Source organism: Nicotiana tabacum, chromosome 22, assembly GCF_000715075.1.
Source record: "Nicotiana tabacum cultivar K326 chromosome 22, ASM71507v2, whole genome shotgun sequence".
In the NCBI taxonomy this organism is placed as follows: domain Eukaryota; kingdom Viridiplantae; phylum Streptophyta; class Magnoliopsida; order Solanales; family Solanaceae; genus Nicotiana; species Nicotiana tabacum.
The window spans coordinates 27,569,416-27,713,594 of record NC_134101.1 but is presented as its reverse complement, the minus strand read 5'-3'; the positions used below and the strand labels follow the sequence as shown (position 1 = coordinate 27,713,594).

Sequence of the window (144,179 nt, the reverse complement as noted above, 5' to 3'; positions counted from 1 at the left end):
TTTGTCGACTCTTTGAGTCAATTCCTTTTTCCTCGGGGGAACTAGAGAGACGTAACGTCACTCTTTTTGGTCATGATATTTATTTTTCTCCTTTTCTATTTACTCCATGCCTTTCATCATTGTTTTATTTGAATCCCTTCAACTTTCTACCTTATTCACTTTCTTTTTGGCATTTTTCTTTTTGTTCTTTCTTTCTTTTCTTTGCCTTCCCTTTTCTTCCTTTCTTTCTCTTCTTTGTACCTTTTATCACTTTCAAACACCTCGTATCTCCCCCAAAATTATGTTTTTGCCAATTGTTTCTCAAGAATGCTAAGGAAAGATTGGGTGCCAAGAGACGGTCATTACAAAACGGATAAAGGCTTGTAACGTGGTTATTGAAAGAACAAAAAAAAGGCTTAGGCTCAAATGGGTTGACTAGGGATATCACATTAGTAGTCTATGGAAGATTTCAAACTTCAAATCGGATCAAGGAGAGCCTACAATCATTTTTCAAGCCAAGCTACACTTAGAATTTCGCCAAGAAAAACATTCGAGGCAAGTTCTAGACTATTAGCACGGGAACTTGGCCTTGCAATTCAATACCTCCCCTTTCACGCTGCTGGATTGCTAAAGAGAACGGAGTCGAGGGCCCACAACAACCCTAGTTAAGATTGAGAATCACAAATGGCTCATCTGAACCACTCGATGACTGTTGAAGTCAACACAAGAGTCAAAAGGTCACAGTTATAGCTATTTTATGCCAACAACTTTGTTTTTAACCATACGGTCAGAGGTAAATGTGTTGGTACCAAGTGAAGCATGCTTGAGACCCTTTTATTTAACACTACTATATTTGCCTAAACATAAAAGAAAACAGACTCAATCCACGATGGATGAGCCACCCGGTTCACACAAAATCCACCTTTGGAAAGAACCGTGGCATTAAGAAAACCAAAGGCTTATTGATCACTCAAACTCAAAAAGAAGCTAACAAATAAAAAAAAACTACTAAAGTAAATAAGAAGTTATACTACTAAGAAAGCAAAGTAAAGAAGCTACGAAATAAACTACGGGAAGCAAGATAAATGAATATACAAACCGAAGTAAAATGAATATATACATAAGGGAGAACTGAATATGTACATCAAATGAAAAGGGGGAGAATATATACATACCAAAGAGAAAATAAAGATTAAGGAAAAAAATAGTATAAGAGTTATTACAGGCCACACGTCAATGCCAATCAATCAAAATAGACCACCCCCCGAATAAAAATAAGCATTGCCCCCAATGCTTAACAAAAATAAGAACAGGGAAGGGTAGAGAGTTAAGAGAACTCCCTATGTGGTCTCAGTCTGCATGGGATCCGCAACACCTTCTGTCTCCTCTAGCTGTATCTCATCATCACTTGGCTGAGGAACAACAGGGTTGCTGAGCATCTGGATCATCTCCTCAGAGGTGTGGGCAGTCGCAACCGGCTCCTCAGACTGGCCGGCTGCTATATGTAATGCCTCTGGTACTGCTGGTGCTGCCTGTGCTACTGGGTATGAAGGTGCTCTCTCCATAAGTAAGTCTAGTGGTAGATCTCCGTCAGATGCAATTTTGGCAATCACTTTTCTCAACTTGTCCACTGACCTCTTCGGTGCCTGAGACTTCCGCATCTTCTTTGTTTGCTTTCCCAACTCCTCAATGACCTCCCCATGCGCCACTAGAGTCTCTATAATGATCTTCTGGTTGTCCAAAATCTTCTTCAATATTTCCTCCACTGACGGAGGTACCTGTGGTGCTACTGGGGCTGCTGACTATGCTGTAACAACACTGGATATGTCATACAGCTTTGAAGTAGCTGCCTGTATCCAGTTGTTGAGACTTGCCAATGTCTGGGAGACTCGTAGCGCAGTCTGTGGATAAGTGGATCAAGCTGGCATTGATAATGGCACTGATAATGAAGCTGGTGGTCTAGAAGACGACAATGGTGGCATGCCTGCTGTCTCGGTGGAAGGACCAACTGTTGTGGAAGGCTCAGCAGCTGAATCAATAACTACTATCGCTGGCTCCTTAGACTGGCCAGCGGAGGTAGTTGCCTTACCCTTGAACTTCGGGTTGTCAGCACCCTGTAGGTGGTACCATGAGAAAGGCTTCTTGGCCTTTACTTCTGTATCATATTGTCTCGGCTCCACCTTTTGATCTTTGAAGTATTCTGTGAGGAAGTTAGGATACGAGTATGATCTCTCATCTTTCTGGACAACTAATGTGATCTTGGTGGACATGATGGCACCAACATTAATCGGATACCCAGCCATAATCGAAGCCACCAGGACTGCACGGGGAAGTGGGAGGTTGTTCTCATTTAGGCACGGATCAATGCGGATGCACACAAATTTTTGCCACCTTTTTGCTTCAAAATTTAGGGTGGCCCAAACTATGGGAACCCCTGCTGTAAGCCATGGAGGTGTTGATCCTCGAATAGCCAAAATCTCAGCTAGCCACGGGCGAGATGCATCACCCATAGCCACAAGTATTGGACCTCCAATTCTTCAAATCCTACATATGAGTTCAAAGTACAGGAGTCAAATCGGATTTTCAGATTTCGCACTTTTGTCACCTTGGTACCCTTCTTAATGTGAGCCACATTGGCATAGAATTCTTTAACCAAGTGCTCATTTGCATCGAGGATTCTTTGGGTGAACCATTTCCATCCTTTTATCTCCTGGAACTGTCTGAGGGCATTTGCATTGTGCTTGTCCAAATCCTTCATCAAGAATTGTCGCTTAGGAGTGAGCGATATCTGAGGCCACCACTCTCTAAATCTGTTGAAGGCAGTCAAGCTGACAAATCTGTCTTCCCACATCTCCTTTCTCCTCGACCTCTCTAAACCCCCCACTGTAGCATCACCCCCTCTACCATCGTCCGGGACATCATCATCATCATCAACATTGATTGGTGCAGCCGGGGCATGTGAGGAAGGACCTTCAGAAGAACTAGCAGCGGAAGATGACTAATCTACCAAGTGGAATCTGCCCGAGACTTGTTGTGATTGGGCTTTCGGTTGTGCTTGCACGGAGTTACCCTCAGAAGCTTCCCTAGATGGGAGATACTCACTGGTATCGGAGGGTTCAGGAACTCTGTTGGCGGTTGGTTTCTTGCCTATGGTCCTATGAATGGCAAGTGGTAGGTAACTCTTGCCTCGGCCTCGGGAGGGTTCTGCCCTCCCTTTTGATGTATCTCCTCTACCACGTGATCTAACCATCGTCTACAATTCATTACAATAAAAATCAGTTAGAGTTCAGGTTCATAGGACACAGATATATGCATGACAGTTGTAAGCTAGTTGTGGAAAAATAGAAGAGGCAGTGCGAACCACACAAAAATGAGTGCAGCTGCACTGCTAAGTGCGGACCGCACAAAAGTGAGTGCGACTGCACAACCAAAAGTGCGAACCGCACAATTTTGAGTGCGACCGCACAACCCCAGGTTCAAAATACTAGGTTCTCTGATCATTCATCAGTGCGGACCGCACAATTTTGCTGCGGACCGCATATTTTTGAGTGCGGTCCGCACAATTCAAGCACACAGAAGCCCTAAGTTAAAGGACTGTGGACCGCACAAAAATATGTGCGGCCGTACAATTTGAATTTCACGGGCAGTAAACTAGGGTTCATGCAATTTTTCACAATTTAGATATGGTTTGCACGAATTGACAAGCTTAGTGGTCTACCCAGACCCTAATTAACACATACGAGGTTACCCACATGATTTTGAAGCACATTTGACATTTATAGGCCTAAAAATAACTAAACTGATCAAAGAAAACAAGAACACAAATTAAGAAGAAAGAGCACAAATCTAACATGGATTCAACATACGAATAGTGAATGATGCAAGTGAGAATATAACTTGATGAAATGAGAGAAGATTTAGAGCTAATGCGGTATGCATTGTGCTTGCTTAGGGCTTGAGATTTCAGAGAGTGTAAAGTGTGAAAAGTTATGAAAAGCTCTAATTATAAGTTGACCCGTCGGGCCCAGAACTTACCTTGTGCGGCCGCACAATTTTTGAGTACGGTCCGCACTCCTTACCTGTACTTTGGAAGAATTTCTGCAGTTCGCACAAGAGTGAGTGTGGCCGCAAAATTTGTGTGGACCGCACAATTTTGTGTGCGGTCGCAAATTGTTAAGGAAATGTATTTTTGATCTTCCAGTTGTGCGACCGCACACAGAACTGTGCGACCGCAGAGTGATTGTGCGGTTCGCATAATTTTGGTGCGGTCCGCACTTTTGTGACACTTAGCCAATTTTTCTTGCACAATCCCTACAATGCACACCCATTCCCGCATACACTTCAAAACTAGTTAGCATAAAATAAAGCTATCTAACAAAGAAGAAAAACAAGAAAAAGAAAAAGAAAAAGGTACATGGGTTGCCTCCCAAGAAGCGCCTGATTTAACGTCGCGGCACGACGCAGATTACCAATCATTTGAAATGAAGAACCGCCACAATGTGGCCATCATCAACCTTGCCAAGATAATGTTTAATTCGGTTCCCATTGACTCTAAACACCTTATCATTCTTATTTTTCAAATCTAGAGCACCAAAGGGGGTTACATTCACCACTTCAAAGGGGGCACTCCATTTTGACTTCAACTTGCCCGAAAACATCCGTAACGGGGAATTGAACAATAGCACAAGATCACCCTCTTTAAATTCCTTGTTGTGGATGTACTTGTCATGGAGGTACTTCATCTTCTCCTTGTAAAAAGACGAGCTTGTGTTGGCATGATACCGGAATTCATCAAGCTCATTCAATTGTGACATCCTTAGATTTGCCGCGACATCCCATTCAAGGTTCAACTTCTTCAAAGCCCACATGGCCTTATGCTCAAGTTCTACCAGAAGATGGCATGCCTTCCCGAACACTAACTAGTATGGAGACATCCCGATCGGTGTTTTGTAGGCCATTCTATAAGCCCAAAGAGCATCATCAAGTTTTCTTGACCAATCCGTCCGATTGGCATTGACTGTCTTTGACAAAATACTCTTTATCTCCCGGTTGGAGACTTCAACTTATCCGCTTGCTTGAGGATGGTCGGGGGTTGATACTTTATAAGTGACACCATACTTTGTGAGTAAGGTATCAAAAGCCTTGTTGCAAAAACGCGAACCCCCATCACTAATAATGGCTCTTGGGGTACCAAACCTCGTGAAGATGTTCTTCTTGAAGAATGCCACCACACTCCTTGCTTCATTGTTGGCCAAAGCAATGGCCTCAACACATTTAGATACATAATCCACCACAACTAGAATGTAGGTGTTCCCACAAGAGCTAACAAACGGACCAATAAAATCAATATCCCACACATTGAAGATATCTATCTCCAAAATGGTGGTGAGAGGCATTTCATTCTTCTTTGAGATCCCACCGACCCTTTGGCATTCATCACACCACTTGACAAGCTCACTAGCATCCTTGTAGAGAGTAGGCCACTAGAATCCACAACTTAAAACTTTTGCCGCCATTCTTGCTCCACCATGGTGACCACCATACGGTGAAGAGTGGCAAGCCTCAAGAATACCCATTTGTTCTTCCTCCGGCATACATTATCGGATCACACTATCAATACATATTCGGAAAAGATACGGCTCATCCCAATAATAGTCAAGGCAATCCCGTTTGAGCTTCTTCCTTTGGTTTGAAGAGAACTCATTCGGTACAATGCCACTCACAAGATAGTTTGCTAAGTCGGCAAACTATCCCATCCCGGTCATTGAAACGACTAGGAGTTGCTCGTCGGGAAATGAATCATTGATCTCAAGGCCGTCATGTGGCCTCCCCTCCTCCTCCAATCGGGACAAGTGGTCCGCCACTATATTCTCGCTACCCTTGCGGTCTTGAATCTCTAGATCAAACTCTTGTAATAGAAGCACCCACCGTATTAGTCTTTCTTTAGAATCTTTCTTGATCATCAAATATCGGAGCACCGCATGGTCAGTATGAACAATCACCTTTGTACCCATCAAGTACGAGTGAAACTTTTCCATAGCAAAAACAATAGCAAGGAGCTCTTTTTCGGTCACTGTGTAGTTGACTTGGGCATCATTCATGGTCTTACTAGAATAATAGACCGGATGGAAGGTTTTGTTGATACGCTGCCCCAAAACTGCTCCGACCGCCACATCACTAACGTCACACATGAGCTCAAATGGCAAGCTCCAATCTGGTACGGTGATAATAGGAGTAGTAGTCAACTTGAACTTGAGCAATTCGAATGCCTTCATACAATCCTCGTTGAAATGGAACTTGGCATCCTTCTCCAAAAGTTTACACAAGGGGTTCACCACCTTAGAAAAGTCCTTGATGAATCGACGATAGAACCCCGCATGACCCAAGAAGCTCCTCACTCCCTTCACGGATTTAGGGGGAGGGAGTTTGGAGATCACCTCAATTTTGGCCTTGTCGACCTCAATACCATGCTTTGAAATTTTGTGGCCAAGGACTATGCCTTCTTCGACCATGAAGTGACATTTCTCCCAATTCAAAACCAAGTTTGTCTCCTCACATCTTGACAAGACCTTATCCAAGTTGTTCAAGCAATGATTGAAGGAATTCCCCACCATAGAGAAATCATCCATAAAGACCTCAAGAATATCCTCCACCATGTCGGTGAAGATGGCCATCATACGCCATTGAAAAGTCGTCGGTGCATTGCATAACCCAAATGGTATCCGCGAGAATGCGAAAATACCATAGGGACAAGTGAAAGTAGTCTTTTCTTGGTCCTCAAGAGCAATGAGAATTTGATTATAGCCGGAATATCCATCAAGGAAACAATAAAAAGCTCGTCCGGCCAACCTGTCAAGCATTTGATCAAGAAATGGAAGCGGAAAATGATCTTTCCGAGTGACTTTGTTGAGCTTCCGATAGTCCATGCACACTCTCTACCCGGTCACCGTTCTTGTAGGAATCAATTCGTTCTTGTCATTGATGACCACAATCATGCCCCCTTTTTTGGGACACATTGCACCGGAGAGGTCCACGAGCTGTCGGAAATGGGGTAAATTACCCCGGCATCCAACCACTTTATGATCTCCTTCTTTACCACCTCTTGCATTGCTTTATTTAACCTTCTTTGATGTTCAATGAAGGGTTTTTCATCCTCCTCCATAATAATCTTGTGCATGAAAAAGGCGGGTTTTATACCTCGAATATCCGCCAGTGTCCATCCTATAGCTTTCTTCCTCATTTGAAGCACCGCCAAAGTAGAATCTACCTGCACGTTAGTCAAGCAAGAGGAAAGAATAACATGTAAAGTAGAACATGGGCCAAGAAAATCATACCTGAGATGTGAAGACAATGGCTTAAACTCCAAAGTGGGAGGCTCCTCGATCGAGGGCTTTGTTGGAGGAGTCTTCCTGTTCTTAAGATCTAAAGACAATTTTCGGGGTTCATAAGTATACGACCCCATTCCTTGTAATGCATTTACATATTCCACATAGTCATCCTTCTCATCATCATCATGATTAAGAAATACGGCCTTCAAAGTATCATCATGGCACTGACATTATCAACAATCACCTCGGTGACTAAGTCCACAAATGAACAAACTTCGTTGCTATTCAGTTGCCTCATAGATTTGCACACATGAAAAACCACTTTTTCATCGCCCACCCAAAAGGTGAGCTCACCGGCTTCCACATCAACAAGAGCCTTCCCCGTAGCAAGGAAAGATCTACCCAAGATAAGAGGCACCTCATAGTCTACTTCGCAGTCAAGAATCACAAAGTCTGCCGAGAGGATGAACTTATCAACACGAACTAACACATCATCAATAATACCCAATGGTCTCTTCATAGTATGATCTTCCATTTGTAACCTCATAGATGTGGGTCTTGATTGCCCAATTCCCAAAGTTTAGAACACCGAGTAGGGCATCAAGTTGATACTCGCCCCTAGATCACATAGAGCTTTGGCAAAGTCGGCGCTTCCAATAATGGAAGGGATTGTGAAAGCGCCGGGATCTTCCAATTTCGGAGCTATTGAGTGCACAATAGCACTCACTTGATGTGCCATCTTGATAGTATTATAATTCATTGATATTTTCTTTGTCACCAAATCTTTCATGAACTTTGCATAACCGGGAATTTGTTCTAATGCCTCAACCAATGGCACATTAATGGATAAGCTCTTCATCATGTCAATAAACTTCTTGAATTGGTTCTCACTATTTTGCTTGGCGAGCCTTTGAGGGTATAGAGGAGGAGGCCTTGGCATTGGTGCCTTGGCCTTTGGCACTACCAGTTCCGGTATGTCAATCACATGTTCCCTAGACGGGTTCACTTCTTCTTGAGTCTCCTCCACATTCTCATCAATGCCAATTTTCACTTCTTCATTAGCTTGAACCATATTGCTTGTAATCTCATCTTCTTGAACCACTACATCATCATTCACAATTCTTCTTTGATTTGAGGTGGTTGTATCTCCACCTCTTCCACTCCTTGTTGTTACGGCCATGGCATGTCCCATGTTGTTCCCACCCTTCAGGTTCACCACCGTATCACTAGGTAGTGCCCCCTTAGGATGAGTGTTTAAAGCTTGCGAGATTTGCCCCAATTGAACTTCCAAATTGTGGAATGAAGTGTTGTGAGAGGCTAATTGAGCATCAGAGTCGACATTTTTCTCCATCATTTGTTTGAACATATTTTCAATCCGTCCCATCTCATTGTTGGAAGAACTAGAACCTTGAGACGGATAAGGAGGCGGGTTGTTTGGTTGTTGATACATCAGGGGCCTTTGAGAGCCAGGCCTCCGATTCCCTTGTTTACCGTTCCAACCCCCTTGGTTATTGCCTCCCCAATATCCTTGATTGTTGCCACTCCAATTGTCTTGGTTGCCTTGATTGTTCCAATTGCCTTGATTATTGTTATTATTCCAATTACCTTGATTATTGGTACCACCACTCCAATTGCCTTGGTGGTTTTGATTGTTCCAATTTCCTTGATTTCCTTGAGATCGCCATTATTGATTCGGGCCTTGAGAGTTGTTCCTTTGCCCTTGGTAATTTTTGACGCATTGCACTTCTTCTTTTCGCTCATTATACAAATCACCTTGGTCATACCCACTATCATCTTGCATGAATTGTTTCGGATGGCTTTGCCCTCGTTGACCTTTTTGCCGTCTCTTTTTCATTATCATATTTACACCTTCCATCGCATTCACTTGTTTCGGCCCTTGAACTTGTTGCAGCTGAGCTTTGTCCAATTGGTTCATTGTGGTTGTTAACTCTGTGATAGCTTGCCCATGATCATGTAGTTCCTTGTGTAGGTGAATGACATTGGGGTCACCTTGCGGAACATTGGCCCTACTTTGCCATGCCGATGAGGTATCCGCCATCTCATCCAAAATTTCACAAGCTTCGGCATAAGGTGTATTCATGAAGTTCCCGCCGGCAAGTTGATTTACCACATATTGATTTGTTGTGTTGATCCCCCTGTAGAAAGTTTGTTAGATTATGGCCTCGGTCATATCATTATTCGGGCACTCTTTAACCATGGTACGATATCTTTCCCAAATCTCGTGCAATGGATCATTGGGCTCTTGCTTGAACGCTAGAATTTCATCCTGTAGTGTAGCCATGTGCCCCGGAGAGAAGAATTTGGCAATGAATTTTTCGGCCAACTCATCCCATGTATGGATGGAATGATTGGTAAATCTCTCTAGCCAGTCCAATGCTTTTCCCCGTAAAGAAAAGGGAAATAGCCTCAACCTCAACGCGTCCTCGGAAACATTGGTTTGCTTTCTCCCCCAACAAGTATCGACGAACCCCTTGAGATGCTTGCAAGCATTTTGATTTGGAGCCCCGGTGAAGAATCCTCGTTGCTCAAGCAGTGTAAGCATCACATTGGTAATTTGGAAGTTGCCCGCCCTAATGCGGGGCAGGACTACAACACTTGCATAACCCTCGTTCGGCAACACCCGGTGCGCTGCCGCTCTTGGTGGAGGTGGGGGAGGGACGGGATCATGAGGCGGTCGGCCTCGCCTATTTGTGTGAGGTTCAGGAAGAACCTTATCTCCTTGATTATCGTCCACTTCCTCCCCCAATGGCAAATTACCAATGGGCTCGTTGTTGAGAGCCATTCTCGTACCTATAAGCAATTCAAAAACAAAATTAGTGACTCAGAAGGAAAACAAGACAAATCACACAAAAACCTATATATATAGCTAAATCCGTTTAACTCCCCGGCAACGGCGCCAAAAAATTGATGTCGCCCAAACTCACACCACAAATATAAGTAGTGAGGCGGTCGAAGCAATAATAAAACCCAACGCAAGTCGGGGTCGAATCCTCAGGGAGTTAGAATTGGGATTAGGTATATATTTAGTGTAATTGTACGATATGCCTTATATTACACTTCCACATTCTTGTTTGTTGTTTCTACTTCTACTTTAAACTATTGATTGCGATTATAAAACTAGAAGACAATATTTTTGGTTTTGGTTGTTTTCCAAATGATAAAAGATCTAGGGTCGTGACTTCCACCTAGGTGGTTGCCTAATGGGTTGTAAACTCTAGGGCAAGTTTGATTGGTCGGGGTTGTAATATAGCAATCACACGCAATTATCCACTCTATACCTCTCGGTAATTTGAGTAATTTTGCCCAATTTGGCTTTCTCAAGTCCAAATGTGTATTACACAAAACAAGTGATAAAAAATGCTCAAGTCGGGTCTTACTATCTCTAGATTCAACCCTTTAAATTGGGGCTATCAATTTCTTGAGTTCACCCCAATTTCTTGTTATCCAAATTTTCCTAGACTTAGTCTCTCTTTCTCAAGTAGAGACTAGGTCAATTAGGCATGAATCAATATTTGCAACCATTAATTCTTGAATTCAAGCAAGAACTAGGCTAAATATCACTAACCCAATTACAAAAAAGTCCTAAATCAAACACCCATTAAGTACCCACACTAGGATTGGGCCACAACCCTAACAGTAAAGAAATTAGCTACTCATGAAAAATGAAGAAATACAAGAAGAAATTAAGATAGAATGCATAATAGTTGATTAGGGAAAGAAAATCTAATGTTTAGAAGCTCACCTAGTATAATATTACTCAAAACAGTAAAGAAAAACGGCTCAGGTGCTCTCCCAAAACAAAACTTACCCTAAAAATAACAAAAAGTTCTATTTATACTAAGCTAAAAATATCTGACAAAAATGCCCCTGTGGAGGTTGTGCGGCCGCACAATTCTGTATGCGGTCTGCACTCTGAGCTTGACTGATCAACTGGGCCTCCTGCGGTCGCATAAAAGTGGGATGCGACCTCACTTCATTTGATTGTGCGGACCGCACAATTCTGAGTGCGGCCGCACACTTGAACTTGGACTGGAACATGGCTCTCTGATTCTTCTCTTTTGCGGACTGCACAATTATGAGTGCAGCCGCACTTGTCATCCTGCGACTTCACAATTATGGTGCGGTCCGTATATCTTAGCATGCCCAAAAACTAACTCTCTGAATCTCCTCTTCTGCGGTCCGCATACTCTGAAGGACATCTGACAGTGATGTTTCATTGTTCTGCGGCCGCACACAGTATTGTGCGGTCCGCACTGTGGGCCTTTTGCCTTGTTTTGGTCCTTGTCCATTTTTGACTCCTATATGAGTTGATTTTGACTTCTTTGACTCGCCTCCCAGTATTCCTGCACGAAAGCACATTTTATTAGTTCTCAGGAATACCTTTAAGCATTTTGAGCTAAAACGCAAGTAAAAAAGAGCAAATAAGCGGTCAAAATACCTACTTATCAGTCATTAGCTCATCTACCTGCGAATTGAGCCGTCCGATATGTTCAAGCCACTTACGAACCAGCAAAATCGGATTGTTAGTGGTTATCTCCAACTCATCTTCACAATCGTGAAGAATTCGGAATACCTGCTCAGCCATCTCCTGGTGCTCATCCCGAGCCGCTGCCAAGTCTGCTCGAAGCTTCTAACTATGAAGTTTTTAGGAGTCATTCTTCTCAGTGAGGTTCTGAACCTCGATCTCATGCTCCTCTCGGATTCGGAGGAAAGCCTCGTGATTTAACACCGAAGCCTACAAACATGGGAAAGAATATTAGAATTATCTACAACTCTAAGTGTAAAAAGAAACAACAGAGATGCCATAAAAGTTACCTGATTCAGAGCATGTTGGGCCTCATTGAAAAGGCAGGCGGGTCCTACCGCATTCATCACGATTTTATCCTCTTCGGTCACCAAGGACCGAAGGTAACTGGCAATCCCCACGGGGGGAGAAAACATTCGGGCATCCTCCGGGACGGAGAGTACTATTTTCCGCCTATGGTCGGGATCAACACTCGGGGCCGGGAATCGGTCCACCAATTTTAGGCCCGATAAAAATTCGGCAGCACCCGACCATGATGTTTTCTTCGGTACCGATAATCCACCGAACTCGGTATTATCCTACGAAGCAGCGGACTCGAGCCCATCCAAAAAACCTTAAATATCGGTCGACTCCTGAATGCCCTCGTAAGACCGACCTTCCAACATATTGGCCTCGCGGATCATAGCATCTGAAAATTGAAGGGATCCCGTAATATCGACTATCCCAAGATTGTCTCTCGAAATATCCTCTGCTGCCCGAGAAGTCCTACCCTCAGTCTCTCCTTCAACCATCTCAGCTCGAGAAGGGATAGTCTCGGCTTTTCCTTGTTCAGGAATTATGGCCAAAGCTCCCTTATCTACCTCCGCCGATTCAGAGGATTGTTGTATCACAACATTAGCCCGTACACAGGCTAATTCCTCTTCTCCTTCTTTGGGCTCGTCCCTTAATCGGCGGATCGAGTCTGGAGGCATGATACCAGAGCCGCCCTTGGGCTTGCGAGTTCTCTTCGCCGATTTTTTCTTTTCCGAGACCGGGAAACTCGGTGCATCTTTTCTCTTCTTCTCTTTGACCTGCTTCGGGACAGGGACCTCTTCATCACAAGATGAGGGCCTCATGGCAACATCCTTCTCAAGTCCTACAAAGGAAAAAAAAAGGGTAAGAAAAAAAAGAAGATCGAACGACAAACAAACTAAGAAAGAAACTCACCATAACTACGGGCCTCCCATCGACCCTTTGATAATTCCACCCAAGCGCGCTCAGAGTACGGTTCTGTAGCACCAGACCTTCAACCCATTATTTAAGGTCCGGAATCGGTTTCGACATCCGAGTCACAGCTGTAATAGGAAAGAAAAAATGGATCAAGGAAATGAAAGGTAGTCACAAATTAAAACGCTCGAAGGAAAATAAGTACTCACAGTTCATATTCCATTTTTCAGGAAATGGCATGTCACCGGCATGGATCAGGTCCGAGGTTTTGACTCGAACAAATCGGCGCATCCAACCTCGATCACGAGTCTCGTCTATACTCGAGAACGGAGCTTTGGTCACTCGGCGAGCAAGTTTGATTAACCCTCCTCGATAGAGTCGGGGACTATAAAGGCGCATAAGGTGATCGAGGGTGAATAAACACCCCTCGATTTTACTTGAGAAGAATCGGAGGAGAATCACTATTCTCCAAAAAGAAGGGTGGATCTGGCCTAGGGTCATGTCATATCTTTGACAAAAGGCGACGATAACAGGATCTAACGGGCCCAACATGAATGGATAAGTATAAACGCTTAAGAACCCTTCCACGTGGGTGGTAATTGATTCCTCAGGCGATGGGACTACCATGTGCTTGTCGCCCCAGTTGCATTCCTGTTTTACTTTGTCGAGAATTTTCTCGGTGATTGAAAACTGGTACCTCGAGATCGGACCGGTACCGAAGAAGGTTTTTCAACCTTAAAATCGATGACAGTTGAGCACCCTATTGGAACGAACTCCTCGGGACGAGGCTCCGCCAAATCCTCGCCGCCGGCAGGTCGTGATGAAGAAGCGGCCTCTTTTTGCGGTACTGTTTTGGAGGTTTTCGCCATTGATGAATAAAGGAAAAGAAAATTAGGGTTGTATGCAATGTAAATTATATGAAGCAGAGGGATTTTCTGAAAAAGATGAAGTGTATGAAGCAGAGGAATTTTCTGAAGAAGATGCAAGAATAAAGGAGAAGCTTTTGAGTGAAAAGTTTGGATGAGGATGAGAATTTGAATATTTATAACCTGGTGATTACGGTTCAGAACCGGTAGTGGCCGACCAACGACTGACAAACATTTAATACCTTGATAACTAGACCGACGGAACGTTTGTAACATACGTCATAATCGGGCTCATCGCTGACATCATCATCCACTAAGTCGAAGATCGAAAATTCATATAGTTTCTCGTCATCTTCTTTCCAAGAAACAAGGGGACTATCTGTATACGGTCAAAACCGAGTCTGCCCTTCTTATGATAAATCGAGATTGGAATATAATGGTCCGAGGTTTATTATTATAATATCGAAGCCATGATGCGAAGTTATGTTATCAAGGTCGGGCCCTAGAGACCAATCGATATCGAGTTCGACCAATATCGAGCTCTAGCCCAGAGACCGATCGATAACGAGTTTGACCAAGATCGAGCTGAGACCTAGAGACCGATTAAGACTGAGATCGGCCAAGATCGAGATCGAGCCAAGAAACAAAAAAGCCGTTATAGCCGAAAGTGGGGAGAGAATATCGACGGAAATCACGGCTTGAATCAAAGAAAAACTAATTAATTAATCTATCATGTGATCCTCACTATGTATTTTTAATTATATCCAAAGTATGATTCTTCCACTATGTTAAGAGTGGTTATCATTTTTAAAAGAAATGGATAGAGGGAGACATCCATTCATTCATTCGCACATTCATATCTATTGAGATTTACATAACATCTAGCAACTATTATTCTTTTTGGGCTTTGATACTGATTCATTCTGTTTTCTCATCAATCACTCTCTATTCAATTTGGGTTTGTATTCATTTTTTTTACAGTTAATATTCGATATATCTTTACCTATTTTTACAATCTGTACCAAGTTATACCACGTATCCTTAGAATTACGTATAAATTCAACTCTATTCGTTTTTCGGGTAAACAATATATATATATATATATATATATATATATATATAGAGCCTGGGCTATATGTTACATACAACTTGTTTCGATGCTCACGTCGGGGTTCCATTTCGGGGTCTCGCCAGAGAAGGGGGAAATGGAGGAAGTGGAGATGAGCTGCTCCGGCGAAGCGGTTGTAGATTAGATTTTAAGCATAGGGCGGTTTATTTGAGAATTTTTTCCTAAAATATGCACTTTTGACTGCTACTATGCAGAACGCAAAAAAGCATTACAGAACGACCTATACTTCGCATAAATTTATTCGAGGTATGAGTTGAGTTACTGAATTAAAATTACTATTATTCGGAGTTCATTACTCAAATGGTCACTCAACTATTCCAAATTATCTGTTAAAGTCACTTTTCTTTCTTTTGTAACAACAAAGTCACTTAACTATGCCTATAGCACTCAGAAGATCACTCAACTAGATTTTTCAAATTTTTGATTGTAAAATACCTATTTTACCTTCTAAATTTTTTTTTCTTTTTAAATATTAATTTTTTTCTCTTTTTAATTTACATTGTGGACTTACCTATAGAAAAATATATTTTATTTATAAAATAAAAAATAAAAATATATATTATAAAAATACCTTTATTTAATTAATTATTTTTATATATCGTGCATGGAATATATATTTTACAACATTTATTTTCTTCATTCTCAATTTTGTAAATAAATTTTTTAATTTTTGTTGTTAATACTAAAATTATTACGGACAAATTATTCTAATTATTTTTTTTACTATGCTCATTATTTTGTTATTCCAGCATTATATATGCTTAAATATATATTTTTTAATTTATAAATAAAATTTATTTATTATATAAGTAAGTCCATAATATAACTTAAAAAGGAAAAAATCATAATATTAAAAAGTTAAAAAAAAATAAAAAGAAGATAAATGTTTATAATTTAAAGGGTAAAATAGGTATTTGACAATCCAAAATTTGGAAAATCTAGTTGAGTAACCTTTTGAGTGCTATATGCATAGTTAAGTGACTTTGTTGTTACAAAAGAAAGAAAAATAATTTCAACAGATAATTTGAGATAGTTGAGTGACCATTTGAGTAATGAACTCCGAATAATAGTAATTTTAATTCAGCAACTCAATTCATATCTCGAATAAATTTATGCGAAGTATAGGTCGTTCTGTAATGCTTTTTTGCGTTCTGCATAGTAGCAGTCAAAAGTGCATATACTCTTTCTCGGTACCAATTGATTTGATACTTTTTGTGACTTTGCTCGTCAATAGTTAACTTAAAATTTTCGAATTGAATGGACTATATTAATAGCTTGTTTAGATTAATTTTAGTTACATAAAATCTGGTATAGGTTACATTTTTGGTCGTATCAAAGTGGCTCACGAATAATTTAGAAATATTATATCAACTTTAAAGTTCAATTATTTGATTATCAAGAAAGGAAAGTGACAAACATTTTTATTTTAAATAAAGGAAGCATTTTTCTTAGAACACTTTGAACAATATTTTAGTGTATTGTTCAAGATTCAATTGTCTTTAGTTAGCTTTAAAAATAACCTGATTATATATATTTTCAGACCTATATCACATTACAATAAAGTGAAAATGATATTGATACCAATGTTATGTTTTCTTAATATGCCAAAAAAATAAGTTTTAGTTTCCCCTAATCTATCAAATTATAATTCAAAAAATTTCTTCATTTCTTTTATTTTTGTAGCACTTAAACCAAAATACATGTTAATAAGTTACTTCGTTCCCCTTTTAAATCTATTAAATCAATTCAAATGCACATTTATGTAAGAACAAAAATCTCTCTGACAAAAGGGAATATAACAGAGATGTTTTCTTGCACATAGTGACAATCTTGCATATACTCATGTTCTTGACTTTGGAGTGAAATATTTAAGTGGAGTTTGATATTATTTCGAGCTTTGACATCGAAATAGGCGGAGAAAAAAGAGAGAACGTTTTTATATGTTGACTTTGTCTTGCACAATAAGTACGAGGATGAGATGAGAAGGCAAAGGGCAAATTCAAATCAAACATTCTAATATTGCACACGTATAGAACATACAACACAAATATATAAATAGTTTGTTACAAATTCCCATCTTCCTCTATTTCACCTTTCAGCTCCCTTTTAGGCGTTCATTCTCTCTTTGAGGTCAGGTTATGCATCTTCATTTGTGACTACATCCTTTCTTGAATAAAAAATCTAAACATATTTTATGCTTTCATGCAATATTGTTACAAAACAAACTCAAAGATATTTTTTGTTGGCTTAATTACTACTCTTTGTATCTGTCAGATCTCTAAAAGATCATTCAAACAAATTGGCGATCCATGGATTTCTTCGATAAATTAAAGAATTGGATATTGGTCTATAGCTTGTTTCTTCAATGCGCTAGTGGATTTTATTTGCCTGGTAGTTTCCCACACAAATATAATATTGGTAATCAATTTTCCGTCAAAGTGAATTCCTTGACATCAATTGATACAGAAATACCTTATGGATATTACAGCTTACCTTTTTGTAAACCTTTAGAAGGTGTTAAGGACAGTGCTGAAAATTTAGGTGAGCTTCTTATGGGAGACAGAATTGAAAACTCACCTTATAGATTCAAGATGCACGTAAACGAAAGTGAAATATTTTTGTGTCAAACAAATGCATTGTCAGCTGATGAATTCAAAGTTTTGAAAGAAAGGATTGATGAAATGTACCAAGTTAATCTGATTCTTGATAATCTTCCTGCAATTCGATATATGAATAAAGATGGTTATTTTCTTAGGTGGACGGGTTATCCGGTTGGTATTAAGGTTAATGATGTGTATTATGTGTTCAACCATTTGAAATTCACTGTGTTGGTTCACAAGTATGAGAGGAGTACTGTGCCAGGTGTGATTGGGGATGGAGATGGTGCTGAGTTAATTACAACAGACGATAAGTCTATCACGGATACACCAAGTTATATGGTTGTTGGATTTGAAGTTGTCCCCTGTAGCTTTCAACATACCACAGATTTGCTTAAGAATCTAAAACCATATGATAAGTTTCCTTCACCTATTAATTGTGACCCGGCGACAGTAGCCGTGATGATTCAAGAAGGTAAACCATTGGTATTTAGTTATGAGGTAAACTTTGTGGAGAGTGACATTAAGTGGCCATCTAGATGGGATGCATATTTGAAAATGGAAGGTTCAAAAGTTCATTGGTTTTCGATTCTTAATTCTATGATGGTTATAACATTCCTAGCAGGAATAGTGTTGATTATTTTCTTGAGGACTATTCGAAGAGATCTAGCTCGATATGAAGAGCTTGATAAAGAGGCTCAGGCTCAGATAAATGAGGAATTATCAGGATGGAAACTTGTCGTTGGCGATGTCTTCAGAGTTCCAGAGAACTCGACACTCCTTAGTATGATGGTTGCTGATGGATGTCGCATTTTAGGAATGGCAGTTGTAACAATATTATTCGCGGCTCTTGGATTTATGTCTCCAGCCTCTCGCGGCACCCTTATTACTGGCATGCTTTTGTTCTACATGTTTTTAGGTATAATTGCTGGATATGTTGCTGTTTGGCTTTTGAAGACACTGAATGCTGGTAATACCAATGGATGGTTTTCAATTTCCTGGAGAGTTTCTTTCTTCTTTCCTGGAATTGCATTTCTTATACTAACTGTTCTGAATTTCCTCTTATGGGGAAGTCATAGCACTGGTGCAATTCCTTTCACTACATACATTGTTCTGTTGTTACTGTGGTTTTGCATTTCTATGCCTCTTACACTCATAGGTGGATATATTGGTACAAAGGCTCCACATCTCGAGTATCCTTGTCGTAGCAATCAAATCCCTCGTGAAATCCCAGCAAATCGATTCCCTACTTGGTTGCTGGTAATTGGAGCAGGAACACTTCCATTTGGAACTCTATTCATTGAACTCTTCTTCATCATGTCTAGCATATGGCTCGGTCGTGTTTACTATGTGTTCGGGTTTCTGTTGGTGGTACTGATCCTACTAGTGGTGGTTTGTGCTGAAGTTTCTTTGGTCCTGACTTACATGCATTTATGTATGGAAGATTGGAGATGGTGGTGGAAATCATACTTTGCATCTGGCTCAGTCGCGATCTACATATTCTTCTACTCCATCAACTATCTTGTTTTCGATCTCAAGAGTCTCAGCGGACCTGTCTCGGCCATGCTCTACTTAGGTTACTCGCTTTTAATGGCTCTTGCTGTTATGCTAGCAACTGGAGCTATAGGTTTCTTGACGTCTTTCTTCTTCGTTCATCGTCTCTTCTCTTCAGTGAAAATTGACTGAAGTGACAGACTTGAGTTCCATTTTGCTGATAACATGAAGATCAAGTGGAGACCAAAATTAACCATTTGCAAATTTTGCTAGCTTTATAGCACTTCTTCAAAATGTTTCCAATTTGTTGTCCTTACTGTTTCATACATTTGAAAGGAAATAAGATTAGTATCTGAGAAATTCTGAGAGTGTGTATGAAGTAAGTTTCATACTAGCAATAATATATGGGAATTTGCAGGCACAACACATAGCTTTTTGCAAAACATTTCTAATGGTATTCAAGAATCTTATTCATGTGGTGTAATTTGAAGACATTTTTAAATTTTAATGAACAGTTGGAACACTTTCTTCCTAAGGAGCTGATGCATATAAGTCTCCACTCTCCACTAGTATTTGTTGTTTCATTGCAGAACCTTATATGTTAGTCGACGATTAATTTAATTGTTATTTTTGCTTATCTAACTGATTAACCTTTAAATGTTGTTATCGTTTATTTCAGTTCTTATGTTAAACTTGACTAATTTCAATTCCATTTGGGAATAATTCAATTGCACGTGGTCAATCCATGCATAGTTACAGAAATATATACTCGAGCAACAATAGTTTCCATAAATGTATTAGATGTAAAGTTCACAGCCAACATAAACATGTTGATTTTTTTTCTCTTAAATAACTTATTAGCTATACTTTCTATGTGGATTAACTTCTAGTATGCATTGTGGCAGAGTTATTAGTACACTGAAATATTTAGCTTAGCAACTATTTAATAATAACAAACATTATAATTGATTTACGTAGCATACATATATGCACATTTCTCTTGGTTTATAAGATCCCATGAGAATTGAGAGATGGATATTGCATAAAATACTGAAGGAAAGAACCATGATTTCAAAGAGTAAAGTCTTCAACATTTGATAATCATTGCCCTCTTCTGCTATTTTCTTTGCGTTCTACTATGTAATTAAAACTTCTTAACGTTAATTTTAGGAATGTGATATTGTTAGATTTTATTTTAATATACAACCTCATATGTAATGTAATACGTTATATACCTAACATGCACGTTTTATTACCAAATTTCAAATAATGCTTTAACTGATTTGACAAGGGTGGCTATAGTGTTCGTATCTCCAAAGTCCAGGGGGCAAACTAAAAACCCCGAATATTTCCGGTACAGAGGTGAAATGCTTTTTCAGGTTAGGGGTAACCGAATAATTTATTAAAAATTCGTAACCGAACAAGACACAAGCTGCTAATAGTTCCCTTCCTCATAGTTCCTTCTTTCGTCGATCAGAACCTCTTCCCCCTTTTCCGACTTTCTTCGCCAATTTTGACGGCGAAAGGATCAGAATATTGCTTATTTGGTAAAAGTGCTGCGCTCATCGTCTGAGAAAAAAGCCCTAAAAGTTGGATTGCCCTTATCAGATTCCCCTCCAAAATTTTCTGATTTTAGGTAATTGTTTAACCAATCTATTGTAATTATTTCTAGTTTTGAGTTATGAGCATAATTTATAGCGAGAGAGTGCATATTATTTATCATCTTCTACCATTTTCTCTGTTTTAATTTTTTGTTTTGTTTTTGGTGTTTGGGTTCATGGGTGCATTTCTTTTTTTACCCTTTTTCCTCTGCTTCACTTGCCTAGTTTCACGCTGTTTCTGCTCGTGCTAGAGGTAGAGCCAGGATTCAAAGCTTATGGGTTCGGGATTCTAGTTTTTTCTAACTTAGTGGGTTCTAATTAATAAATTGTACATATTCAATCAATACTTTAAGACAATACACGGTTTGAAACAAAGCTACTGGCTGTGGCCGAACCTGTTATCAAAGCACTAGCTCCGCTTATGTGTACTGAAGTTTTATGCTTATGGAAGCAGAATTGGACCTCAGCTTGACAAGTTTGATTTTATTTTTGATTTGAGAGGAAACTGATTTAGAATAGGAAAGTTTAATTTTTTAAATAAGTTTAAAGATATCAAGAATAGACTATAGACAGAAACCTGACTTCATAATAAGATCAAAGCAAGTACAAACTATTATCATCAGTTAAAGAACAAGTAAAATTTGAATATGTTTAAAATATATACGCACCTTGAAAATCTTTTTAACCTTCAACGATTCCTTAAGATTTTAACCAGACTGTAATGGTTCATAAACTGTGTAAAATGACATGATGCATTCACCCTTAAATAGTTGGAAGAAATCGTATTCATCAAATACGACTTGAGTTACAAAGTACACAGGTCAATCACACAGGTATAGCTGTGTACTATAAACAAAGATAAAACTCAAATGGGAAATGCAATTTAGAAAATGCATTCCTCCAATGCTACTTAAGTAAAATAAGCTGACTGCAAAAAGCCTGAGTACAATATGTCGTAATCAGGCCTCTGCTTTCTTCAGCTCAGGTATTAGAATCGCTCTTCTTTTACCATTATTTCTTATAGTCTAAGATGATCACGGCATCATTGTTCCGTCTAATGCTTCATGTTAAAACTAAGGAAAGTGTGGGACTATCTTTATCTTCGTTTATTAAGTTCCTAGTTCTTGATGAAAATATTGTTGCTATATTTATGTACGTTTTTTTTTGGAGTTTGCAATTGAGTGATCCTATGTTGATAACTCTTATGCATATAACGTGTTTGAAGAACCTTATAAAACAAAGTGTTTGAAGAAAGTTCTCTGTGATGTTTGGATCTGGTGTTTTGTTTTAGTGCCTTAGCCTTATCTAGAGAAGTCGGCTTAGATCTCCTTTCGTTTCTTTCAACAATTGTTCTGGAATACCTTGACAACTAATCCCCTATATTTCAAGGGGAACTGTTATGCTACTTCATTGTGCTTCCCTTTTTATTTGAAAGAATTGTTCTCTAGATGTAGAATGTCATGGTCCATTTGCCAAATAGCTTGCGGAAAGGTTTTTAGTTTCTAGCAAGTTTATGCTTGCATATTTTGCGTTCTGACACACGGGAAATAGTATGTGTTGTGGATCAATAAGTACTATCAAACAGAGGACAGTGCAAATTATCTAGGTTGAGTCTCTTTAGGTTTAGTGCAGATTATCTTGATCGGCCGTGAAGTTGTACAGAATGCACTCAACCTCTCTTGCCAACGCCCCTTTCTCTGTCTTTGGTGTTTTCCTTTTACTCCTTCAAGTAGGCGTGCCTTCAGAAAAGTACAACAGATGGGGACAATTCCCCTTTACTTCTCTTGTATCGTTATCAATGCAATACCAGGATTGTGATAATCTAGTAAGCTTTGTGCTATGCTTTTGTGTATTCCTTTCTGTTTATTTTGTATAGGTCAGATTTTTTGGAGGGAGATCCGAAAATTTCATTCCAGTGAGGTTTTAACTTCCATTCTTCCACTTCATCCTTTTTGACACCATTAAAACCTTAGGAGCGAGCAACAATTGATTTTGATAGAATAAGTTGTTCAACATAAAATCTGTAGTATGTCATGACTCGTGGGACTTAACTTCTTTTCTTCTTTTTCCCTTTTAAAATAATTCGAAGGCAATTCATTCACAAGCTAGCTAACATTTTTAGACATACCCTACTAAGTTTATATCTAGGGTCTGCTCCTACTGGGAAGAGGAACGCAGTTAATGCACTAAAACACTTCTAAGAGCACGTACATTTATTGAGCACATGGACAGCTGCCAGAACATTACTTCTAGCACATTTCTACGCTCTAGCATAAGAAGTGATGATGAATCAATCAGGATCTGATGTTTTATCCTCCTTAATTTATGGTATCACTCATTATTTACGAGATGTGCAGAACATGTCAACCGAGAAGAGTCCACTTGAGCAAACAGCACCTGCTGTTGCATCATCATGCCGAAAGAAGAAGTCTGAAAGTGCCACGTTTTTGGAGGATGTAAAGGATCACATTGATGAGTTTATAAATGCCTCAATGGATGAACACAAGACTTGTTTCAAGAAGACCATCCAGAAGGTTAGTTCCAGATCAAATAGCATTACAGACTGTTTCTTTTTCTTTTTTAGGCATTATGGATTATCCTTAAAAGCAGTGCTCTTATATGGTTATGCCTTCAGATGTTTGGGATGTCTAAAATTGTTGCTGAAAGAAATGCTGAAGCAAAGGAGGTTGAGAGCTCACTTCCTCTCCGAACTGTTGTATCCGAGTAAAAGATTCAACGTGGAAAGAGGAAAAGGAGGGTGAGGTTGGAGGGTCAAAAGTGCATGCAATCCAAAGCCATTCTCTTGCAAGTTCTATCGTGCTATCCACATGTATAATAAACAAAAATTTGAGATTCTTTTGCCTAAGAACCCTTTCTGCGTTTGCATCTGGCTGGCTTTACCACACATTAGCCATGCCTAGATAAGACGTTTCAATAACTTTTTGATGAATCTTCAAAATGATTGTTTGATCTTTGGTTTTTATGGTTTGAGCTCTGCTTTTTCTGTTAATACATCCTTCTTGTTTTCGCTCTGTTCCATACTCTATGCATTCTCTAGTTCTGGAGTGTATTACAGATATCATCAGCTTGTAGTGGTCAAGTTTTCAAAGAATGCCTTTAGCTCCAAACCCTGAACAACAAAAAGTGCCCCTTCTAAAATTCCCGAGCCTGCTCCTATGCAGATTAGATAGAAAGGTCCCTTCTTTTGCCTTCATTTTATTTTATTTTGTCGTTCTCTTTTACAACTTTCAAGTAGTTCTAACTAGAACTTGTCTCAGTAGTGCTTCAACACAAATGCCGCAATCCTTAGTTCAAGCTCACTAATCTTAAAGCTGGTTTGGATAGATAGATAGGTTTTATGTATTTGAAATTTATGGCTCTAGGTTCTTTTACATTTATATGAATTTAAAACACAAGCCCAAACATAAGTTGATTTAAACTAATATTTTGGGTTCCTGGCGACAATGATCTTCAAGCAAAAACAAAAAGAATGAAAGAGGAAAACGATGACTCAAAAACTTCATATATACTCCTAAGAAATTTCATATAATACTACCGGGGTGGATATATAGGGGAAATTATTTGGACACGTGAACACATGGTCTCTATGTAAAATTAGATATTTTATGTACATATTTTTTAAAATTTGTATAATATTTATTGTCGATATCCATGCTCTAAGAAGGTTGAAAGGTATATTTGGTTGAATGTTGAGTTATTTACCAAGAGGAGTAGGGATCAATTCTCACTTACTAATACATTTTTTTCTCCTTATTTTCTAATAGTGCACTCATGTTCTAAAAGTCCTAAATCCACCTCCAAATAACAAATGATGTGTTTGATTTCTTTTCCTATAATTTCAGTACTACGTAAAAATTGAAAGTGAATACATTCTTACATGTAAGTTACCTTTTGTTGGATGGCAAAAGGGGATGGACCTAACTTGGTAAAATGTGAGATAACAGTTCTAGCTGTGAGTCACTGTTTAATTCTCCTTTAGCACTTAAATTTACAGGTTAGTTATGATTTTGACTAATATTACCACAAACTTTCCAAGTCACATCAGAAGTGTTTTTTTTTTTCCTCCTGCTCTTATACTTGAGTTTTAACCCCGGCTAAAGAACATGATAATTGATTTTCAGTCTTAAAAGATTGCGAAATCAAAGGCTTTTTGGGAATCACATTAAAGATTACTAACTAATCAAATACTGTAGTATTTTTTTGTTGTTAAATTATAGAATTATGAATTTTATTATGTTAATATTAAAGCTTACTATTATTTTGTTTAACGGTTCATGGGTAATTAACAGTTAAATAAACTAATAAGCTTTAAACGAATTACGGGATGGGGTATCATATGAAAGATAGAAGATTGAAGGAACAAAAAATGAGCATCTTGCATTAAATACGTTCGACTCTGAATGTCCCCATTTGGATTAGGTTGTGATAAAAGGAAACAAATTGGTCAGAAAAACATCCGCTGACCAAATCATTCATTCGATTCGTTTCTTTCTATTAGGATCCTCTGTTTTTTCACGTTACATCAACAATTGACAAACCAAAATAAAAGAAACATTAAAATCTATTCACTTATGCTCAAAATGATATACTCTCTCAACTTTGTATAGAAATAAATTTGGTCTCACCTAAGAATATTTCAGAAGATAGAGTTTAACTTATGCGTAGTGATAGTGTAAAATTTGTAAATACTGATAGGTTAGAGTGATTTATGTTGGGTATGCAATCAATGTAAATACTGGTAGTTGAGAGGATTGAAAGCCTATAAAGTGTAGGAATTTCTTAATGGTGTGATGCCTTTTACGAAAAATTGTGTGGGTTTGGCCTAAAGCGGATAATATTACACCATGTTAAGAACATTATTGGTCCGTTTGCCCGTTTTAGCCCCCAGTGGCATACAATGAATCTCGAAAATTAACATGTGGATCTTGGTAATGAGCCACATGGAACTTGGTTCCAGTACGTGGAACAATATCCCATACTGAACTATAAAGTATAAATTTCTCTTAATGATGTGAGATCTTTTGAGAAAATCGAGCTGGCTTGACCCAAAACGAACAATGTCACACCTTATTAAGAACCTTATTGCGTTTAGCCCAACAATTTACAACAACACGTAATTGTCTATAATATATAAGTCTAATTTGATAATTTAGAAAATAAAGTAAACAACCTTTTGCGATAGATAAAAGTATTTTTATTAGTTTGAGTATGCTATCTAAAGAATAAATTCAAATCAGAAATGATATGGTTCTACAAAACTACAAAATGAAGGGTGTCCTACCCAGAAACTCAAACCATGTGGGAGTGGGGTATAGGCTATAGCACACTATTAATTACAAGGGCATGGGTCTTGTAAACTATGCGACATAATGTTACACATTAAGTATATATCTGTCTTTGTCCTAGCACCCTGCCATATGGCATTGTTTCCAATTTTGAGGAATCCATTATGGAAGCAATGTGCATTTGCATTTAAACAAATCTAACAAAGTCCAAACGAAAACACCCTTGTTACTTGCCACATGAATTGGTGTCACCCCACATTCAATTCACTTTCAAGAATGTGAAACTCATATTTTTGGATACATTTCGCTTTCTATTTACTTTAATCGTGCTTGAGCTTAATTACAAGTATTTTATACTTACTAAGTATATTATGCTGTGTAAGAGGTGATTTTGAGCTAAGGAATAATTGTTGAATGAGAACAAACACTTTGGTGCTTTAAAGTCTGAGTAAAAACCTAAGAAATTAAACTAGAATTGAGTTTAGGATTCGATGATCAAGTGACAGTCTCATATTCATATCATAACAAAATATTTATCATGTAACACTTCAATCACAATAGTTTCCCTTTGATGTATTTCTTAATCATGATGTCACATGCTAATCCCTATAATTGTTCATACTTCATAGTAGGCCATTGCGTCTTACCTAAACCAATTATCAAATCTGACTATAATAAACTCACTTGCTTTTAGACCATATTTTCGTTATATTGCATTTTTATTATATAGATGCGAAGTGCAACAATAGTCACTTTTAAACTCGTTATTTAAAATATATTCATAGTTTGTAATGTATTTAAAGATTATCCAATTCACCCAAACTTTAGGACTAAATATCCTGAATTTTTGAACTGCTAATTTGAAATTTAGGACTAAGTGTTCTGAACCACTAATTTAAAATTCAGGACATAAGATTCGAACTTTAGGATACGATATCCTGAATTTTTGAACTGCTAACTTAAAATTTAGGACATAAGATTCGAACGTTAGGACACAATTTTCGAACTTTAAGACACAATGTCCTGAAGTTTGAATTTTGAGGTTCAAGCTCTAGGATGATGTGTCCTGAAATTTGAACGAAATTGACTAATCTTTAAATATATGGTAAACTGTGGGTATATTTTAAACGACATGCTTAAAAGTGGCTAACTGATGTGATTTCCACCCTTTTATACCACGATCAAACATGAATCATTTGCTCAGAATGCTGATCTTATCCTATTTTTGTTTAAGGGTTAATAATCTATGTAGATTGATCTTATAATAGTGAACAAGATTCGGTTAAATGATTTTGCATTTCAGTACTCTAATTATGATGATCTAAGATCTTTATTCTCTGTGTCTTGTCCATACCTTGACTCACTAATAATGTCCCATATGTTGCAAATTATGATCATGTCTCTTAATTATTTTTCTTCTACATTTTAATTTCAGTATAATCGTAGTTTAAGATTGAGATTTTTGTGCAACAAAAAGTATTATTTTAGTCATGGAGTCTGAATCTGGTCACCCTTTTGAAAACCAAATTGTTGCTACACATTTTAATTCATTAATCAATCATGTCAAATTGTCAATTCCAACAAGCCAACTGGAAACTACTAATGAGATAGGAAAAAAAAAACACAAAACCGGCAGCCTAGAGCTTCGGCTAGTGCCGGTTCCGGGGAATGATTGGACTACAAGGGTCTATTGTACAGTCTTACACTGTATTTTTGCAAGAGGCTGTTTTCACGACTTGAACCCGTGACCACTTGATCGCATGATAACAACTTTACCAGTTACGTCAAAACTAGTCTTCGGGCAAAAACACAAAATAGTTTTTGTAGGGTCCTTTGCTTAATTTGGTTGCCAGACAAAAAAACGCCTGGGGAAAAATAGCAGTTTCACTGCTTGTTATCTCAATAAATCCCAACTACATAAACCCCTCATCTCTTCTCACTCTCTACTTCCTCAACCATTTATCTGTCTATCTCATTCTAGTATTTTGGACAAACACTGTTTGCAAACAGAGAGTTTCATTTACATTGGACTTTAATTGTCAATGGCTAGACCACAACAGCGATATAGAGGCGTTCGACAGAGACATTGGGGTTCTTGGGTCTCCGAAATTCGCCATCCTTTACTGTAAGTAGCCTTCTCCTTTTGAATTAAGCAATCTTTTCTGTTTTCCAATTGAACACTATATATATGCACACACATTCGCACCCATTATGACAAAAAAAAATGGATGCGATCGTAATGCATATCACTTAAAGTTCTGTGTCTGCCTTTGTTTCAAGCTAAACAGCCTCTTGCAGAAATACAAGATAAAACAAACTTCATATAATAGACCCTTGTGGTCCGAACCTTTTCCGGATCCCGCGCATAGGTATACCTGACTGCCTCTGTTTCAAGAGTCAAAGTTATTGAAATTTGGTAACGTAAAAATTAAATGGTATTATTTTGCTTGTAGTAAAACAAGAATTTGGTTAGGAACATTTGAGACAGCAGAAGATGCAGCAAGAGCATATGATGAAGCAGCAAGGTTTATGTGTGGTCAAAGGGCTAGAACCAATTTCCCATACAATCCAAACATGCCACAGACATCTTCCTCAAAGATTCTGTCAGCTAATTTGACAGCCAAGTTGCACAAATGCTACATGGCTTCACTTCAAATGGCCAAAACCTCAGCACAAGAACATAGAATCCAATCTTCACATGTTGATGTACTAAAAAATGCACCCATTCAAGAACATGTTGCCTATGAAATGAAACAACAAATGGTAGTGCCAAAGACATCAGTATTGACACATGAGGAAGCAGCCAACTTGGGAGTAAAGAAAGTTCAAGATGTGGAGAGCATACCACAATTTGTGAAGCCACTTGAAGATGATCACATAGAACAAATGATTGAAGAATTGCTGGATTATGGGTCCATTGAGCTTTGCTCTAATGTTACTTCTCATTAAAAGAAAGCTGAGCGAGCTTACGCCTACCTCGACTATTTCACTGGATACTTGCTACTTTGCTGATGTTCCTCCTCAGTAATCTCATCTCTGGCCTATATTGCTGCTGAACTAGAAACGACCCAATTAGCTAATTTAACCCAATTAGTACAAAGTCTTTTTCATGAGCCTCTCTGTCTAAAATCTATACATCATTAGTAGGTAGGCCTTTCCTTCTCTTTAGTTCCTAGAGTTCTTGCTTTAAGAGAACCTTCTATTAGTTGTAAAATGATGTATGTCCAGTGTATTCTTTCTTTTTTTAGCTCATAGTCTGTACTCTATTCACCGCTCCATTATTGTTAAAAAAAATATTACATGTTACTGCACTACTAATATCATAAGTTTCACATATATATTCCAGAGTACTTCTTTCTTTATTATGACGTATTACATCTATGAGAAATTCAGATTAAATACATAAGAAACCCATAAACTTGTTCGCTTCTTTCATTTGACGCTTGAATATGGACTTGTTCATTACTCAAAATGTATACATATTAGACACTTTTCCCTGACGTGATATGATGTGTATAATACACCTAAACATTTCTGCCTTAGTCAACAAGGACGGTCTAGCCCACATTTGTAATGCCTAACCTCAACTATTAATGAATCACAAATTTGGACCATTTTGCAAAGTTCAGGCAAATTTGGACCAATCCGTAATAAAAGAAAATTTACCTGAGAGGTCTTAGTATAACAACTTCATAACCTAGGAGGAGCAAAGTGTAAACCCATCAAATTAGATAGGAGGCTTGTGCAATACCTTATAATAGAGGTGGCATAAGGATAAAATTTGCAAGTGTCTGTCCATATTATCCGTTCAAAAATAAGTTGAATATCTGATCCGGTAAAAGCGAGTCAAATATGGGTCAACCCATATTATACGCTCAAAAAAAGGATAATCCGCAAGTCAGAAAATGGATTTCGCCCATTGATGAATCAGTGGTACAAACTTGGTGGATTTGTTTTTGGAATCGATCCTTTTACAAATTCGCCATCTTCGACCACCACTGCGATTGAGACTCCAGATCAAAAGCAAAAGTCAAGCTTCTGTTTTTTTTTTCTCTCTTTTCTCTTTTGTTATTTCTCTTTGTTTTCTCGTTTTTGTCATAAGCTAAAGTCTAGCTCTTAGCTGGGTGTAATTATTTGTGGCAGATATTTTCTTCTATTTTTTCCTTAAGCTAGTCTCTTTTTTCTTCTTTTTCATAATTGCTTGATTTATTTAGATAAATACATTCAAAATAAGAAAATGTCCCGTACTTTTTTGGGACAACACATCTAATAATATGCATTAAAGTGGTTGCATCTAAATTTCAAAGGATAATGGTACTGAACAAGCTAAGTTATTATCTATATTACTAGTATCTGGATATGCGTGTATTCCATACGGGATAACCCTTATTTCAAGTGTTAAGTATAAAATTTAAAGGATACCAGAAGTCCAAAGTTGCGCTCTTTTTTAGCATTGATTATAAAATTAATATTTATTATATAAATATATTATTAAATACATCATTATCATTGAATAATACATATGTATATTAATATAAAATAAAATACTAATTTTTAGGTGTATTAACTTACTGTTGATTATGAAATAATGATATTAATTTAATTTAAAAATCGTTATTGAAGCATCTATATAATACAAAGCAAATAGTGATCCAACCTTTGACAAGATTACATTTTTCCTTTAAAAAACATCTAAAAAAATTGAGCAAATACATCTCCTTTGCATAAATTAGTGAATCCAGTGTGATTAGGTGGAAACCAAGTTCCATATAGTTTCTTCTTCAATTAGGGCATCGGAAGAGTAGTTACAAATAATACGGATTCATATTTGTAACACCAATTTTTTGATTGGAATTTCAACTTTGAGTGACTTGGTCTTTTATTTGGAGTACTGGCTCTTCAGCTTCATTTAATTTGGAATTTCATACATTTTGTGAAAGTAATCCCTACATTATTATTCGCCGCATAATATTAACGTTATTATTTGTCGCATACACTACCTGCATTATAATTTCTACATAACCAGTACATGAACCAAACAACCCTAGAGTATTCTCTCTGTTAGATGGCTTCTGTTATTGTGTGGGGAGGAGAGCAGGGGCGGAGCTACAGTAGAGTGTGAGGGTTCGGGCGAATCCAGTAACTTTTTTACGGACCCTGTATTTGTGTTAAAAAATTCACTGCTTTTATATAAATATAGTACGCTGAATCAGTAACAAAAGGAATCTGGGTTCACTGGGTTCAGTGACAAAGGTGAAAGGTTCTGGGTTCCTAGTGAAAACACCTGGGTTCGATATCTTGTTATAGATCAATAAAGACTTCAACTCAGCAACGCAGTGCTGGCCACATACCTAAGAGGCTTTAGGGAAATTAGATCACTTCTCCCTCTGCTTATGAAATTAAAAGACACTGAAATAGTAATTATTATTGTCATGTGTTAAGAAGATACTGAAGTATTTCTTTTTTCTTTGTTTCTCTTTTTCGTTTTCCTTTTGGTCTAAGTGCAGTGGATTTCCAAGTTCCAACTTTAAAGATATTTATGCATGGACTTTCAAATTTGTTTCTCCTCATGTGAGCACCCTCAATTTTGACTCAAATTATGTTGGAATTTTTAGTGTTTCAATTTTTATCTAAATTTTAGCTCCACATAAAATAGAGGCTATTTTTAATGATTTTGTAAATGTTTGCTATGTTTTAATTATTAATCCAAATACTGATTAGCCCACGCTATTTTCACCGCTAAATTTGCCCAATACTGAAGAAAACCTGAGATTTTGCTGAAAGACAATGAAAGGAAAATTATATGGTAATTATGCTAATAAGAGGTACCAGACAACCGCTGAATAAACTAGAGTTAGAACTCTTCGTTGGTAAAATAATTCCAACGAAGATGCGTTCTTTTAATTCTGTTGCGAAACAATAATTCTTTTAAAAACTCCAAAATAGGTAAGATTGAGCATGAGGACATTACATTACATCTGCCTTACTGACCTCAACATTCTTCCACAACAGAGCATTTTTAGGGAGTATTTATATGATGCGTACTGTACATAAAACATGCATCCATATTGTTTCGCAACAAAATTAGACAGTAAGCCTCCATTCCATGGTACATTAATGCTACTCTTCCATGGCTTTTCCTCCAACATCTTCACCCGATGTCTGAAATCAAACAATACCAATGTTAAAAAAACAACACAAGGAGTAATTTCCCTTAAGTAGGACATAAGATGTATAGGTATATCCGTTTTGTTCTTATTGTTTTTTTTTTTCTTCTGTTTGAATGTGATGATTCGTCACGAATGGACAGTTAGTCGTCCTATAATTGGTGTAAGCACGTAATTTTTGACCTGTCATGTTTTTTGAGCGATTTTTAATGTTTAAAATATTTATTTAAATTAACTTTAGTTTTTATGGAGTTTGTCGCCTTCAATCAGCAAAAAACGGGACACTATGTCACGGCGGACATGGATGTAACCATTCATCCAACTATCAACCGTCTAACTGCCCTTCCCAAAGTAATAAGGCGTGTCCTCTGCGTCTACGTTATACCCGGTAAGGAGAAGAGCATAGCATGCACACTCAGTCCGAAGTGGGCGCTCATCTGGCCCAGGGGGCCAAACAACCATTTCTCGATGGGTTATCAAGGATGGATATCTTTTTGATAGTTCAGTCGTCCTTATGGCGCTTTTTGTGTCAAGAAATGATCTGTGAAACTGTAGTAAATGTTGATTTTAAGGATTAAAATTTACAAGAATGTGAGGATTAAATTTACTAAATATTGTACTGGTATGAGCAAGATAAAGAAGTAGACAGAAAATATTGAAATTAAATTTAATAAAATATTTATTGTGATGACCCAAAATGTCATTTTTAAATTTAATAATTAATTTTATATTCTAAGACCTCGAAAAATATTATTTATTATTCCTCGAATTGCGTGCGTAATTCGTAAAATTTTTCAGAAAGTTTTCACGTGAAAAATGGATTAAATGTGAATTAGAGCTTTAAAACTCAACTGAGTTGACTTTGGTCAATATTTTGAGCAAACAGACTCGGATCAGTATTTTGACAGTTCCGGTAAGTCCGTATCGTAAGTTGAGACTTAGGCGTATGTCCGGAATCAAATTCTGAGGTCCCTAACCCGAGATATAAAATTTTGATGAAAAATTAAAAGTTTAAGTTCAAATAGTGACTGGATGTCAAATTATGTGCAAACGGCCCCGGAATAAAATTTTGATGATTCCAACAGTTCCGTATGATATTTTGGACTTAGGAGCATGATCGAAATTTTATTTGGAATTCCGTAGTGGAATTAGGCTTGAAATGCCAAAAGTTAATTTTTTTGGGAAGTTTGACCGGTGGGTTGACTTTTTGATATCGAGGTCGGAATCTGATTCTGAAAATTAGAATAGGTCTGTTATGTCATTTATGACTTGTGTGCAAAATTTGAAGTCATTCTGAATTAATTTGATGTATTTCGGCACAAGATATAGAATTTGAAAGTTCAAAGTTCATAGATTTTGATTTGAGGTGCGATTCGTCATTTTGATGTTGTTTGATGTGGTTTGAAGCCTCGACTAAGTTCGTATGGTATTTTGGGACATGTTAGAATAATTGGTTAAGGTCCCGAGGGTCTCGGGTGGATTTCGGAAGGTAAACGGAATAGATTTCGGACAAAGAGTGCTGGAAATTTCTGTTGCAGAAATTTCGCCAGAACTTTTTGGTGCATGAAGCCAGCTTTGGAAGCTTATATCTCGCATTTCATAAGGAATCAGAAAATTTGCAAAACATGAAAGTTGTAGTCGTTTGATTCTAATTTCCAGAAAGTTAAACCATTCATTATTTGGATATTTGTACAGAAAGTTATGACTGATTGAATGAAGGCTGGTAGAGCAATTTTGCCAGAAATTGGCGAAATTTCTGATGCGTGGAGCTGACTTTGGAAGCTTATATCTCGTAATTCATAAGGATTCGGAAAATTTTCAAAACGTGAAAGTTGTAGTCGTTTGATCTAATTTCCATAAAGTTAAACCATTCATCATTTGTACATTTGTACATAAAGTTATGATCGATTGAAGGAAGGCTGGTAGAGCAGTTTCTGGTGGACATTTAGTGATGGAAAATGGACTTTTAGTGATGGATGGACAGAAACTTAAGGACCAAAAATGGTCATTCCCTTCATTTCATTTTGGATTTTTGGAGCACGATTCTTGGGCGATTTTCACGGAAAAACATTGGGGTAAGTGTTCCTTATCCTATATTGTTTATATTTCATGATTCCATACTCATTTACATCATGAATCCGTGAATTTATGGAAGAAAAATCAAGATTTTTGCAAAATCTTCCAAAAATAAAAATTTAAGATTTGGAGGTCGAGTTGTTATCGAAATTTGATAAAATTGGCATGGGTGAACTCGTAATTGAATGAGTTGTCGGATTTTGTAAGTTTCGCCGGATTCCGAGATGTGGGTCCCACGGGCAAATTTTGAGCTAATTTCGGATTTTATTAAAAAATATAATATTTTCTTATGAAATTGATTACTATAATTTTTGTTGACTGTATCGAATTAATTATGACTAGATATGAGTCGATCGGAGTCGAAAAAATCGAGAAAAAAGCATAATACTTGGTTAAATTGGAACAAGTCGAGGTAAGTGACTTGTCTAACCTTGTGTGGGGGAAATTTTCCTAGGATTGATAATTATAATGTGTAAAAAGTCGTGTACACGAGGTGACGAGTGTGTACACGGGCTAAATGTGAAAGCTTATGTTTTAAATTGTGTAGATCACTGTTGCGCATTAGTTAACTTATTTCATTGTGTTATATTCTTCATTATTGATTTAATATTTATATATTTAAATTTGCTTGACATTTTTCTGCTAATTGTTTTATATGTTTAGTTGAAACTTGGTTTCTTTTATTCTGTGCATTATTTGAAGGTTGATTTTTTTAAAATTAAATATTATTAATATGAAGTTTTTGACATTTTTAAACTTGATATTGAAGCAACGTATTAAAGATTTTGAAATATTATTTTCCTGAATTATTTACTCCTGAATATTTTTGTAAGATTTTCGTACTCATTGTGATGGAGCAGTGAGCTCTTTATTATGGAAAAATATTGTTGTTGAATTATTTTGACATGAGCCGTGAGCTCTTTATTGTGGAAAAATATTATTGTTGAATTATTTTGACATGAGCCTGAAAAAATATTATTGTTGAATTATTTTGACATGAGCCGTGAGCTCTTTATTGTGGAAAAATATTATTGATGATTTATTTTGGCATGAGCCGTGAGCTCTTTATTGTGGAAAAATATTGTTGTTGAATTATTTTGGCAAGTTAAATTATTTGAGCACTTGAGGTGCAAATTATGATATATTGTGATATTGATACGCATGCGGTGATATAAGGTCTGGGTATTGAAACGCATGCGGTAAGATAAGGGTGGCTTGATACGCGTGGCTAGTAGGGGGAACTACTAGAAGTCATGCGGTGTGATAAGGATGGCTAAAACGCGGGATGCTATTTCGAAAAAAATATTTTCTTTCAAATAAATTGTGAAGGCTCCCGCGGTGAGATAAGGAAATGAGATATTGTGAATTTATTTATGATTTGGGACTACGAGGCAGTACCTCGGGAGTGCCCTTGTTGATATTGATTTGTGGCCGCAGTTGCCTTTGATTATTATTGTGATTTTCTTAAAGTTGAAAAGAAATATATTTTGTTTCCACGAGGTATTTATTTGCCATTATTTGATGTAATTAAATGTGACATACTACTTGATTCATTTTCATTGTCATTTTATCTTATAATATTGTTTAAACATTTTACCATGCCATTATTTATTCTCCAATAGGGCTTGACCTGATCTCGTCACTACTCTACCGAGATTAGGCTTGGCACTTACTGGGTACCGCTGTGGTGTACTCATACTACGCTTTTGCACATCTTTTTGTGCAGATCCAGATACATCTTATCAGACCACGCATCAGTAAACTAGCTGTACGAGGAGATTTCGAGGTATATCTGCCAGTGTCCGCAGACTCCGGAGTCCCCTTCTATCTTACTATGTTGTCTTCCTTATTTGCTTTAGACTCTGATGTATAGAGACATAGAGAATAAATTCTTAGAAGCTTGTGACTTATTTCTACCGGGTTTTGGGAGTTGAAATTGTTTGAATTGTAATTTATTTATTTCAGATATTTATTATTATTCTGCATTGATAGGCTTACCTAGTCTTAGAGACTCTAAGACTAGGTACCATCACGACATCCTATGGAGGGAATTTGGGGTCTTGAAATTTATAATATATAAATCATGCGTTAATTGCATTAGAAAAGAAGAAGCAAAGAGTGAACAAAATTTATCCCAAGAAATGTGAGCATTCAATCCAAAATACTAAAGCAACAAATGAAATATAAATCCCTAAGAACCAATCGAACAAGATAAAGAAGTGGACAGAAAAATATAGGAATTAAATTTACTATATGTAATATTGTACGTATGAAATGAATAGGCTTAATGAAACCAAATTGAGTTTCAGTAACTAATATAAAATTGATCTGCTTCCACCGTAAAATGCAGTTTTAAGAACTTGATGTGAAGAATCTAAAGGACTTTAAAAGTTTTAGGGAGGTTCAAAGCTGTTTACTCCAAAACAAGCCTAATATATGGAGCAATAACTACCTTTTTTACTCCAAAACAAGCCTTATTGAGACTTCTTTACATTTTTACCGAAATTGAAAAACAACTCTGTACGTGGGCCCTCATGAAAATCATTGGATGCCATCAAAAGGCACCTTTGGCCGAAAGTCAGCAGACCAAGGGACAAGCAATCGAAAGTGGAAGAGCATCTTTGACATTCTGAATCATGGTTGACAGCAGAATCCCTCTAGGCTGCCTTTCCAGCTTTGCTAGGCTAGAATGCACCAGGCTGCTTGCCAGCCCTGCCAACCACTCACCTTGTACAACCCTTTTGATTTCTATAAATAGTCATTAGGCTTATTCTTTGTAAGCAACTTATAATTGATAAATACAACAGAAAATAGTACTTGCCTCCCATATCTTGGTCTCTTTCTTTCAGTGCATTCTTGTTTGTTTCGTGTGTTTGCCATTGCTTCAGCACGGTTGTGTTATTTATTGTGTTTAAGACTGAAGCCTTAGGGAGCGATTTTGCTCATAGGGTTGTCCCACGCTGCCTTTGAAATATTGGCCCCATGAAAATTGGTATCAGAGCCTAGGTTCTTGCATGGCTAAGAACTTACACTACAACGTAGAAGAAATCCACGTTGAAGAGAACCCAGAAGTACAAAGAGGTATGGCCAAGAAGCGCAATAAAATAGGGCCAGAGAGACATCTCCACCGCCTGATAGCGAGATGCTACCCTACGTGGAACCTGAAACTTCTGAAACCAGAACTCTCAATGAGAGGATGGTTATGGTAGAAGCTGCTTTGTCAGCCTTGCACTGTCGTATTGCTACCGCCGAAAATAATTTTTGTTCCCTTGAGTCAGTTGCCCTTGATGGACTTGGCGAAGTCAAAGAGAACATTCAGGAGCAAGACGAAAGGCTAACTAACCTTGAACTCAAGATCACTGAGGCTTTATCTGCCATGCAGACAGAAGTTGAGGTTTTAAAACTGCGTCTAGCAGAGACCGCAGGAGCCAGTGGGCGAGGTCCTGTCACTGTCCGAGAGACCCGTATTGAGGCTCCTAAACCCAAAGAATTTCAAGGTGAAAGATCCGCTCAAGACGTGAAATATTTCTTGTGGCAATTAGATGCTTATTTTGAACATATGAGCATAGCCAGCGATGTTGCCAAGATCCGAACGGCAGCCATGTACCTGGCTGGCACCGCCATGCTGTGATGGTAGAGGAAGAAGGCATATATAGAGAAAGGAACATGCTTCACTGAAACATGGAAGCAGTTCAAATAGGAGCTAAAACGACAATTTTACTCTCAAAATGTAGTGCACGAGGATCGCCGATAGTTGAGGGAGCTCAGGAAAACATCCTTCATTCGTGAGTACGTGAATGAGTTTACCAAACTCACCCTTCAGATCTTCAACTTGACCAGTGAGGACCTAATGTTCCATTTCATGGATGGCCTATAGAATTGGGCCAAACAAGAGCTGCAAAGCCAACAGGTCGACACCGTCGATGAGGCTATTGTAATAGTTGAATCATTGTCAGATTTTTGGACCGGAGCGTCTAGGGAAATAACAACCGGAGCCAAGCTGCTGCTGCTCCCAAGACAGACATCCACCGAGGTAAAGGCAAATATGTTCCCAACCGGAATAACGAGAATAGAGGCAACCACAATCACTCTTCCCATTTTCGCAAGAATTATGAGGAGAAGAAGAAAGGAGGTGCTCAACAGGATGTTTGCTACCTTTGCGGAGACTCTTCTCATGCTGCTTGATTTTGCCCTACACTGAGAAAACTAGGAGCGATAGTTGCAACCTACCAGTAGTAAGGACAAACAGTTGCGCCAACTGGCAAGCAACCCGAGGAGCGTGGAGCACCAGCTGATGGTGCGGGACAAGGGAAGAACAAAGTTGTGGGCTTATTCAATCATATGGACTTAATCAACCACATGACTATTGCCGCTATTGCTGCCCAACCACTTCGTGTGAGGTTGCGTGAATCATTATTTGTCATTGCCAAGTTGAACGACAAAGACGTGTGCATCATGATGGACACAGGTGCAACACATAATTTCGTGACAGAGGAACGCTAGGGATCTTGGAGTTGTCTTTGTATCCAGCGACACGCTGTTGAAGACCGTCAATGCCCTACCCACTACCGTTATGGCTTTGCTCCTAACGTGTACATTGTTTTAGGAGGCTGGAAGGGATTGACGTACTTCACCGTTGCCCCCATGGACGTCTTTGATATCATATTAGGATTAGATTTTTGGTACGAGATCAACGCATTTTTTTCGCCACGTATCAACTGGCTTCATATAAGCGATCCTGGAGGCTTGTGCGTAGTGGCCCTTGTTCGGGTGCCACAAAATGGAATTCATCTGTCCGCGATGCAGCTTGTGAAAGGTTTCAAGAAAGGGGAACCAACATTTCTTGCAACCTTGATGGGAATCGTCGAGAACTCCCTTGAGGCAGTAGCATTGCCTCCCTACATTGAACAAGTCCTTGAAAATAATAAGGACGTGATGCCGGAAAAACTTCCCAAACAATTTCCACCACAAAGGGAAGTTGATCATCAGATCGAGCTTGTTCTAGGGGCAAAGCCACCTACCATATTGCCTTATCGCATGGCGCCACCGGAATTAGAGAAATTAAGGAAGCAACTCAAGGAGTTTCTAGAGGCTTGCCACATCCATCCATCCAAGGCAGCTTACAGAGCTCCTGTCTTATTTCAGAAGAAGAATGAGGGTACCATGCGCTTGTGTATTGATTGCTGGGCCTTAACAAGGTCACAGTGAAGAACAAGTACCACATCCCTCTAATTGCTGATTTATTTGACCGCTTGGGGCAGGCCAAGGTATTCACCAATATGGACCTGAGGAAAGTCTACTATCAAGTGCGGATCGCTGATGGAGATGAGCCTAAAACAACTTGCGTCACACGTTATGGGGCTTTTAAATGGTTGGTAATACCATTGTGTTGACCAACACTCCTACAAATTTCTGTATGCTGATGAACAAATTGTTCCATCCCTTTTTGGATCAGTTTGTTGTCATTTATTTAGATGATATTGTGGTTTACAACAACAACATGGAAGACCATACGGAACACTTATGCAAGGTCTTCAAAGTACTAAGGGAGAATGACATGTGCGTTAAACGTGAAAAGTTTAGCTTCACACAGCCCATAGTACAGTTCCTCGGGCATACCATCAGCCATGGGGAAATCCGGATGGATAGTGACGTCATGGAAGCTATCCAAAATTGGGAAGCTCCAACAAAGGTACTGGAACTTTGGTACTTCCTAGGCTTAGCCAACTATTATCGTAGATTCATCTTCGGCTATTCGGCTATTGCATCCCCACTCACCGACTTGCTGAAAAAGGCGAGGGAGTGGAAATTAAAGCGACATATGCCAGGAGGCATTTGAGAAACTTAAGGCAGCAATCATCAAAGAACCCGTATTGGCCCTGCCTGATTTCTCTAAAGTTTTTGAAGTTCAGACCAATGCGTCTGATTTTGCTATATAAGGCATACTGATGCAAGAGGGTCATCCTATAGCATTCAAGAGTCGAAAGTTGAATAACGACAAGAGGCGTTATACTGTCCAGGAGAAGGAAATGACGATCGTAGTCCACTGCCTAAGGACATGGCGTCACTACTTGTTGGGGGCTCATTTTGTTGTCAAGATTGATAACGTCGCAACTAGCTACTTTCAGACCCAGAATAAGCTAACCGCCAAGTAGGCCCGTTGGTAAGATTACCTTGCCGAGTTAGACTACACCCTGGAATACAAACCAGGGAAAGCTAATGTGGTAGCCGACGCTTTAAGTCGCAAAACTGTACTGGCAACCATTGTTAGCTCAGCAAGTAGTGGCATATCGAGACCATCAAAGAAGGTATGCAACATGACTGTCACGACCATAAATTCCCTCCGTAGGATGTCGTGATGACACCTAGTCTCTAAGACTAGGTAAGCTTATCAATGCGGAATAATAATAAATATCTGAAATAATTAAACTACAATTCAAATAATTTCAACTCCCAAAATCCGGTAGAAATAAGTCACAAGCTTCTAAGAATTTATCCTCGATGTCTCTATATAATAGAGTATAAAGAAAATAAGAAAGCAACATAACAAAAATAGAAGGGGACTCCGAAGTTTGCGGGCGTTGACAGATATACTTCGAAGTCTCCTCGTACAGCTAGTTTACTGATGCGTGGTCTGATAAGATGTACCTGGATCTGCACAAAAAGATGTGCAGAAGCGTAGTATGAGTACACTACAGCGGTACCCAGTAAGTGCCAAGCCTAACCTCGGTAGAGTAGTGACGAGGTCAGGTCAGGCCCTACTGGAGAATAAATAATGGCATGGTAAAATGTTTAAACAATATTATAAGATAAAATAATAATGGAAATGAATCAAGTAGTATGTCACATTTAATTACATCAAATAATGGCAAATAAATACCTCGTGGAAACAAAACAGAATTTTTTTCAACTTTAAGAAAATCACACAATAATCAAAGGCAACTGCGGCCATAAATAAATATCAATAAAGGCACTCCCGAGGTACCGCCTCGTAGTCCCAAATCATAAATAAATTCACAATATCTCATTTCCTTATCTCACCGCGGGAGCCTTCACAATTTATTTTAAAGAAAATATTTTTTCCGAAATAGCATCCCGCGTTTTAGCCATCCTTATCACACCGCATGACTTCTAGTAGTTCCCCTACTAGCCACGCGTATCAAGCCACCCTTATCTCACCGCATGCGTTTCAATACCCAGACCTTATACCACCGCATGCGTATCAATATCACAATATATCACAATTTGCACCTCAGGTGCTCAAATAATTTAACTTGCCAAAATAATTCATCAACAATATTATTCCACAATAAAGAACTCACGACTCATATCAAAATAACTCAACAATAATATTTTTCCACAATAAAGAGCTCACGGCTCATGTCAAAGTAATTCAACAATAATATTTTTCCACAATAAAAATCTCACTGCTCCATCACAGTGAGTACGAAAATCTTACAAAAACATTCAGGAGTAAATAATTCAGGAAAATAATATTTCAAAATCTTAAATACGTTGCTTCAATATCAAGTTTAAAAATGTCAAATACTTCATATTAATAATATTTAATTTAAAGAAAATCAACCTTCAAATAATTCACAGAATAAAAGAAACCAAGTTTCAACTAAACAGGTAAAACAATTAGCAGGAAAAGGTCAAGCAAATTTAAAATATAAACATTAAATCAATAATGAAGAATATAACAAAATAAAATAATTTAATTAATGTGCAACAGTGATCTACACAATTTAAAACATAATCTTTCACATTTAGCCCGTGTACACACTCGTCACCTCGTGTACATGACTTTTCACACATTACAATTATCAATCCTAGGAAAATTTTCCCCACACAAGGTTAGACAAGTCACTTACCTCGACTTGCTCAAATTTAACCAAGTATTATGCTTTTTTCTCGATTTTCCGACTCCGATCGACTCATATCTAGTCATAAATAATTCTATACAGTCAACAAAAATTATAGTAATCAATTTCATAAGAAAATATTACATTTTTCAATAAAATCCGAAATTAGCTAAAAATTTGTCCGTGGGGCCCACATCTCGGAATCCGGTGAAACTTACAAAATCCGACAACCCATTCAATTACAAGTCCACCCATACCAATTATATCAAATTTCGACAACAACTCGACCTTCAAATCTTAAATTCACGGATGGAAGATTTTGCAAAAATCTTGAATTTTCTTCCATAAATTCACGGATTCATGATGTAAATGGGTATGGAATCATGAAATATAAACAATATAGGATAAGGAACACTTATCCCAATATTTTTCCGTGAAAATCGCCCAAGAACCATGCTCCAAAAATCGAAAACGAAATGAAAGAAATGACCATTTTTGGTCCTTAAGTTTCTGTCACTAAAAGTCCATTTTCCGTTACTAAAAGTCCACCAAAAACTGCTCTACTAGCCTTCCTTCAATCAATCATAACTTTATGTACAAATGTCCAAATGATAAATGGTTTAACTTTCTAGAAACTAGAATCAAACGACTACAACTTTCATGTCTTGCAACTTTTCTGATTCCTTATTAATTGCGAGATATAAGCTTCCAAATTCGGTTCCACGCATTAGAAATTCTGGCGAAACTGCTCTATTAACCTTCATTCAATCTATCATAACTTTCTGTCCGAATGTCCAAATAATGAATGGTTTAACTTTACGGAAACTAGAATCAAACTACTACAACTGTTATGTTTTGCAAATTTTTTGATTCCTTATGTATTACAAGATATAAGCTTCCAAAATCGGCTCCACGTATCAGAATTTCTGGCGAAATCATTCTACCAGCCTTCATTCAATCCATTATAACTTTCTGTACAAATGTCCAAATAATGAATGGTTTAACTTTCTGGAAACTAGAATCTAAAGACTACAACTTTCATGTTTTGAAAATATTTGGATTCCTTATGAATTGCAAGATATAAATTTCCAAAGTTGGCTCCATGCACCAGAAATTTCTGCAAATTTCTGGCGAAATTTCTAGCAACCCTCTTTGTCCGAAATCCATTCTGTTTACTTTCCGAAATCCACCCGAGACCCTCGGGACCTTAACCAATTATTACAACATGTCCCAAAATACAATATGAACTTAGTCGAGGCTTCAAACCACATCAAACAACATCAAAACAATGAATCACACCTCATATCAAAATCTATGAACTTTGAACTTTCAAATTAAATATCTTGTGCCGAAACACATCAAATCAATTCAGAATGACTTCAAATTTTGCACACAAGTCATAAATGGCATAGCAGAGCAATTTCCAGAATCGGATTCTGACCTCGATATCAAAAAGTCAACCTCCTGGTCAAACTTCCCAAAAATTTAACTTTTGGCATTTCAAGCCTAATTCCACTACGGATTTCCAAATAAAATTCCGATCATGCTACTAAGTCTAAAATCACCATACGGAGCTATTGGAATCATTAAAATTTATTCCGGTGTCGTTTGCACATAATTTGACATTCGGTCACTATTTAAACTTAAACTTTTAAGTTTTCATCAAAATTCCATATCTCGGGCTAGGGACATCAGAATTTGATTCCAGGCATACGCCTAAGTCCCAAATTACGATACGGACCTATCGGAACTGTCAAAACACTGATCCGAGTTTGTTTTCTCAAAATATTGACCAAAGTCAACTCAATTGAGTTTTAAAGCTCTAATTCACATTTTAATTTATTTTTCACCTGAAAACTTTTCGAAAAAATTTTACGGACTGCGCACGTAAGCTGAGGAATGATAAATAGTACTTTTCGAGGTCTTAAAATTTAAAATTAATTATTAAATTTAAAGATGACATTTTGGGTCATCACATTCTCCACCTCTAAAACAAACGTTCGTCCTCGAACGGAGTTAGGAAAAGTACCTAAGTTGGTGAATAAGTGTGGATAACAGCTGTGCATATCATGCTCGGTCTCCCAACTCGCCTCCTCCACTGGATGTCCCCTCCACTGAACCTTCACGGAAGCAATGTTCTTTGACCTCAGCTTTCGAACATGCCTATCCAAAATAGCCATTAGTTCCTCAACATAAGATAGATCCTTGTCCAACTGAACCGAACTGAAGTCTAACACATGAGATGGATCGTCGTGATATTTCCGAAGCATGGAAATATAGAATACCGGATGAACCACAGAGAGACTAGGTGGTAGTGCAAGTTTGTAAACCACATCTCCAACTCTCTCAAGAATCACAAAAGGCCCAATATATTTAGGGCTCAAATTGCCCTTCTTCCCGAACCTCATCGCACCCTTCATAAGCGAAACCCGGAGCAATACCCGCTCACCAACCATGAATGCAATATCACGAACCTTCCGATTCGCATAACTCTTCTGTCTAGATTGGGCTGTACGAAGTCAATCCTGAATCAATTTAACCTTTTCCAAGGCATCCTGAACCAAGTCTGTACCCAATAGCCTAGCCTCGCCCGGTTCGAACCAACGCACTGGGGACCGGCACCGCCTACCATACAAGGCCTCATACGGAGCCATCTGAATGCTTGACTGGCAACTGTTGTTGTAAGCAAACTACGCAAGTGGTAAGAACTGATCCCAAGCACCCCCAAAATCTATCACATACGCACGAAGCATATCTTTCAGTATCTGAATAGTGCGTTCGGACTGCCCCTCCGTCTGAGGGTGAAATATTGTACTCAAATCTACCCGAGTACCCAACTCACGTTGTACTGCCTTCCAGAACCATGATGTAAACTGCGTACTCCGGTCAGAGATGATAGATCCCGGTACGCCGTGAAATCTGACAATCTCGCGAATATAGATTCGAGCCAACTGCTCGGAAGAGTAGGTAGTCATCATAGGATTGCAATGAGCTGACTTGGTCAATCTATCCACAATCACCCAAGCTGCATTGAACTTCCTCTGAGACCGTGGGAGCCCAATAACGAAATCCATAGTGATCCTCTCCCATTTCCATTCTGGAATCTCTAACTTCTGAAGTAATCCACTCGGTCATTGATGCTCATATTTCACTTGTTGACAATTTAGACACCGAGCTACATACTCCACTATGTCTTTTTTCATCTTCGCAGCACCCGGATGTATGGAGTACCGCAAACTGTGAGCCTCCTGGAGAATCAATTCACGAAAACCATCTACATTAGGCACACATAGCCTGCCCTGCATCCATAATACACCGTCATCTCCAATTGCGACTTCTTTGGCATCACCGTGTTGAATTGTATCATTAAGGACAAGCAAATGGGGGTCATCATATTGACGCTCCCTGATATGATCATAAAGAGAAGACTGAGAAACCACACAAGCCAAAACTCGACTCGGCTCGGAAACATCCAATCTTACAAACTGGTTGGCCAAGGCCTGAATATCCAAGGCCAAAGGCCTCTCTGCTACCGGAAAATATGCTAAGCTGCCCAAACTATCCGCCTTACGACTCAAGGCATCGGCCACTACATTGGCCTTCCCAGGATGATAGAGAATGGTGATATCATAATCCTTAAGCAACTCCAACCATCTCCGCTGCCGCAAATTAAGATCCTTCTGTTTAAACAGATGTTGTAGACTTCGGTGATCGGTGTAGACCTCACAATGGACACCGTACAAATAATGCCGCCAAATTATTCAAGGAACGAACAATAGCTGCTAACTCAAGGCCGTGGACCAAATTTTTTTTCTCATATACCTTTAACTGTCTGGACGCGTAGGCAATCACCCTACCGTCTCGCATCAACATCACGCCGAGACCAATACGCGACACATCATAATACACAGTATAAGACCTTGAACATGTAAGTAATACCAACGCTTGTGTCGGAGTCAAAGTGATCTTGAGCTTCTGAAAGCTCAACTCACACTCGTCTGACCCTGTAAATGGGGCACCCTCTTGGATCAATTTGGTCTTAATAGTTGTTCATAATCAATTACAGAATCGTCATTTAACCTCATGTTAACAAAAATCTCGTTGCAAACCTTCACAATACTGATAACTAGATACGTGGCATGAAGACCTCATAATTATTTATCCGTTTAATGAGTCATATTTAACGCCACCCAGGCGGGCACCTACCTCGTAGGTTAAAAATTAATAATTACAACACGAATTTGACAACTATGCACAGAGAATTTCATAAAAAAAATTCAAATAAGCCTAACAGGCATGACTCCCTATTAGTACTATAGTACAAATTTAATTTCACAAGGGAGAACTTAAACACAAGAATTTTCCTCACAAGGATCTCGTCCTTATGTAACTTCCACCGCAGCTCGTAGCTCGGTTTAAACATATCAATTTATATAAAAATGTGAGGATCTCGTCCTCAGTTCTGAATCACAAGCAATATGCACATCGTGCCAATTGAAAATTTCAATTTTCTCCTTTTAAATAATTTCGGTTACACCAAATCACAACACATAATGAACCCCACACTGGTAGGGCATATAATTCACAATTTGCAATTAATTATTCAGAATTTACATCAAAATTTACCGAAATGAGTAACAGAAAGCCACATTTAGCCTCGCAGCTCTTATTAGTGACCAAGAATCATAGGCATAGTTATCTCCATAAAATCTCCCAACATGGAGAAAATACATAAGTAGATTATAGAATTATGAAGCTCACTCATAAGTGGAGCACAATATGAGGACTCGTTTTGATATTGAGAATCGAATCAAGTTAAGAAAATTATTCCTTTATATTAAATTAAGGTCGTACCTGTAACGACACAATCTGATGTAGCGACCTCCGCCATACCGTAAAACAAATATATTAACGGTTGGGTCTCCACCTCTAGGACGCCTTTTACCCGTCTGTCCTCCACCCCTAACTGGTCGTGTGGGTGGTGTAGTAACTGCAATGGGGCACGTAGCCTGAGTGCTTTGATGAAATAAGTCTCTCCCAAGTTTGGGACAATTTTCTCATGATGTGCCTAGTATCACCGTATTCATAACAACCCCTTTGCGGGTTAGGCTGCTCATATTGAGTCTGTGCCAAATAACTGTAATAACCATTGTAGGAACTCATATCGGTGGTGCATTAAAAGAACTTACTAGAGCACCCCGAGTAATCTGATGTGTGGGCTGGGCTGGCCGACTGCCCGAGCCCCCTCCATAATAATTTATACTTGCAGAGTAGAATCCACGCAATCCCCCGGAACCTCGAGACGTCTTGGTCTCCTTAGTTTCCTTTTTTCCTTACCCCGAACACATTCTAATATCTTGGCAATTTATACAACTAGCAGAAATTAAGTATCGGCTTGTAGCTCCCGAGTCGTAGAAAATTTTACGATCATAATTGAGTCCTTTAACGAGTCTGTGGACTCGCCCTCTAGCTGTAGGAAGCAAAGTAGGAGTATGACGTGCTAACTTATTGAACTTGATGGCATATTCTGACACCATCAATGGTGACCTGACGCAACCGTTCAAACCCTATGCGCCATGCATTACGGAGAGTCCGGAAAACAAACTCTTTCAAAAGCGTTTCTGAGAGCTGAGCCAAGTGGGCGGTGTTGCATTGGCAGGTCTGCCCTCTTCATAGTCTTGCCATGAACACCGGTGGAGAATTATCTCTCCCAAGGTAAATTTCTTCTTTTGTTATGCTAACTCAACACTGTTGAGCTGACCCATTTCTTAACTTACTCTTTGATTCTTCTTTGGGGTAACTCTTACCCCTATTTATACACAACGATCACAAAAGTAGAGCTCCATACAGACAAATCTTGGCACGAACCACATAGACCAGAATCTCGTCAACAACTGTACTTCATCAGAAGCACCCCAAAATCCGCAACCGTAATGTCCACGCTGAGTAGACCTTATGTAATTTAGAGTTGTTTCTATAACGCAAATACCAACCTTATCCTCCACAAAATCTCAGGCCTTAAACATGTGTAAATTTTAGGGAACCTTACAGTACCACATATATACATTTAAGGCCAAAACTAATATAACTCATGACCCCGCAATCCACCCATTGATAGTGGACTCCCCCTACTCGGCACGAAGTCATAGGTCACAACGTTCGATGATCCACAATAATAACCTTCACAGCTTGTATAAATCAACTAGATGCCAAAGTCCGTTGCACCCCCCACATGATTCACTAGGTGATCTCTCAAAACGCCTGCATCTTCAGTCGGAACCACACGTTGAGGCAATGTTTGAGCATCTCTGGCTCCCTCGTAGTCCATATACGGCATCACGAACCGTCGACGCACAACTGATACCGAGTGTGCAATGTCATACACGAGTGGATACAAAGGAATATAAGATATATGTTTCAAGCTAAATCAATGCCGCACGATAAGGAGTCAAAGAAGTGAATATTTCCTAACAGTTCCATAGCCTCTCGAAGATAAGTACAGACGTCTCCGTACCGATCTGCAAGACTCTACTAAACCTGCTTGTGACTCATGACACCTATGAACCTAGTGCTCTGATACCAACTTGTCACGACCCCAAATTCCCTCCGTAGGATGTCGTGATGGCACCTAGTCTCTAAGACTAGGTAAGCCTATCAATGCGGAATAATAATAAATATCTGAAATAATTAAACTACAATTCAAACAATTTCAACTCCCAAAACCCGGTAGAAATAAGTCACAAGCTTCTAAGAATTTATCCTCGATGTCTCTATATAACAGAGTCTAAAGAAAATAAGGAAGCAACATAACAAGAATAGAAGGGGACTCCGGAGTCTGCGGGCATTGGCAGATATACCTCGAAGTCTCCTCGTACATCTAGTTTACTGATACGTGGTCTGATAAGATGTACCTAGATCTGCACAAAAAGATGTGCAGAAGCGTAGTATGAGTACACCATAGCGGTACCCAGTAAGTGCCAAGCCTAACCTCGGTAGAGTAGTGACGAGGTCAGGTCAGGCCCTACTGGAGAATAAATAATGGCATGGTAAAATATTTAAATAATATTATAAGATAAAATGACAATGGAAATGAATCAAGTAGTATGTCACATTTAATTACATCAAATAATGGCAAATAAATACCTCGTGGAAACAAAACAGAATTCTTTTCAACTTTAAGAAAATCGCACAATAATCAAAGGCAACTGCGGCCATAAATCAATATCAACAAGGGCACTCCCGAGGTACCGCCTCGTAGTCCCAAATCATAAACAAATTCACAATATCTCATTTTCTTATCTCATCGCGGGAGCCTTCACAATTTATTTTAAAGAAAATATTTTTTCCGAAATAGCATCCCGCATTTTAGCCATCCTTATCACACTGCATGACTTCTAGTAGTTCCCCCTACTAGCCACGCGTATCAAGCCACCCTTATCTCACCGCATGCGTTTCAATACCCAGACCTTATACCACCGCATGCGTATCAATATCACAATATATCACAATTTGCACCTCAGGTGCTCAAATAATTTAACTTGCCAAAATAACTCATCAACAATATTGTTCCAAAATAAAGAGCTCACGGCTCATGCCAAAATAAATTATCAATAATATTTTTCCATAATAAAGAGCTCACGGCTCATGTCAAAATAATTCAACAATAATATTTTTCCACAATAAAGAGCTCACGGCTCATGTCAAAATAATTCAACAATATTATATTTCCACAATAAAGAGCTCACTGCTCTATCACAGTGAGTACGAAAATCTTACAAAAATATTCAGAAGTAAATAATTCAGAAAAATAATATTTCAAAATCTTTAATACGTTGCTTCAATATCAAGTTTAAAAATGTCAAATACTTCATATTAATAATATTTAATTTAAAAAAAATCAACCTTCAAATAATGCACAGAATAAAAGAAACCAAGTTCCAACTAAATAGATAAAATAGTTAGTAGGAAAAGGTCAAGCAAATTTGAAAATATAAACATTATATCAATAATGAAGAATATAAAAAAATAAAATAATTTAATTAATGCGCAACAGTGATCTAAACAATTTAAAACATAATCTTTCACATTTAGCCCGTGTACACACTCGTCACCTCGTGTACACGACTTTTTACACATTATAATTATCAATCCTAGGGGAATTCCTCCCACACAAGGTTAGACAAGTCACTTACCTCGACTTGCTCAAATTTAACCAAGTATTATACTTTTTTCTCGATTTTCCGATTCCGATCGACTCATATCTAGTCATAATTAATTCGATACAGTCAACAAAAATTATAGTAATCAATTTCATAAGAAAATATTATATTTTTCAATAAAATGCCAAATTAGCTCAAAATTTGCCTGTGGGACCCACATCTCGAAATCCGGTGAAACTTACAAAATCCGATAACCCATTCAATTACGAGTCCACCCATACCAATTATATCAAATTTCGACAACAACTCGATCTCCAAATCTTAAATTTTTGTTTTTGGAAGATTTTGCAAAAATCTTGATTTTTCTTCCATAAATTTCCGGATTCATGATGTAAATGGGTATGGAATCATAAAATATAAACAATATAGGATAAGGAATACTTACCCAATATTTTCTCGTAAAAATCGCCCAAAAATCACCCAAGAACCGTGCTCCAAAAATCTAAAACGAAATGAAGGAAATGACCATTTTTGGTCCTTAAGTTTCTGTCCATCTGTCACTAAAAGTCCATTTTCCGTTACTAAAATTCCACCAGAAACTGCTCTACCAGCCTTCCTTCAATCAATCATAACTTTATGTACAAATGTTCAAATGATAAATGGTTTAACTTTCTGAAAACTAGAATCAAACAACTACAACTTTTATATTTTGCAAATTTTCCAATTCCTTATGAATTGCGACATATAAGCTTTCAAATTCGGTTCCATGCATCAGAATTTCTGGCAAAACTGCTCTACCAGCCTTCATTCAATCCATCATAACTTTCTGTACGAATGTCCAACTAATGAATGGTTTAACCTTCTGGAAACTAAAATCAAACGACTACAACTGTTATGTTTTGCAAATTTTCCTCTTCCTTATGTATTGCAAGATATAAGCTTCCAAATTCGGCTCTACGCATCAGAATTTCTGGCGAAACTGCTCTACTAGCCTTCATTCAATCCATCATACCTTTCTTTACAAATATCCAAATAATGAATGGTTTAACTTTCTGGAAACGAGAATCAAACTGCTACAACTTTTATATTTTGAAACTTTTTGGATTCCTTATAAATTACGAGATATAAGCTTCCAAAATTGGCTTCACTCACCAGAAATTTCTAGCAAAATTTCTTCAAATTTCCAGCAACCCTCTTTGTCCGAAATCCATTCCGTTTACCTTCCGAAATTCACCCGAGACCCTCGGGACCTTAACCAATTATTCCAACATGTCCCAAAATATAATACGAACTTAGTCGAGGCTTCAAACCACATCAAACAATATCAAAACGACGAATCGCACCTCAAATCAAAATCTATGAACTTTGAACTTTTAAATTCTATATCTTGTGCCGAAACACATCAAATCAATTCGGAATGACTTCAAATTTTTTACACAAGTCATAAATGACATAACAAACCTATTTCAATTTTCAGAATCGGATTCCGACCTCGATATCAAAAATTCAACCCCCCGGTCAAACTTCCCAAAAATTTAACTTTTGGCATTTCAAGCCTAATTTCACCATGAACTTCCAAATAAAATTCCGACCATACTCCTAAGTCCAAAATCACCATACGGAGTTGTTGGAGTCATCAAAATTCTATTCCGGGGTCATTTGCACATAATTTGACATCCGATCACTATTTGAACTTAAACTTTTAATTTTTCATCAAAATTCTATATCTCGGGTTAGGGACCTCGGAATTTGATTCCGGACATACGCCTAAGTCCCAAATCACGATACGGACCTACCGAAACTATCAAAATACTGATCCGAGTCCGTTTGCTCAGAATGTTGACCAAAGTCAACTCAGTTGAGTTTTAAAGCTCTAATTCACATTTTAATTCATTTTTTACCTGAAAACTTTTCGAAAAATTTTACGGACTGCGCACGCAAGTCGAGGAATGATAAATAGTGCTTTTCGAGGTTTTAAAATATAAAATTAATTATTAAATTTAAAGATGACATTTTGGGTCACCACAATGACCCTATAGCAAAGCAACTTCTTGCTCTAGCCAGTCAAGGCAAGACTCAAAAATTTTGGGAGGAAGATGGTCTCCTATGCACCACTGGCAAAAGGGTGTACGTGCCCAAGTGGGCAAATCTCAGGCGTACGCTGCTAAAAGAGGGTCATGACATTGCCTGGACAGACCATCCAGGACAAAAACGCATATTAGCCATGATTGAGCCGTCTTACTACTGGCCTCGAATGCGGGAAGACATTGAGGTGTATGTGCGCACCTATCTAGTTTGTCAACAAGACAAGGTGGAATCTAAACTCCCTGGGGTTTACTTGAGTCGCTGCCTGTTGCGGAGAAGCCATGGGATAACATCACCATGGACTTCATTACATGTCTTCCAAATTCAGAAGGGTTAGACACCATCATGGTGGTTGTCGAAAGATTCACCAAGTATGCAATCTTTTTGGCTACCACGGCCAGTTGCAAGGCTAAAGAGGTAGCGCGTCTATTATTGAGGGACGTCGTAAAACATTGGGGTGTGCCGAAGCAGATCATTAGTGATTGAGACCCTCGATTTACTAGCGCATTCTAGAAGGAGCTATTTAGCTTGTTAGGATCCGAGTTGCACTTCTCAACAAGTTTTCATCCTCAAATGGATGGACAAACATAGAGGATTAACGCTCTCATAGAGTGATACTTACGGCACTACGTCAGCACCAACCAAAGGGATTGAGCTAAACTACTTGATATAGCCCAATTCTCTTATAATTTGCAATGGAGCGAAGCAACCGAGGGAGTCCCTTTGAGATTGCAACTCGGTAATAGCCCAACACCCCACAATCATTGCCCGTCAAAGTCGGATTGAAGAATTCGGGCGCTTATCACATGGCCAAAACTTGGGAGGAACAAGCCGACCTAGCAAGGTCGTATCTTAACAAAGCCGCCTGTAAAATGAAGAAATTTGCGAATCGAAAACGTCGTCGAGTCAACTATAGGATTGGAGACAAGGTCATGGTGAAATTGATTCCACGACAGTTCAAATCACTGTGAGGCATCGGTCATAGCCTGACTCGCCGATACGAAGGCCCATTCGAGATTGTTGCCAAGGTGGGTATAATCTCTTAGCGACTGGACCTGCCGCGTCATCTAAAAATCTATCCCGTCTTCCACGCTAGCCAACTGAAACCATATTTTGAAGACGTGGAAGACAAGGATCGGGCGCAGTCCAGCCGTAGTCAAATTTTTATTACTCCACCAACAACAGACAAGCAAGTAGAGGCTATCATAGACCATCAATTGGTCCGTGGGAAAGGATGGGGCAATTCGAGCGCAGAACTCCTTGTCCACTGGAAAGGAACTTTGCCAGAGGAAGCATCATGGGAGAAATACGAAAATTTATGGCAGTTCAGAGAACAAGTCCACAATTATCTTCAGTTGTGCGGCACCAGGATTGTCTGCATATCAAGTAGGGGAGAGTGCACCGCCCCGCCGTCACACCTATTAGTTTTCCGCAATTCCAGTGACGGCGAGGCTTACCTGAGCTCAAGTCTTGGACAGCCATCAATGGGAAAATACTTAGGCCCTCACGAAAATCATTGGATGCCATCAAAAGGCACATTTGGCCGAAAGTCAGCAGACCAAGGGACAAGCAGCCGAAAGTGGAAGAGCATCTTTGACATTCTCGGCCATGGTTGACAGCAGGATCCCTCTAGGCTGCCTTTCCAGCTTTGCTAGGTTGGAATGCACCAGGCAACTTGCCATTTTTACCAGGCTGGAATGCACCAGGCTGCTTGCCAGCCTTGCCAACCCTGCCAACCACTCCCCTTGTACAACCCTTTTGATTTCTATAAATAGTTATTAGGCTCATTCTTTGTAAGCAACTTCGTATTGATAAATACAACAGAAAAGGGCATATGCCTCCCATATCTTGGTCTCTTTCTTTCGGTGTTTTCTTACTTGTTTCGTGTGTTTGTCATTGCTTCAGCACGATTATGCTGTTTGTTCTATTTAGGACTGAAGCCTTAAGGAGCGTTTTTGCTTATAGGGTTGTCCCACGCTGCTTTTGAAAAATCGGCCCCGTGACATCTGCCTTTAATTGGGCGCGAAGAAATTGTGTCATTTACTGTATATTTATAAAAGTAATCATTTTCTTCTTGTTTTTTATTGGGAACTTCTCAAAGACTCAAACAGATTGCACCTAATATAAACAGTGTAATTTAAAACTGCAACCGTTAGACTAATTCAATTACAGTACCGAGTTGTCATTTCAATTTGATAAGCACCTATCTGACCAGTTTGAGTCTTGAGAAGTTCCCAAAAGTTCCATTAATGCCTTATCAGGCCTTTTTTTTCTTTTCCAATTAACACAAATTGAACTGTTTGTCCACACTATAATTCCCAAGACATTTAACCTTTAAAGTCCTTAGTTTTTTTTTAAAAAAAAAAAATTCTTCGACCCTTTCAATTTACATTACGTTCCTCAGTCCTTCTACTTGAATGAAACTCAAACATTAAGCTTTTATCTTGGGAGAAATTTAAAAATAGCCAGATTTACAAGTGATCATTCAAAAATAGCCGCAGTTTCAAAAGTAATCGAAATTCAAAAATAGCCAAATTTACAAGTGATCATTCAAAAATAGCCGCAGTTTCAAAAGTAATCGAAATTTAGTCACTTTTCATGTAAAAATAAATTTGAACGAAAACATTATTCAAAATCCGGAAAATACTCCAGCATAAGTATGCTGGAACTCCAGCATATTATACTGGAGTTCCAACATAAGTATACTGGACTTGCAGCATAATATACTGGAGTTCCAGTATAATATACCGGTCCAGCATAATATACTGGAAGTTCATACACAGGTGCACCGATCTCCAGTATATTATGCTTGAACTTTCCGTGTTGCAGCAAAATAGTGGCTATTTTTCAATGACTTTGCAAACGTTGGCTATTTTTGAATGACCAGTCCGAAAACTTGCTAGCCCGTGCTATTTTTACCTCAATCTTGCCACTTTAGTTTAGGGCTTTTTCACTTTTAGCGTGGGCCAGAAACTATTACATTTGGCAGCCGAAAAGTGTATAAAATTTATATAATTTTTGTATATAACATGCAGAATGTAAAAATTATACCAAAAATATATATTTTCGGCTATTATTTTGAAAGCAGTTATACAATGTCATTTTCTCATGTTTTAGTTTAGACTTCTTGGCATTTCTTTTGATTAGTATATTGGTAGCTCTCTAAGCCATGGTTAGGAGCATATCTCAAGGTTAGTAGCTTAGAATTTCGTGGGATTTAGAGTCCATGGTTGTCCATAGAATCTCCGCTAATTGAATCTTTTTATTAATTACGAAACATGTCTGTTTGCAGTCATAAGATAGGGGTAAAATTTGACGTACACATTACCCTCCTCAAACCCTATTTGTGATTACACGGTTTATTGTTGTAGTTGTTGTTTGTTGCCTCTGCATGTTTGCTCATGAAAGAGGGAGCAGTGAAACAAGCGAAATGAAATTGCTTTTGATTTAAGCATATCTTTAGCAGAAAGCCACTATAATATGCCGTTTCTAGCAGCGTACTGACTAATTAATTTACGAATCTTTTACAAATGATGTACACATAATCTAATGTACAGATTCTTTTATCACAATCTCTGATGAGATGAGTAATGCTTGCAAGTTGAGACAACTGAACCTTCTTCCCACTCTTACAAACAACATTTCAATTGACAATCTTTCAACTGCAAAAAATTAAACTTCACATACGCCCTATTAGACATCAAACAGCAAGATCTATTCAGGTTCAAGATCAAATCCATATTACTGCTCAGTGGATGGAAAATCTTTTGAATGGGATCGAAACTTCGAGTTTGACATTTAGCCTTCAAATCCAACAAGATTCGTAATGCCAAGAATCAGGGAAGGGACAAGGCAGAATCAGAAACCTCTTAAGTGAGAGAAAAACAATACTGATATCAAATAAAACATTATATGCCATCCCACCAGCATTTCAAACCATTTACCAAACCTATTAAGCAGCTGCACAATTGCCATTGAAATCTAGTCTCGATCGAAAAAGAAGGATCTAAAACAGAGAGCCACATAACTAATCGCCACTAGCTTGTCTATGGTAATAAATTAAGCATTTAGAGTATGTTCTCAAAAAAAGAAAAGAAACGCTACATCAATCTCCTACCATTGTCATCTTCAGCCATTGCTTCTTTAACGTCAAGAGTAAAACTATATTCCTGATCACAGGCCAGAAAATAAGAGTCGCAGACAAAATAGAGTGTGTAGGTCCTCGTTCCAGCATCTGCAGGCGCAGTAAACTCCAGCTTGACACTACACTTCCTTTGGAGGGACGTAACTCTCTTAATGGCCAGTAATTGGTTGCTCTTTGTTTCGCCGATAACAAGCCACCATCCTTCTTCCTTGGCTTTAGGATATCTGGGTGCAAAAACAGGCCCAACCTCTGTTCTACCCTTAATATCTCGCTCAAGGGTTACCTGCACACTTACATTGTCTCCAGCCCTCACATTATCACTCTCCAGCACATCATATGTCAAATCAATGTCTGGAAACCGATTACAGAACCGTTCAATATCCATAAGCTCTATGTCCGACATTTGAAAGAGCTTGAACCGTTCAATATCCATAAACTCTAAGTCCGACATTTGAAAGAGCTCATGCTTCTCGTCAACTTTCATCTTCACTAAATCAAACACTGTCTCTATACTCTTTCCTGGATTTTCTAGGCACTTACTAGCCAATTCCGCTGTGAAGTGTGGAACCTGGAAAAGCACAGAGTCACGTTCCCACATTCCCTGTGTCACCATCTGGCTTACCTCCATTGCTAGAATTGCTAGACTAAACCATCCATTGCTGGAAATAACATCAACCATTGCTTGAAGCAGCCTAGTAGCAGAAACAAGCACCTCTTGCTGGTCAGAGGCAAGATTGCCACTCACCACTTGCCTAGAGAAATGGGCTTGCAAAAGAGCATTAGCCTTTATGTGAGGATCTGTGTATATCGGATTCTCAAAAGAGAAACGCTGGTGATGAATCAACCTTCTTATCAACTCCTCCTCACCTGGTCGTATAGGCAACTGTTCATATTCCGAAGCTGAAGCCAATATTTCCAGCATGCCCTTCAACTTCGTTTTGGAGGTCAAAGAAGAGTTAAAACGCTCTATTGTCGTGTAACTGATATAATAATATGACGCTATCCTGCCAAGATTCATAGGTGAAAGCAAAAAGTCATCCTCAACGGCGACACATTTGCTTGCCTCCAAGTCACTGATAGCATTCTCCACCAGCTGCGAGAGGTGGTCAGAGAGATGCCTGTGACCAACACCCAGCAAATTGTAGTAATTTGGATTCTGTGTCAGCCTTCTGTACATGAAGGTCCATGTTAGGTAATTCACAGCATCCTGCTTGTTCTGAATAACTCCAGTAACCACCTCAGCATTCAAATTGTCATGGAGATAGTACTGCAGATGGCTTTCAACTGGGAATGCTTCATACAAGAACTTCTTATAGTAGTCCTTCCGTGGTGCATGGCAGAGGATGATACACTTCCCAGAGCTATCTACAAAAGGACGACTAGCACGACCCATCATCTGCAACAAATCAGTAACTGGATAATCAGCGTACTGTGCATTTTCCCTACCATCATAGTACTGAGTTCCCATGACCACCACCAAATGTGCAGATACTGCTACTCCCCAACACATTGTACTGTTCATTACACACACTTGAATCCATCCAGTTTCAAACAACGTCTTCACTATATCCTGATCATTGCCACTCAATCCCTCATGCAAGTAGCCCACGCCATATTTGAGTGTCTCCTTCAGCATAGATTCATTGATCCTGTTGACAAAAGGCTCCAACTCTTCTGCAGATCGTAGCAGAAACATAGGTGTGTCTTCGATGTCCATGCTTGAATAAGTCATCAGATCTAGGGCAGTCAAGCGTGCATGCTTCCTCGTAGGAACATACACGATTGCAGGTTTTCCTTTCCTTGCGTGTCGGACTATTGCAGTATATGTGGGCTTTGTCATGGCTTGCATCCTAGCTTCAAAGTTAGCAATATCAACACCCTGAATGCGTATTTCCAGTGGCACAGGCCTGACAGTAGGAGGAAAGTTGAAGAGCCCATGAGATGTAGCCCCAATCCATTCTCCCAAATCCTTGGCATTAGCTAGGGAAGTTGACAAAGCGACGATCCGGATCTTGTTCTCAACCTGGCTTGAGATATATCTCATCCGAGAGACGATTACCTCCAGGATTGGGCCACCTTGACCACCAATCAGGTGCAACTCATCGATTATGAAAAGACTGACTTGCTGAACATGCTTACACTGTTTCCAACGACGAGATAAAGCATCCCATTTCTCAGGCGTGCTGATAATTAATTGACCCTTCTCCAACAGCTTCAGATCACTGGTTGTCTCCCCAGTTAATTCAACAACTCTCATTCCCAGAGAGTCTCCAAATTTCTTCTTCCAATCACTGAATCGCTCCTTGGCAAGAGCCTCTAGTGGAGCTATATACACAGCACGCATGGCATTATCAGGTCCTTTCTGATGATTCCTCAATATGGCAAATTCAGCACAAATGGTCTTCCCACTACCAGTTGGAGCTGCAACCAAGACATTGTCATCTGAATTGTACAACACTGTGAAAACCTGAGTCTGAACCGGATTGAAATGCTTAAAATCTTGACAAAGTGCTTCATATGCTGGATTCCTCAATGCAGTTATTGGCAGAGGTTGTAAGTCTAGTAACTCGGTGGGAGGAGGATATTTCTCAGGCAAAATCAGGTGTCGGAAAGAGACTGGCAAAACAGTTTCGGACCCTAGCCATCTGTCTGAGACAACGCGAATAAAATATTGAGGGGGCAATGGCTCATATATTGGGACTGTGAAGTTCAAAGTATGGTCTTCATCAATATACTGCTTCTTCAGCATGAAATATTCATAGTGAAGAATATATTCTCCATCATCATCTTCAACAACCACCCAGAAAGGTTCTACAAAACCATGAACCATGTCGTCCCATTGGAAATCCGGTGTAATAGTCAATTCTACCCTCAAAACTGACCGGGTAATTGGTTGAACATGTGCTGTGAGGTTCAGCTTTGGGAACTGATGAATAAACTCGTGTAACGTCCTTTCCATCTTCGGGGACCGGATAAGCTCTCCCAATTCTTGTGATGAAAGATCATAATAACGCTCCCAAGCCAAATCTTTCTTCTCCAACTTCATCAAGATCTCATTTGGTATGCCATGGAATTGGCGAAGTGGTGTCTGTACACTCCACATCCTCTTGCTTATCATTTTGCACCATTTCAAGGCCTTCTCAGCTAACTGAGCCCATCCTCTTTTCAGAACTATCTCAAAAAGAGCTCGCATGAGACGTGCAGCACTCTGAGTTATATAAACCATGTCTGATGACAAAGACAACCCTTCAAGCTTCAGCTGCGAAATATATGCCTGCAGTAGAACATTGATCTTGGCACTGGGCTCCTCAAGACTCTCTCTGATCGGGATGGGAACACGATCCAGAAGCTTTGCCAATTCCATCTTCTCATCTTGTCTTATCGTTGCATATTTGAACTCCTCACTGAGAGAGAAGAGTCTACAAAGCTCAATATCACCCATCGTCGGTTTCAAGTGCTCATTGTATGTGGAAATTGTCCCATGAGTTATGTAGTAATAGCTAGCAATGCGACCCAGGTCAGTCACCTGAAAATATCCACTTTTTCTATCATACTTAATCAGGTTGTTTTTGTCCAGTAATGTAGCTGCAGAATGAACCAAGTCAGCACACCTTTCCTCCAAAGCAAAGTCAGTTTTGAGTCCATAAAGAGTGGGATTTCGTACCATTCGAACACAGAGGTAAGTATAGAGGAGCCACTTGCATGCCTCTTTGGCATTCTGCACCGTCCCAAGGACAATCTCTGCGTTCAATTGATCAGGCAACTTAGATATAAATTGACTTTCAATAGGAAGCTGCTGATTCATTAAAGAAAGATAATATTGCAATTGAGTGTGTCCAGTTATGATGATTCCTTCACCATAAGTATCATATTGAGGCCTTCCCGCACGGCCAAGCATCTGCATAACATCAAGGGGACTGAGTTCAGTCCAGGCTCCTTTTTCAGGATTGTATATCTGAGTGCCCTTTATAATGACAGTATGTGCAGGTAAATTGACACCTCAAGCTAAGGTTGCTGTTGAAACCAAAACTTGCACATGGCCAGCAGCAAAAAGTTCCTCCACAAGTTGCCGATCAGTTCTAACCAACCCCGCATGGTGAATCGCAAAACCATATGGTAGAACATCTTTGAGGTCATTGCTCTTGATAACATCAGTTTGAGGCTGTAGAATTTCCCGAGTTAAACTATCCTGCTTCAAAAACTTACCAAGGGTGTAATTAGCAAGTGCAGTATCCCGTATTGCCCGAGCTGTTTTAGCTGTTTCCTTCCTTGAATGGACAAAAATAAGCACCTGATGTTTTCCTGCAACACTAATCACCTTCTCATAGCAAACATCATTCATCAACTGGAATCTCTGCAGTGGCTTCTTAACAGTAATACCAATATACTGTTGAGCCAACGGTACAGGTCTATAGCTATTGTCAAAATGAAAGAGTCCTTTGTTCCGATCAACTTGCAAAAACACAGCCACGTCCTCATAATTTGGAAGAGTTGCTGATAATCCAACAAGCCGAATATGCTCTTTTGTGGTTTCAATCTGTCTAACAGTTCTCGCAATGATACTCTCCAGGACAGGCCCTCGATTGTCATGAAGGAGATGTATCTCATCAATAATAACAAGTTTAACAAGCTGTATATATGTGCGATCGCCTGACTTTCTTGTTATAATATCCCACTTCTCTGGGGTAGTCACAATAATTTGAGTCTCTTCAATCTGTTGACGAGTTAATGTTTGATCACCGCTCAACTCTTTCACCTTGACACCATAATGTTCCAACCGCTTGGAGAGATTACCAACCACTTCCGCAACAAGGGCTTTCATGGGTGCCACATATACAATCTTATAATTGTTGTGGTTGAATGATCCATCTTCGTTGCGGTTTAGTGCAATTTGCTGAAGTATAGTAAACATAGCTACATTGGTCTTCCCAGCACCAGTCGGAGCACAGAGCAAAATGTTCTCTGAGGTAAAGAGGGCAGTTTCATATACTTTACTCTGCACCTTGGTCAATTGGGTCATCCCGCTAAACGCTGGTTGAGCCCACTCTGGAATGGACGATATCTTCACAAGCTCTTGGCCAGGGGCTAGTGGCTTCGATTTCAACGCTGGTACATGAACTTCCTCATACCCCTTCTTATGAATCCTATAAGAACCCACTGGAAGCTCTAATGTCTTATTTGCCATCAATAAACCACCTTGATGAAATGCAAGGCTGTCAAGATCAAGCAACTCACGCTGCCCACCATTATCAACATCTCTATCAACAAGTGCCTTACTATCCCCGTTACCATCAACACCACCAGTCTCATCTTTAAGACGCCGAGCCTCTTCCCTAATGCTTTTTTCCAAATTCTTCTGCCTCTCTTTTGCTGTAACTCTAGTCGCGCGCAACTGCTCTAATATGGCGGCATGATCTTGCCCCAAAGCCAACATCTCTTCTTCAATTCTCTTCCTTTTCTCTTGGTCTTCAGCCCTTGCAAGACGGGTACACCATACTACCTTAAGCCGGTTCCCTAGGAGATATTTGATGAGACTGAACTTATCAAATTGGAGATGCACCAGTAGCTTGGTTTCTACTTGGCGATCATCATTCCCTTCAGCAAGAATTTTAAGAACTTCTTCAGCAAGCTTTTGGCTCTGTTGCGAATCCATCTGCTGCTGGTAAGCTTGAGAAATCTTTCTTTGAAGCCAATAAGAATCTATGTCCTGAACATTCAAAGCCATTCCTTCATCCGCCTCCTGCATCTCATCCTCATCAATGCCACTGCCCATTTGCATAGCGCCAGAACCATTGGCTTCCAGCACAACATCCTCCTCCTCTTCATCATCAATCTCGCTTACTTCATCTTCTTCTTCGTCTTCATTCTCCTCAAACTCAACTGCTACACCAACATCATAATCAAGAGCTTCATCGCGACCATCTAATTGGTAGTCAGTGATGAGTCGCCCAATCGACACCAACTTATCAAACACCTGGTCCGAAATAGGGTTTAACAGCTTTTCAATTTCCAATTTCTTTTCAGGGTTCTTAAAGTTACCGTCTTTAAACACGGCCAATATCTCATCAGCAGCCCCACTCACAATACTAAAGGGCTGTCCACCAATTTGCTGCTGAATAAGGCTGAGCATGGCTTCATAAGCAGCCCTAGTTTCCTTAGTTTTAGGCTGGTAAACTCCACCTTCCTCATCAATTGAATTAAGAACACTTTCTTCCCGAAGAAGTCGTCGTCTTTTGGGCTCAGAGTAAAGTGTGTCCCATTGCCGCTCCTTTTTCTTCCTATCCTTATCAGTTGGTCTACCCTTGTAAGCTCGATCACCAAATGTTTTGGGGTCTATTCTGCCATAAAGAGACTCAGGTTCACCGGTCGGTTCATGAGTTTCACGACGACGACGAGAATCGATGGTTAGGGTAAGATTTGAGTTTGCTCGATATTCATACTGTTTCAAACGTGCATGTGCCTCTGCACCACCACCCGAATCGGCCATCTCAAAAATCAAGTACGAGGGAGAGATTCAAAAGTGTGCTTTGCCACAAGGAAAAGCAGTATACGATGAAGCAGACGATAACAGATCCTATATATATATAGTTGACAGCCCCTCTGAATCCCAATTGGGGTTGGACTAGAAAAGTTCAACCGCAAGTAATGCGGGATTGTATCCCAATTAGGATTTGCCTGATTGGATTGAAAAAGTATGAGTTTTACTATCTCAAAACCGCCTAGCTATGCGTACTTTATCCCAATTGGGATTGGATTAAAAAAGTGTAGTTTTTTTTTTTATGTTGGTCAAATATATATAAACATAACAAACTGTTTTTTCTTATGGAATAATATAATATAAAGTAAAATAAGAAAAATTTAGAGAGAGATAATTAATAAATTTTTCTTGATAATTTAATACAAATGAGTAGAGAAGTTTCTAGTTATAAAAGAATTGCTTGGTGACCAAGTAACTAATTTTGGTGGTGACCAAATAACCAATCTTAGTGACCAAGTAACTACAATAGGTCATGACTAACTAATTTACTTCCAAGTAATTTTATAATACATGAATATTCACTTTTAATAATACTAGTATCCCCTATATGGATGAGTATAATTTTTTTAAAATTATACAAATATTATCAATGTGTTTTGAGTTATTAAAAAGTATAGCTTTCAACTTGCGACTTTGGATAATTTTGATACGGGGTTTTAATTTTATGAGTTAGGCAACTATCTTTTCTAGTAATAACACGGAACGAAAGCCTAAATCACAGTAAAAAAAGAAGCAATAACTTTTCTTTTTTGCCTTTCCCTTTTTATGTCAAATACCAATAAAATTTGTTGTCTTCGGATATTAAAAAGTACAATTCCACCAACCAGAACTTAATTAATTTTGCTAATAAATTTTGTGAGTTTATTGATTAGTGTAACTTCAGTACTAATAAATTTGTAATTGTAGTCATCTTTAATTTTATTTAGGAGTCCTACTCTAATGTAGTCATTCATAGTTGCAAAGTACTTACTATTCTAAGTGGATAGTTGCAATAGATACACTTGGTTTTCTTTACTTTAAGTGCGAATAAATCAGGTATGCAAGATAGACCTCAATTACAAGCCAATGAGTTGAATGAATTAAGAACTGCAATCATATACCGAGCTTGGTGATACTTTTGTTGGAATATGTAATCAAAATTAGACTATGAATCTTTCTTTTTTACGATATTAGTATTTGGGTCAACTTGTGCACACTCGATCCACCAGCATAAGTATTAGGTAACTCTGACAACCAAAGATTAGGCAGATGGGAAGAAATAATTTAGTTGTTGTTGTCTCTGCAGTAATATATATTGCATACCACTTAAAATTCTATATCCACCTATGTTTCAGGACTCAAAGTTACTGAATTTTGATAAAGTAAAAATTAAATGGTATATTTTGCTTGCAGGAAGACAAGAATTTGGTTAGGCATATTTGAGACAGCAATCAGCAGAAGATGCAGCAAGAGCATATGATAAAGCAGCAAGGCTTGTGTGTGGTCCAAGGGCTAGAACCAATTTTCCATACAACCAAAACATGCCACAGACATCTTCCTCAAAGCTTCTCTCAGCTACTTTGACAGCCAAGTTGCACAAATGCTACATGGCTTCACTTCAAATGGCCAAAACCTCAGCACAAGAACATAGAATCCAATCTTCACATGTTGATGTACTAAAAAATGCACCCATTCAAGAACATGTTGCCTATGAAATGAAACAATAAATGGTAGTGCCAAAGCCATCAGTATTGACACATGATGTGGAGAGCATACCACATTTGTGAAGCCACTTGAAGATGATCACATAGAACAAATGATTGAAGAACTGTTGGATTATGGGTCCATTGAGCTTTGCTCTAATGTTACTTCTTATTATGAGTCCATTGAACTAGGCAAGTTTGCACGCATACCTCGACTATTCCACCAGATACTTGCTGATGTTCCTCCTCAGTAATTGTCTCCTCTCAGGCCTACATTGCGTCTGAACTAGAAAGCTATCCAATTTGCTAATTTAACCCCATTGGTATAAGTTAAAGCTTTTTCATGAGCCTCTCTTTTTAAAATCTATTCATCATTAGTAGGTAGCCCTTCTCTTTGGTTCCTAGAGTTGTTGCTTTAAGAGCCTTCTATTAGGTGTAAATGATGTATATCCGGTGTACTCAAATATACTCTTTTATCGTAGAAAAAAAAAGTTACTGCAGTATTATTATAAGCATTACATATATATATATATATATATATATATATATATATATATATATATATATATATATATATATATATTTTCCAGCTATTACTTCTTTTTTTTATTACGGCATATTACATTTATGAAAAATTTCGACTAAATACTGATGCTACCTCCTAAACTTACCCGTTTGTTTCATTTTGACACAAGAATGTGGACTTGTTCCTATTAATTTAAAAAAATATACCTATTATACACTTTCTATGGGAGGAAACTACACAAGATGCCTACGTTGGCCATTTATAACAATGACAAACCTAGCCCACTTTTGTAACGCTAAACCTCAACTATTAACAGATGACAAATTTGATTCATTTTGCAAAGTTCAAACAAACTTGGACCTTTCCTAATAAAAGAAAATTTACCTGAGAGGTCTTAGTATAAAACTTCATAACCTAGGAGGAGAAAAATGCAACCCCATCAAACTAGATAGGAGGCTTTTGTAATACCCAAAAACTTGAATGGGCACCCTTATAATTCCATCTAAATAGCCTAAAAACCCCTCAAAACCTCTTCAAAATTTCAGCTAGGACTCTATGTTCATGGCGGCATTTCTTCGAGCATCTCGTAAATCACTTCTTTCGTTCTGCGGGATTCAATTTTCTCACGGCCAACACTCCTCTCTCAATTGTAGCAAATTCATCTGTCAATTTTCCAGGACTCACGCATCAGAGGCAACCCAAAAATCACCATTTGAATCAAACATACTCAGAATCCTTCGCAATGAAATCGAGTATCAGTCGGATTACGCCCCTCCCCACCCGGTAACTCTTCAACATCGCAGTTTATCTATTATAGGTTTCTGGAATATTTAGGCTAATTTTAGGGCAAGTATCCTACTTTTTTGGGTTTCTTAGTTATCACACAATATTCTTAAAACAACATTTTGGAAACATTTACATTAGGTTTGCAAGGGTACTTAAGTTTGGTTGAAGATTACAGGAGAGTGTAGTGAGGTTCAAATCCCAGTGGAAACAAAAAATACTAGGTGACTCGGTGGCAAAGTTACTTGATACCTATGCTGGTGGGAGGTCGCAGGTACCCGTGTAATTAGTTGAGGTGCACAAGCTGGTCTGGACACTATCATCATAAAAGAAAATTGTAGGAGAGTGTAGTGATAAGTGTGAGACTTAAAGGATCCCCTTGTCCTGAAGACAAAAAATTGAATGGATGAATGGTACTGGTCCAAATGTAGTGAAATAGATATAGAGGAATCTATATAGCTGGCTCCAGCTAGTTTCGTATTATGGAAAAGTAACAGAGCACAAGAGAGAAATGAAGGAGATGTTCTTACTTCTTTCTTGAGAATAAGACTTGCATGTACAAAAGGCTTAGAGCAGCACCAAACTTGTAAATGCAACTACGGGGGTAGAATGGCCACTTTGATGTGCTTTTGGTTCTATAAGCTTGTCTATTTATGTGTTAGAATGTCTTCAGATAGGTGCATATCTTTGATATATCCAAGCTGCTTCCATCATCCGTGTGCTTGGATGTATGTCACGAGTCATGATAACGCAGATACAATTCACTAATCCTTATAGGAGAAATAAATTACTATAACTGTCTGGTCTTTTCTATGGTGTAATTGGTTGCTCCTTCAGTTGAATTGTTTATCAAGAAAGCAAAAAGATTCCTTTAATATGAACGGACTGCAGATCCTAATTTTTCCATCCTTTTGTTTATTGTAATCCAAAGAGAAAATGATAATTAGAACTAGAGAAATCATGTATTGAACCAATTTGCTTTTGCTCTGTAGTGATTAGTTATGCTTTAAGAATCTCTATTAGCTTACCTGTCTGTCGTTTTGTAGTTTGGATAGGCAAGTGTAAGATAGCTCTGATATTTCTAGAAGTCCTTTTAAATGTTCGACTATGATGATATTTGCACCCTATTGTTTCTCACATTTTATATTGGATTTCTCCAGCCTGTGACGCAATTTAATACATTCATGGTTGAAGATCGGCCAGGCGAGCAGTGGATTACCTTGAGGAGAAAATTCGGCAGTGATGAACATATCAAAATCGAGGCAACGATGTTTGATGGATCTATTACTGTTCCAAAATCAAGTGATGAAAATATTGGGGAAGATGTGCGGCTTCACATAAGTGTGCTAGTTGACATATGGAAGGGTCAAGGTAATGAGTTCTTGGAGTTTGTCTGTTCAGCCTGGCCAAATTCCTTGGAAATTCAAAAAGTATACATTCTCAGAAACGATGGTTCTCCAGCTCAGCCTTATATGGTGCCCAATGTTAAGTATGAGACATCTTCTTACTTTATTATGTAGTGTATGTGCTATACTCAGACTGATCCATTTCACTCATTTAAAAAGGGAAAATCCAAAAAAAAAAAAGGGAAGAAAAAGAGTTGAAATCTCTTTCTTTTTTCTTATTAGAGTTATTTTCTATCCAAATTTCTGCTTGCAAGGCCTTAAACATTCTTTTTCATGTTTATGCATAGCTATCAACTGTCTTGAATCAGATCATCCTGGTAGCCTGTTATACTCTTCTTTAGAAAATAAAACTAAAAGGGAGTCAGAAAGTTGTTTCTAAAGTTATTTTGGGTAACTGCTCTAGTATGAGAAGTGTGGACTATGTTGAATATCATATTATTGCACTTTTCTCTGGACATCCTCTACCTATGTCGAGCGAAATTTGCAGTAGAACTTCATTCTAATAAATTGTCTATGCTATTTATTTTGTTGCAGTTTCTTATGTTTGTGCATGACTTTTTGTTAATTTTATATATTTCTTTTGTGTCATTTCAGGGATTTGAACAGTGGCTTCCGAGATGGCCTAAATGAATTCCTAAAGACAAGAGGCATAAATGATGAACTTTCTTCATTCCTACATGAGTTTATGATGAATAAGGATAGAACTGAAGCAATTGAATGGTTGAGAAAAATCCAGTCTTTTATCGAAAATTAGACGCGTCTCTGCTCTCTTAAATTCTCAATAAAATTCATAGTATATTGTAGCTTATGATTAGCTTTGCAGGTCAATTGATTTTTTGGCTCTTTACAGACTTGTTTTTAGTTTTATGATCTTACCTTTTTTTTTTTTACACAGGAGATTTACTTTTGCACGTAAGAGATAGGCCAAATACATTTGTAGTACCTTAAAGCTGTCCTCACTTTTCACTTAAATACCCTATTTTAAGTCTGTTTCATTTGAACACTCCAACCATAAATCAAATGTCATTTAAACACAAAATTCATAAGTAGTCAACCATATAAGACGCGTGTAATTCACTCGCCAAAGTGACGAATAAAAAAGGGGACATGTGGATTTAACTTGGACAAATTAAAAAAAAAAAAAAAGAAGCTTTTTAACAAGAACCCTATGTCACCCTTAGTCATCTTCCCCCAAACCCCCTCCCCCCCTCCTTCCGTCTTCATCTGCCATAAGGAAAAAACACATGTACCGTTTTTGGATTTTCATATTTGGGAAGGGAGAAATTTATGTCAATTTTTTTTTTTTTGGGTTGAAAATCCCTTCTTTTAGCTAACTGAAGAAGAAAAAATCTGAGTTGAGAAAAAAGGGAAGAAACAAAAAAGAATTCGGCGATTCTAGCAACCACCGGCCATTGCTCATTTCCTTTCCTTCTTCATCTCTATTATTCTGTTTCGTTGTTATTATAACTGATAAAAGAGCAGAACTGAAAGAAGTAACTGGACATTTAATATTTCGACGACTACCGACGACATTTATCACCATTTCTGGTGTTCCATCGTTGTGGTATCGGAGATTCATTCGTATTCTGTCTATTACTGATTTCGTGGTTGGTATGTAAATGTTAAAACCTTGATAACATATTACTGTTGTTTGTCACCTCTTTGGACTTGGCCGGAGTTCTGACTTTTCCGGCGACCTCGTTCGTGTTCTGCTTGCCAAAGAATAGGAGAAAAAAGAAAGTGAAAAAAATAAAAAATAGAAATAATGATCTCTCACGCTCGGGAAAATAGTGTAATACACGCACTATGCCACATCATCAAATTGTGTTTAAATGAAACATTTGAGATATGGTTTGAGTGTTCAAATGAAACAGAATTAAAATAGAGTGTTTTAAGTGAAAAGTGATGACAATTTTAAGGAGTTGCCGATGTATTTGGCCTAAGAGATATGTCTTTTACACATAAGAGATCTAAAAAAATTATTTTCTTGAACTACAAATTATAAAGGGTCATGATGTACAAATAATAAATATTTTTTTGCATGAGATTTCTAGTCTTCTTCTGACTTTCGCATTTACCTGTGCATCAGTTAGAACCTTTTAGGCATAAACGATGGGGTTATGACTAGGTAATAAAGAAGATGAAAAAAGATGGACTCGAGTTTTTCCCTCCAGTGAGTCCAATGTGATTAGTTTAAAATAAGTTAAATGTATTATCTGCTTCAATTATCTGAAGAGTGGTTACAAATAAAATGGAATCGTATATGTAACACCAAATTCTTTGATTGAAATTTTCAAATTGGGGCGAATCCGTCTTGTCGCAAGAATATTCGAGGACAGGGTTTGACAATATCTCCTACATATAAAATAAAAAAAGGAAATGCCAATCTATTCTGTGATAATCATTGCTATGAATATTGCCGGGCATTTACTCAGTATGCCCAGCAATAAAGTGGCATTGTCATTTACTCGCGACCACTCTTCAATTCCACTATTTCTACACTTACTATTTATTGCATTTGCTGATTTGATCCTTTCTTTACATTAAGCAAATTCCAAATAAACTGGTCTTCATTATCAATTACATGAACTACTCTATGCTGCTACAAAATATCCTCACTTTCACTCCCCAAAAAACGACAGACTCTGAATCATTTGACACTTAGAATTGGGAAAGTGTACAAGAGCAACCCCATGCATACAAAACCAATTCAATACCATCTTACACGTATAAAAATGAAACATTACAAAATTTACTGGGTGTGAATATACAATAGATACAGAAAGAGTAAAAACTCTGCTAAAAAACTCCATTAAGAAGTCCAAAATTATTGTTTTCATTTCGTCATCCAGTAAACCAAAATGAGAAACATGCATACCGAGGCAACTAATGAAAGAATGATAGTATCCATAGACTTTTTCTTCTTTATTGCAGAAAGAATATGATTAACCTGCAAAATTGTAGCAGAGCAAATATGAAAAAAATGAGATCAATTCCATCTGAAACAGAAGTTTCTGCAGATATTTAACAATATGATGCACTGACACTAATCAAGAGGTGCTTGTGCTGTGATCGCTTTGTAAAGAAGTGTTTCTAAAAGAAAAAGCTCTTTCAGTTTAGCGAAAATATATGTTGCTTACAAAATTACTTGTCTAACAAGTAATCCTAGAACTTGCGGAAGTCTAGAAGTACTTCAAACACTACTTGCTAAAGATCCAAAAGTACTTCACGTCGAAGATCACATTCCTCTTTTTTAATCTTATTTTATTTTATTTTTGTTGAGGTAATATCTGGGTAACTTGTGCGCACTTTGATTAATTCACTGGGGGAGCTATTACTGTAACAGCACAGACACAAACTGAGTATTGTACCTGGGATCTCCAGGTTGTTGCTCATAAGCCTCAACTACCAAGCAAAAGGAGATGTGACTTATCTGAATCAGATCAATGAAGCAGCTCGTGGCAAATGCTATCACTATTTAGTGTGAGAATTTTAAGCTCTCCTACTTCTGATCACCTCTAGATATTCAAGAAATGCATAAACGGGTGTCAAAAAGACATAGTTTTCTTACCGTTGGAAGGCGACTGCTGACATTGCTCAACTTTGAATTAATGCCACCAAATGTTGATCTTTGAAACATAAGTGTCTTTATTGTTTCTTGAGCTTGAGAAATCACACCATCCATCTATATCAAGAAGTCAGCAATTGAGCACAGCAATATGCACATCTACTGTAACACTTATGAAAACTCTTTGGACGACAACAGGGAAAATTAGCCACCATCAACATATCAAAGAAGCTTTGTAATTTACCTGTCCAGTACTCCTATGGAGGGAAGCACGTTCACTAAGGAGTGCTTGCTCATGAGACCCACTACCATCTTCCAGATCTAACCTGGTCCGATCGAACTCCCTAAAATCTTCAAGCAATGAAGCATGCTCTTTCTTAGCTCTGTAACTTGAACGGAGCCGATTAAACTCCTACAATCCAACAAGAGAAGCTCTTTTAATTATCAGTTACTTTATTTAATAAGAGGAAGTTTTAACAATCATGCTATTAGACATCAGATTGTCCATTGAGAAATGCAAACAAGCTGCTACTAGACAATACAGTGAATAGTCCTTTGAATACTGCATCTCTATAAGACGCATGATTCCATGATCAGATATTTTACTGATTCCCAATACCATGTTTGCAGACATTAAAATTTTCAACGTGCAAATTATCTGGTTTTGTTTGACAATGAAATCATTGTTCAACTTAATTTTCTTTCAATTTTGCTTATTGATTTAACTATTCAACAACTAAACAAAGAAGTTATGTGCTGTACGTACCCATCTGTGTGTGAGTGTGTGTATCGTAGGTTTAACTTACCAATGTATCAGAAGCTTTTGCATTCTCTGTATTACGCATGTTTTGCTTACATGGTGATATTATGCTTTCTTTCTTTAAACTCATAATATCATGATCTTATTACATCATTTTGCAAGTAGGAAAAGAAAGAATCAGTTGGGTTATTTCATGTGTAGACAAATAAGAATATCTGCCATCAAAGCATTTGAGACTAGGAGATGCCCAGGGATACACTTGAAGAGCAGACTTTTGGTAGGTCAAAAGTTAAACCTACTTCTGGATCAATCATCATTTACTCGCGGACCTTTCTGTTAGTTTCAGCAGTTCATTCTGGATCATCATTTACCCAAGGACCTTTCTGTTAGTTTCAACAGTTTTCCAGCGAGACAACTAAATATTTTCTCCATTCTCATAGTCAGCTTGCTGCAACTAGAAGTTGCCAAGAGAGTGTTCTAAGAGCATAACTTATTCTTCCCCTTAGTTCTCGCCATGACATGAAACTGCTTCTCAACATCAGCTTCCGACATTCGTTTCAATTTTGTATCCCATCAAATAGTCTTACCATTTTCAGCAAATTTATATTTTATACCATATCAACCAAGTTCATCTTGGAATTATTTGGCCCTTCAGATTGTTCAACTGCAACACACCATTAGCCCATACTCTATATCCAAGGTGGTTGTATGCGCCTATGCGGATTTGATGGCCATGAGAATACAGGCAAGGGCCACTGTCAGTGTTCCGAGAATAAATATTAAGTGAAAAAGGCCCCGCTATATATTACATTAATTTTCAAGAGCATGTTTGTCTTGGGAACTCCAAATATCTAGCTTCCCAACTTACCATAAAAAAATCCAGCTTCCTAACTTGTGCTGAGCTTCTAATAAGGCATCAACCTTTTTTATGACCGAAAATTCCATTCTTTCAGCTTCAAACTCGGGGATAGTGGGCCAACCCTTATACCTTACCATTCAAATGCCAGACTTAGTGCAACAGGAAGGTTTCAAACTCGTAACATGAGTCTATCATACATTATGCATTTTATTGCCTTTGAACCAAATGCATGAGGCAAGAAGACATTAACACTTTGCTTGGCACATAATTCCACTACCACAAAATTTGCATGGCTTGTCGTTGCAGTATCTCTATATAGCAGAATTGCACCAGGATCTATTAGGGGAAAAGAATTTAAAGTACCTGAAAAAGATCTTGAAGAATTTCTTGATGCCGAGTCAGTGTATGAGAAAAGATCTCAGATCCTCCAGATGAAACCCATGCTTGCATTTGTGAATTTACTTGTTGAAGCTGCTTGAGCAGCTGATCTATACTGGGTTCAAGATCGTTATCATTAGCATTACCAGTTTTGTTTGAAACGAACTTACGATATATATGCATCTGCTCATCCAGCTGAGCTTCAAGCTTCCTTGCCTAGTTGGATGTGTAAACCAGTATAAGAAAATTTTATTTATTAAAATATACGAGGAAGAAAAAGAAACAATTACAGATGAGATTTCAAGAAAAACTTCACCACATGACCAACAAGTCAATTTTCCTATTTGAACCTAAGCTGAATCAAGCAAATTGAAAGAGGATAATCTTGATTCCAGATGATCTAAGCCTACTAATATTGCTTTCTAGAATGGTTCCAGTGGCTATATTTATGATAATTCTGGTTTCTTGAGCCATGGTACATCTTGATTCTGCTATGGTATTGTCAGATCTGGTCCAATTATCCGAGTAGTTCTACCTCTAAATTGGATTTAAAAACCTAGGACAAACTGAGAGATCCATTCAATATCATCACTCAAATTCATAAATCAGCATCTCAAACTTTCAAAAATTGCATACCGACACTATATTTACAATATATTTCCAAATAGCCAAAAACAATACGAGAAATCTGATACATTTGGAAATACAATTGGAACGATACAGAAAAGATTGACATAGTATAGCACAAAAGGAGAATTGTCCGATTTTTTATTACATAGTTTTATACAAAAATAGAAAATCAATACGAAGGAATGTAGTAACCTGCTTTCGCAAGGAATCCCAAGAGGTAGGAGGATCCATGAGAAAGCGAGCAAGGAGGATCGAAGAATGTGGAGTGGAAGATTCTAGAATCCCTTTGTTTTTAAACAACTCTGCAAATATGAGAGAAGAAGAAGAAGAATGAGGACATTGAAATTTGGAGAAAACTTTAACCAATAGGTACTGTTTGGTGGGTGGGAGAGAGACGGTATAATTATTTTATGATTAATTAAACCGAATCATACGATTAAAATTATTTCATACTAAAAAGCTAAATTTTATGATACTTCCATGTAAATATGCAATTCTACCTCCCGGAAACACATTCAAATTAGTCGGACCACGAGTTTCGAAACCGTCATATTATTTTGTCACATACATAATTAGAAACAAAGATTATCTATATGGAAAAACAAATAATTTCACAATTTTATATGAAGCCGCCCAATTGACATAGCTAAGGTGGTAAAGTTTTTTTTAATCATTTAGAGTTGCTTAGCAGTTAATTAAATAAAGTTGGTTGGAACATTTGAGGGATAAAGCATCTATAAAAGATCATAGTGAACCGTGAGTATAGTTGATCAAAGATAATTAGAAGTATGGTGATTTAAAACTTTTGACTTTGTAATCAAATGCCACTATTTGCATGATCAAAATAGATATTCTCTCTTCACCCTTTTTTTTACAAAAAAAATTACTATATCCGGAGCAATTCTCTTGAAGTCAATTTGAGTTATAACATATTAATGCTTAATACAACCAAGTTTATTCAAAACTAATTAAACTTGATTAACCAATTTTTTTGCAAATGTAATATTTTAGTATATTTTGGACAAGAGGGGTTGCTCTGATGGTAAGCAACCTCCACTTCCAACCAAGAGGTTGTGAGTTCGAGTCACCCCAAGAGCAAGGTGGGGAGTTCTTGGAGGGAAGGATGCCGAGGGTCTATTTGAAACAGCATCTCTACCTCATGGTAGGGGTAAGGTCTGCGTACACACTACCCTCCCCAGACCCCACTAGTGGGATTATACTGGGTTGTTGTTGTTGTTGTTGTAATATTTTAGTATATCAAGACAAATATAAAGATTTTAAGTTACAATACTTCTATTATCAAATTTACTATTTAATATGACTTTAGTGAAAAAAAATTAAATTGCCTTCATAAAATTATGCTCAGATATATCTAGATGGTGATAATTAAAAGACTTAATTTAATTACTAATCTAACTTAACAAAGATAAAATTATATTTAAAAAAACTACAAAAAAATACATTAAGAAAATTATCAAAATAATGTTGCAAACGTATTCCTGAATTGATCATACTAAGAATTTTTGTAAAGTTGTTTTCTCTTGAAGTTTCTTTTTTTCTTTCAAACAGAGTATTTTTTTCCTTATTTTTATTGAAATTGTTTTCACAAAGTCCTTTTGTGAAGTTGAAATGCACATTTAGTCGGCACAAAGTCATGTTATTCAAGTGGGATTCAAAATCAAAGCTAACTCAAGATTTTAGTGTTACTCCATTTCACCGTAATTACATAGATACCTTTATGACCCAAATAGTAACCGGATGCAGCCTTCTTTGTAACCGGAGGCCGCTCAAATTCCCGCTTATTAATAGTTGAAAAATAAAGAATAATTGCACTTCCACCATACTAGATAATTTTGTATAATCGGGTATTATTGATCCTTATTTCGTTATCAAGAAAGATGAGTAGGTTAGTCTCACGTGTTCACGCACGGAGAGGACCGACAGTCTACCTTAATGCAAGATGATTGTAATAACTTTTATGTCGACGCATTTCTTTGTCACGTATTAGTTTACAACTATTGTATAATGTTCTTTCAACTTAACTTTTATATTTCTCATAATTTGCATCGAGAAACAAAAGAAAATTTAGTATTTAAAAGAAAACAATCTATTAGAAAGAGTTCAAGTGACTTGGCTTGTGCCCTCATTTGAAAGTAATATGCAGTAGCTTCACTGATGAATGTGGCTATAGATGTCAAGATCAAGAAATCCAAGCAAAGTTTTTTTTTTTCAAGTACGAAATTTTCAGTCAAATGTAGTATTGCTAAATAATGTGTATAATATATGAAACTGACTCGCATTACATGTAAGGTTACAATACTTAAGTTACAATATTACAACATGTCCATTGATACATGGGATGCTGACAATTCAATCCTTTCATAATCAACAATTAAAGAGGCTAATATCTGTTGTTTGAACCAGTTAAGTACGAGAATGTCTTCACGTTTCAAAGTGAGTTCTTGACCAGTGGGACAAACAATTTTAAAAAAAAAAAAAAAAAAAAGGAAAACAGTCATTTCCCCTTGGCTTGGTCATCATTCTATGATGGTTAATGAGAAGCTTGTTAGTTTCCCTATATAATTTACTTTCACTTAATGAATGGAACGCCTCGAAAACCCGTTTGTTTCATTCTGTTGTATCCATGGCAACATTGGTGGTGCTAACATCAGTATCATCCTGCTTATCCACCATCTTTATATCAGTATCTCCATTTGCTATACTGCAGTGTTTTATTTCCCCTGAAGGAATAACATTGCGGAGCATATTGCTTTCTGCTATGCTTGGAGCTGTTAAATTGCTAGTACTCACTCGACTGGGTTTTCCACCTTCAGGTTTCCAATCTTCTTGAAGTTCTCTCCTTTCAAAAATAGAAGGATTCTGATGTTTTGAAGAAAGAACTCGATTCATCTCTTGAAAAAAGGCCTCCAGTGGGAGGAGGTTCTTTCTCATTTCCAAACTAGCTGGCTGACCTGCTACATATGTATTAAATGAATCTTGGCCATTTTCAGAAAGTACCTTGCACATCTGCAAAACAAATAAAAAGGCATAAAATATCTATGAAACCCTTGCTACAAAAATATGTTCTATTGACTTATTCTCGCAAATACGCATCAAATCATGCACGAGTTGAAGTCCTAAAATATGTTCGGTAGCAGAATACTCACCTTGTTGTAAAGCTGAGCAACACTCAAACGATCCGCTTCACCATCACAAGCAACTTCAGAGATTCCCTGTGGAGCTGCATTCAGAATACATGGGATGCCAGTCAGTAGCTTTACTACTACACACAGTAGAGACGCTTCAAGCACCGACTGGCTATACTTACAAATTGCAATAAGTTTTGGGAAATTATCATTCGTTCCAGTATCAGCTGCATCAACACTCCGACTTGGTTCGTCTACAGTCTTGGTCTCACACTCTCTCTCTTTCCCAGGCAATTCATGTGGTTTTCCATAACCCTGAAGAAAGCACATGGATATAAATAAACCACATGAAATCCTCAAAATGATCAAATCAACCAATGGAGCTGCAAAACCAAGCTCTTAAAACATAAAACACATAGGAACAAAATGAGAAACAACAATCATAAGACATGAAAATGAGCAAGTCAAATCAGAACAAAGGGCAAAAGCTGTCCCCAACGAGAAAACAAAGACCAAGTAACATATGACATTCTATCCGTGTAAGTTCACTAAGAAAGTCCACAGATAGTAACTTCTGAACACGACAAAGGTTCTTTCTCGAGAGAACAAAAATTTCCCCAAGCTCTATTAATCATAGAGAAACCTCGCCTTCTATACAGTTCAAAACACCACAAGGTTACACAATCAATGGTTAAAAACTAGCATGAACATGAAGTTCCATACAAGGCTAACCTGCTAACATGGCATGACAACAGAAATACACCTAGAGACTACAGGACCCCACTCAAACCAGGCTCATAGTTCTATGGCTCTTAAGGAGCGTAACACTAGATCTGCAATTCTCAGTTTTTCTTCTGAGATGACGTGACACCAGGAGGAGAAAAAAAGAAAGAAGAAGAGAAGAAGCCGGGTTCGCCATTACCCTCTTTGGAAACACATTCATCACCGATGGACTTCCAAGTATAATCTAATGAACTCCAACATCACATATTTTTGAACATTTAAAGATGACTTACAACAACTTCTCTCTGATACTCAGCATTAATTGCATTCTCGAGAAGCATCACCCGTTTCCTTATAAATTCAACTTGTCTTCTCTGCATTTCTCTAAAATGATATAACAAAGAAGAATCTTGGTGAAGTTGTGTTCTGTTTGAAGGATCGCTTGTGCCATGTGAGACTTCATGGGTACTCCCATCAGCATCCTTCACCTGATTCCCAACCGTTCCAGCATTAGCTGTATTTACACCATTTGGTGCTTGATAGACTCCTGGAGCAGAAACTTGTGCTTGTGAAACCCCTGAAGCGGGAAGCGCTTGAGAAGCTCCAGGAGCAGGAGGAACTTGTGGCTGAGAAGTTCCAGACACGGGTAAACTTATAGAAGGAAGATTCAACTCTTTACAGACAACTTCTTGGATTCTCAACTCTTTGTCATCAATAATAGCTTGCCATCTTCCATAACCATGCCTGAAAAACATAGAGCCAAGATTAAAAACCTCCAGAAGTAAGCAATTTGTGCACAGTAATAGAACTAATATTGGGCTACTGTCCTGGAAATTTCAAGGAAAGGCACAATGAAAAAGTGCAGCACACTATTTACACAAACAACTTGCACTTCAAGGAAAAAAGTTCAGGGTGATGGCTGATATACTGATAACACACAACACCGGCATATAAACTAGATGAATAAACAACGAACATGGCTACATAAGATTCCAGTCATTAAAGAGAGACATTGTAGCAATCTCTTATTGTTTAACAACTTTCCACGTGGAGCATAAGTAGATCACAGGAAATTCTTTTCACTTGGAGCGGCCAGTATTAGGATCATGTTAATTGATTACTGATACTGCACTAACCTTGTCCTCATTAGAGTTCTTCCTGGGAAATTCTAGGTAAAGTTTGCTTGACAAGGAAGCTTGAACAACCAAACATATTGAAATTAGTGATAACTGTGTTTGAAATACTAGTTGAAAATGTGTGAAAATTCAAACATAATATTTGAAAAGGCATCAAAACCAATATGTTATTTTGGTACTTCCTCTGTCCTAAATTCCGTACCAAACATTAATTTTCTGCGCGCCTCAAATGTCCAGTTTCTTAGAAATAAAATTTCAACTCTCTTGATCCAAAACTGATGGTGGATCGAGGGTACCGCACATACTCACTTATGTTTTTTTTTTTTAATAAGGTAAATTGTATTAATCAAAAGGGAGAGAACTCCCGTATACACGGAGTATACCAAAACATAGAGAATTTACATCAGAACATGATTCTCTACAAAAGACGCCCAATCTTCTATACAAGTAGGGGCTAAATGAGTGCATCAAAAAGCGATAAAAAATAAAAAACTATTCTTAAGATGTGAAAAAGGAGACTCAATCTCTCAAAAGCTCTCCTATTTCTCTCCCCCCATACTATCCGCATGAGAGCTAACGGGACGAACTTCCACTTTCTTCTTCTACGGAAACCGGCCCAGCTATATAACATTTCCTTTACAGTGCTTAGCATCACCCGTTGAACACCAAAAAGATTCAGGATTGCCCTCCACAAAGCAGAGGACACAGGGCAATGCAACAAAAGATGATTAACTTCTTCCCCTGAGCTTTTACACATGTAGCACCAACTAACAAGTGTAATTCCTCTCTTTCGGAGATTTTCAGCAGTCAAGATCACTCCCCTCGCCGCTAGCCATGCAAAAAAGCACACCTTCGTGGGCACCATAGGAATCCAGATCGAGGAGTACGGAAAAGTGGTCTCCTCTCTCACCAACATACTCTGGTAAAAGGACTTTACGGTGAACAAACCATCGCCACGCAAGCCCCATCTCCAAGAGTCGCAGGATGGCTGGGGCCTGTCTTGCCCATATAGCAGTGCCAACAAATCTTGGAGCTCCGCAATCTCCCAATCTTGCATGTTCCTTTTGAATGAGAGGTCCCATATTACCCCACTTCATGCTCCTTACGAATCTGTTGGACCATCAGTTCCTTCTGTTTTGAAACTCTGAAGACATAGGGGAAGGAGACCCTCAGAGTATCCTCTCCACACCACCTATAATTCCAAAAGCTGATTCTCCTTCCATTTCCCACCCTGTAAATGATGTTGCCACTGAATGCTTCCCAATTCTTCATGATGCTCCTCCACATGCCACACCCGAAAGGTGTTACTTTTCTACTATGACCTCCCTCCATAGAGCATGCTCTTCTACCCCGAATCTCTACAGCCACTTCCTCATTAAAACTCTGTTAAATACCCTAAGATCTTTCACTCCAAGTCCACCCCACTTCTTTGGGGAAGTGACTGTCTGCCAATTCACTGGATGAAACTTTCTAGTTCCATCCGCCGCATCCCAAAGAAAGTTCCTTTGAAGTCGCTCCAGTTATTTTGTGATGCTCACCGGTGCTTGCAACAGGGATAAGTAATAGGTGGGCATACTTGATAAAGTGCTTTTGATAAGTACTTCCTTACCTCCTTTTGACAAATACCGTTTCTGCCAGCCTGCTAATCTTTTTTCAACCCGCTCGATCACTGGATTCCAAACCGTAGTATCCTTATATGAAGCGCCCAATGGGTAAGTAGTGGGAAGGGAGCCCACCTTGCTTCTGAGAACATAAGACAAGGCATCAATATTAGCAACTTCACCTACCGGGAAAATCTCACACTTGCCGATGTTGATTTTGAGTCCTGATACTAACTGAAACCACTGCAGGACCTGCTTCAGGTAGGTCAACTGATCCATATCGGCATCACAGAAACCAGTGTGTCATCCGCAAAAAGCAAATGTGAGACTCTCCGGGCACTGAGCACCCCAATCGGAGCTGAGAATCCTCTCAAGAAGCCTCCGCCCACCGCACGATCCATCAATTTGCTCAGAACATCCATCACTAGAATGAATAACATGGGGGATAGGGGGTCACCTTGCCTGAGACTCCTGGAACTGCCAAAGAAACCACACGGGCTACCATTAACCAGGACAGAGAATCTGACTGAGGAAATGCAGAACTTGATCCATCCTCTCCATCTTGCCCCAAACCCCATCCGCATCATAATGAAGTCCAGGAACTCCCAATTGACATGGTCGAAAGCCTTCTCAAGGTCCAACTTGCATAGTAAGCTGAGTTCTCTATTTTTCCTTCTGGAGTCTACAAGTTCATTTGCCACCAAAGCAGCATCCAGGATCTGCCTACCTTCCACAAACGCATTCTGGGAGGACGAAACAGTCATGTCAAGAACCTTCTTAAGTCTGTTGGAAAACACTTTAGAAATAATCTTGTAAATGCTCCCCACGAGACTAATAGGCATGTAGTCTCCGATACAAGATGCACATTCTTTCTTAGGCACAATAGTAATAAAGGAAGCATTGATACTTCTCTCGAAAACACCATTCACATGGAAGTATTCAATGGCTCCCATCAACCCCCCCTTGATGGTGTCCCAAAAGAGCTGAAAGAAAGCCAAGGAGAAACCATCAGGCTCGGGGGCCTTATCACCAGCACAACTCGACACAGCCTCATGCACCTCCTCCTCCTCGAAAACCCTTTCTAGCCACTCGCTGTCCCCCTCCCCTATATGGTTGAACTCTATTCCCCCCAAAGTCGGCCTCCAACTAACTTCCTCTTTATATAAGTTCTCATAAAACCCCGCTATCGCCACTTTTACCTCCTCCTCTCCCTCAATCCTCGCCCCATCCACAACTAAGGACTCTATGAAGTTTCTCCTTCGATTTGCAACCGCCACCCTATGAAAAAACTTGGTATTCGAATCCCCCTCATTTAACCTCACTTATGTTTATACAGCCAATAAGTTTGAGAAGGGTAATTTAGTTGAGGAAAAAAGCGTCATAAGTTTCTTTTTGTTGACATTTTAAATGACAAAGACGGATTGTCATAGTAAAAGCTAAAAACTTAAAGTCACATAAATTTGGGAAACAGGCCCCAGTCTTCTAGTGACTCATGGAAATGGGAGTTGAGGAGTGATGGATTGTTCACAGTCAAGTCCTTGTACCAGAGGTTGTTGGTGAGGGAGGAGGCTCTTTTCCCACACTCATCGATCTGGATTCCTAGGGCACTTACGAAGGTGTACTTTTTCGCATGGTTGGCAGCGAGGGGAGCGATTTTGACAGCTGACAACCTGAGGAGGAGAGGTATTACACACATTAGCTGGTGCTATATGTGCAAATGCTCGGGGGAAGAAGTTGATCATCTTTTGTTGCATTGTTCTGTCATCGGGCTTGTGGAGGGTAATCCTGAATTTTTTTGGTATTCAATGGGTGATGCCAAGCACCGTTAGAGACATGTTACATAGTTGGGCCGGCTTTCGTAGGAGAAGAAGACAAAAGGCTTGGAAGTTTTCTCCGTTAGCACTCATGTGGATCGTTTGGGGGGAGAGAAATAGGATAGCGTTTGAGGGGATTGAAAATAATTTTGCACATTTAAGGAATAGTCTTTTATCTTTGATTGCTTTTTGGTGCACTCATGTAGCCCCTACTTATATAGAAGATTGGGTGTCTTTTGTAGAGAATCATGTTTTGATGTAGTTTCTCTACCTTTTGGTATACCTCTTGTATACGGGAGTTTTTCCCTTTTATTAATACCATTTACCTTATAAAAAAAAACATAAATTTGGGAAATGCAATACATTGACAACCTTTTCTCTTGGTAAAGAATATTATTCCTTGATGGATAAGAAAAGTAACACTTCAATTTAGGATAAAAAAAATAAAATGACGAAGAAATAGTATACAGTGCAAAAGGAGATAGAAACCATATTTTCACCCTTTTGGACATTTTTCTCTTTTTAGTTCCAAAAAATCAAAGGAGTAAAGTATGACTTCAAATGTTCACTCAGTAGGTACTAAATAGTAATACATATTTTACATCTTAAAATTTTCATTTAAGTCAAACATTAACATTCAACTTAGATTGGAAGTAGTAGTATTCTACAATTAATTAGAATTTAGTGCAATATTAGCATGTAGAGAAAGGGGTCAGGTAGTTGGGATAGATGAACTGAGGTCAATTAAGATGTATAAACTCAATCGAGGAGAGATCCACCATCTACTACAAGTTCTCAGCTTTTCATGTCAATCTGGAATTACATCTCCTGTTTCTGGGTTCATGGTCAACCACTACCTGCAAAAGGGTGACTAACCCATGTGCTTGCTTTTCTTTCTAAAGGACAATTGCACATCTAAAATGGTGCATAAATTTCTTACTCATTACGTAAATCAGAAAAAAAAAGAAAAAGATATGAAAAAAAGACTACATACTTTAGTACTGCTCGTAGTAGCAGCAAATCATGCTCTTCCCTCCAAACTCGTCCGCCTTTTAATGCAGGAAACCAAGATACAATGTCCTTGGCAAAAAGAGGACCATTTGTCTCTTCCGAAGAAGCCTTCACCTGAAACAACAGAAATTATTGGTGAAATTTTAATGACTAGCCTACATTTAGAACAGTGGCTTATGGAAGTATACTTTTGTCATTGACGAGGGTATCAGAGATCACTGGAAAAAGTTAGTAGTAGCAAAACTATATATGAAATCCATGCATAAACTGCATATATAACTAGTTTACTGATACAAGACATTATGGGTATACTTCATCACTATACAAGTGGTACCACTTTCTTGTTGCAAACAATTTGCCTTTACCTATTAAAAAAACTTCTCTCAAATGCATGCCGCATCTTAAAATTTACCGCAAAAATAAGCACGTAATCCACATTAAGGCAATATAGTCCTATCATAGATCAAATGAAGCACCAGGAAAGTAGGGACAGTTTGCAAAGTTATACTGCAATAAAAGTTGTTCAAAGCTGAAACAGCATCTACCAACAGCCACCAACCTTGATATCCAGCAAGTTATCTGATTTAAAATTTTACCTTGTCCCTTATAAGAAGCAAAACTGCAATCCTCAGAAGCACATCTTGTATTCTTAATCCTTCTTTTGGAACCCCATCTGCAATCCAAATGTTTAAATGTTTTTACCCAATTGGTGAGCAGAAAGAGGGAGAGAGAAACTAAAGCAGTAAAGCAGATAAATAAGAGCTTCACAAAGCAAGACGTTAAGAATAAGTCTTTCACCTGTAAATGTTGGTGATTCGGTGATATCTTCAGCTATGTGAGACAAAAACAGATTTCCATAACTGTACGACAGATGTTAGTTTCAATGAATTGTTCTCCATTCCACATAAATCAAGTGCAGCTACTAAATCAATCTAAAGTGGGGGAAATACAACAGTAGGAATTTGTCAAATAATACCATATGATCAACCACAATATATGAGAAGTCGTCAGCTGCAACTAACAGAGAATCAAATTTAAGTTCATTTGGCACCAATATCTTGCAATAACAGAAATAGCATCGCTGTGCACAACACCTCGGTGATTCAGTAGGCACGGTCAATACAAGAGGAGACCAGGAAGATCAGTGAAGAGCCACTTTTATGAAAGTCATGAGATCTCTTCTCTTTCATTTTATAAATTTTTGCAATCATGATTACAAGGCATGTGATGTATTCTTCACTAAAAACCCTTTTAGCAGAGACATAGCTACAGAAAAAATTTAGTTAACACATTAACGGCAGTCCATTTCTTTTATCAGGATGCCAGCAGCCAATGATAGAGAATTGAAGAATATACAAAATCAAAGTTGATATCTCTACGTACTCTCTTATTTCTTCATAAGTTTTCTGCTTAAGTCGTGGTGTGAATTCTGCCCAGTCATAGTCACCAACTCCAAATCTGTAAAGATGATATAGTATTTCAATACATTCATGTTTTTGAGTGCACAACAGAGAAATAACAAAGAACTGAAAGGAAGATAGCAAGATGAGACCTCACCTCATTAAAATTTTGACAAATGCAGCCCTTTGGCTTTGATTAAATCCCAGTACTCTAAATGATTTTCCTTCTCCTTCCATCAAAGGAAGTGGTACTGAAGAGTCCACTGCAAGAATAAAGAACTTTTACTTAGATACTATCAAGTATCCTAATTGGGATATTTTTAATAAGTCGAGTTGAATTGTGAAATGAGATCAAGTGTTCATATTTCACCGCGGGATCTCTTCCTGTAAGGCCTTCTCACAACTGGCGCTCCAGGTAAAGCTGTCTCACCATCACTCAGATCAGCTTCATAGTTATCATCCTCACCATCAGATGTCACCTCTTCCAGGCCAGCGAGATCATCGTCTTCAACAGACACCATCTGGGAGGAGAACGAAGAGTGTCATGACAAAAGGTAAGTATCAACTTCTGAGAATTGACCACAAAAAGTAAATACTAAACATATAAATTGCAAAAGGCAAACTCGAGAGAATAACTAGATTAACATGGTCAAATGAAGTAGAGATTAATGCTCTGCCAACTCATTCAACAGAAGAAAATTTGAATAAATTTGAAAATGTAATGGACTCTTGTGAATGGCATGCCACACCTGTTTACGACTTCTCTTTCCCTTGCCCATACCATTTAATTCTTCAACTTTATGAATTTCATATCTATCTCGTAACAATTCTTCCCAGTAGGTTGCTCTCTCAGAATTGTTTACTGTTGCTTTGTTCTCCAAGGGAGGAGTTGGGGTATCTTCTTCTGGTGTTGCTTCTGATTCTTCTATATACTCAAAATTAGCTACCTGAAACATTCAGCAGCTTTAGCTTGTCCAAGATCAGGGAACCAAATACAAAGCTCGAATGCAACGAGGGAAAAGAAAAAGCTCCAACGTGAAAACAAAACTTTAGGAGAACGATACTTTCACAACTAAACCAATATATTGATAGTAAGAACATAAAAGTTGTCTTCACATATGACTTTACTCTCCTAATTCAGAGCTAATAGCTTCAAAACAACTTCAAATATACAAGGCCTGCAGATTTCCTTATTCTTGCTGGGAAAGGTTTTCTTTCCATAAGGTTATTCTTGCTGGAAAATCTTAGAGAAAACCAGTCGAAGTGTTTCTTGTTTAGGAGGTACTTAATTAATCATGGGTAATGCCAAGAACCAAGCATATCAAGATGACCAGGAATACCTTTACGCCTGAGAACACTTCTAGTATGAAGCTCTGGATTTTAAGTACAGAAATATCAAGCTCACATTTTCTTGGTGTTATCATTAAATCAACTATTTATGAAGGTCATTCATTAATTTATTACAGCAGAAATAAAATAAAACTGTATTCAAGGTGCAACAAGGTAGAGACGCATGGCAATATGGTTATTGATAAAAGATCCTCCTATTCCACCTCATCCACTTCTATTTTATTCACAGAGTTCCTCCTCTTATTAGCATTAGCTATCTCGTAGAAAATTTCCGTATACCATCTTTTCCTTCAACCCTTATCGTTAAATCACATTAAATTAGCCTTTTACAATTTCATTTTGATGAAGTAAAGAAATTTCATTAAGGTAATATTTTGTAAATTAGCGTTTTACAAAATTAATAAATTACGACTGTTTTCGAGCACGCTTTAGACTTTAATTATTCCTTTTGCTCTACTTTCATCTCTAAGTATAACAATCGATTGATTTATTACCAAGGTAACATGTATTATTCGTAATGAATATATATATAAGGTATTTATTATATCCAATGTTAAAGTGAGCAACTAACACCTTGCAACTGCAACTGGCAACGCTATGAGTAGAAAGGGACATAAGTGCATTCACTCAAGACATGAGCAATCATACTACAGTAGAAGTGCCTCCTTCTATATAAGACATTAGCTCTTCAAACTTTACATAAGAGATTTTTATTCAACTTATACTGGTATAACACTTCAGAGGAACCAAACAAATGTATTCTGTTCCTCCTCTTTTATGTCAAGTGCAAGTAGCCAAGTATAACCTAATATTTTAACAGATTCAATTTAAGCACTGGGAAGGCCATCAAACAATCAGCTTATAATTAAGCATTTCAGAGGAGCCAAATGTGTGCTTCATATTCCTCTTTTTTCACGTCAAGTGCAAGTACAACCTAATATCTAACAGATTCACTTAGCACCGAAGAGGACACTATACGATCCCTAAGAGCCAGCATAAGAAGTCTAAATTTCAATGATAGAGAAGTGATATCATTGTTAAGAAGTTGAAGCTTGGCAAGAGCTTAAACCTTGGGAGAAGCTGGATTTAGGAGACATGAATGTGATTGTAAAACCCGGTGCTTCTTAAGCTTAAGAGCTCCATCTATCCCCAAAAAAATAAAAACATGAAACAGAGAGAGAGAGAGAGAGAGAGAGAGAGAGAGAGAGAGAGAGAGAGAGAGAGAGAGACTTTAAGGAGCTCATAGGAAACAAGGAAGCTAATATGACCAAAAGGCAAGAATCTTAACTTTGATTCAGTCTGGGTATCAGTCCTGATGTTTGTCTACACCTTTTGAATGATTTAGAGCGCACAGGAAAATATCAATTATACAATGAAAATTCAATGAAATAAGCAAAGGATGGATTGTAAGATCAAAATATTATTGCAATGCATTTAACATAGGACTCAACATGATTACAAAAGTTAGTTTTTTTTATAACCGAGAAATCCTCGAGGGTCAATGGCACACGGTTTGAAACTCGGTGGACAATAAGCCCGGCCTTGTACCATTCTCCACTTAAAAACCAGGCTTTTGTATGAGGCAGGGTTCGAACCTGTGACATGTGCCTAGCCCACACTCACAAGTTGCCCTCTTTACTAGACCAAAGCCCTGGGGGCTACAAATGTTAATATTATTACCAAGAGATAACTAAATTTTGTAGGTCCTTGTAGCTCAAAAGAAAAGAATCATGTTTAACCATTTTCTGGATGTCACTGTTCACCTAAATTAACTGAAGAAATCAGCTCATGATGCTAGTTGACTATATCTTTTTCCAAAACCAGGGATTTGTGTTGCCACTTATTCAAGGTATATTAATGTTTATGTGCATTAGCTAAAGAAATTAGCTAATGATGCTAAGTTTTCCAACAGACACCCAAAATATCACTTGGATGACGAAATCAGTTTTTTGTTTCTTCCATATACTACTACTACTTTCACAGACAGCCTGTTAAACAGTAGCCTAGTTGGGTCAAACATCAAAGATATGTCCCTAATTGTTAAAGTTCATGCAGTTTCTCATTATAATTGGAATCTCTCTCCCTTAGCGCTGATTATTCCTACGTTTCTCACCTTCAGGCACCCTAAGAAGAAGCATCGATGCTTGAAGTGAGACCAAACCTAGTGCACTTGTGACCCAAATTAGGGCTTGCATGGCATTTAACAATGGCATGTGAGCAGCTTGGACGTAGTAAAGCTGACAGGATAAGTTGATAGACGAGGAAGAGCCTTTAACCTACGGTGCAGAGGGACAAAGTATGTCCTAAAGAATGGGAGGTTATTGAGATAATCCCCTTCCAGGCAGAAAAAATAAATAGAAGGTGGTGCTGGAAAAGAGAACAGAAGGATATGAATGTGTTACCACAAGCTTCAAAACACCAGATGCTGGAAAGTTATAAACATGGGAAAGGTAAACTTTTTTAGACAGAACCGAATAGTATTAAATGCATTCTAAGTAGTGCTTACATAAAGAGAATGTAGTAATGTAGGATGACTCTTGAACCTATGGAAATGGAACAGTGTGATATCGGAGTCAGATATGAGGTCCGGCATATAGAAGACATGACCTATACCCAACAGATTGGCAAGGGACCATGCATGACCGAAAAGTGAGCCTTTTGACACTGATGGTCACATGGTATAATTCAGCTAACTCCTTACCATAGAGATGTTGGGGGAAGATAGGTAAAATTCATTAGCACAGCAAAATCACTTTCAATCATAAAAGTGTTATAGAGGAGATATAAACCTTAAAGGCCTTCAAAAATGAATCCTCTTCTTCATCGTCCAATACAGCATCCTCATCTCCAAATTGCTCGCGATTGAGCAATCTGAGAAAAAAAAATAGAAAAATCTTTCATTCACGTGATATAAACCAATACCAACTCTAAACGAGAACCAAAGAAAAAAGAGAGAAACTGCACCTGACCTAAAGAAAACTCACCTATCTATTGCAGCATCATCGTAATGAATTTGCCGCAATTTTCCAGCCTCATCATTCTCATCAGCAAATAACTCTTTTGAGCCGTACCTTATAATATCATCCAGTTCTTCCTGCATTAAGATCGTATAAGCCACCTACCACTTTAGCATCATACCATCTAAATGGCAGTTCTTTTGCAACAGCCAATAATGATGAGAGTCCACAGAATGTTTTGAATGTTGATCAATGTAAGACCCAAAGTTCTTTTTTTTTTTTTGGGGGGGGGGGGGGGATGAAAACTGAATAAAATTTGCGACTGTTCCTTCAATAATTATGATTAGGTGTTGAAATCAGCCATTAGACTCAGAAGTACATCAACTAAGGACACTTATACTTTTCAATACAGCACAGTTGCACTGACCAAACATCACTAATTCCGCCTGGCCATCTATCTAACCAACCAAAGGAAATTAGTAGGAGACCATGTACCAGGTAATATCTTGGTCTCTGTGACAGAGAGAGGAGAGACGCAATCGCAAGCATATATATCAAGAAATACACAATATTTTGTTCAAAAGCACAAAAGAATTACTCCCTCCGTTTCAATTTATGTGAACCTATTTGACTGGGCACGGAGTTTAAGAAAAGAGAGAAACTTTTGAACTTATGGTATAAAATGAGGCACATATATTTTGTGTGGCTATAAATCATTGCATAAAGGTAAATTGTTTCCAAATAAGGAAAGGGATCATTCCTTTTTGTACGGACTAAAAAGGAACTAGGTTCACATAAATTGAAACGGAGGGAGTATATTAAAGCAAGATTCGATAGGACGATTTACTGATTGAGAGACACAAATCAAAAATAAATATTCTTTTTGGGAATTCCTTATAGTGAGATCTACATGATCACTTTTACGAAGCCTACAAGTCCCTCTTTAAGAATTTGGAAGTCCCAAAGTTTCATTTACTTACTTTCACCTTATGAGTTGTCCCTCACAATGGAAGTTAAATCACTTAGGTTCAAAATCAAGGATTACTAAAATCTGACATTGTTATAGGTGCATCAAAGAATAAAGCAGTACCATGATAGAGAAATAGCAGTGTGAGTTCAACGAAATTCAAGATTTTTAAGTTGCATGGATCTAAAGCCTCCATTCAACAAGAGTACACAAAATTGTAGCTAAGTGATTTCGTTGAACTCACGCTGCTATTTCACACACACTCGGTAAGTTGTTGCTGTCTAAGCCTTGATGGGCGACGTTACTTAGTACATATGCTCGTGGGACGTAGCAGGTACATATTATCCGGTCAAATAGTCAAGGTGCGCCGAGCTGGCCTAGACGCCACCATTATATAAAATAATGCACACAAAATTGTAGTGTCTTCAACGACTTGTACACACTCAATGCAAGAATAATTTAATTGTCTAATGCATAAAATTTCATCGTCTATTGAACACCCAGTATCCTCAGAGCAATGCCGTCGCCTTGCGTCGACCAAACAATCCAAACAAGACAGTATAGTACAAAGGAACTTAAAGAATCACAATAGTTAATTTGGAAAGATGACAATTATTGAAGACTAATATAAATAATCAAAAGCATCCCTATTAGACAACTTAAACTTTTAAACGAGACAATTCATATAATTCAACATGCTTTAAGAGTATGCATAAGCCCTAAATTTGAATCGCACTGCTAATTAAAAAAAATTGCAAGTACTTTCTCCCAGTAAAAATACATTTTATAAATCTTAGACAAAGATGTAACTGAAATTCAACATAGTATAAGAACAAGAACAGGTCCTAGGTTTGAGTCTCACCTTCCCCCATCTCAAAACATTTCCATGTGCTAGTGATGCATTGAAAGCCTAAACAAGTATTAAAAGTTTTCCCATCTCTACCAGTTTAATTTTTTGGATCAGATGGTTCACACTTCACAGAATGCAACTAGAATAAAAAATGACCTCAGAGTTACGGACATCTAACCATTAGCATTAAAAAATGACCTTAGAATTTAGGATATATGTAAACTTGAGCAGTAGCTCACATTTAGTCTTAACTCAAAGATTGTGAATAAGTTACCTGGTTGATATTTTGTGCTTTAAGCCTTCCAACAACTAGATGTTCCAAAATCATTTTCTTCTTAGTCATTTGCATCATTCTTTCCTCAATGGTTCCTCTTGTTATGAGTCGAAAGATCATTACCTGCAAAATCAAAAATGAAAACACCTATTAAAACCTTATATCCAGGCCAAGAAAACACTGTCAACATAACTATTTCTTCTTTTGCCATGACGTCAAGGCTAATGGATATCAAATTTTTTTGGGGGGCCAAGTACACCAGAATGGAAGAAATTGTAACCTTATTTGTTTGTCCAAGCCGATGAGCTCTAGCCATTGCTTGTAGGTCAGCATGGGGATTCCAATCACTGAGAGATAGACACTAAAGAGATAAGCAAGAAGAACCACACGCACATACAATAACAACAACAACAACAACTAAGCCTCAGTCCCAAACAAGCTGAGGTCCGCTATACAAATCCTACTGACCATGTTACTCCATATAAACACATCTCAGACGGATATTATTTTTTTTAAAAAAAAAAAGGGGGGGGGGGGGGGGGGGGCAAGGCATGCAATTCACGCAAAGTCCAGGGAAGGGCCGCACCCCAAGGGGCGTGATGTATACAGGCTACCCTATTGCAAGAATTAGTGGCTGCTTCCACGTCTCGAACTCGTGACCTATAGATCACACGGAGACAACTTTAACGTTGCTCCAAAGCCCCCCTTCAATATTATACAAAATAATAATAAGAAGAGGAAGAAAAATAAAAAGTACTAGAAATTCTTTACATTTTTTACTGACCTAGAGAGATTCCTTTCATGGGCGTCGGAGAAGAAAGGAATTCAAAATAAACATATAAGTGCCATAAAGGATATGAATGAAGGAGTTGTCACTAGCATCTAACAAAAAATGCTTTCGGTCAAGGAGGCAAACTTTTTATGCTTTTTGAAGAGCAAATTAGGGTATTGACTCAAAAAATGTGGATATGAATATTTTGACCTATTAGGATTTGACGGAAGTCTTTACAAGATTGTGGCCAAGGTAATTGATCAGTGGCATGCTTTCATTCAAGCGTATTGATCCAAGAATTACAGTAATCTCCCAGAGTGCTAAGCAAGTTGAGACGGCACCCATTTGTGTGGGGAGAGAGAGAGAGCATTCTGGAATATTATATTACCTATCATATATAATTACTGTGTCAGCAGTTGCAAGATTAATTCCTAAACCCCCAGCCCTAGTGGAAAGCAGAAAACAGAATCTTGAAGAATTCTTTGCATTAAATCTGTCAATTCGGATTTGTCTTTCTGCACCGGGAACTTTTCCATCAATCCGCTCATATTGCCATTTCTGCAAACATTTACAGGTAAGTGCATCAAATTTTCAGAAAATAAAGATGAGCATGAGACCAGGTTTTAAAATAATAAAAAACAAGTCTCTTTACCTTATAGTTACAGTAGTCTTCAAGCAAGTTGAGCATATGCTGAAATTGTGAATATATAAGAACTCTGTGACCTTGGTCTTTAAGCTTAACCATCATCTTGTCCAGAAGTTGTAATTTGCCAGAAGATTCCAACAGCTGCCTGCCCAATCAAATCGATCCACAGTGTAGAGAAACCATAAGTTGATAGAAGGAGCTCAATAATGTACATTTTCTACTAAAAAGAAGCTCCGGTGGTACACCCTTCTTGCAGGCAAGATCATCAACGATCTCAGTAGGCAACATTATTACTAAGGCAATACATAACACTCCAGCTTCTAAAAGAAGGATTTTTGCACTTTAGGACCCAATTATTATATGAAACTCCTATGACCACCTATATTTAGCAGATTAAAACAATAGCTTTCGTCCAAATTAAATGGTATCATCAAAAAGAAAATAGAAGAATCTCACTATTCCTTTTAGGGAAATTTGGCACGCTGACGTGGAGACATCAAAAAAAAGTTGAAAAAGGAACGAAACACTACTTTCTTATCAAGAAGAGACTGCTCTGACACAAACAGGAAAGTGAGAAGAGAACCCCATCTCATTTAACCTATTGCACCCATGGTCACTGCTCCACCATGATCGTTCCTCATTTTTTGCATTTTTCAGCCAAAAAACTTGAATTTCGCCTGATTCCCATATTTTCGTGTGCTAGCCCACGCCTTCCCAGTGGGTAGGGCCCCCCAGAACCGGATCTCCTAAAATTTTTTCGGACTATCAAATACGACCTAAGGAACCATAGTCACCGCCCCGCCATGACCTTTCCTCATTTTTTGCATTTTACGGCCAAAAAACAAGAATTCCGCGCGATTCCCATATTTTCGTGTGTTTTAGCCCACGCCTTCCAAGTGGTCCCGGGACTCCTGGACAGTCCAACATTAGTGTCCCTACTCAGAGCAGCCACAACTATCACCTTCCCCTAGCCCCCAGCCCTTGTCATCCTCTCACAACCGCCACCCCCTTATCACTTCGCCCGTACAATTTTTTCCCTTCCCGTTGGCTTGATCACAACCCTCACTACCACATCTCTTCGTCCCACAATATGCTGTTCTTCTACCTGCTCTAGCTGCTGACATTCGTCTGTTTTTCAATATTGGAAAGCCTAGAAACCACCCTCCTTTCCCTGTCCATATCCCGTTCACAGGGAACAACACCCCGCCCCAATTGAACCCCACATTCCCTTCATAAATGACATATATCCTACTCCACCCCCAACACAGATGATTCCCCCCTAACCTTCTGCCTGTTATATTCCTTTGTTAAAAGACAGTTTGAATTTTTTATTAATAAGGTAAATAAAAGAGTTCCAACTTACCTTATAACACCTTTTCTAGATTTTCATTAACTGTCCATTAAGTGCCATTTTGAAAAATTATAGGCCGGACCTATGACCAGAATAATGGAGGCCGGTAACAGTTTAGCAAAATCAGAAGTGCCACAAAATTCCTTTAGAAAACTACAACAATAAACTTGATCTTCTGCACAGAAGAGATTAATACAGTGGATTATAAGATAAGATATATACTTGGTAAACTCATTATTATCCTCTGGTTCAACACCTTCTAACATAAATGGATGACAGCAGAGCTTCCGCAGTTCCATAACCACATTTATGAGGGAAATCTGATAGACAAGTATCAACCAAGGTCAGAATTCCTGTTATAAAGCAAGAAGGATATATCAAACAGAAGAAGCTGGCGCACCTGAGCACCTCCCTTGCGAGTCAGTATCTGGAAGTTACGTGTCAGAATTGCTTTGTAATATTCTTTCTGCTTGCTACTCAATTCCACACGTAAAATGAGCTCCTTTTTTGGAGGTAGCTCCTTCATGACATCTTTCTTGACCCCTGCGGCCGACAAAACACACATACACCATTGCTCAAGCACGTTCCATAAAAACGAACAAAGATGATGTATCTTGAAGCACTGTCCCATCCCATGACACTTTTTTGAACTTAACTATCAGCCCACTCTGGAACTGTAAGTACTTGTACATTAAGCTAATCTCTAACTTTTCAGAAAGACTGCAAAATCTTCAGAAGCTTAATCCACTTGTCCCTATGCAGCATTATACTCTATACTAGTGGTGGCAAAATGGTTAAAAGAAAACAGTTAACCACCCATATTATCCAGTAAAAAATGGGTTGGATAATGAACTTTTTAGAAACGAGTCAAATATGGATAAGAACCATATTATCTATTTAGAAAATGGATAACCAATGGGTAACCAATGGATAATTAATAGGTTTAACTTTTACATTTGTAAAGCCTCAAATTAGGGGTTCTTCAAGTTTGGGAGATTAAGAATTCTCCCAAAAGTGATCATATTCAAGAAGTCATGGATAATATGGTTACCCATATTATCCGCCGGTTAACCCGTTTTTTATCCGTATTAAATATGGGTCGGGTCGGATAATTTATCCGTTTTTTTATTACCCGTTTTTTTACCCGAACCATATCCAACCCGACCGTTTGCCACTCCTACTCTATACCAATGAGGTACTCAGGAGTAAGCATGCATGTGGGGCTCCAGGAGAATAGCAGACTACAGTCATCTAATGATATTGTGGCGGATTTGAGAGGAGGCTAGGGACAGGCAAGATAGAATTTCCAATGACAAATGATGGTAAGGAGCACTTGGCATCTAATTCTTAGTTGTTGGACCCACTACAATTTGGAAGTTCTTACACCACCCAGTTATTATAAAGAATGACAATTTAGGAATTAATATGCAAAGATTTGTGAGTAGTATGTTGGAACATCCTGATAATACATACTTTCCCAAATCAATGTAAACTATAAACAACTAAGGTACATCCATGACAAATCATGAAAACAGTTTGAGATTTATACTTCTGAGCAGATGGGGTGCCAGCATTTTATGAAGTCTTGAAATCTGTTCTTCTTGACTAATATCCTCAAATTCCTGTTGGAATTCCTCCAAGCTTCCAAACTGCAATCAAGTTCCATATAGATATCACATCACAATAAACCAACAAGCAAATTGGTTAGATACAAGCTGCTTCTAGAAACCTGTCAGGGCACTAACCTTTCCAGCATCAAGGAAGTGCATAAGCATAAAAAGTTCATCCAGATTGTTCTGAAAGACGGCAAGAAAAAAGGTGAGCGTCATAACTAACTCGATACAAGTTAGTTTTGCATTTCAAACATTAGGAGTAGATAATAGATGAGGGCGGTGAGATGACGATGATACTCATAATAACAGTTATTATTAATATTATAATTGAAGGGGAACCTTGGAGTAATGTTAAAGTTGTCTCCGTGTGACCTATAGGTCACGGGTTCAAGCAGTGGAAGCAACCACTAATGATTATATTAGGGTAGACTGTCTACGTCACACCCCTTGGGTGCGGCCCTTCCCTGGACCCTGCGTGAACGCGGGATGCTTTGTGCACCGGGCTGCCCTTTTTTCTTTACTAATATTATAATGATTAGTTCTACCACTAGCATATTGTTTTTATTTTTATTTTATTTTTTATTATTACTATTACTATTACTATCATTGGCATTATTTATTTATTTATTTGAAAGTATCATTGGCATTAATATCATTATTATAACTATTATTCTAATCATCGCCATTGTTGTTATAGCTGTTGTAATTCTACAAATATGAGAAGTGCTGGAAGTGAGTTACATGCCCAGATGCATGACAAAATTCTATGGATTGTTCCAAATATCAGATATCACCGAGAGGATGATGACTGACAAAATTTTCTTTGGAGAGAAGCAAAGACACAATAATCCTCCATCGGCATCACCAACAACAAGCTGGTAACAAGCTATGATTGAGCAAATGCCTGTTTTACACTCTAGTGATACTCGGGAGATTGTTCCTCTACCTCCGGATAAATCAATTGTCGGTTATCGATGGGTATGCATGATGAAGATTGGCCTAATGACAGATTGGTCGGCTAAAGGCATGATCGGTTGCCAACGTTTATACACATATGTTCGACTCGACTATGGTGATACATTTTCTCCCATGGCTAAGATTACTTTAGTCTGTCTCTTTTTTTTTTTTTGATAAGGTAAAATGTATTAATCAAAAGGGAGAGAACTCCCGTATACACGAAGTATACCAAAGACGTAGATAATTTACATCAGAACATGATTCTCTACAAAAAAACGCCCAATCTTCTATACACGTAGGGGCTAAATGAGTGCACCAAAAAGCGATCAAAGATAAAAGACTATTCTTAAGATATGAAAAAGGAGACTCAATCTCCTCAAAAGCTCTCATATTTCTCTCCCCCCATACTACCCACATGAGGGCTAACGGGGCGAACTTCCACGCTTTCTGCTTTCTTCTTCTACGAAAACCGCCCCAACTATGTAACATTTCCTTTACAGAGCTTGGCATCACCCATTGAACACCAAAAAGATTCAGGATTGCCCTTCACAAAGCAGAGGACACAGGGCAATGCAACATAAGGTGATCAACTTCTTCCCCTGAGCTTTTGCACATGTAGCACCAACTAACAAGTGTAATTCCCCTCTTTCGGAGATTTTCAGCAGTCAAGATCACTCCCTTTGCCGCTAGCCATGCAAAAAAACACACCTTCGTGGGCGCCCTAGGAATCCAGATCGAGGAGTATGGAAAAGTGGTCTCCTCTCTCACCAACATACTCTGGTAAAAGGACTTTACGGTGAACAAGCCATCGCCACGCAAGCCCCATCTCCAAGAGTCACAGGATGGCTGAAGCCTGTCTTGCCCGTACAGCAGTGCCAACAAAACTTGAAGCTCCGCAATCTCCCAATCTTGCATGTTTCTACTGAATGAGAGGTCCCATACTACCCCCTTCATGCTCCTTGCGAATCTGTTGGGCCAACAGTTCTTTCTGGTTTGAAACTCTGAAGACGTGGGGAAGGAGACCCTGAGAGTATACTCTTCACACCACCTATGATTCCAAAAGCTGATTCTCCTTCCATCTCCCACCCTGTAAGTGATGTTGCCACTGAATGCTTCCCAAATCTTCATGATACTCCTCCACATGCCACACCCGAAAGGTGTTGTGATCGCCTTGGTCCTCCAACCCCTTCCCGTTGAGTCGTACTTTTCTACTATGACCTCCCTCCATAGAGCATGCTCTTCTACCCCGAATCTCCACAACCACTTTCCCATTAAGGCTCTGTTAAAAACCCTAAGATCTTTCACTCCAAGTCCACCCCATTTCTTTGGGGACGTGACTGTCTGCCAATTCACTAGATAAAACTTTCTAGTTCCATCCGCCGCATCCCACAGAAAGTTTCTTTGAAGTCGCTCCAGTTTTTCTGTGATGCTCACCGGTGCTTGCAACAGTGATAAGTAATAGGTGGGCATACTCGATAAAGTGCTTTTGATAAGCACTTCCCTACCTCCTTTTGACAAATACCTTTTCTGCCACCCTGCTAATCTTTTTTCAACCCGTTCGATCACTGGATTCCAAACCGTAATATCCTTATATGAAGCGCCCAAAGGGAGGCCTAGGTAAGTAGTGGGAAGGGAGCCCACCTTGCATCTGAGAACACCAGACAAGGCATCAATATTAGTAACCTCGCCTACCGGGAAAATCTCACACTTGCCGATGTTGATTTTGAGTCCTGATACTAACTGAAACCACTGCAAAACCTGCTTCAGGTAGGTCAACTGATTCATGTCGGCATCACAGAAAACCAGTGTGTCATCCGCAAAAAGCAAATGTGAGACTCTTTGGGCACTGAGCACCCCAATCGGAGCTGAGAATCCTCTCAAGAAACCTCCGCCCGCCGCACGATCCATCATTTTGCTCAGAGCATCCATCACTAGAATGAATAACATTGGTGATAGGGGGTCACCTTGCCTGAGACCCCTGGAGCTGCCAAAGAAACCACACGGGCTACCATTAACCAGGACAGAGAATCTAACTGAGGAAATGCAGAACTTTATCCATCCCATCCATCTTTCCCCAAATCTCATCCGCATCATAATGAAGTCCATGAACTCCCAATTGACATGGTCGAAAGCCTTCTCAAGATCCAACTTGCATAGTAAGCCGGGTTCTCTATTTTTCCTTCTAGAGTCTACAAGTTCATTTGCCACCAAGGCAGCATTCAAAATCTGCCTACCTTGCACAAACGCATTCTGGGAGGACGAAACAGTCATGTCAAGTACCTTCTTAAATCTGTTGGAAAGCACTTTAGAAATAATCTTGTAAATGCTCCCCACGAGACTAATAGGCCTATAGTCTCTGATACAAGATGCGCCTTCTTTCTTAGGCACAATAGTAATAAAGGAAGCATTGATACTTCTCTCGAAAACACCATTCGCATGGAAGTATTCAATGGCTTCCATCAACTCCCCCTTGATGATGTCCCAGAAGAACTGAAAGAAAGCCAAGGAGAAACCATCAGGCCCGGGGGACTTATCACCAGCACAATTCGACACAGCCCCGTGCACCTCCTCCTCCTCGAAAGCCCTTTCTAGCCACTCGCTGTCTCCCTCCCCTATATGGTTGAACTCTATTCCCCCCAAAGTCGGCCTCCAACTAACTTCCTCTTTATATAAGTTCTCATAAAACTCCGCTATCGCCCCTTTTACCTCCTCCTCTCCCTCAATCCTCACCCCATCCACAACTAAGGACTCTATGAAGTTTCTCCTTCGATTTGCGACCGCCACCCTATGGAAAAACTTGGTATTCGAATCCCTCTCCTTTAACCAGAGCACCCTCGATTTTTGCCGCCAACTAGTCTCCTGAGCTATTGCTAACTCGACTATTTCCCTCTTAACCTCCCTCGATCTCTCTTTCTCAGATTCGTCTAACTCCCCTGCCCCTTCCTCTCTTTCTAAATCCCCCAATTCATGCATAAGCTCCCTCATTTTAACCTCTACCCTCCCAAAAACCTCCTTATTCCACCTAATAATATCTCCCTTGAGCAATTTGAGTTTCTTCGAGAGACGGTATGAAGGTGACCCTGATACCCCGTAGCTTGTCCACCATTCTTTCACCTTGTCACCGAATCCTGGCACTTTCAACCACATGTTTTCGAATCGGAAGGGAGCACGCACCCCCTCCCTCTGCATCCATCTAGCAAAATAGGCAAATGATCTGAAGTCAACCTGGGTAAAGGAATCTGCAGCACATTCGGCACCAGCTCATCCCATGAGGGAGATGTCAGGAATCTATCAAGTCTAGACCTTGAGTTGGAATCCTCCGCCCTGGCCCAAGTAAACCTTTCCCCTGACAGAGGAAGGTCAATAAGAAAGTGATCATTGATGAAGTCAGAAAATTCCTCCATGGCCCTCGAAATCACACTACACCTTAATCTCTCCTCCGGAAATCTAATAGTGTTAAAGTCTTCCCCTAGAACCCATGGAATGTCCCATTCCCCCATAATATTGGCCAGTTCCTCCCAGAAAGACACCTTGGACCCTTCCCCTATCGGCCCATACACTCCCCCAAATCCCCACTCTGCCCCACTCACTCTATCTTTGACGAGAGCTGCCAAAGAGAAAACACCATTCCTAATCTCCTTTACCTCCAAGCTTCTATCATCCCACATAAGTAGAATGCCCTCGGCACTTCCCGCTGCTGGGACCCAATCATATTTCACCCAACTACCTCCCCAGACACTTCTCACGATCGCATCTGACAAAACTTCCATTTTGGTCTCCTGAAAACAAACTAGGTTGGCACCCTACTCCCTAACTCCCATTTTGATGATGGCCCTTTTGTTTGGGTCATTCATCCCCCTCATATTCCATGAAAGGATCTTAACTTCCATAAGCGACAATAGCCCCCATTTCCCCACCCTCCCTAGCCGAGGTCCCTTTCTCTTTGTCACACACTCGCCCCCTTCTCTAATACACCACTACATCCCCTAAGTTATTTTACTTAACACATTTGCCCAACTCCCTCCCTGCACCATCGTAAAGAGATTGTTGCTCAATCTCCCTCAACAGTTCTAACACCCTATCTTCCTTCCCTTCAACAGAAACACCTAGAAACTTCCCAAAGTTTAATAGTTTATCCTCCATCCAGAAAGACATATCCCCTCCTCCGATCCTTGACGAACTTGGGCAGGTTTCTTCTATATGTGCCTTTTCCTTGCTACTATCAGAGGAATACAAGACCATAGCATTGCTAGCACTAGGGGTTTTAACCTCCGAAAGGGTCTCACCATCTCTTTGAGGGACAGCAACCTCTGAAATTAACACCCCGCTGCTATAGGAATGTCCAGAACCATCAATAGTGTAGCATGGTGGAAGAGAGCATGGAACCCTTGGCGTCATATTAACTGAAAGTACTGGTCCGACACTAACATCAATTCGGGCATGCTCAACAATCACCCCAGAAGAAGAAGAAACTTTAAGTGTGGCCTCAGCACAACTAAGCCCAGGAGCAGGTGAGGGGTTGATGGAACCGGGTCCATCAGAAGCGGTGGGCCGTGGATTAACAGCACCATCGTTAGCCGGTTCTGCCCCTGCAACAGCGGCCATCGTAGAGGGGCACAAGTCACTAGAGCTCGGTGAAGAAATGCCACTGTGTGAAGCACCATGGCCAGAGGAAGGAGGAACGACTGTTCCCATATGCTTAGGAGCCTTGCCATGCGCAGCTTGAAATAAACTGGGCCCTTAGGATCAATTCTAATGGAGTTGGGGAAAGTAGTTGGGCCCATGTGAGGAGGCCCAGGCCTATACTTGCTGAAAACTTTTCCGGCCCTATGACAAGTAGAAGAGGATCGTCCCATTCTGCTTTTCCAGCCCGCCTCACTGACCCATTCACGTCTTCTCCTCCTGTTATAATTTTGTCTTCCTCCCCCAATTTCAAACCCCCCGTCTCTTCTCGACCTAACGTCTGCTTCCGACTTAATCCAGTGATCCGGTGAGCCCTCCCCTCCCCTCAGAGACTGTTTTCCCCTCCCCTCCCTTCTATTTGACCTTCCCTTTTCTTCCGTCGCTATCACCGGCATAAAGATAGGGCGAAATTCAGGGCTCAACCAAACCCTATAACTCAGGGTGCCATCTTCCACCACAGTGGAGACGGGGATCCTGCCCCCTTTCCTCACAACAATCCTCACTCGCGAGAGATCGTGTAAACTGCAAGTGACATCAATAAAAACCCCACAGATTTCCCCTATCTTCTTGAATAGGTCAAGACACCAAAGATGCACCGGGAGACCCACCATGTTGACCACCAATGTTTCGCCAGTGAAGCGAGGGTCAAGACACCCATCATGCTCCACCCATCTGTCTAGATTTAAAAAGTTCCCATCGAACCACCTGTTTCCTCTGACAAGAATTTCTGAAGCTTGAGACTTGTCAACAAAACGAAAGAGATATTGGGTATCCCCCAATTGCGATATTTTCAGCCCGTCCTTGACGTTCTATGCCTCTGCTGCCCAGTTCCTAACAGCCTCCGGAGAACCAACCCATTTGGAGAAAGACCCAATGAGACTAGATTCCAAGAAACCCTTGCGCCTGAGAGTGTGCTCCTCGGACAGCGAGAAGTGCAGCTCCTGTCCTACGTCGAGCTTTCGATGGCATCTTCCCCCAAGTTCTAGGGCTGGCCAAGAGACAGCTTTGATAAAAGACATGTTTTTCAGTTTTCTGGATTCTAAAGAGAAAAAGGAACTTCTCTCTGTACAATCCATCATATTCTAAATGCGACTGTCCCGGAAAAACTAGCCGGAAAAAACCTCAATAGTTGGAATAACAGTATTCACAGTGGGTGAAAACAGTATATAGGAAGGGAGTAAGGTTTTCTCGTACTAAACAAAGGAAACAAACGTCAGAATCTGGGGTTTAAAGGCCGGAAAAAGAAAAAGTCGTCGGAATTTGGTGAAACTTGTACGGGATGGCTCGGAAATGCCTCGAGAAGAGGCTGTCTGAAGAAAGTTTTTTTGAAAAGTCGCCGGAAAAGGCCACACGCACCGGCGTGTGGCAGTAACTCGCCGGAAAGTCAGGCGAGTTGGCGGCGCGTGAGGGCGCGTAAGAGCTCGGATGCAGGGGGAATTTACTAGGGTTTGGTCGCGGGGAGCTTGGCTCTTGATGGGTGTGGTGGAATTTTAGGAATAAGAAGAGATGGAAGAGGCTCGGCCATAGAAAGCACTGTTCAGGCATGCATTAGCAGACCTAGGGTTCAGGCACTGTTCAGGCATGCATTCCTGACATTACACATATGTCAGTATCCTTGCTGCTTTGATCTAGTGTTAGTCTTAGTCTGTCTCTTTCTATCTATAGTTTTCGTTTTTCATTGGCGTCTTTACCAGTTGGACATTAAAATGCATTTGTTCATGGGAATTTAGAAGTTGAAGTATATATGGAGCAACCACCGGGTTTTTTTTGCTTAGGAAGTCTCTGGTAATATGGTGTCCAGGCTACGACAATCACTCTCTGGCCTGAAGCAGCCCCAGGAATATGGTTCGACAAATTCAGCAACGTTATTCAGGAATTTGGCACGACTTGCAGTGAAGTGCTTCATTCTGTGTCTATCGACACTCTGCTCCTGATCAGTGCATGTGGTGGTTCATACTGGTTTATGCTAATGATAAAGTCATTAAGGTAATGATAAGGAGGGAATTACCAAATTGAAGCACCATCTTTTTCAACACGTTCAGACCATGGACCTTTGATTTGTTGAGGTACTTCTTAAAGTACTCAGGTTTGAGGCTGTCCATTTTAATTCAAAAAGAAGTATTGAGGTTGTTCTATCCAGATCAGGTTGTTATTTCACAGAGGAAGTATCCCGAAATATTCTTAAAGAGACAAGAATGACAACTTGTAATTGATACTTCCATGAATCCGAATGTTAAGCTTCTACCTGGTAGATATGGGAGGTTGGTTGGCAAGTTAAATTATCTCACTGTGACACTGACTTGACCTGGCATTGCTTTCATAGTGAGTCCTGTTAGTCAGTCCCTATATTTTTCTCCTTGTGACAGTCATTGGAATGTGTGATTCGTATCTTTTGATAATAAAATTTGCTCCAGGGAAAGGACTACTTTATGAAGATCTAGGACATGGCAGATTGGACAGGGTCACCCTCGGACAAACGATCAACCTATAGATACTTTGTTCTAGTTGGGGGAAATTTAGTATCTTTGAAAAGCAAGAAAAAAATGTAGTTGCAAAATCAAGTGGAGAAACAGAATATCGGGCTATAACACTGGAAACCCGTGAACTCATATGAATCAAGCAACTATTAAAGGTTTAAAACTTGGAGAGATTAGTCAAATGAAACTTGTGTGTGATAATCAAGTTGCGCTTCACAAAGCATCAGACCCAGTGTTTCAAAGGATCAAGTACATTGACGAACTTATTTCCCAGCTAGCCCTTCACCAATGGTGTTCCTTCTATAAAAATGTTAGGAATATGATCATAGCAGTAGAATTACATTTCAGAGAAAGTTTGCTTTGTTTGGTTAATGCAATAAAAAGACTTTAAATAGTATGAGTAACAAGATATCTAAGAGAGAAAAGAAAGACAAACACCTATATAGAATGCAAACTACGAACAAACCTGAAGAGGAGTTCCAGTCAAAAGAGTACGATGTCTGCTAGAGTACTGCTTCAATGAAGAAAACAACTTCGAATCCTTGTTTTTGAGACGGTGACCTTCATCAACAATCTAAATACAAATGTCAGCAACCTTGGAGGCAAAGCACATATAAACAGCAAACAACACACTTGAGAATTAAAGTAATTACCATGCACTCCCACTTTATTGGCTTTAGAGAGGCAGAGTCCATGTTGATCATTTCATATGATGTCAGGAGGACATCAAATTTTGTTAGTTCTTTCTTACTTTCACCAACTGTCTGACCAGATTTCTTTTTCTTGTGCTTGAGAGAATTTTTAGGAAAGAAAAATTCATATTCCCTAATAACAGCACGAGCTTGTGCAGAACCAACGTACATAACCTACAGTATCACTTCTCTTTAGAAGAACTATATCAAATATTCATGATACGGAAGTCGAAAGAAATCCCAACTTACCACATTCATTTGAGGAGCCCAAGTGGCGAACTCCCGCTCCCAATTTCTCAATGTTGAAAGAGGAGCAACTACTAAATGAGGAGAGATATCCTCCTCAAAAAGAGAAGCTAGGAAAGCAATACTCTGTATTGTTTTGCCTGCAAGCCTTACAAAGCATCAGAAAAGAACAAAGCCACAGTGTAATAGAAAAAACTATATCGAAAAAGATAAATCGAAACAGTAATTCACCTAGAAGTCACATCGAAGTAATCATATAAGAAAAGGATACAAAAGGATTAGAACAGTGGAAGAACAGAATAAACTCACCAAGCCCCATCTCATCTGCAAGTATCACATGTGTTTGTTTAGACCAAGCAAAACGTAGGAAATTAAGCCCTTCCAGCTGATACGGATGCAGCAAGCCTTTATTTCAATCATGAATGAAGATTAATAGAACTCTTTCAGATGAATAGAATGGCATTTAATGAAGGAAAATCGAGGATACCTCCAGAAAGAAATTCGGGACTGCTTTCATACTGTTGAAATTCTCTGGGTTTTGGTTTTGATTCAGTGGTCTCGTTTGGCCCACTTTTTTGTTTACTGGAAGAAACTTTGTCATATCGAGACTGAACTCTATGATATCTTTCAATTTCAAGCTGAAAAGAAGAAATGTCCGATTCAAATTCCCAGTAACACTCATCATAAGGAAGCTCCTTCCACTTTACAAGATACTCTTTCTCTTCACCTTCTCCCCTGTAAGTTCAATAGCATAGTTACTCAGTGCAATTAACCTGAAACTTACACTAAATTCCAAATAATACACCAAAGGCCACATGCACATGAACTATTTAAGAAAAATAAAACTAAAGAAAATAGGTGCTATAACAGCCTCTGCAAAAATTTATATATTGATTATTTGTTCTTTCTGCAGCACAAAAATAGGGATTTTATTAATGAGTACCATTAAGGTACAAAAAGAGAAAGAAGAAAGAGTAAGGTTCAAAAGAGGGAAAAAATTGTCTTAGCACAAAACCGCGAGCATCAAATGTACTATCTTTCCTAGAGAAACTTTCTAAAAGAAACCCTGTATGGATATGTTGTAAGGTCAGAAAATCTTCACATGGGTGAACATCGTCACTCCATGTCTGTTTATGAAAACTGATTCTAGCACATTTGGCCACTTAATAACTTATATTTCATTAAGACGCATCGCAACATTCCACTAGCACCAACATCCTTAATGCAATGAGTGAAGTATCTACATAAGAGCTATCTAAATCCTTCTAAGAATTGACAACAAATGCAAAGTACCTATGTTGGTGGGAGGTGACAGGTACTCAATGGAATAGTCGAAGTGTGCAAGCTAACCCGGACACCACCGTCATCAAAAAGAGCATATAAATTAACCATTGAAAGAAAAAAATTCAGACTGATCTAGCTCAATCGAAATCTACTATTCTACTCTTTAAACAAGACCTGCAAGCAAGAATTCGGTCAACTGTAGTCCACTCTGATCGAATAGCAACATAGTCCTCTTCAGAGTTAGTCATTGATGACATTTGACGATGGAAATTATTCACTTTAGTCTTTAAACGTGGATGCAGCTTGTAAGCTTTCAGAAACTCTTTTTCAGGCACCCTGCAACAGTGATAGGAGAATATAACTTCAACAACATCAATACGCATAGTTTCAAAAGATTTAGGAGAGGAAACCAAAATGGGGACAAGAAAAATTGGTAACAAGGAGCAACAAAAATCTATTAGCCTGATAAATTACAAAATCTAGCACTAGTCTGGGAAAAGGTCAATTGGCTAAAATTTTTGTATAAAAATAAAAAAATATAAAAATAAAAAATAAAAGGAAAACGAGACTCCTATGAAGCAAAGCATTATTGAATGTACTAAAAGAAGCTCCAATATGATAGTAAATTGTCACCAGTGCAGATAGAATAGAGAGCAAATAAAGAAGTAGCAAAGAAAGGATTGCTACAAAGAGATACCATATGCAGTGAAGATAGGACAATCCTTTCCACTTAACAAGATACTGTTTAACAAACACTTGCTTCGACCCTGTCTTGGAAGCATCACTATCATCAGCAACAGTTGGGCGCATTTCACAATCCAATATCTTGTCAATATCATTTAGGGGGCTCACCTACATATACATGGTAAATCATAGTGAAAAAGAAAGATTCTGATAGTACGGATGGACTTTCAAGCTTTACAGAGGAAGAGAACATACACATTCAGGACACCTCCAGCTGCTAGGAAGAGGAGCTTTTAGTGGTGGAAGTAAACACTTAGGATGGTAAGCATAATTACACGATTCACAGTACAAAAGATCGCCCTCTCCTCCACAAGCTTGACAGGATTCATCTTTCTATAATAGAAATTCACTTTCATCATTTTCTCCAATGTAAGTAAAACTAATAAAGATCATTATCGTGCAACAAAAAAGGGGCATGCAAAGAACCTAAATTAGACCAGGATATAAGTATGTACAGCAAAGAAATAGCATAGAAAAGCAATAATCAAGAGCAATTTACCGCGTCTGGACGGATAATTTTTTCAAATATTTCCTGGCTAGGCTGAGACTTCTTATCAACTTCATCGTCAGAGTCATCAAATAAGCTGTAAATGGGTCTTCGATCTGTTCGCACGCGAAGCCTCTCCACTAGGCTCGACATTTTCTGCAATTAAACTAAGAATTAAACAAGGCACGCAAGTTAAACACGATAGCACCCCCAAAAAAATCACAAAATCAGTTGAACCCAAATTAAAACCAGAAACGTTTAGTCCGAATATGGTTTTTCAGCTGAAACAGAAATAATTACACAATTTTTTTGGTTACAACTTATACTACGTAGGAACTAACTGTAAATAACTTAAAATCTTGGATCAACCACTTGGAATTCAATATCAAGTAATATTCAGATAAATTTAGGTGAAATGAGACGAGGAATAGGGTTAGGCAGAATCTTTTGGTGTTGAGCTGAATCACCTGCTATGTGTTTGTGAATGTGCCTAGGAGAAATAATGCTGATGAGAGTAAGCGAAAAGGACAGTTGGAGTACTCAGATTTGCTGAATTTATCGTTGTAGGAACGACAGAGAAAGGAATTAGTTCATCTGAGGTTGTACCAGACAACTACCGACTTGTTCCCACAACGACAGGGGGGTGTCTCTTCGTTTCCTTTTCTATTTTTGGATAGTTTCACAAAATTTCCCCTCAGGTTTCGGCTTATGACGCATGCTTTCCTATAGTTTCAAATATTACACAATTTCCCTTTCAGCAAACATATATTGTAACAAAGAAGGTGCAAGTACTTTTCGAGGTCTGTTTGGTTCACATGTTAATTATATAAGAATTACTGAAATAATATCTACAGGGAAAATGTGTTATGCAACTAGAACGTAGAGGGTACTACTTTTGTTACACGATTTCCTACATCCTACATAGGCAGTTGAGGTCTTGAGGGGCTTGGGGTAAGCTTGAAGGAATATTGTTCGTCCATTGATTAGCTCATTATTACTACAATTGCCATCATACAAAATAAGTAAACAAAGGGTTACTTTGACTACATATACAACGGCTTAGTCACTTATTCTCCACTAAGCCACGTAAGATGGTACAATTTATAAGGATTTTCATTTTTTTGTATAAAGGGATGAGGATAAAATTTCAAAGGTTTTCTATTAGGTTCCATCATATACTGTGAGCAAGGTAAATTATAACCCATTTTCTATTGTATATATTGTTTAATATGTGCTCAATAATTTTAAACGTTTGTGAAAAAAATAAATTATACTATGCTTGAAATGTAATCTAGAGCATTTAAAGTTTTTTAAAACTCAGTTGAGAGCTTTGGAGTTCCTCCATTTTTTAAAATATTCTAAAACTACCGTTTGTATTGGTAAAATTTAATTTGAAGAACAAGTGATAAAATTTAATTTTTCAGGAAGATTTTAATGTTGAATCCATTTTTAATAATTAACATAAATTCAAAGCAAAAGAGCAAGAACATAAAACGTTATCTAGGCAGAGTACACATCTCTATTTATAAAACTTATCCCTTAAAATATTACATAAAATAATTTTGTGTCATATACTGCATAATTCACTTACTACTAAAGTATACAACAATATAAATAATTGAATCAGTTGTTAAAATAATATAGCAAAAGCATAAAAGAAGACATACCACTAAAACTCTTATGACTATTTTGGTAGTTCAAATATTTAGGATTTAAATCTTACTTGATATTATCTAAAATTGCGTTAAAGCGCGAAAAAATATTAGCTTTTCCTTCAAATAAACATAATAAGAAAAGCCAAACACTTACTAGGATTATTCTAGATGTTAAGATGTATTACAAAAACCTACATCCATTACAACTTTTATAAACAAAAATTGATGTCACTAACATATAGGTGACAAAAAAAGAAATGATAAAAACTAATTATCAAAAATCACACAATTACAATAAGCATGATATGAGTTTCCACATTCAAGAAATATGCACCATTATAGTAAACTTAGTTTGATTACAACTTTTATCATAATACTTATTTTTAATGACACCTAATTTTTTGGGCACTCGGGGTGACTTTCAATGTACTGATGATAGTGTTGAAAAATTAAATATCGCATTTGTGATTTTAGATTGGATAAGAAGAGAATTATATGTGATTGATAAAAAATTTACTATTATATTAATTGGACGTTACAGGGACATGAGACAAAAATATATAGGTGCAATTGTCTTACTTCACAAATATCGACATCAAGTATATACTTTTTCCAGCCAAATATAAAATAAATCATGCATAAAAATTTAAAAAATGAAAATTAATTTATCAAAACGAAGAGTTGTCGAGATGTCATAATTTTAATGTACATTTTAGAATTTTAAATATTAGACTGAATCATGCTCATCTTACAATTGCTAAAAGAGATAACACTTGCTCAACAAGCGTATGATAATGTCATTTCCGCTAAAAGTATTGGTTTGATGTATATGAAGATTTGCATCACTATTACATGTCTACTACTTTAGTTGTCCTTTAATTTGCTAATTGTATTTTTAGTCCATTGCCTAGGCTCATTTTGATAACTATGCTTGGAATTGGTTTTGTTAATTGAATAAGTCTGTAAGGTTACTATTACTTAATAAAATCCCCCACCCCACCCCACCCCAAACCCAATCACATTTTACTCAAATAGTTTTAGAAGATCTCAAAATAATTTTTGTAAATAGGGTTTTTTCCAACTTCTGTAACATGAACCCGCCACTGCTTGAATTCAAAAGATAAATTAGGATTATATATGAAATATAACACACGAACTATCTTTTTCTTTGGGTCAATGTGGGAAGAACAAACTCCAGCTTAATAAATAAATATGATATAAATAAAACTAACAAAGAATTGAACTAAGAAGCTTCCAAATGTTGGACTCGTGTCTGGGCTTACGTATTGTTGGTGAACGTACACTTTGATGTAAAATAAATAATTTTTGTGTTGATATTGCCTGTGACTCACGGCTAATAGCTCGTATGGTTCCTCATCTCCATATAAAATCTTCTTCCATATGTGCTCATTCTATATAGACATTTAGTTAATAATTCTGCTACTCATTCTGATAATTTCGATAGAGAAAAAAATGTCCATTATATCTGCTAATCTGTGAGTATTACTTTAAGTGCACAAAAAGTGATATAGTCGGGATAAAGCTTCGTTATAGCATTAGTTATCAAAAGGATTAGGTTATGCTTTGTTTGGTTATTTGCATGTACTTTGGTAGCGTGAAACATATGGTATGTTTTATATAACTACAAGAAAAATTCAACATTCTTGGTTCTCTTGTCTAACTACATTCTTTTCTATTTAATATGGATACCTTTAGTACAAATTTATCTAAGTGCTTACATTGTTTTCTTCTGTCACTTGCATTAAAGTAGTGTTTCCATTGGCAAACCAGCTAGAGAAAATAAAGTAATTGTGATTTACAACTATGAAATATCTTATTTTTTCAATGTATTATACTTGCAGTGTATATTTATCACCATCTGCATAACCAATACGGCAGATTTAAATGCAAAAGTGTGTGACATCTAAAACTAATATTATTAGTAACAATAATAGATAGTTGTTGGACCCGAGCATAGCCCGGGCACACCATCACTAGTTATTTTACATGAATTACTTATTTTAAAAAGGTATTACTTTAATGCCACAGTGGGAATGAACTTATTCTTTTTCCACATTTTATTATTGAAAATAGAAAAATGGACCATATTAATTCTGCTCCCCACCCACCCCCAGGTCTCCCAAAGAGATTTAAATTATTAAGTTTTTTAGTCCAAGAGATTAATCTTAGAGTTGAGACGCGGAGTAAACAACCATTGGACACCTTTGAATATTGCTTTTCTTTTTCCAATTTAGAAATTCAAATTAATTAAGGAAAAATTTCACATAAAAATAATTGGGCTTCCTACTTTTTAAATTTTATATCTCATATTTCAATTTACAACCAAGTAGCCCAAAAATAACAGGCCCATATCCGAAAAAGGGGCGTTATTTCTATTTTTGGGATTCAGAAACGGGATTTTCTCTCTTTCAGCGGGATTTTTTCTCATTCTTTCCATTTTTCTTCCCCAAATCTACAAAAATGCGATTCTACACTCAATGTAACTCTAAAAAACCTAAAAATTCTTCTTCATCTCGAATTAACAACAAATCAAACACGAAAAGTGAAAAAAAAATTATGCAATCAGCGCGATTTTTATTTTTGCTGCAATTTTAATTTCAGCTTTTTGTTCGATAAAGCTTTATCCAGTTTACGCTCTTCATAGTAGTGAATGGGATGACAACAAATTTATTAATTTCGTCGGCGATTGTGTAATAATCGAGTCTACATTCAGCTACACCAATTTAGTTGAAACAATTTCGAAACGGATTAGAGTTGATTCTGAGTTAAATACATTAGAGATTAAGTTTCTCCCAAAGGATAGTTTTCCATCGATCCTGATTTACAACGATATTGGTGTTCGGGTGTATATTGAATTAAAGAAGAAAAACTTGGATTTCACTGAGTACCCGTTGTATGTGACTGTGAACGAGATTTATGATAATTGTTTGGTTACTACAAGTTCCAGTTGTTTGGTTGCTACAAGTTCCAGTTGTATAGATAAAGGCAAATGTGTAAATGATATTGAAGATGCATCCACAATTGATAGCATTGAGATTATGCCTGATATCGAATTTATTGAAAACACCGATTATGGTATAATAGATAATATGTTAAATGAATTGGTTGAGGAAGATCAAGTTTACAAAGATAAAGAGACAGTTGTCAGTGTGATGAAAAATTTGGTTGTACGCGAGAGGTTCCAATTCAAGGTGAAGAGATCAAGCGCAACAAAGTATGGCAATAGTTGTATATTCTGTTATATATATGTATAAATATGTATAAAGTAGTATATATTTGTATAGAGGTATTAAAATTAGTATATATCTATTTATATTTTTGTATACAAGTGTATTTAGAAGTTGAATGATCTTTAATCCTAGGTATCACTTTATGTGTGTGGATGACAATTGTTCTTGAAATTTCAAATCTTCTGTCGTTTACAAGGCAAACATATTCAAGGTGAGAAGTTACAATAATAATCACACATGCGGCTATGGTAAAAAATACTTAGCACAATGTCAAGCTACATCGGGTGTAATTGCTAGTATAGTAAAGGACGAGTATGTTAATCCAAAAAATGTTTACACCACAAATGATATAATAGAGGACATACAAAAGCAACACGAGGTTGAAGTGAGCTACATAAAAGCATGGAGAGCTAAAGAGATAGCAATGGCAATGATAATAGGGAATCCGAGCGATTCATATAAGGAGTTGCCGAGGTATTTGTATATGTTGGAGCATACAAATTCAGGAACGGTTACAAAGTTGCACAAATCAGAAGATGGATGCTTTCTTTACGTATATGTTTCGCGATATGCATCTATCAAGGGTTGGGAGCATTGCAGGCCGATAATGGTTATTCACGGAAGTTTCCTTAAAGCAGCATATAAGGGTACCATATTGACTGCTTGCACACAGGATGGAGCTGGTGAGTTGACTGCATCTACCTTGTTTCTGCAGTTTGTATAATGTTGTAGTTTCATGTATAAACGTGTATAGGATTTCAGAGCTGCTATTTTTATAAGATTTGCAGTATGTATAAAGTTGTATATTCGTGTATAACTGTGTATAAGATTTGTATAATTGTATGAATCCTAATATCTACTTTGTACAAACTAGAAAAATCCTTCCACTTGCATATGCAATTGTAGATTTATAGAATAATAAATCTTGGGAGTGATTTTTCATCCAGATAAAGGGTACTTTTGGTGTTAGGAAAGGAATGCATATAGTTTCAGATAGAAATGAAAGCATCTTCAATGCCACAAAAGCTGTATACCCGGAAGTTTCACATTGTATTTGCATGTTTCACTTGTGGCGGAATGTCAAGCGCACATTCTAGAAACATCACAAACAATTGAAAGATATCTTATTCGCTTTGGCTAGAGCTTACACGATAGAGAAGTTTGACTACCATATGACATAGATGTGCAAAATTGATCTGAGGGTGCAACCTTGTTCGAAATTGGCTACGAATGGTGGTCTAGGGCATACTCCACAGTGAAAAGGCCGATGGTAATGACTTCCAATATTACAGAGTCAATTAATGCAGCAAACAAAGATGCTAGAGAGCTACCGATAATGCGATTGCTGGAGTACATGACAAATTTGCTACAATAGTGAAACAACAAAAACAAAAAAAGTGCAATGGAGACATCTACAGAGCTTGGCGAAAAGTACGACAAACTCCTTCGGGAAAATCTGATTGCATCGGAGCAAATGACGGTAAAACGAATTAACTATAATGATGCATGGCACTGCTGACTTATATTTTACTATTTGTATAAGGATGTATAACTCTGTATAATAATGTATAATGTGCTTTAACTTTTTTTTTTTAAAAAACTTTTGCAGGTGAGGCCTGCTACAGAGCAGTTATATACTATGCTTGAAGGGGTAAGGCGAAACATAGTGTGACTTGAAGAGGGAACATGCAGTTGCGGCAGATTTCAAATGGATGAACTTCTATGTCCGCATGCTTGAGCGATTTTAACCAACAGTTGAAACTTGGCCAGTATTGCTCTTTTTACTACAAGAAGGATAACCTCCTTAGAACTTATGAATTTCTAGTGAATCCGATGCCAGATGAGAGTTTATGGGTAATCCCAACAGACGTGCTGGAAGATGCGGTCCTACCACCAAAAGGGAGAAGAAATGCAGGAAGGCCAAGAAAGGAAAGACTCAAACCGGCTTCAGAGAAAGAGTATAAAAGGGGGTTTTCATATTGAGTGTGCGGACAAAGTGGTCACAATAGAAAAACATGTAGGAATCGACCAAAATAAATAGTTGAAAATATAACACTTCCTATTACATATGTTGTCATGTTAAAAAGTTATGTTTCACAAATAATTGAGTTACAAATGTCAATAAAAAATTACAATTTACACTATACGTTGTAATTATGTTAAATATGTTTCATTATACATGTTTTGATCATCCAATAATAGTGTGTTACTGTTTTAATTGTGCTAAACATATTAATAGATTGTACAAATGCAAAACAGAACTGCAAATAATCAGTGTCATTATACGTATACAGATGTATAAATGAGAGTATAAGTTTGTATAAAATTGTATAACTATGTATATTATTGTATACATATGTATAAACCCTGCAATATTGACAAAACTACAACAATAACGAAAATACATACTCTGTTAAAGAAAAAAGCAACTGAAATATTCATTAAATATAATTCATTCATAACCACAATGTGTAACTACTACCACAAACTACACAAATAAAGTCATCTACATTAAAATGAAAAAAAAAACATAACTACTTTCTCGGTCGTCCCCTCTTCCTCTTCATGAAAAGTCTCCTTGTGATTTCATCACTGCTAATTGCACCGGACTGTTGTTTTTTCTATCCATAATCCCACAACAGAGATCCCCACCTGGTGCAAAGTGTCTCAATGTCAAATTATCTTTTCGGATTTCCTTACCCAGGATGAAATACTCAGCAAAGCCAGTAACAAAAGCACCATAATCACTGTAATTAAAAAAAATTAGATTCTCTGTACGTTACTTTAAATAAGTACACAAATAGTAAAATAACTGAGATTAACCTACCATTTGATCTGTTGTGGCACATTATTAACCAGATTAATCTGCAAAGCATTAGAATGGGATTTATCGGTATATGCACCATTGTTCCAATCAATGCCCTTCTCCTCGACATAAAAATCAGAACTCTTCAAGAAGTAAGGTATCAAAATTGCATAAGGTAATGCAGCATCCAAAGCAAATCTATCATTAATAGCTCCACGATTAGAGTCATAGATGTGGATGCACCTATCTATGAACGTAAACAACCCCAAAACCTAGTGGCCCAATTTAGCTCTTCTACGCTTGACATAAATAGGGAATAACACGTGGTCAACAGTGTGCCACGCTATATTTGCATCACAATAAAAGCCTCTAATGTACTCTTCTATTTCATGCCCTTCAGGAATTACAAAAGGATCTTGCTTCACTTTGAAATCTTTATACAGTGAATTGATCTTGTTACCAAAGACAAAGTCGATTGTAGTAAACCTTACGACAACATGCAGCCCATATTTTTACCTCTTCCTCAAATAGTAAAAGATGACATCTAAGTGCTGAGACAAGAAAAATAAAACAAAAATAACCATCACAACTAAATGATTCAAAGTACTATAAAAAAGTCAATATATGATGCAATTTTTTTAAATATACAAATTTATACAGTAATATACAGAGTTATACATATTTATACAAGGTTATACAACCTTATACAAGCTTATGCCGTGATTATACAAAAAAATTGCATTTGATTATACAAAGTTATGTATACACTATGGGGGATCTCAAACAATAAAGATACGCGACAAAAAAAGGCATTAGGACATAAAGTTACTAAATACTGTGTCAATCAAAGGTCGACCACAATACGCAAGCGAGTGCAACTAATCCTTCGTGGTCACATGAACCAATTTTCATAAATTGGAACAAAACTCAAAAACTAAATTATACCCTAAAAGTCTAAATAATAAAGCATGCAAACTGAAACACCAAGTTTAGGCCCAGAACAAAGATAGAAGGAACACAAAATTGAAAAGAAAACACAACAACATTGTAAAACAAAAATATTCAAAATCAGAAAAGCCAAAAAATTAAAAATAAAATAAAATTTAAACCCAAAACAGTGGTAAAAGCATATAATTAAATGAAAATTACCTGAAAATAAGAGTGAAAGCTCGAAAAATCACTTGAGACTCAACAATGGAGGATGATCCTTCGTACTTCTGTGAAAAAAGCGTGAGAATAACAGAGGAAGAGAAAAATTTAAAAAGAAAACTAAAATACCGTTAATAATATTTGTGGGCTACCGGGTGAAAACAAAATTTCAAAACATATACAACCTGGGCCAAACCAGGTTAGGGCTTCAAATGTGGGCTATTTTCGAATGGGTTGTATGGCCCAAGTGATATATGATGTAATTTTGTCATTAATTAACCCTACTGATGCTCTATTAGTCAGCCACAAAAATCTCAAAGCCCCATTTGGCATGACGTTCTTTTGCATGAAAAAATAATATTTGACGAAGAAAGTTAAATAAGTGTATATTTGAATGAAAAATATTTTATCAAGCCGAACCGAACCGATGGCTTATTGGCTTATTGGTATCGGATTATCGGGGTAATGTATGGTGAACGGATTGAGATTTTATAATTAACAACTTAACGGTTTGGGGGCGGATTACTCAATTTTCTTATCGGGTAAACTGTTAACTCGTTAAGAGTTTTTATATTTATAATTTTACCCTTATCAGTAATTCTTGTATGTACTAGATTGGAAGACGACTCTTCAAAAGTCTGAAAGCGTCGACGTGTCATCTTACTATGCTTAGAATTTAGACACCGGATGATATTATCCCCAGCATACTACCCGCTGAAGTTGAACATTCTTTAAACCAAAACAATCACAAATGCGTACAAAATTGTAACATAGAATGATAGAATTGTCTAATGTCTGTAGCTAATGCCTAATAGCAGTCATCTCTGACTTTTCATGAATTATGAGTGGACATGAATTGAATTCCTCTCTGGGCCATAGTATTACCTTTGTAGAAAACAATGTGGTATTGATTGTTCAAAAACTAATAGAGACAATTTAAACTATGCATTTGGCCGTTTAAATTACAATACGAAAATAATTATCTTATTATCATCACATCTACACCATAAAATCTCCATTTTCCAAATTACAATAAACAAAGAAGAAACATCATTTAAAATTTAATATAATCACATCAAAATGTGCTAATATGTAGTAGCTTTTTAGAATTAATGTCAAACTAAAAGTGATAAGTCCCGTGTAACATTTTAATTGAAAGTGTTGGGTGAATTAAAATGTATGCTTATGTTAAAGGATTTGTTGATTGTTCAAAAAATTTTTATTTGATTTAGTCGATAAACTGCCCGATAATCGTTAATCCGATACCAATCCGCCCGTTGTCTTATTGGATGACTAGCAGATTACTATATTTATAATCCGATAACCGATAAGCCGAACCGTTAAACGTAATTATCCTTCCGATCCGCCCGATAAGCAGCCCTAGTATGGAGTATGGACAAGTAAGGATGGGACAGAATGGTGGTTTAAACTCATAATATCGAATTGCGAAGGATGATAACATTTATATTTTATATATTGGTGATACATGTAGCAAGTTATGACCAAGAGTGACACAAAAAGACTCTGAAAATACAGTATGTCATGCGCATGATAACCATATCAGCAGAATTCATCTAGTATCATTTTTGCTGATACTTTAATTTCCAATATTGTCACTCTAACTCTTCTACCATCAAAATGTCTATGTATGACCTATAGGTCACAGATTCAATTGTGGAATCAGTTATTGATACTTACATAAAAATAGACTGCCTACATCACACCTATTGGGGTGCAGCCCTTCCCCGGATCTTTCGTGAACGCAAAATACTTTGTGCACCGAGATAACTCTTCGACCTCTAGACTAGCTTTGTTGTGGTAACTTTTCTTGCAGAACAGCTATGGAAGATACAAAAATCCTCAGAAGTTCATTTGGTACACTATGTACTGCATCGTTAAATAAAATTGGTATTGCTGCAGCAACAATTAGCTTGGCCTTTGTCAGTGTTATTCTTGTAATCCTGTCTAATACGAAAATTCCCTCTTGTTGAGAGTAACAAAACTTAAAGCAAGAGTTGTACTTTGTATTATTTATAAGTTGGTTAGTATATTAAGTAAGTAGTTAGTGGATAGGTTAATTAGTTGGTGACATCTAAGCATAGATAGTGTATATATTAGTTACGTGTACTTCATTTTCTTTTTTGAGCTTCAGTGAAACAGTTCCACAACAGAGTCTTCTTCTTCTCTTCTCGCTCTATCGCTGCATGTCATCTTCTCTCTCTCTCTCTCTCTCTCTCTCTCTCTCTCTCTCTCTCTCTCTCTCTCTCTCTCTCTCTCTCTCTCTCTCTCTCTCTCAATTCTTCATGGTATCATAGGAAAGAGCTATGGATTGTAGCTCATAATCGATTCAATCTAACATCTGCTTCGCATTCTCTGAATTTTCTTCTCAAATTAGTTTTCTTCATCGAAGCCCTAATCTGCTCAACAATGGTTGTAGATGATTTGGAGCTAGGAAATACAGCTACTACAGGCTACAACTGATAATTCTCAAATCTCATATGATGATGAATTTGAAGAAGGAGTTACAATCGCTGCTACTCATCCTCTGTATCTCGCTCCTGTAGATACTAGTGAGATTTCTCCATCTCTTTTCAGCTCAGCGGTATGGACAATTTATCATTGTGGTATCGATCTATGAGAATTGCTTTGCTCGGTCGGAATAAGCTAGGAATTGTGGATGGCAAATGAAAAAAGGAACGATTGTGTGAAAAATATTGGTACCAGTGGAAAATGTGCAATGCAATTGTGCTTTCATGGTTAGTGAATGCAGTTGCTCCAAACCTAATTAGTGGAATCTCGTATGCTACCAATGCACATGCAGTATTGATGGATCTACATGAGCGATTTGATAAGGTAAATGACACTCGATGCTACAACTTGCACAAAGAAATTTCTAGTCTCAGTCAAGGTACCTCCTGTGTCTCTGTTTACTATTCCAAGCTTAAAGATCTTTTGGATGAAGCTGAATCACTAGTGCCTAGTTGTAACGACCGACATGTCATTTTGAGTATTATAAATCTGTTCCCCCATTTACTACTCAATTTATGCTTTACAGTTATTTTATGACTTGCCGGGGTAGTTGGTTCGGGTCCGGAAGGAATTCGGAGTGAAATGAGACACTTAGTCTCATAATTGAAAATTTTAAGTTAGAAAAATTGACCGGATATGGACTTATGTGTAAATGACCTCAAATTTAAATTATGATCATTCCAATAGCTTCATATGATAATTTTGGACTTAGGAGCATGTCCGAAAAATTATTTGGAGGTCCGTAGTGAAATTTGGCTTGAAATGCCGAAAGTTGCATTTTTGAAAAATTTGACCTGGGGGTTGACTTTTTGATATCGGGGTCGGGATTCGATTTTAAAAATTGGAATACCTCAGTTATGTCATTTATGACTTGTGTGTAAAATTTGAGGTCAATCGGACGTGATTTGATAGGTTCCGGAGTCGTTTGTAGAAATTAAAAATTTCAAAGTTCATTAGGCTTGAATTATGGTGTAATTCATGATTTTATCGTTGTTTGAGGTGATTTGAGGGTTCGACTAAGTTCGTATGATGTTTTATTACTTGTTGGTATATTTGGTTGAGGTCCTGAGGGCCTTTGGTGAATTTCGGATGGTTTAACGGATCAAAAATTACTACAACAACTGCTGCAGTTTCCTTCTGCTGAAAATTTCTTCTGCTAGATTCGAGCCCAGAATCGAGCCTAAAAATCGAACCCAGAGTCAAGCCACGATCGAGCCCAGGGTCGAGGGCCACGATCGAAGGCAGGGCCGAGGACCGGAATCGAGGCTCTGGATCGAGGCCCAAGATCGAGACCCAAGATCGAGGGCCAGGATCGAGGGTTAGAATCGAGGCCCTGGATTGAGGCCCAAGATCGAGACCCAGGATCGATAACCACGATCGAAGGCCAATATCGAGGCAGGACCGAGGCGGTCTGGGTAGAATTATAAAGTTGGGACTTCGTCCCATTCACCATTTTTGATAAATTGGAGTTTGAGGAGAGGCGATTTTTAATAGATTTTCAAGAAAAACTTGAGGTAAGTCCCTTATGATCATTTCTACTCCATAATATTGAATTGTCATCGTATAATCCGACTAGATTACATGATTTTGAGGTGTAAATCGAAGATTGAAACTTAGAAATTTGGAAATAAGATTTGTAGATTTGAGGGTCGAGTTGAGGTCGGATTTTGGTAAAATTGGTATGGGTAGACTCGTGGTTGAATGGGCTTTTGAATTTTGTAACTTTTGTCGGGTTCCGAGACATGGGCCCCACGGGTGATTTTTTTAGCTAAATTTCGGATTTTTACAAAAAATTAGCATTTTCGTATGGAATTGATTCCAATAAATTTTATTGACTAAAACAAATTATTTGTGACTAGATTCGAGGCATTCGAAGGTCGAATTGCGAGGCAAAGGCATAGCAGAGTAAAGAATTTCACGCTCTGAGGTAAGTAACAGTTTTAAATCTGGTCATGAGGGTATGAAACCCCAGAATTTGGTATCATGTGATTACTTTGGAGGTGACGCACATACTAGGTGACGGGTATGTGGGCGTGCACCGAGGGGATTATGACTTGATCCGCCCCGTGAGACTGTAAAGTTGAATAACCTATTGTTAGCTATGTGCTCTCTATGTGTTGTGGAAATTTGACTAGAAACCATGTTTAGGCTATATGTTGGTACTGTTGGGACCCACAGAGGTCATGTACATGTTGAAATATTTGCTTAATTATTGTTTGTACTTAGTCACAATTTACTTGATTATTTTATCTCAGTCTCTATTGTTCATTATTGATGCATCATATCATTATTTTTTGGGCTGATTTTCATGATTTCTAAGAGCCCGAAAGACTGGAGAGATTTATGACTGAGCAAGGCCGAGGGCCTGATTGTGAGATATATTATTATAGCACGTGAGTTGTCCGTGCGGATCCTATATTATACTATAGCACGCGAGTTGGCCGTGCAACACGTGAGTTGGCCGTGCGGATCCAGATATTTATATTATGGCACGTGAGTTGTCCATGCAGATTATAAAGCTTGGGCTGTAGCCCATCCGAAGTCTGTACACCCCCAGTGAGCGCGGGTACCCATTGAGTGTGAGTGCTGAGGGCTGAGAGCCGAGTGGTTGAGCCGTTGTGATGAGTTGAGTGACTGTTGCCTGAGAGGCTGTACTTGCTTTGCATTTGTTGTTGCACTTGATTGCTATCTGTCATTGTTGTGAAATCTTTGAAAGATTTTATATCCGGATTACATGAACTTGAACTGTATAAAATTGATTTGACTTAAACTGCCGGATTTGAAAACATGTCCATTCTTTGCTGGAATTACTGAAAGTGAACTATAAATGTGTAGTTAGTCATTATCTTCAGTTCCTTAATTATTATTGTTACCTGCTAAGTTGGTTGTACTCATACTACACCCTGCATTTCGTGTGCAGATCCAGGTATTCCCGAACATAGCGGGTGTTGATCCTTTCGCGCAGTTGGTTTTCAGGAGATTTTAAGGTAGATGTCGTGTTCCGCAGACCTTGTCTTTCCTTCCCTATCTCCTTATTACTATATTTTGGTCTTAGACTATTATAGACCGTGCTTTTCCAGACTTGTATTCATATTGGATGCTCATGTACTTAGTGACACCAGGTTTTGGAGAGTATTCGTATCAGTATTTTTGGGATTTTGCATTGTATTTAATTATTGAATTTTCAAACTTAAGAGAAATTGTGGTTTATCGAGATTATCGGCTTACCTAGTATCAAGATAGGTGCCATCACGACATGTTGGGATTTTGGGTCGTGACAAGTTAGTATCAGAGCCTAGGTTACATAGGTCTCACGAGTCATGAGCAGGTTTAGTAGAGTCTTGCGGATCGGTACGGAGACGTCTGTACTTATCTTCTTGAGGCTGCAGAACCCTTAGGAAAGTTTCATTTTCTTGTATTCTATCGTGCGAATTTGTTGATTCCGAAAACTAAAATTCTATTATTCTATTCTCTCACAGATGGTGAGGACACGTACTACCAGATCAGATGGTCAGCCACCAGTTAGGGCTGCGAGAGGCCGGGGCCGTGGTAGAGGCCGGGTTCGAGGTAGAGGTCGAGGTGTAACTCGTACCATAGTTGGACCAGCACCTGTAGTACCACCAGTTGCTCCAGCTCAGGAGCAGATTCCAGATATAGCCAGCCGACAAGGTCAGCTCAGGCACCAGCTGTGCCCATTGAGATTCAAGGCCTTCAGGATACTTTATCCCAGATATTGGCTGCTTGCACTGGTCTGGCTCATGTGGTTTCGGCTCAGGCCACACCTACCACTTCTCAGGCCGGGGGAGGTACTCATAACCATGTTTCCCGTACTCCAGACCAGATAGTATAAGGACTTCAGATACCGGGGGCACTACCAGCCCAGCAGGTTGCATCTGTTCAGGCCCCGGTAGTTCCTGTTATGGCAGATGATGAGTAGAGGAGACTTGAGAGATTTGAGAGGCTTCGACCTCCAACATTTAGCGGTACTGAGTCAGAGGATGCTCAAGGTTTTCTGGATAGGTGTCAATGGATGCTTCGGACAACGGGATTTCTGGAGACCAGTGGGGTCTCATTCACTACTTTTTAGTTTTCTGGGGCTGCACTCAGATGGTGGGAGACTTACGAGAGGCGTAGGCCTGTTGGCGCAGCACCCCTTACTTGGCAGCAGTTCTCCATGGTCTTTTTGGATAAGTTCGTGCCTCAGTCCCGCAGAGAGGAGCTGCGCAGACAGTTTGAGCAGCTTTGCCAGGGTGATATGTCCATGACACAGTACGAGATGAGATTTTCTGAGTTGGTTCGTCATGTAGTTTGGTTGGTTCCCACTGGTAGGGAGAGGATTAGGAGGTTCATTGATGACCTCACATATTAGCTGCAGTTACTTATGACTAAGAAGAGGGTATCTGGTGCTACTTTCGATGAGGTAGTGGACATTGCTTGGCAGATAGAGATGGTTCGTAGCCAGGAACGTGGAAAGAGAGAGAGGCTAAGAGGCCTCGTGGTTCAGGTGATTCCAGCGGTGTTCCTTCAGGGGGTCAGTTTTACCGTGGTAACAGACATGTTCAAACGGGTCATCCAGCTCATCGTGGTGCATCAGCCAGCCATGGTTCTTACATTGCTCACTCAGACCAGCTTCATTCAGTGCACTACCAGTGCAGAATTCACATCATGCTTTGGCTGCTCAGGCTTCTGCAGGTAATTCCTCGGGTTATCAGGAGCAGCAGTTTCGTCAAAGGAGGGGTTGTTTTGAGTGCAGAGAATTTGGTCATTTCAAGAAAGAGTGTCCTAGCATGTTGAGTGGGGCTCCATAGCAGAATCCTCGATTGACGACACCGGCACCAGCAGTTCCACCACCCGCCCAGCCAACACGGGGTGGGGGTCAGGCAGCTAGGGGTCGCCCAAGAGGGGGACGCCGATCAGGTGGTGGGCAGGCTCGATTCTATGATTTTCCTGCCAGGCTAGATGCTATTACCTCAGATGCAGTGATCACAAGTATTGTTTCAGTGTGCCACAGGGAGGCTTCTATATTATTTGACCCTGGTTCCACTTATTCATATGTATCATCGTGTTTGGCGCATTATCTGGATATGCCCTATGAGTCCTTAGTTCCACCTGTTTGTGTATCTACACCGATGGATGATATTATTACTATGGATTCTGTGTATCGGTAGTGTGTGGTAACTATTGGGGAACTGGAGACTAGGGTTGATCTCTTATTACTCGGTATGGTTGATTTCGATGTAATCCTGGGTATGGATTGGTTGTCTCCATGTCATGCTATTCTGGACTGTCACGCAAAAATTGTGATGTTGACGATTCCGGGGTTGCCAAAGGTTGAATGGAGGGGTTATCTAGATCTTGTTACTATCAGGGTAATTTCCTATTTGAAGGCCCAACGTATGGTTGGAAAGGTATGCTTGTCATATTTGGCCTTTGTGAGAGATGTTGATGCAGATACTCCTATTATTGATTCAGTATCGGTCGTGCGAGACTTTCTGGATGTATTTCCTGCAGACCTCTCGGGTATGCCACTCGACATGGATATTGATTTTGGTATTGACTTGGTGTAGGGCACTCAACCCATTTCTATTCCTCCGTATCGTATGGCACCAGCTGAGTTAAAAGAATTGAAAGAACAACTTCAGGAACTCCTTGAAAAGGGGTTTATTAGGCATATGTGTCACCTTGGGGTGCACCGGTTCTGTTTGTGAAGAAGAAATATGGTACTATGCGGATGTGCATTGATTATAGGCAGTTGAACAAGGTTACAATCAAGAATAAATATCCTTTGCCACGTATTGATGACTTATTTGACTAGCTTCAGGGAGCGAGGGTGTTCTCCAAAATTGATTTGAGATCTACGTATCACCAGTTAAAAATTAGGGATTCAGATATTCTAAAGACGACATTCAGAACTCGTTATGGCCACTATGAATTTCTTGTGATGTCTTTTGGGCTAACCAATGACCCAACAACATTTATGCATTTGATGAATATTGTATTCCAGCCATATCTTGATTTATTTGTAGTGGTATTTATTGATGATATTCTGGTATACTCACGTAGCCAGGAGGAGCATGCACAACACTTGGGTATTGTATTACAGAGGCTGAGAGAGGAGAAACTTTATGTCAAATTCTCTAAGTGTGAGTTATGGCTTAGTTTGGTGGCATTCTTGGGACATATAGTGTCCAGTGAAGGAATTAAGGTAGATCCGAAGAAAATAGAGGCAGTTCAGAATTGGCCCAGACCATCTTCAATTACTGAGATTCAGAGTTTTCTCAGCTTGGCCGGTTATTATCGTCGCTTCGTGGAGGGTTTCTCATCTATTGCATCGCCTATGACTAAATTGACCCAGAAAGGTGCTCCTTTCAGGTAGTCGGATGAGTGTGAAGAGAGCTTTTAGAAGCTCAAAACAACTTTGACTACAACTCCAGTATTGGTGTTGCCTGCAGGTTCAGAGTCTTATACTGTATATTGTGATGCGTCGCGTATTGGTCTCGGCGCAGTGCTGATGCAAAATGGTAGGGTGATTGCCTATGCGTCCAGACAGTTAAAGGTACATGAGAAGAATTATCCAGTCCGCGATCTTGAGTTAGCAACTATTGTTCATGCCTTAAAAAAATTTGGCGGCATTACTTGTACGGTGTCCAGTATGAGGTATATACCGATCATCGGAGTTTACAACATTTATTTAAACAAAAGGATCTTATTTTGCAGCAGCGGAGGTGGTTAGAGTTTCTTAAGGATTATGACATTACCATTCTCTATCATTATGGAAAGGCCAATGTGGTGACCGATGCCTTGAGTCGTAAGGCAGAGAGTTTGGGCAGCTTAGCATACTTACCGGTAGCAGAGAGGCCTTTAGCATTGGATGTTCAGGCCTTGGCCAACCAGTTTGTTAGATTGGATTTTTCCGAGCCGAATCGAATTTTGGCTTGTGTGGTTTCTCGGTCTTCTTTATATGACCGCATCAGAGAGCGCCAATGTGATGATCCACATCTGCTTATTCTTAAGGACACAGTTCATCATGGTGATGCCAAGGAAGTCACTATTAGAGATGATGGTGTATTACGGATGCAGGGCAGGCTATGTGTGCCTAATGTAGATGGTTTGGGTGAGTTGATTCTCCAGGAATCTCACAGTTCGCGGTACTCCATTCATCCAGGTGCCGCGAAGATGTATCAGGATTTGAGGCAACACTATTGGTGGAGGCGAATAAAGAAAGATATAGTTGTATTTGTAGCTCGGTGTTTAAATTGTCAACAGGTAAAGTATGAACATCAGAGGCCGGGTGGATTGCTTCAGAGACTTGAGATTCCGGAATGGAAATGGGAGCGTATTACCATGGATTTCGTAGTTGGGCTCCCACAGACTTTGAGAAAGTTTGATGATGTTTGGGTGATAGTAGATCGGTTGACCAAATATGCATATTTTATTCCAGGTTGTACCAATTATTCTTCGGAGCGGTTAGCTGGGATTTACATTCGTGAGGTTATTCGCCTACACGGTGTACCAATGTCCATTTTTGGAGAGCAGTGCAGCGAGAATTGGGCACACAGGTTTAGTTGAGTACAACATTTCACCCTCAGACGGACGGACGGTCCGAGCAAACTATTCAGATATTGGAGGATATGTTACGCGCTTGTGTCATTGATTTTGGGGTTTCTTGGGATAAATTTCTGCCACTCGCGGAGTTTGCCTACAATAACCGCTACCAGTCGAGTATTCAGATGGCTCCGTATGAGGCTTTGTATGGAAAATGGTGCCGGTCCCCGGTGGGTTGGTTTGAGCCTGGTGAGGTTAGGCTATTGGGTATTGACTTAGTTCAGGATGCTTTAGAGAAGGTCAAAGTGATTCATGAACGCCGACGCACGGCACAGTCTAGACAGAAGAGTTATGCCGACAGGAAGGTTCGTGATGTTGTTCACATGGTTGGGGAGAAGGTCCTGCTCAAAATTGTACCCATGAAGGGTGTGTTGAGGTTCGGAAAGAAAGGCAAGTTGAGCCCTCAGTATATTGGTCCTTTTGAAATACTTAAGAAGATTGGAGATGTGGCTTATGAACTTGCTTTGCCACCTAGTCTCTCAGGTGCTCATCCAGTGTTCCATGTATCCATGCTTCGAAAATATGTCGGGGATCCGTATCATATTCTGGATTTCAGTACAGTGCAACTGGACGGTAATTTGACTTATGATGTAGAGTCGGTGGCTATTTTAGACCGACATGTTAGAAAACTGAGGTCAAAGAGCATAACATCAGTGAAGGTGCAGTAGAGAGGCGAGCCAGCCGGAGAAGCTACTTGGGAGATTTAGCAGGAGATGCGGAGCAAATATCCACACTTATTTGAGACTCCGGGTATTATTCTAAACCCGTTCAAGGACGAACATTTGTTTAAGAAGGGAAGAATGTAACGACCCGGTAGGTCGTTTTGAGTATTATAACCATGTTCCCCAATTTACTGCTCAATTTATGCTTTACAGTTATTTTATGACTTGCCGGGGTAGTTGGTTCGGGTCCGGAAGGAATTCAGAGTGAAATGATACATTTAGTCTCATAATTGAAAATTTTAAGTTAGAAAAGTTGACCGGATGTGGACTTATGTGTAAACGACCTCGGATTTGAATTCTGATCATTCCAATATCTTCGTATGGTAATTTTGGACTTAGGAGTGTGTCCGAAAAATTATTTAGAGGTCCGTACTCCATAGTGAAGTTTTGCTTGAAATGCTTGCTTGAAATGCCGAAAGTTGAATTTTTGGGAAGTTTGACCAGGGGGTTGACTTTTTGATATCGGGGTAGGGATTCGATTCTGAAAATTGGAATACCTATGTTATGTCATTTATGACTTGTGTGCAAAATTTGAAGTCAATCGGATGTGATTTGATAGGTTTCGGAGTCGTTTGTAGAAATTAAAAATTTCAAAGTTCATTAGGCTTGAATTGGGGTGTAATTCATGGTTTTAGCGTTATTTGAGGTGATTTGAGGATTCGACTTAGTTCGTATGATGTTTTAGGATTTGTTGGTATATTTGGTTGAGGTCCTGAGGGCCTCGAGTGAGTTTTAGATGGTTAACAAATCAAAAATTAAACTACAACAGCTGCTGCAATTTCCTTCTGCTGGAAATTTCTTCTGCCAGATTTGAGCCCAGAATCGACCCTAAAAATCGAGCCCAGAGTCAAGCCACGATCGAGCTAGGGTCGAGGGCCACGATTGAAGGCAGGGCCGAGGACCGGAATTGAAACTCTGAATCGAGGCCCAAGATCCAGACCCAGGATCGAGGGCCAGGATCGAGGGTTAGAATCGAGGCCCTGGATCGAGGCCCAGGATCGATGACCACGGTCTAAGGCCAAGATCGAGGCAGGACCGAGGCGGTGTGGGCAGAATTATAAAGTTGGGACTTCGTCCCATTCGCCTTTTTGACAAATTGGAGCTTGAGGAGAGGCGATTTTAATAGATTTTCACGGAAAACTTGAGGTAAGTCCCTTGTGACCATTTTTACTCCATAATATTGAATTATCATCGAATAATCTGACTAGATTACATGATTTTGAGGTGTAAATTGGAGATTGGAACTTAGAAATTTGGAAATAAGATTTATAGATTTGAGGGTCGAGTTAAGGTCGGATTATGGTAAAATTGGTATGTGTAGACTCGTGGTTGAATGGGCTTTCGGATTTGTAACTTTTGTCGGGTTCCGAGACATGGGCCCCACGGGCGATTTTTGAGCTAAATTTCGGATTTTTACGAAAAATTAGCATTTTTCGTATGGAATTGATTCTAATAAATTTTATTGACTAAAACAATTTATTTGTGACTAGATTTGAGGCATTCGAAGGCCGAATTGCGAGGCAAAGGCATAGCAAAGTAAAGAATTTCACGCTTTGAGATAAGTAACAGTTTTAAATCTGGTCCTGAGGGTATGAAACTCCGGAATTTGGTATCATGTGATTACTTTGGAGGTGACGCACATGCTAGGTGACGGGTGTGTGGGCGTGCACCGAGGGGATTGTGACTTGATCCTCCCCGTGAGACTGTAAAGTTGAATAACTTGTTGTTAGCTATGTGCTCTCTATGTGTTGTGGAAATTTGACTAGAAACCATGTTTAGGCTATATGTTGGTACTGTTGGGACCCACATAGGTCGTGTACATGTTGAAATATTTGCTTAATTATTGTTTGTACTCAGTCACAGTTTACTTGATTATTTTATCTCAGTCTTTATTGTTCATTATTGAGAGGCTATACTTTCTTTGCATTTGTTGTTGCATTGGTTGCTATCTGTCATTGTTGTGAAATCTCTGAAAGATTTTATATCCGGATTACATGAACTTGAACTGTACAAAATTGATTTGACTTAAACTGCCGGATTTGAAAGCATGCCCATTCTTTGCTGGAATTATTGTAAGTGAACTATAACTGTGTAGCTCGTCATTATCTTCTGTTCCTTAGTTATTATTGTTACTCAGTGACACCAGGTCTTGGGGAGCGTTCGTATCAGTATTTGTGGGATTTTGTATTGTATTTGATTATTGTATTTTCAAACTTAAGAGAAATTGTGGTTTATCAAGATTATCGGCTTGCCTAGTATCAAGATAGGCGTCATCACGACATGTTGGGATTTTTGATCGTGAAACTAGTCCTGGTTGTGACTGTGTTAAGTCTAGGAATTTCATTGTGCATTTGCACAAACAGAAACTTTATCAATTTCTCATGGGCTTGAATGATTCCTATTCACAAGCACGCAACCAAATACTTATGATAAAGCCAGTACCCTTTTGTAAATCAAGCTTATGCTATGCTAGTTAGTGATGAAAGTTAGAGAGTTGTAGCAGCCACATATGGTATTCTAAGTCCTTTACCTAATGTACATGCTGGTCACTTTGAATCTACAACACTTTATAGTTCTAAACCAGTTGGAAGTCAGAAATTCATGAAAAATTATAACATATAGTGTGAGTTTTGTAAGCTTAAGGGGCATAGCAAAGAGAACTGCTATAAGATCATTGGCTATCCATCTGACTATAAGTACAAGAAGAAATGGGGAGCACCCACCACTGCCAGTAATGCTTACAATATGCTTTCTGAGACTAACAATGTTTTAAAGAATTCCACACCTCAAATGTGTGTAACTATATGATGCATTCTATGAGCATCTCACATGCACACTACAGAGGGCAATACTGAAGGTAATGCTGCAACTTCATCTGCATCAATGAATCAGGAACTTCTACAGGCTCCATTAACTCTTACTAGGGATTAGTATGATCAAATACTTCAGTTTCTCAACAAGGCATCCTGCTCCTCATCTACTGCCAATGTTGCAGGTATAAGTACTGCATTCTTAGCTACTGATAATGTGCAAGAGTGGATTATTGACACGGGTGCAACTGATCATATGGTCTCTGACCTTAGCATGTTAACCTCATTTAATATAGTTGATCCTTCTTACTCTAAGAAGGTATTCTTACCTAATGGTGATGTTTCATATATTAAGCATGTTGGTACTAGTGCTATTTCAGACAAGAGTGTTATTAAAAAAATGTGCTTCATATACCACAATTCAAGTTTAACTTGATGTCTGTATCAAAGGTAACCAAAGAGCTGCAGTGTTTGGTTGCCTTTTATCCTGATTTTTGCATATTTCAGGATCTCTTCAATGGGAGGGTGAAGGCAATTGGTAGAGAAGATAAATGTCTCTACATATTACCCTCTTGGAGCTTATTTACTGTCAATAAGCATACTGCAGAAACATCACTAGCAGCCACACAAAATGAGGATATGTTCACTAAGAGAACACCTACAAATGTGGATCTGAAGCTATGGCACAAAAGACTTGGTCATGTGTCTTCCTCAGTTCTAAACAAACTATTTTCAATAAAGCAGGAGAGTTGTATTTCTGTTGTAAAAGACTGTTCTATTTGTCCATGTGCTCGACTGACTAGACTACCTTTTCCTAGTAGTACAAATAAAAGTGCAGTTTCATTTGACTTGCTACATTTAGATATATGGGGACCCTATAACACTGCAACTATTAATGGTAATAGATACTTCTTAACTGTAGTGGATGACTATTCTAGAATGACTTGGATTTTTCTTTTAAAACTCAAGTCAGATGTGTGTGTTGTCCTACATGATTTCTTGATGTATGTGAAAACTCAATTTGACAAACAATTTAAGTGTGTTAGGACTGATAATGGATCTGAATTTGTTAATTCTGTATGTGATGCTTTGTTCAAAAACCTTGGCATTTTCCATCAAAGAACATGTGTTTATACTCCTCAGCAAAATAGAGTTGCTTAGATAAAACATAGGCATATTCTAGAAGTGTGCAAAGCTCTAAGGTTTCAAGGTTGCATTTCTTTAAAGTTTTGGGGGCACTGTGTGTTGGCAGCTGTTTATCTCATCAACAGGATGCCTTCCTCACAACTAGGTCACAGGTCTCCTTATGAGTTATTATACAGGAAGAAGCCTTTGCTTGGGCATCTCAGGGTCCTAAGTTGTCTGTGTTATGCCAAGATTGTCAATGAGACTGATAAGCTCCAACCAAAAGCTATTATTGATGTCCACATAGGCTACTCTTCTTCTTAGAAGGGATACATTCTTCTTAACTTGTCAACTAACTCATTTTTTGTTAACATAGATGTAACATTAAGGGATGATGTTTTTCCATTCCAGCAGTTCTCCTCTCATAAATAGTATGTGTTCCTTAATATATCTTCTTCTGTTTTACCACATATTACTGAGCAATGGTATGCTCAAGATGCTTCAGCAGGATCTAACCAGAACTCTGCTGCACATGACTCTTTAGTCTTACCACATGCAGCCTCCTTTTCTCCTAGCAACACTGATTCAAATGCAAGTTCATTACCAACTGTTGCATCAGCAGGTGCTGAGGTTTATCCAGTTGGTTCTCCTGCCCTTAGGATATCAGCCAAAGACAAGCATCCACTATTATGGATGAAGGGCTTTGTTTCTCTTCTTGCTAATCAACGCACTCCCTATGGCTTGACAACTTATATGTCCTATGATCGCCCATCTCCTCATTATCAGGCTTTCATTGCCTCTTCCTCTTCTGAGGTTGAGCCTGTCTCTTATGCTGAAGTAGTCAAGGACCCCAGATGGGTGGTTGCTATGAAGTCTGAGATTGCTGCTTTAGAGGATAATCATACATGGGATGTTGTGACCATACCTACTGGCAAGATACCCATTGGATGCAAATGGGTGTACTAGATAAAGTACAAGGCATCCAGTGAAATTGACAGGTTCAAAGCCAGGCTAGTTGCCAAAGGCTATAGCCAAAGAGAAGGCATTGACTATCATGAGATTTTCTCTCATCTTGTCAAGATGGTTACAGTCAGAACAATTCTTTCCATTGTAGTTGTGCAACACTAGCACATTCATCAAATGGATGTGCCAAATGCTTTTCTCCAAGGTGATCTTCATGATGAGATCTACATGGACCTGCCTCAGGGATTTATGAGTCAGGGGGAGCAGCAGGTATGCAGACTCATCAAATCCCTATATGGTCTCAAGCAAGCCCCTAGACAATGAAATGCAAAGCTTTCAGAGGCTGTGTTACAGTTTGGTTTCACACAGAGTCAACATGACCATTCGTTGTTCATAAAAGGATCAGGAGGTGACCTTGTACTCATCTTAGTTTATATTGATGATATGCTAATTACTGGCAGCAATCTAGCATTGATTAGAGAAGCCAAATATTCTTTGTAGTCGGCCTTCAAAATGAAGGACCTAGGAGAGTTAAGATACTTCTTACGGACTGAATTTGCTAGGTCCAAGCAGGGAATCTTAATGCACCAGAGAAAATACACTCTAGAACTTATCTTTGAGCTAGGACTGGGAGCAGCAAAGCCAGCAACTACACCACTTGAAACAAATGCAATGCTCACTACAAAAGAGTTTGATGATCACCTAACAAGTCCAAGCTTGGGGGAGGATGAGTTATTGTCTGATGCAAGCTCTTATCATAGGCTTATAAGCAAGCTACTCTACTTAACCATAACAAGACCAGACATTGCATTCAGTGTGCAAACCTTAAGTCAATTCCTGCATCAACCAAAGAAATGACATCTTGAAGTTGCCCTAAGAGTACACCAGCCTGGACAAGGAGTACTTCTGTCAAGTAAAGCTTACAAGAGGATCACAACCTACTATTATGTTGACTGGGCAGCTTGTCCACATTCTCACAAATCTATAACAAGTTTTCTTGTCAAGTTTGGTGATTCACTAATATCTTGGAAGTCTAATGTCATGACCCTGATTCACCCTCCGTAGGATGTCGTGATGGCACCTAGTCTCTAAAAGTAGGTAAGCCTAACAAATTGCGGAATAAAATAATAAGAGTTTGAAACTTAAACCTCAATAGTTGTAATAAATGAAAACTGCAAGTCAAGGAACTACAATCTCCCAAAACCCGGTGGAAACAAGTCACAAGCTTCTAAGAGGAATACTAATGTCTCTATACATCAGAGTCTACTAAAATAAGGAAAACAAAATGATAAGAATAAAGGAGGGACTCCGAGGTCTGCGGACGTTGGCAGATGTACCTTGATGTCTCAGCACACAGGTAGCTCACTGATATCTGGGCTGGTAAGAAATACATGGATCTGCACAAAAAGATATGCAGAAGCGTAGTATGAGTACACCACAGCAGTACCCAGTAAGTGCCAAGCCTAACCTCGATAGAGTAGTGACGAGGTCAGGTCAGGCCCTACCGGAAATAATAGAAAAGTAAGACAAAGGATATAATAATATAACGAAATGACTGAGAAGTGAACAACACAACAAATAGAGGTAAACAGTAGGGGCGCTCCCTAGAAACCGCCTCGTAGTCCCAAAAGTAAATATGCAGTACAGGGGGATCTCCCAAGGAACTGCCTCGTAGTCCCAAAAGTAAATATGCAGTACAAGGGATCTCTCGAGGAACCGCCTCGTAGTCCCAAAAGTAAATATACAGTATAGGGGGATCTCTGATGAACCGTCTCGTAGTCCCAAAAGTAAATATGCAGTACAGGGTATCTTCCGTGAAACTGCCTCGTAGTTCCAAAAGTAAATATGCAGTACATGGGGATATCCCGAGGAACCGCCTCGTAGTCTCAAAAGTAAATATGAAACAAATATCAGAAGGAAACAATGAATTTACAGCAAGAATCTCACAGTTAAAGATTTAATCAAATCCAAGAAAGCAGGTAATTCAGTTAAGCATGTTGCACATATTACACGTAAGAGTTAAGGCACGTAGACATGTGATACTAGGATAGACATGATCACTACATATGCTAAGGAAACTCAGTTACTGTATTTTTAAAAAAGACAAATCAGCAAGAACTAAATTTTTCCATAATCAGCCCGTGTACGCACTCGTCATCTCGCGTACACGGCGCTTGCATATCACAAATTGTTACAACGGTACCAAATCCTAAGGGGATTTCCCCTACACAAAGTTAGACGAGTCACTTACCTCAAATGTCGCTCAATTAATCGGTAAGAATACCTTTCCCTCGACTTTCCGACTCCGAATGACCCAAATCTAGGCAAAAGCAATTACATAATATGAATAATACTACAAGAAACTAATTTATATAATGAAATTACGACTTTAGCAAAGAATCGAAAATTCGGCCCAAAAAGTCGACCCGGGCCCATGTCTCGAAATTGGGTAAAAGTCACAAAATACGAACACTCACTCGACCATGAGTTCACCCATACCAAAATTATCAAAATCCGACACCAAATCGCCACTCAATTCCTCAAATCCGTTCTCCAAATCCCTAACCTCAAACTCCCAATTTCCATCTTAAATACACACTAACTAGGTGGGAAACCAATGGGGAAACAAGATTATTGATCAAAAATAAACACAAGGGACTTACCTCAATAAATCCCTCAAAAAATGCTCACAAGAATAGCCAAAATCGAGCTCAAAATGCCTAAAATGAGCAAAAATCGCGAGCCCTTGCATTTAAGTGTTCTGCCCAACTTTCTCGCTTTTGCGAGGGATTCACTGCATCTGCGGTTCCGCACTTGCGGAAAAACCATCGCAGGTGCAGACTTCACTTAAGCCCTTAAAGTTTGCTTCTGCGAACAAGGGTGCGCGCCCGCTTCTGCGCTCCATCCTCCGCTCCTGTGAGTTTGCTTCTGCAAGACCCTGACCGCATCTGCGGTCCCAGCTGGACAGGACCATAATTGCTTCTGCGGCTCTATGGCCGCTTCTGTGGGGTCGCACCTGTGGCCCAAAGTGCACAAGTGCGATTACACCAGGTGCAACAAACTTCAGCCAACCCAATACAACTCCAAATGATCTGTTAACCATCCGAAATCAACCCGAGGCCCCCGGGACTTCAACCAAATATACTAACCAGTCCTAAAACATCACACAAACTCAGTCGAGCCTTTGAATCACATCAAACAACGCTAAAAACACGAATTACACACCAATTCAAGTCTAATGAACTTCAAAGTTTTAAACTTCTACATCCGACGCAGAAACCTATCAAATGAAGTCCGATTGACCTCAAATTTTGCACACAAGTCATAATTGACATTACAGACCTATTATAACTTTCGGAATCAGAATCAGACTCCAATATCAAAAAGTCCACTCTCGGTCAAACTTCTCAAAAATCATCCCATTTTCTAACTTTTACCAATTGACGCTAAAATGACCTGCAGACCTCCAATTCAACATCCGAACACGTTACTAAGACCAAAATAACCCTAATGAGCTATAGGAACCGTCAAAATTCTATTTCGGAGCCATCTTCACACAGTTCGAACTATGATTAATTTCTATGAGTTAAATCTCCATTTTAGGGACTATGTGTCCCATTTCACTCCGAAACCAAAAACAAATCTTTCCGACATGTTACATATCCACTAACTGAAGTAGGGGGAGCAATAAATAGGGGTTCGGGGCTAGTTCTCTCTAAACGACCGGCAGGGTCGTTACATCCTCCCTCTCTTAAAATATACGTTAGTCCTCGAACGAGTATAGAGACATACCTGAAGTAGTGCAAAGATGAGGATAACCGTTGCGCATATCATGCTCAGTCTCCTAAGTCGCCTCCTCGACCGGATGACCCCTCCACTGAACTTTCACTGAAGCAATGTTCTTTGACCTCAACTTTCGAACCTGCCTGTTCAAAATGGCCACTGGCTCCTCAACATAAGATAGATCATTGTCCAACTGGACTGAGCTGAAATCTAATATATGAGACGGATTGCCGTGATACTTCTGTAGCATGGAAACATGGAACTTTGGATGAACTGCACAGAGACTAGGTGCCAGTGCAAGCCTGTAAGCTACCTCTCCAACCCTCTCAAGAATCTCAAAAGGTCCGATATACCTAGGGCTCAACTTGCCCTACTTTCCGAACCTCATAACACCATTCATGAGAGAAACCCGAAGCAAGACCCGATCCCCAACCATGAATGCAATGTCGCGAATCTTCCGATCCGCATAACTCTTCTGCCCGGACTGGGCTGTACGAAGTCGATCCTGAATCAATTTGACCTTTTCCAAAGTATCTTGAACCAGGTTTGTACCCAATAGCCTAGCCTCGTCGGGCTCGAACCAACCCACTGGAGACCGACAACATCTCCCATATAAAGCCCCATACGTAGCCATCTGAATTCTCGATTGGTAGGTGTTATTGTAAGAAAATTATGCAAGTGGCAGAAACTGATCCCAAGAACCCCCAAAATCAATGACACAAGCGCGTAACATATACTCAAATATCTGAATAGTGCGCTCGGACTGTCCGTCCATCTGAGGGTGAAATGCTGTACTCAAATGAACCTGGGTACTTAATTCTCGCTGCACTGCTCTCCAAAATTATGATGTAAACTGCGTGCCCTGATCCGAAATGATGGACACTGGTACACCATGTAGGCGAACAATCTCGCGGATATAAATCTCATCCAACCGCTCCAAAGAATAAGTAGTACCAACTGGAATGAAATGAGCGGGCTTAGTCACTCTATCCATAATCACCCAAACTGCATCGAACTTCCTCTGAGTCCGTGGGAGCCCAACAACGAAATCCATAGTGATCTGCTCCCATTTCCACTCTAGAATCTCTAACTTTTAGCAATCCACCCGGTCGCTGATGCTCATACTTCACATGCTGACAATTTAGGCACCGAGCGACATACTTCACTATGTCCTTCTTCATCCGCCTCCACCAATAGTGCTGCCTCAAATCCTAATACATCTTCGCGGCACCTGGGTGAATGGAATACCGCGAACTGTGAGCCTCCCGGAGAATCAACTCACGTAAACCATCTATATTAGGCACACATAGCCTGCCCTACATCTGTAACACACAGTCATCTCCAATAGTGACTTCCTTGGCATCACCATGCTGAACCGTGTCCTTAAGGACAAGCAGATGGGGGTCATCATATTGACGGTCTCTGATACAATCATAAAGAGAAGACTGAGAAACCACACAAGCCAAAACTCGGCTCGTCTCGGAAACATCCAATCTAACAAAATGGTTGGCCAAGGTTTGAACATCCAAGGCTAAAGGCCTCTCTGCTACCGATAAGTATGCTAAGCTACCCAAACTCTCCGCCTTACGACTCAAGGCATCGACCACTCCAACCACCTCCGTTGCTGCAAGCTAAGATTCTTCTGTTTAAACAGATGTTGTAGACTTCGGTGATCGGTGTAGACCTCACAATGGACACCGTATAAATAATGCCGCCAAATCTTTTTGGCATGAACAATACCTGCTAATTCAATATCGTGGAACGGATAATTCTTCTCATGTACCTTTAACTGTATGGACGTATAGGCAATCACCCTACCGTCTTGCATCAACACTGCACCGAGACCAATACGCAACGCATAACAATACACAGTATAAGACCCTGAACCTGTAGGAAACACTTATATTGGGGCTGTATTCAAAGTTGTCTTGAGCTTTTGAAAGCTCTCCTCACATTCCTCGTTCCATCTGAACGAAGCACCCTTCTGGGTCAGTTTGGTCATAGGTGCAGCAATATAAGAGAAACCATCTACAAATCGGTGATAATACCCCGCCAAGCCAAGAAAACTCCGGATCTCAGTAGCTGATGACGGTTTGGGCCAACTCTGTATTGCTTCAATTTTCTTCGGATCTACCTGGATCCCCTCGCACGAAACTATATGACCCAAAAATCCCACTGAATCAAGCCAGAATTCACACTTTGAAAATTTTGCATAATACTTCTTTTCTCTCAAAATCTGAAGCACAGTCCCCAGGTGCTGCTCATGATCCTCCCGGCTCCGGGAGTACACCAGAATGTCGTCAACAAACACAATGACGAATGAGTCAAGATAGGGCTGAAATACACTGTTCATCAAATGCATAAATATTGTTGGGGCGTTGGTCAGCCCAAAAGACATCACAATGAACATGTAATGACCATACCGAGTCCTAAAAGTAGTCTTTGGGATATCTGGCTCCTGAATCTTCAACTGGTGATAGCCTGAATGTAAGTCAATTTTAGAGAATACCCTGGCACCTTGAAGCTGATCAAATAGGTTATCAATATGTGGCAATAGATATCTGTTCTTCACTGTAACCTTGTTCAACTGGCGGTAATCAATACACATCCACATAGAACCATCCTTCTTCTTCACAAATAAGACAGGAGCACCCCAAGGCGATACACTAGGCCTAACAAAACCCTTAGCAAGCAGCTTTTGTAACTGCTCTTTTAATTCTTTCAATTCTGCTGGGGCCATACGATATGATGGAATAGAAATGGGCTGAGTGCCCGATAACAAATCAATGCGAAAATCAATATCCCTGTCGGGTGGCATACCCGGAAGATCCGCTGGAAATACATCAGGAAAATCCTTTACTACAGGGACTGACTCCACGGTAGGAGTATCCCTTACTATAGGCCAGATACGCATCACACCCCTTCTCAACCATTCATTGAGCCTTAAGAAATGAAACAACCCTGCTAGGATCATGATCTATGGTACCTCTCCACTCTAGCCGTGGTAGACCTGGCATAGCCAACATCACCGTCAAACACCCCCGGTCAAACTTTTCAAAAATTATCCTATTTTCTAACTTTCACCAAGTGACGCTAAAATGACCTATGGACTTCCAATTCAACATCCGAACACACTCCTAAGACCAAAATCACCCTACGGAGCTATAGGAACCGTCAAAACTCCATTCCGAAGCCGTCTTCATATAGTTCAAACTATAATCAATTCCTATGACTTAAACCTCTATTTTAGGGACTATGTGTCCCATTTCACTCTGAAAACAAAAATAAATCTTCCCGACAAGTTACATAATCACTAACTGAAGTAGGGGGAGCAATAAATAGGGGTTCGGGGCTAGTTCTCTCTAAACGACCGGCCGGGTCATTACATCCAAGAAACAAAGCACCATATCTAGAAGCTCAGTTGAGTCAGAATATAGGAGCCTAGCCTCTACAATTGCAAAGTTAACATGGATTTTTGGGCTATTCAAAGAAGTTGGAATAGAGGTGCAACTTCCAGTTGAGGTTCACATTGACAGCAAAGTAGCAATGCAAATAGCAGCCAATCGAGTGTTCCATGAGAGAACCAAGCATATAGAGATTGATTGCCACTTTGTAAGAGGAAAAAATACAAAAAGGGCTGATAAGAACTGAGTACATTCCCACCAAAGAGCAACCAGAAGATTTGCTAACCAAAGGGCTTAGCAGAGTTCAACACGAATATCTTTGTTCCAAGTTAGGGATGCTTAATGTGTTTGCACCACTTATTTTGAGGGGGAGTGTTGAGAGTAACAAAACTTAAAGCAAGAGCTGTACTTTGTATTATTTATGAGTTGGTTAGTCTGTTAATGTAACGAATCGGCCGGTCGTTTCGAGAGTTATAACCCTATTTTCCATCCCGCCTGTCCAATAGTTCTTTGAAGCTCGGTGCCAGCTCACACACGAGTCATCAATTCAGAGTTTTCTTCTTCTTCTTCTTCTTCTTCTTCTTCTTCTTCTTCTTCTTCTTCTTCTTCTTCTTCTTCTTCTTCTTCTTCTTCTTCTTCTTCTTCTTCTTCTTCTTCTTCTTCTTCTTCTTGCATAAAAGCCCTATCTCTCTCTCTCTCTCTCTCTCTCTCTCTCTCTCTCTCTCTCTCTCTCTCTCCCTCTCTCTCTTTCTAAACTATTCGTTCTCATTGACTAGAGTAAAAATGAAGACCACCCGGAACAACCGTTCCTATTCAGAAAGGTTTATCAACACCTGTGTATGGGTCAAAATCCGCTCTAGAATATTTGAAATAAGATAATGCTAAAGAAAGGGTTCTCAATCTGCCGCTAGTCGAGACGGATCAGGAAACAGTAAAGCTCATAGCCGAAGAGTCGACATGAGCCATGGTCGAGGTGCCAATCATGGTCGAGGTCGAGCATCGTTGATGAAGCTATAACGACTAGTTTTCGAAATAGGGTGTTAAAGAGAATATTCTATGGATATTCTCTGTACATGTACTAGTAGGGTTTACTTAGAATATGTCTCATATAAATAGAAAAAAAAAAGAGAATAGAGGCACGTGAGACTCAATTGTAAGAACAACACTTTGAAAAAAAATTCATTCTTCACTCAATACAAAACTTCACTTTATACTAATATTCTCGTCAGGTCCGAGAAATCCTCAATCGTTTGAGGATCTATCGTTCAATCATTGTAAGGTGAAAGGTTCTTTTGTTCCACCTCTTGCTGATTAAATTATTCCTCTTAATTACATAAGTGCCATTATATTGTCATTTATTGAATATCATACAAACTACTGATGTTCTTGATAGTAAAAGGCATTTATTACATAGAATCATTATTGTCCTCATAAACGCCATTCAACTATCTTTTTTGATTTACAAGATCCGAGCATTTTATTCTTAATAAAGATTAACATATGTTTAACTAAAATTAATTATTTGAACCAAGATTTACGTTTTTGGGTCGAACAATTTGGTGCCGTATGTGGGAATTTCTTAGCTAAACTTTTAGTCTCCTTGGCGAGCTCGAAACACATACTTAAATTATACTCGCTAGTCAAATATAGTATAGTATAATATAGTATCCATATGGATTGGAGTTAAACAAAATTTTCTTAGTTCTAGCGTGATTGCTATCCAAGAGAATCAACAATTGAGATTTATCTGATTAATAATGTGATGACCCAAATAGTCATCTTATGTTTTAGAACTCGAATCTGTACTCTTAAATCTTAAAAATCTCATTTTTATCCTTCTCAATTTACGTGCGCAGTCCGGGCATGTTTCCGAAAAGCTTTTATGTTGAAAACTAATGAAAATAAGAATTTTTTCCTTAAAAGTTAATTTTAGTTGACTTCGGCCAATATTTTTGGTAAACGAGCCCGGATCCATGCTTTGGCAGTCCCGGTAGGTCCGTATCGAATTATGGGACCTGAGCGTATGTCCGGAATTTAATTCGGAGGTCCCTAGCTTGAGTTATGAATTTTTGATGAAAATTAAAAGTCTGAAAATTAATTATTTTTAAGAATTGATTGATGTTTGGTATTGTTAGTGCCGGGTCCGTATTATGGTTTCGGATCCCGGTACAGGTTCATTATAATATTTAAGACTTGTCTGTAAAATTTGGTGAGAAACGGAGTTGATTTGACGTGATTCGGACGTCCAGTTGAGAAGATATGAATTTTAAAGTGTTCTTGAGAATTTCATTTGATTTGGTGCTAAATTAGTAGTTCTAGGTGTTATTTTGGCGATTTAATCGCGTGAGCAAGTTCGTATGATGTTTTTAGACTTGTGTGCATGTTTGATTTGGAGCCCCGAGGGCTCGGGTGAGTTTCGGATAGGCCACAGGATGTTTTGGACTTTGGAAATCTGGTTTTTTCTGCAGAGTCTGGGTTCTGGCATGTCCTTCGCGTTCGCGAAGGCTTGGTCGCGAACGCAAAGCGATGGGGGCGTTACCCTTCGTGAACGCGACAAGCCCATCGCGAACGCGTAGTGTTAGGCATTGGGGATGGGGAGTCAGTCGTTCCTTTATCGCGAACGCGAGCAATGCCTCGCAAATGCGAAGGCCAGGGGGAGTAACCATCATGAACGCGAAGGCTTGGCAGCCTATACTCTTCGCAAACGCGATGAACACTGTCGCCCAGCACTTAACAGAATCCAAAACGGGATTTTAGCCAAAAATTCATTTTTCTCAAAAACCAAACGGTGAGAGGCGATTTTTCAAGAGCCATTTCTTCCCCAAGTTGTTGGTAAGTGATTCTAAACCATTTTCTTTCAATTACCCATTACATTTTATGAATTATCAACCTAAAATCTAGAGTTTTCATGGTAGAATTAGGGGTTAGGGTAGAAACTAGGGATTTCGTAAATTTGAGGATTTAGACCCCAATTTGAGGTCGGATTCCAAAACTAATTACATATTCGGGCTCGGGGGTGAATGGGCAAAAGGATTTTGGTCCGAACCACGGGTTTTGACCAAGCGTGCCCGGGGTCAATTTTTTGACTTTTTGGAGGAAAGTTTGGGAAATTTAATTTATGAAATATAGTTGATTCCTTTAGCAATATTTGATATCATTGAGTCATTTTTTGAATAGATACGGGTGGTTTGGAGGTGAATTCCAAAGGAAAAGCTGTGATTGAGAATTAAGTGGCCTTCAGAGCGAGGTAAGTGTTGTGTTTAACTTTGGCTTGAGGAAATAGGTACTGTGTGAGTATTTGCTACGTGTTTTGTTGTTGAATACGACGTATAATTGTGGTGACGAGCATCTATACGTTGTGGTCGAGTCATAGCATGCGAGTGAAATTCCATTTCTTGCAAATTTGTAGTCTTAAATCTTGTTATCCCTGCTTATTGTTGTTGTTGAAATGTTGGGAGACTTGTATCCGGTTCCACCAAGGTCGATAAAATTGTGAGTATTGATTCGAGGTTGAGATGTTAAATTGTGGAAGTAATCATTTATGAAATATTGATTTCTTGTGAAACTTCTCTCTATCCGTTGTTATTGATTCTGTGAATTGTGAGGAAGAGTGTGAAGCACGAAGGGTGATGCCGTGCATAATTTATTTATATTGTGAGGAAGAGTGTAAAGCATGAAAGGTGATGCCGTGCATAATTTAATTATATTGTGAGGAAGAGTGTAAAGCACGAAGGGTGATGCCGTGCATAATTTAATTATATTGTGAGAAAGAGTGTAAAGCACGAAGAGTGATGGCGTGCATAATTTATTTATATTGTGAGGAAGAGAGTAATAGCACGAATGGTGATGTCGTGTAGTCTTATTTGTTATTTGGTGAGGTTGAGAGTAATAGCACGAAGGGTGATGCCATACAGTTTTCCCTTGCTGTTTTAATTGCTCAATTCGTTTAAGGATTTTCGGTTTAATTCTGTCTTTTCATTATTCTCACTCTTTATGTTGTATTCCTCCACTGTATGTTCCCTTCCCATTATTTCTATGTTATTTCTTTATTTAATGTTGTTGCCACTAGCATGATTATATTGTTCAGGTTATATGTGGGTGTCTTGTCCTAGCCTCGTCACTACTTCGCCGAGGTTAGGCTCGACACTTACCAGTACATGGGGTCGGTTGTACTGATGTTGCACTCTGCACTTTCTGTGCAGACTTTGATACCGGCTCAGGTTGATCGAGATTTTTCTATTGGTCCGCTGTCCGAAGACTCAAGGTAGATCTGTCGGCGTTCACAGACCTTGAAGTCTATGTCTACCTTTTATTTCACTGTTGTTTTCTTTCATTCAGACAGTTTTATTTCTTTCAGACTATTACTTGTAGTAAATTCTAGAATGCTCGTGAATTGTGACTCCAGATCCGGGTGGTAGTAGTTAATACAGATTTATGATATTCCGCACTTGTTATATTTCATCGTGGTTAATTATTATTAATTACTAAATGGAAATAAGGAATTTGTAAATGATTCTCTTACGCTGGCTTGCCTAGCAAGTGAAATGTTAGGCGCCATCATGGTTCCGTCGGTGGGAAATTTCGGGTCTTGACAGTTGGTATCAGAGCACTAGGTTGCCTAGGTTTCATGATTCACGAGCAAGCTTAGTAGAGTCTGGAGGATCGGTACAGAGACGTCTGTGCTTATCTTCCAAAGGCTATGAAGTTTATGAACAAGTTTCACTTCTATTATTCTCCGTAATGCGATTTTGCTTCCTTAATAATGATTAAACTCTCCTACTCATATTTTCTCACAGATGGTGAGAACACGTATCGCTTCCTCAGCTGAGCAGCAGCCAGAGCCTCCAGTGGCAGCTCCTACGCTGGGCAGAGGTCGAGGCCGTGCCAGAAGTCGAGGCAGGGGCAGGGCTCAGCCTAGAGCCCGAGCAGCAACCCCAGCAGTAGAGCCTCAGATAGAGCTTGATGAGGAGGTTCCAACCCAGACTTTTCCTGCTGGACCAGCTCAGGTTCCGAAGGGGTTCATTCCTACCCCAGTACTTCAGGACGCGTTAGTCCGTTTGGTGGGCCTTATGGAGAGTGTGGCCGAGACTAGCGCATTTCCCATGGTACCAGCAGTCTCTCAGGCTGGAGGAGAAGCCCGGACTCCTACCACTCCTGCTCCAGAGCAGATAGCTCACCAGTATCACGCTCCAGCAGCTCAGCCAGTCGGATTAGCTCAGCCGGTTATTGTGGCACAGGTCGGAGATGGTCCAGCTATGTCTTCTGAGGCTTTATGGAGATTGGACAGGTTTATCAAGCTCTTTCTTGTTCACTTCAGTGGTGCTCCTTCATAGGATCCCCAGGAGTATCTTGACAGCTGTCACGAGGTTTTACGGAACATGGGTATAGTAGAGACCAATGGGGTCAATTTTGCTGTATTTCAGATGACGAGTTTCGCCAAGAAATGGTGGAGAGATTACTTGTTGACCAGACCAGCTGGGTCGCCTGCTCTTACTTGGGACCAGTTCTCTCAGCTCTT

General features: G+C 38.8%; 8 protein-coding genes and 2 pseudogenes across 10 annotated transcripts; 7 read left to right on the top strand and 3 right to left on the bottom strand.

Moving 5' to 3' along the window:
• Window positions 1–17,073: 17,073 nt before the first annotated feature.
• On the top strand, window positions 17,074–19,647 carry LOC107829751 (transmembrane 9 superfamily member 11-like). Its single transcript, XM_016657219.2, has one exon. The coding sequence runs from the start codon at window positions 17,364–17,366 to the stop codon at window positions 19,335–19,337; it is 1,974 nt and encodes a 657-aa protein (XP_016512705.1). The 5' UTR covers window positions 17,074–17,363; the 3' UTR covers window positions 19,338–19,647.
• Window positions 19,648–23,106: 3,459 nt separating this feature from the next.
• LOC107829750 (uncharacterized) lies at window positions 23,107–23,474 on the top strand. Its single transcript, XM_075242752.1, has 2 exons — window positions 23,107–23,280; window positions 23,331–23,474. The coding sequence occupies exons 1-2, from the start codon at window positions 23,107–23,109 to the stop codon at window positions 23,472–23,474; spliced, it is 318 nt and encodes a 105-aa protein (XP_075098853.1).
• A 4,183-nt stretch (window positions 23,475–27,657) lies between these two features.
• Window positions 27,658–29,388, top strand: LOC107829749 (ethylene-responsive transcription factor ERF003). Of its 2 annotated transcripts, XM_016657216.2 has the most exons (3): window positions 27,671–28,177; window positions 28,341–28,421; window positions 28,506–29,388. In XM_016657216.2, the coding sequence occupies exons 1-3, from the start codon at window positions 28,095–28,097 to the stop codon at window positions 28,999–29,001; spliced, it is 660 nt and encodes a 219-aa protein (XP_016512702.1). In that variant the 5' UTR covers window positions 27,671–28,094; the 3' UTR covers window positions 29,002–29,388. The 2 variants fall into 2 exon arrangements, 1 of the variants encoding a protein (XP_016512702.1); XR_012705573.1 differs by having other exon boundaries at window positions 27,658–28,177; window positions 28,333–28,649.
• Window positions 29,389–38,654: 9,266 nt separating this feature from the next.
• On the top strand, window positions 38,655–39,503 carry LOC142175763 (uncharacterized). Its single transcript, XM_075242751.1, has 2 exons — window positions 38,655–38,763; window positions 38,902–39,503. The coding sequence occupies exons 1-2, from the start codon at window positions 38,655–38,657 to the stop codon at window positions 39,501–39,503; spliced, it is 711 nt and encodes a 236-aa protein (XP_075098852.1).
• A 16,359-nt stretch (window positions 39,504–55,862) lies between these two features.
• Window positions 55,863–63,270, bottom strand: LOC107807122 (DExH-box ATP-dependent RNA helicase DExH12-like; annotated as a pseudogene).
• A 1,188-nt stretch (window positions 63,271–64,458) lies between these two features.
• On the top strand, window positions 64,459–65,081 carry LOC142175762 (ethylene-responsive transcription factor ERF003-like; annotated as a pseudogene).
• A 677-nt stretch (window positions 65,082–65,758) lies between these two features.
• On the top strand, window positions 65,759–68,369 carry LOC107807121 (uncharacterized protein At2g39795, mitochondrial). The gene is made up of 3 exons (XM_016631437.2): window positions 65,759–66,077; window positions 67,238–67,566; window positions 68,078–68,369. Exons 1-3 carry the CDS (start codon window positions 65,850–65,852, stop codon window positions 68,235–68,237), a joined length of 717 nt encoding a protein of 238 aa, XP_016486923.1. The 5' UTR covers window positions 65,759–65,849; the 3' UTR covers window positions 68,238–68,369.
• A 1,789-nt stretch (window positions 68,370–70,158) lies between these two features.
• On the bottom strand, window positions 70,159–74,134 carry LOC107807124 (Golgi SNAP receptor complex member 1-1-like). The gene is made up of 5 exons (XM_016631442.2): window positions 73,871–74,134; window positions 73,034–73,264; window positions 71,296–71,463; window positions 71,055–71,168; window positions 70,159–70,433 (listed from the first exon to the last, which is right to left on the bottom strand). The coding sequence occupies exons 1-5, from the start codon at window positions 73,907–73,909 to the stop codon at window positions 70,320–70,322; spliced, it is 666 nt and encodes a 221-aa protein (XP_016486928.1). The 5' UTR covers window positions 73,910–74,134; the 3' UTR covers window positions 70,159–70,319.
• A 1,802-nt stretch (window positions 74,135–75,936) lies between these two features.
• On the bottom strand, window positions 75,937–107,491 carry LOC107807123 (CHD3-type chromatin-remodeling factor PICKLE). Of its 2 annotated transcripts, none has more exons than XM_075243719.1 (31): window positions 107,327–107,491; window positions 106,872–107,015; window positions 106,568–106,705; window positions 106,326–106,480; window positions 105,803–105,964; window positions 104,832–105,079; window positions 104,654–104,749; window positions 104,348–104,484; window positions 104,060–104,272; window positions 103,873–103,980; window positions 95,422–95,472; window positions 95,226–95,325; window positions 94,077–94,219; window positions 93,899–93,996; window positions 92,332–92,470; window positions 92,068–92,237; window positions 91,188–91,254; window positions 90,908–91,030; window positions 88,844–88,953; window positions 88,649–88,730; window positions 85,259–85,456; window positions 84,880–85,030; window positions 84,667–84,772; window positions 84,493–84,567; window positions 83,908–83,969; window positions 83,706–83,782; window positions 83,093–83,223; window positions 77,841–78,291; window positions 77,007–77,139; window positions 76,846–76,919; window positions 75,937–76,705 (listed from the first exon to the last, which is right to left on the bottom strand). In XM_075243719.1, the coding sequence occupies exons 2-31, from the start codon at window positions 107,010–107,012 to the stop codon at window positions 76,307–76,309; spliced, it is 4,338 nt and encodes a 1,445-aa protein (XP_075099820.1). In that variant the 5' UTR covers window positions 107,013–107,015; window positions 107,327–107,491; the 3' UTR covers window positions 75,937–76,306. The 2 variants fall into 2 exon arrangements, with proteins under 2 accessions (XP_075099820.1, XP_075099819.1); XM_075243718.1 differs by having other exon boundaries at window positions 106,872–107,026; window positions 107,327–107,466.
• A 10,070-nt stretch (window positions 107,492–117,561) lies between these two features.
• On the top strand, window positions 117,562–131,477 carry LOC142175761 (uncharacterized). The gene is made up of 7 exons (XM_075242750.1): window positions 117,562–117,675; window positions 118,173–118,322; window positions 118,445–118,573; window positions 129,199–129,372; window positions 129,526–129,774; window positions 129,894–130,463; window positions 130,944–131,477. Exons 1-7 carry the CDS (start codon window positions 117,562–117,564, stop codon window positions 131,475–131,477), a joined length of 1,920 nt encoding a protein of 639 aa, XP_075098851.1.
• Window positions 131,478–144,179: the final 12,702 nt, after the last annotated feature.

Coding starts and splice junctions, on each gene's coding strand:
- LOC107829751 (XM_016657219.2), top strand. CDS start 17,364: ATGGATTTCTTCGATAAATTAAAGAATTGGATATTGGTCTATAGCTTG.
- LOC107829750 (XM_075242752.1), top strand. CDS start 23,107: ATGTCAACCGAGAAGAGTCCACTTGAGCAAACAGCACCTGCTGTTGCA. Junction 23,281..23,330: donor TCAAGAAGACCATCCAGAAG/GTTAGTTCCAGA, acceptor TTTCTTTTTTAG/GCATTATGGATTATCCTTAA.
- LOC107829749 (XM_016657216.2), top strand. CDS start 28,095: ATGGCTAGACCACAACAGCGATATAGAGGCGTTCGACAGAGACATTGG. Junction 28,178..28,340: donor GAAATTCGCCATCCTTTACT/GTAAGTAGCCTT, acceptor CAAGCTAAACAG/CCTCTTGCAGAAATACAAGA. Junction 28,422..28,505: donor TTTCCGGATCCCGCGCATAG/GTATACCTGACT, acceptor TTTTGCTTGTAG/TAAAACAAGAATTTGGTTAG.
- LOC142175763 (XM_075242751.1), top strand. CDS start 38,655: ATGACTATTGCCGCTATTGCTGCCCAACCACTTCGTGTGAGGTTGCGT. Junction 38,764..38,901: donor GTGCATCATGATGGACACAG/GTGCAACACATA, acceptor ACATTGTTTTAG/GAGGCTGGAAGGGATTGACG.
- LOC107807121 (XM_016631437.2), top strand. CDS start 65,850: ATGTTCATGGCGGCATTTCTTCGAGCATCTCGTAAATCACTTCTTTCG. Junction 66,078..67,237: donor ATTACGCCCCTCCCCACCCG/GTAACTCTTCAA, acceptor GGATTTCTCCAG/CCTGTGACGCAATTTAATAC. Junction 67,567..68,077: donor TATATGGTGCCCAATGTTAA/GTATGAGACATC, acceptor GTGTCATTTCAG/GGATTTGAACAGTGGCTTCC.
- LOC107807124 (XM_016631442.2), bottom strand. CDS start 73,909: ATGGATCCTCCTACCTCTTGGGATTCCTTGCGAAAGCAG. Junction 71,169..71,295: donor TCCATAGGAGTACTGGACAG/GTAAATTACAAA, acceptor TTCTTGATATAG/ATGGATGGTGTGATTTCTCA. Junction 70,434..71,054: donor TCAGCAGTCGCCTTCCAACG/GTAAGAAAACTA, acceptor ACAATTTTGCAG/GTTAATCATATTCTTTCTGC.
- LOC107807123 (XM_075243719.1), bottom strand. CDS start 107,012: ATGTCGAGCCTAGTGGAGAGGCTTCGCGTGCGAACAGATCGAAGACCC. Junction 92,238..92,331: donor AAGACTACTGTAACTATAAG/GTAAAGAGACTT, acceptor AAATGTTTGCAG/AAATGGCAATATGAGCGGAT. Junction 85,457..88,648: donor CATTTTTGAAGGCCTTTAAG/GTTTATATCTCC, acceptor TGAATGTTTCAG/GTAGCTAATTTTGAGTATAT.
- LOC142175761 (XM_075242750.1), top strand. CDS start 117,562: ATGGAAGATACAAAAATCCTCAGAAGTTCATTTGGTACACTATGTACT. Junction 117,676..118,172: donor CCTTTGTCAGTGTTATTCTT/GTAATCCTGTCT, acceptor ATTTGGAGCTAG/GAAATACAGCTACTACAGGC. Junction 129,373..129,525: donor ATTCCACACCTCAAATGTGT/GTAACTATATGA, acceptor CAAATACTTCAG/TTTCTCAACAAGGCATCCTG.